Source organism: Rhineura floridana, chromosome 7 (assembly GCF_030035675.1).
Source record: "Rhineura floridana isolate rRhiFlo1 chromosome 7, rRhiFlo1.hap2, whole genome shotgun sequence".
Lineage (NCBI taxonomy): Eukaryota > Metazoa > Chordata > Lepidosauria > Squamata > Rhineuridae > Rhineura > Rhineura floridana.
This window is the reverse complement of record NC_084486.1, coordinates 115261861-115406039: the sequence shown is the minus strand read 5'-3', so window position 1 is coordinate 115406039 and position 144179 is coordinate 115261861. Positions and strand designations below refer to the sequence as shown.

Here is a 144179-nt window from a genome sequence, read left to right as displayed (position 1 = left end):
AGACATAGTATGACTCATAAAGGAACCCTTCACTTCTAAATTTACCACTACGCTATTGTTCAGGTTGCTTCCCTCTCTTTTAAACTAAGGCCTTTTTATTTTACCACATTTTTCATTGGAATTAATGTTGTGTCTCCCTGTTTTTATGCTAAATTGTTTTATCCTGCTCTTGGTTTTAATGTGTAAAACGTTTTTTGAAGCTTGCATTATTTTTACTGTTGCTTGGATTATTTTATTGTGTTTTGCTTTTATTTTTATGTTTTGTAAGCTGCTTTGTTTATTTGATAAAGAAAAAGATAATGAAAAAAGAAAAGCAGGGTAAAAATATTTATACAAAGTTTTTTGGGGGGTCACACTAGAGATAGACAGACATACAGACAGAAGGACAGATTGACAGATAATCTACCTGTTCCATTTACCAAGCCCACCCCCTGGGCTGCAATTCCAGGCATACTTGCCTAAAATTAGGACTCATTGAACTCAATGGGGTGTACTCTGGTTGGCTTCTGTGATAACAGGATGCTGGACTAGATGGGTCACTGGCCTGATCCAGCAGGCTCTTTTTACATTCTTATATTAGACGTGCATAACTTAACACTGTTATTCAGAAAAAAAATCCAGATGAACAATACAATCCTATGTATATCTACACAGACCTAAGTGTCAATGAATTCAGTGAGGTTTATTCCCAGGTCAGTGGGTATAAATAGGATTGCAAACTAAATCCTCTGGAAAGCATAGCTAGCTTTCATACAAATCACACAGGAACAAAAATCATTTGGTCAGTCCCTTGTATGAATCTAAATTCAGGCAGCAATTCTGTGCATGCTTACTTGGACTGGGGGTAAGCTCCACTGGACATATCAATACATGCATAGAATCAGGCTGCAAATACTACTACTAAATTGCTTCTGTTTTTCTGGATCTCTGCCAAATGGGGGATGGGGGGAAATTAGTATTCCAAGATTCCCCAGCCCCTTGGTCACAGAGGCTGTGTACACACTATACATTTAAAGCACATTACTTCCTCCAAACAATCCTGGAAAGTTATTTTACCCCTCACAGAGTTACAACTCCCAACACTCTTAAGAAACTGCAATTTCCATGATTCTTTGGGGGAAGCCATGTGCTTTAAATGTATGGTGTGTATGCAGCCACAGTTGCAGGAGCTTTAAAGTCAGCAGAATGGAAACTAACCTAGTTCAGATGTCTCGCTGGGCATGACTGACGGGGGGAAAATGAATGAACCCTGTCTGAGGCCTCTGGAAGTCTGGCTGGAAACCACAGGCTTGTAAAACAGCAGCTTTTCCTCACTAAAGTATTAAGTAATCTCAAGCTGAGTCAACTCCAAATAGACAACCCAAACTGGCTGAAGGGAAAGCGGTCAATGTGGAAAATGTGTGTGGATAGTGTATATGCAAAAAGAGTTCAAGTGCACAATATTTGTTTAACAAAAGTTGTATCCAGTTCTCTGACCCAATATCTTAACTGGAGTTCTGCTGCACATTTTTCAATATTGCCTGATTATTTAATAATAACCTTTCGCTCAATGTGCTTCCTTATTAAATTTATTAATTTATGTCTGTTAAGGGCCATCTTAGGTTCCAATGATGGGATATTTCTTCCACCTCCATATGCATTCCTGACAACCCCATGTTGTATCTAGGGACCTGGGGCACACTTCATGCTTTACAGCCTTCTTCAGTGCCCCTGAGAGGTCCTATTTCTTTAGGTTTCTTTCAAGACTTCTGAAGTACTGTCCAACTGAAGAAAAGATTGCTGACACATTGACTAAAAGACTGACTAAGACTCAAAACCTTAAATTATGAGACAAGATGAATATCATGAACTGGGGGGGACAAGCTTTATTGAGAAGTGGTGTTGGAAGTGTTAGGGTGCAACTCAGCTTGCACTGAAGGCTGATATGTCTGCATGGGAAAGAGTAGACAGAGGAACCTCCATACTTCGTAGACTGTCCTTCTAACCTGTGTTGATCTACCTTCCAGTGCTAGACTGATACTCTTAGGGTTGCTGACCTCACTTCCTACTTCCTCTCTCTTTTCTTCCACTCCTCCCTTAGACATGAGACCTTTTGGATCTCGTTTTGCTTGAGATGCAGGAAGATGTATGCCTTGTTGCATCTTCACCTTAGTTAGCCATGACTAGGATTCTTATCTATCAACAAGTATTTCCTTTAATAAATGCCAGTATGTTCTTCTCTTAAAGCCAGAGTCTCAGTGTCGCTGTATCCAGGATAAAGTGTCTCTGCTACAGTTCAGCTTCTGCCAGTATTCAACTCCAATGCTAACATACACCACACAATAAAAGAGCAGCAGGTCTCTCAAACTATTCTGGCACTAGAGAAACAGAACAGTAGAACAAGCAAGACCATATTATCTTAAACAACAATCCTTACAAGGTACTGAATTCAGAAAAGTGAGTTGATGCTGATTAATGCAAAATAACTCTGGAACCCCCTGTCCATTAATATTTGGCAGGAGATTTCACTGTATTGTTTTTGCTACTGCTAAAACTTGGCACGGCCATTAACTAAAATGGAGACAATAGTGAAGAAATTAGAAGAAGGCTAGGACTAGGGGGGCAGCTATGAGAGAACTAGAAAAGGTCCTCAAATGCAAAGATGCATCACTGAACACCATAGTATTCCCCATCTCTATGTATGGATGTGAAAGTTGGACAGCAAAAAAAGTGGACAAGAGAAAAAATCAGCTCATTTGAAATGTGGTGTTGGAGGAGAGCTTTGCAGATACCATGGACCACAAAGAAGACAAATAACTGGGTATTACAACAAATTAAACCACAACTATCACTAGAAGCTTGGGGAAGGAACTGGCAATCCCACCCCATATATACGGTCTGCCTAGTAAACGTCGCAAGACATCACCCTAAGAATCGGAAACGGCTCGCACTACAAGTGTGGGGACACCTTTACCTTTTTTATCACTAGAAGCTAAATGATGAAACTGAGGTTATCATACTTTGAACACATAATGAAAAGACATGATTCACTAGAAAAGACAATAATGCTGGGAAAAACAGAAGGGAGTAGAAAAAGAGAAGACCAAACAAGAGATGGATAGATTCCATATAGGAAGCCACAGACCTGAACTTCCAAGATCTGCAGAGGGTGGTTTATAACAGATGCTATTGAAGGTCGCTGATTCATAGGGTCGCCATAAGTCACAATTGACTTGAAGGCACATAACAACAACAAAACGTTTTTACTTTAGACTAAATCTGACATGTATTTTAATATATAATTTTCTTTTATAATGTATATTTTAAAAACTGATTTTATTTATATTTTGAAAAAATAGATCAGCTTGTTTTTAACATCTGATTTTATCAGCATTTAATCAATATATGACAAAATGACAAATTGACTGCCTTCAAGTTGATTCTGACATGGCGACCCTATGAATAGAGTTTTCATGGTAAGCGGTATTCAGAGGTGGCCTTCCTCTGAGGTTGAGAGGCAGTGACTGGCCCAAGGTCACCCAGTGAGCTTCATGGCTGTGTGGGGATTCGAACCCCAGTCTCCCAGACCATAGTCCAACATGGTAGCCACTACACCACACTGGCTCTCAATCAATATATATATCCTGTTAAATTAATAAATAAAGTGGGCTGGGGTGGGCAGAAGGTAGATCAGGATATATTGGTAGAACTCTGGTGCAGTAGATCAGCAAGGGCTTCTGATGTCCAATTGTCTACCAAGAGCAACATAAAAAGCTTCCACCCCAGCCCATCCCCCAAAAGTTAGGATGCTGAAAAACAATGCGTGGGTATTTGAGGGATGTGAGTTTGTGAACTTGGTTCTGATACTGATCACAAATGCGAGTGTTCAAAGGTCCACTGTTCTTTACATCTTAAGGAGCAATCCGAACACAAGATCCACTGGAGTGAGCAGAGTTTGGAACAGGCAGATCTCTAGCTAAGCCTGGAGTCCCATCCCAGTTTAGCCAGAGATACACTGACATTAGTTCTCCATCCCAGTTCAGCCAGGGCTTTGCTGAAGCCAGCTGAAATGAGCCCAGGATAAATCCCCAACAAGGGGCGTTTTGAGGGAGTGGCAGGGCATGGTGGGACAGAGCAGGCTTACTCCTATTCCGAACTCTGTTCAGCTTGGTCATGTGATCTAGCAACTCAGCAAAAGTTACACTGACAAGAAGGGTGCTGTAAGTCAAGCTCTATTTTAAAGGCTTGTTTTCCTTCTGCCAATCTCAGGTCAGGTGGAGTTCGGAATAGGGGTAAATTACATTGGCATAATTTGCCCTGGTATAAATTATGCTGGCTTCCTATAGTTTTGATTGCATATGTACATCTACCCACCTGCCTCTGGTTAGTGGACCTCAGGGATTTGTTTTGTTTGTTAGCTTGTTTGTTTTTTGGTAAACAGGCACATACCACATGTTTGGTGTCTCCTTACTTCTATAGTAAGGAGTTTTAAATTTGGTGCCTGTAAAATAACCTGAGGTCCTCAGGGGTTGTTGAACAACAGCTCCCATCATCCCTGACCAGTAGCCATGCTGCAGGGAGCTGATGTCAGTTGGGTAGCCAAACAACATCTGGAGGACCAAACCTGCTACAGATTCTTCTCATTTTGCAATTGCTCTGCCTTCCAATTTCATTTGGAGAGATGGAGGAGAGATGCAGTCCATCCATGCAACAATGTTAAGGATGTTTCCTAAATTGACAGTCAATTCAAATGCTAGTTACCCACTCTGTTGTGACCCACCCACCCCTTTTCTGTCATGCCTATAAAGTCTTAGTATTCCTGTGTGGGGCAATAAAATAGCCCCAATAGTCCCCCTCCCCAAAGCCATGGATGTTTGAACTTTTGTACACTTTTATAAACAGTGCTTCATGGAGGAACCTTGTTGGTGGATAAAGAGACTTGTCTCATACTCAGCAGGAAAAGCCCTTTTATATAGCTTCAGTAGCTCTGTTTGTATCTCATTTCAGACCAAAGTGTTCTTTTCTCTTTGGCAGAATAATCACCTTAATTATAGGCAAGTCTTTCTGTATAATGGTATTTGTGGAAACAAAAGAAATGTTACTCATATGAAACACAGCCAGGTTTCTTTTTTTAAAAAAAGATCTGTAATAACATTATTTTTGTTGCTTCCTGCCTGGGTCCACATTGTGACATTCCTTGCCATGATTATGATGACATTAAAAATAGGCAACAAATTTGATTCAGTTTGCATTTCAAGCTGAATCTATCAAATTCACAATTTCCAAAATAACATAAGAACCAAAACACAGCCAACCTTCAAAATTTGTACTTATTCGAATTTTGCAATGCAGTTCATCAAACAAACAATGTTTGCAAAATTCACGTTAGAGGAAAGTGCACAAAAATAAATATGAATGAAAAACAAATACAGAAAAATGCATTATATAGTGAGAAAATGCTTGCAAAAATGTGTTTATTAGGAGAAATTTGCACTAAAATGCTGGAGAATTTTCATGAGCTTTTTTAAAAAAAACAAATTGATGCAGAAATGTAGAGAACTAAATTTAAGATTGGGGAAAAAATGAGAAACTGAAAGAACTGAAATTACCAGATCTTTCCATCCCTAGACGACAACAACATTGCTTTCCATCAGGGCTGTGGAGTCGGTACGCCAAACCTTCGACTCCGACTCTGACTCCACCCAAAATTGCTTCCAACTCCACAGCCCTGGAAAGGGCTATAAATGTCTTTTTAAATTGGAAGCTCTCATAGGAGCATTTTTATCGCTGCCTGAATATGCACTGATCTTGGCATCACAGCATTTGTTTTCATCTTGGTCCTGTGTCATACACTGACACACAAAATGTTTTCCATCTTGAGTTATGGTGAAATGCTCAACTACAGCTGACTTCATGGGAAGCTTCTTTGACATTTTGAATTTATATTTTAAAAAATTTGTCAATCAAAATTTATTTTGAAGTCGGAGTCGGTACATTTCTACCGACTCTGACTCCACCCAAAATTGCTTCCAACTCTGACTCCACAACTCTGACTCTGACTCCACAGCGCTGCTTTCCATGTAGTTCTTCCAGACAGTATAGAGTAGGGATGGGGAAATCTGTGGACCTCTGGATGTTGCTGGACTACAACTCCCATCATCCCAGACTACTGGTCATACTGCTGCTGCAGCTGATGGGAGTTGGAGTCCAACAATATGTAGAGGGATGTAAACTCCCATCAGCCCCAGCCAGCATGACCAATGGTCAGGGATGATTCATTCATTCATTCATTAAATTTATAACCCACTCCTCCTCCCAAAAGGAGCCCAGTTGGCATCCCCTGCTGAGATGATGAGAGTTGTAGTCCAACATCCAAAAGGCCACATGTTCCCCATCCCTGGCATAGAGTGTCTACACCCCATAACATCTGGACAGTTTACAACAAATAAGTATAAAAACAATTTAAATAAAACATAAAACTGTAAGATCCAAAGCAATATAAATAAAGCTAAAACCCAGATTTAAAAACTGACAGGTCCAAGCTACGTGGGAAATTTAAAGGCCTGGGTAATCAGAAAAGTCTTCACCTCTGGAACCAAAAAGACCAGAAGGACAGTGCCAGGCAAAGTCTCTCTAGGTTGTTCCATAACAGAAGTGTGATGGCGTGGGTGGGTCACAATGCAGTAGATAACTAGCATTTTAATTGACTGCCCTTTCCCTGGTGGTTACCCCTCACATTGTTGGATCACAGCTTCTGAAGATCTTAAGATCCATAAGGGAATAGAGATGTGATTCACTACTGCATACTTTTTCACTTTTTGTTTGATCTTTAGTCAATTTTGGTCCCTATCTGTTCATGTTTTGTCATTTTATGGTTTTTTCATTCCAGTTTGCTGTGGCTTGTGAAGATTTCATAATCATTTTCATTTTGCCTTGTGGAGGACACGTTATCCAATACCTTAACATTTTCTTTATTTATGCTACTTATCTTAAAGTAGCCATCATATGTATCTTTTTTCACAATTAAATTAGGCTTTCGAAATTAAATTAGGCTTCAGTGTCTTTTTTAAACATGTAAATTGTAAATGGACTGCCTTCAAGTCAATCCTGACTTATGGTGACCCTATGAATAGGGATTTCATGGTAAGCGGTATTCAGAGGGGGTTTACCATTGCTTCCCTCTGAGGCTAGTCTGCGCCATCTGGCTAGGGCCTGCTTAGCTTGCCACAGCTGCACTGCCAGCTGGGGGGCAACTGGGCTCCTTGGGACTATGTAGCTTGCCCACAGCTGCACAGGTAGCAGAGCACGTAACCCCTGAGCCACGCACAGTGGGGGTCATCTTTAGCTGGTCCTTGAGACCCAGGAGACACAAGTGGGGATTTGAACTCACAGACTCTGGACTCCCAGCCAGGCTCTAAATATATTGCCTGCATAATCTTCATTTCTTTTGTTTGCCCCCCCCCTTACAGCTTGTGTGTGTGTCTATCTCATGGAAGCATAAAATCATAGAATAGTAGAGTTGGAAGGAGTCTATAAGGCCATCAAATACAACCCCCTGCTCAACGCAGGAATCCAAATTAAAGCATATCCGACCAGTGGCTGTCCAGCTGCCTCTTGAATGCCTCTAGTGTTGAAGACCCCACTACCTCCCTAGGGAATTGGTTCCATTATTGTACCACTCTAAAAGTTAGGTTTTTTCTGATGTTCAGTTTGACTTCCTGTAACTTGAGCCCATTACTCTGTGTCCTGCACTTTGGGATGATTGACAAAAGATCCTGGCCCTCCTCTCTGTAACAGCCTTGTAACTATTTGAAGATTACTATCAAATCTCCCCTTGTTGAGAAAATCCAGATTGTGTTATAATGTGCATAACGGAACTACAGTACAGCCACATCGAAGGTTAAAAGACCTCAGGGAACTGATTACAATGTACTGAGTTAAGGATAAAGAAACTAGCTGGAAGTTCTGGTTTATCTTGTGTATGCAGATGTAATGGGCAGATAGCCAAATGGTGGCGCATCTTGTCTTTTGTTTCCTGTGTTAAAATGCTTGAGCTGTGTAACTTTTTATTGCCACATAGCATCGAGATAAGGTATAAAACAAGGCCTGTTCAGTAATATGGCAGGCAACTTTCTTTTACGCATGAGCGTGAAGTGTGTCTTTTTTTGAATTTGTTTATTTATTAGTCAATAGACCTTCAAATCGAAAAAAATACAAATATTGATATAAAATGCGAAAGGATATCTTATCAGAAAATATTAAAACATGCTTAAATAAAGTATTAATAAAATATACATATACAAATTAAAACTGTTGATTGTTAGTCTAATTGTCTCCTTGGAACGACATCTATACACAGTAAAGTCGTATTAAGATAAATTAAATTGTTTATAAAATAGAGTAAAACCTAGGTTCCTAGCCTTTAAATTAAGGGCAGGGAAAATTCTTCCTTATCTGTATGGCTAGATTAATAAATTTGGCTACAGTCAAAGTGATCTTTTCATTATGGCCCTGTAGAGCAATTATCAATAAAGCATCCATTGAACGGCCAGGAAATTTTGATGTAATTGGAAAGAGAAGATCTTTTCTGAGTTTCTCATATATTTTACAAGAGAATAGGACATGAGAAATGGTCTCAATTTCTGAATCGTTACAAAGACAGTACCTATACATTCTCGGTATTTTTTTATATCTACCGGAGAGAAAATTTGAGGGTAGGACATTGAATCTGGCTAACGTAAATGCCCGTCTATATTTAGGGATGGATAACCAATATAGGTATTTCATCCCTTCCGAATTTGGAATAACATTCATGCCCAAGGCCCTCGGACAGCAAGGGCCATTAGTTGAGCTTATTATAGTCTGGTTATCGATATCTATTAATCTGGATTTAACCGTAGTTCTGGCATTATTATAGTCCAGATCTAATATTTCTGAAGGGTGTAGACCCATCAATTTTAACTTCTCCGTTACCTTCCCTGTCCAAGTTGCATTCGATAATGGGTCATTTAAAAAGTAAGCCAGGTAAGATTCAGGTGTTAGTAATTTACAACAACGGATCCAGAAATAGATAATATGCGTCCATAATAGGCAAGACAAGGAATTCATCCCAGCTTCCAGTAATAAGGAGGCTCCTGAAACACAGCCAGGTACTCCAAATAGAGATTTCAGTGCAGAATATATTATTCCATCCAAATTACCTTTATAATAGGGGAACCAGACAGGGGCACCATATGTCAACATTGGGATGATTTTGAATTTTATAAGCCGTATTGCTGCCGGGATGTATTTTCCTCCATTGGTAAAAAAGAATCTTATAATTGCCCCAATATTTTTATTTGCCTTAGCTTTTAAATAGAGTATATGGGAATCCCAATGTCCCGTCTCCTGAAACCAAATCCCCAAGTATTTGTATGAGTTAACCTGTTCAATTATTGTGTGGCCCATCTTCCAGTTGTGTCTGACTTTCCTTCTCGAGAATATCATAACCTTGGACTTGGCGTAATTTATCTCTAGAGTATTTCCCTTGCAATAGGTGTTAAATCTCATAAGTAATCTGTTGAGTCCAAGGCGAGTTTGGGATATTAACACCGTATCGTCAGCGTATAATAATGTTGGAACTTTTACAGCTCCTACTTTGGGGGCATGAAATTGAATGTCCTCCAAAATAATAGGAAGGTCCGCCAGGTAAAGGTTAAACAGCACTGGGGCTAGTACACACCCTTGTCTCACTCCCTGTGTAGATGGAATTTCATTTGTAAGATGACCCAGATGGTTACAGCAAATCTGTACTGTAGTGTGAAGTGTGTCTCTATTCTGCAGAATAAATTTGAGTTGAACCCTCGACTGACTGACTTCTCGTTCTTGGTGGTATATCAGAGAAAAGCCTACCAAGGGGAACAGATGGCAATATTTGCAACAAAAACTGGTGAGCCAGCCAGGAGTCCCCTGTGTGACTCTGGAACTGATGGTGCAGACAATGCCAAGGGTGGAGGACGTCCCAAGTCCAGTTGAGACTCACCACTTGAGTAGGATCTGCACCTTCGGTAGCCTGACTTCCAATGGGGCTCCTGTAAAATCGAGAGGAAGTAGCGAGGGTTCATTTGGGGACGGGACGCCGTCGGCTTGAGACCACCACAAGAAGAGTAAGCGCATCCACTTTTCCCTACACTCGTTTGGGAACCTGGTCAGTGGGACTGGGTTCATTTGCAGCATGGGCCGATTGACGTTAGAGTAGCGGCATCATGCATTTGAGTGAAACACGGGGACGGCTGGGTCTCATTAGGGGAAGGGAACAGATCCCTACCAAGGGGAACAGACAGCAATATTTGCAACACCCTCAGTCTTCTCTTCTTAAAGCTAAACATGCCCAGTTCTTTTAGTCTCTCCCCATTATGCTTTGTTTCCAGTCCCCTGATCATCCTCCTTGCCCTCCTTTGAACCTGTTTCAGTTTGTCTGCATCCTTCTTAAAGTGTGGTGTCCAGAGCTGTATGCAGTACTAAAAATGAGGCTTAACCAGTGCCAAACAGAGGAGGACTAGAACTTCACGTGATTTGGAAACTATACTTCTGTTAATGCAGCCTAAAATAGCATTTGCCTTTTTTTGCAGCCACATTGCACTGTTGCCTCATATTCAGCTTGTGATCAACGACAATTCCAAGATCCTTCTCGGTTGTAGTATTGCTAAGCCAAGTATTTCCCATCTCATAACTGTGCATTTGGTTTCTTTTTCCTAGGTGTAGACCTTTGCCCTTATCCCTGTTAAATTTCATTTTGTTGATTTCAGCCCAATGCTCTAGCCTATCACGTTAACTTTGAATTCTGTTTCTATCTTCCAACGTATTAACTATCCCTCCCAATTTTATATCAACTGCAAATTTGATAGGCATTCCCTGCACCTCCTCATCCAAGTCATTAATAAAAATGTTGAGAGCACTGAGCCCAGGACCAAGCCCTGCAGTACCCTGCTCGTTACCTCCCCACAGGAACCATTGATGAGCACTCTTTGTATGATTATTTAGCCAACTATGGATCCACAGTTCCATCCAGCCCCACATTTAGCTACCTTGCTAATCAGAATATCATGGGGCATTTTGTCAAAAGCTTTGATGAAGTTAAGATATATTATGTCCACAGCATTCCCACAGTCTACCAGGGAGGTTACCTGATCAAAAGATAAGATTACTCTGGCAGAATTCATTCTTGACAGATCCATATTGGCTTCTAGTAATCACTGCATTTTTTTCAAGGTGCTTATAGATTGACCGCTTTATAATCTGCTCCAGAATTTTCTCAGGTATTGATGTCAGGATGACTGGTCTGTAGTTCCCAGGTTCCTCCTTTTTGCCTTTTTGAAGACAGGGACAGCATTAGCCTTCCTCCAGTCCTTCAGCACTTCACCCATTCTCCTCGATTTCTCAAAGATAACAGACAGTGGTTCCGAGAGTTCTTCAGCCAGTTCCTTCAACTCTACTCTAGGATGCAGTTCATCAGGAGATTTAAATTCATTCAAAGTGATTAGGTATTCCTTAACTATATGTCTATCAATCTCAAGCTGTAATCCTGCCCCTAAGTGAGTGTGTGCGACTGAGATACTGAGCAGGGGCCAGGGGATGTGGGTGTGTGTAAATAAACTTCAAGTAACACTATGCTCTTCTCTTCTCCTTATATATTACACCCATGTGAATGAACCCAAGCCAAATTTTATGTTTGATCCATCAGCTCAGTAATGTTACCATTCACTTTCCTCCTCCTCTGTCAGACTTAAATATCTTTCCTCCCTGTGCTGGTGCCTGTAGTATGGTGAGGTGACTGATACAACAGACTTGTAAATAACATTGGCTGTAGATAACGGCAAATGGATAGATTGGCTAATGGTTGCCATTAGCACCTTAGCACCTCACTGAGGTTCAAAGGAAAAGTATGCACATTTCAGCACTTCAGATCAGATGTAATGCAAAAAAGGCTATGAGAAGTAACTGATGAAAAGTAGCCTAAGGAAAGTAGGACTGAGTTTTTTTTTTAAAGGACTGAGATCCCATGAACACTCATGAGCACTTGCATTAAGTATGGTAGTTTTGTTTAGGTGTCACAGGAGTGTAATATAGATGCATTTGGTACAATGTTTGAAGATAACAAATTTTTGTGCCATCCCTATATGGGAGAAGGCAGTCTTTCAAGTGCTTTAGCCCCAAACTGTCTAGTCAAGCTTTATAAGGATTACAACAGGGTTTATTTTTCCCCATGCTCATATGGCATACACTGGAATACTACAATGTAGATATATTTATACAACTAGACAGCCACCTTGCGACACATACACACTCCCATACACATCACATATTTTCCTCTTATCAGAAGATAATCAAGTCCATTGAAATTTATGGGCAGATCCACATCAGATTTGGTGAGCTTTATATAAGACTTTTAAAGAGAAGAGGCTAAACTCTGTAATGATGTGTTCCAAACAAAGGATTAGTAAGAAAAATGTATGCTGCCTTTTCTCAACCTCAGCATCGTGTTACATTGGTTTCAGAATGGAGGGAAGGAAAATATCATCCCATGAAATTTCCAAAGCCATTTTTATGCTATTATCCAATTTCATCTGACTGTACCCTTAGCTGCTTGATGCCACATACCATTAATCTTTTGTTCCTTGAGCACTAATTATACCTGGGAGTCTATAAATTAAGCTGAGGTCAGAAATAGCCAGATCCGCAACCTAGTTAAGTCAAAGCTTTTGTATTTAAGCTGTTTGGGTTTAACTTGTTGTTAATCAGGCTGAAACTAAACTACTTTTAAAAATGTGTTGGACAAATTACATGCCGTCAAAACACACAAATACACACACACATATACATACTTCAATCTCTCCATAAAACATGGCTATATGAATGATATGGTATAAGCTTCCATGGACTACAGTCTATTTCATCAGACGCAATCCTAAAATGGCAGCTATACATATACATGGTCATGAGTAAGAAGCAGTGAGGTTAGCGGGAAATGAAAGGCAGAAAGTACAATTACATTATAGCTTCAATGTATGGAAAAGTATTACAGTGACCATTCACATAGCAGTGATCATAACACAAACATCCTGGTATTGGGACGTTAGTTAACATCTGTAGTAGGATAAATGGCCATTATCTCGATACAAGCCACAGGTGATACAATCAAACCTTTTGATAAGTTGTAATTCAGTGGTTTCACACTGGTGTCTTCCTTCAATGTTCTTATGTTCAAGAAAGGCCACTTTAAGATCTGAGAGACTTGCGAGTCTGAAATGTTCTCCCTCTGGCACTGTATATTGCTCTTTTTGAATGACAGATTTGTGTCTGTTTGTGCGGAGATTGCCTTTTATTCTATGTAGAATGCTGTACAGGACCACCAGGGACTGCCTCACTGCCCCCTTGGCTTTAGCCATACGTGGATTCAGAATCAGGTCCCCAGTCAACTGAACTGGCTGAGGAAGAAGGGCGGGGAGCCAAGCCAAAGGAGGAACAGATTGGGGAAAATTCATCTGTTGGTAGGGAGCCTTTAGAAGCCTATATAAGAGAAAGCAGGAAGGAAGTGGGGAAGAAGGGTCTTCAGCCTGAGAGGGAAAAAGGATTGTCAAAGACCTTGAGGGACTGGAAGGCTACAGGGCATGCAGTAAGGCCTCAGCCTAGCCCCACCCCAGGACTGCGAATGGACACTCAGGGGGGAAGTTGGGAGTGATGTAACTGTCTGTCCCCAATAAAGTGTAAGCAGCAAAGTTGCTCTGGGAGTTGTGATTCTTTTCCCATGGTGAGAGGGAGACCTCGGCCATGGACACTGGACATTTTGATGTTCAAAAGGGCATTGCTGGTATAAAGAGCTGATGTTAGCAGTAGTTAGCAAAAGGTTCTGAATTCCATGCACATACTCTACAAAGACATTTTTTTGGGGGGGGGAAATCCCACAATAGCATTTCTAGCCATCAATTAAGAGAAAATGTTTGACTGAAGTTTAAGATTAAAGGAATGTAAGAATAAATCTATTTTTAGATTGCAAGGTTTCAATTATGGCAGCAGTTATAATCACTTAAAATGAGCAGTCTGGCACTTCATTTCTCATGGAGGCTGTAATCTCAGATACTTAAGACAAGTTTATTAGAGGTTCCACATTTATATAGTCACACAGTTTGCTAAATCACGGTGTGCCATTTTAAGCATTGCTGTTTCTGATACGCCTTTGATTTTTTAGCCTGAGTACAGAAAACAGGAATCTCTTTAGCATTAGTACATTAATAATGTGTTTCCAAGGCCAGTGGAGGAGAAGGTTAAAAACAGCATAATGAAATATTTTTGAATATGTTTGAAGGGTTTTTTCCATGAGACTGGGAAAAACAGAGAATGTTCTGAACTTTCCATTATTTCAATCTATTCATTTTTATTTGCCTGATTTCTGAATGGGAGTGACAGTTGTTGCCATAATTGGTGCAATCCATGTTCCTCTGAAATCCATGGCAGATCTCTAACTGATGTTTCTACTGACCAATGTCAACATTTGCAAATGAGAAATCAAGTTTGAATGCTACAATATTGGCAAACCATATTTTCAGCTGCCTTGTTGAGGAAATGTTTTGATAACTAAGACAACAAACACAACATACTAACTAAAAGCAGTAGCCCAAATAAATTTTCCATAATAAATGTCTCTCAGGTCATATTAAAAAAAGAAAAAAGCCAAACTAGGTTACTGAAATAATTACATTTACACCAAGTTTTGACACAGTTCTAGACTTTCAATGGAGCCAACCCATGATATAATGGGTTCATGGTACTAACTTTTAGAAAGTTAATGGAAGGAGGGGGGGAATAGATTTTTCACTGGAGGGGAAAAAAACAGAAAACATGGGATGATTTCCAGGGGAAAAGAATGAGCTGTGTCATTCCATAAAAGCCACACTGGTGGAGATGAATGAAGAATGATTCATCCCCAGACAACACCAGACCTGTTGACTTGTACCAGACATGTCAGATTCCCCATCTGTTCAAAGAATCTTCATAGCACTGAGGTGATGTAGTGTGCCATTCTGAGAGATGTTTTCCTCTAGTTCCGATCTCCACCCCATTTCATGTTCCAGTTAAGGAAATGTCAGTACATTTTCAGATCTTTGTACAGATGATGTTTGATTGCCTTCAGTGATTTATGTGACTTTGTATGTTACCACAGTGGTGTGGGCTTTTTCCCTGGCCAGAGTTCAGTGCCTAGAGTGTTGGACTAAGACCAGGAAGACCCTGTTTCAAATCTCCACTTGACTATGAAGCTCAGTGATTGGATGCCCTTGGGCCAGTCATCAATTCAGCTCAACCAACCTCACAGAGTTGTTGTGAAGATAAATTTGGGGGGGGGCATGCTTGTCCTGAATTCTTTGGAGGAAAGATGGTGTTACTGTGGTAATGCTTCAAAGCCCAGCACCTCATAGGCAGGGCTAATTGTTTGACTTCTCCCCTGACAGTGATTGAGAGGAAATAACCTGTGCAAATTTCCCCATCCATGTGGAGCTGGGCTTTCAAACATTATTACCAAGGAATGAGAAAAGTTATTCTCATGCCATTGTAGTAATGTGCAACCAGGTCCCCCACTGACATCCAAAATGTGGGACCAAGATGTTTATTCGATTACTTGTTTAGATCAATTGCTTTAACACCTTTTGCATTTATTAAAAAGATGCCCTTGATGATTTTGGCATTTCATTGAAAAGTGGTAAATATGCTTTTAAAGCCTGCAGATGCCATCTTAGAAAAGGTATTGCCCCTTTTCTCCCACGCAGGACAGCCTTGCTCTTCATAGGTGGTGCCTGTGAAGACACACATGGGCCTCATTTAAAAGCAAAGAAAATAGACTTTCACTCCAGAAGCACTCATTTTATTTTATGGAGATGGGCAGAGAAATCCTATACACACATTCCTCCAAAACAAGAGATATGCTACTTCTACACAGGCAGAATGACAGCTGTATTCAATGCACACTCACCCCAGGAACTCTGTGTGTGTGTGTGTGTGTGTGTGTGTGTGTGTGTGTGTGTGTGTGTGTGTGTGTGTGTGTGAGAGAGAGAGAGAGAGAGAGAGAGAGAGAGAGAGAGAGAGAGAGAGAGAGAGAGAGAGAGAGAGAGAGAGAGAGAGAGAGAGAGAGTGAGTGAGTGAGTGAGTGAGTGAGTGAGTGAGTGAGTGAGTGAGTGAGTGAGTGAGTGTGTGAAATATAAAAATACAAGAATATACCAGAAGATACAGAAATGGCAGGGTGGGGGAAACACCCTCAGCATCCCTAGAAAATCTAAGCAGGGACATGATGCCATATGACATTTTGCTGAGTGCACAATAACAGAAAGAGTCAGTACACATTTGAATATAATCTTGCAGTAATGAATAGAGAATGCATACTTTACATGACACACACACACACACACACCAATAAATCCCTGCTGCTCCAGCCCTTCCTGATTTTGTTCTGGTCTGTGTGCCAGAGCTTCCAGAATTGACCTTATTCATTTACTCCATGCAACCAGTGCTGACCCTTGTCCATGCATACCAGACTCGACCTCCCAACAAGAGATGGATTGATTCCATAAAGGAAGCCACAGACCTGAACTTACAAGATCTGAACAGGGTGGTTCATGACAGATGCTCTTGGAGGCCGCTGATTCATAGGGTCGCCATAAGTCGTAGTCAACTTGGAGGCACATAACAACAACAACAAATGTTAGTTAAATCAAATATATGCAACATCTTTGCTAACCTCAGATTAAGCCACCATAGTTACTCCACGTTCATTGATATATGGTTTCCAGACGTTTCTTTCCATGAAATGTCAATGGCAGAACACATGCACATGCTGTCAGAATGAAAAATTCCATTTCCACCTCTGATATCTCCACCTATATGGAAAACAAGTTGGGAAAGACAAGGTAGGTGCTTAATCCATTGCATGATGGCGTCCAAGCTATTTTGTGCATTTATTTTATGTATTTATTTATATCACACCTTTTAGGATAAAGCCATAACAGTGTGGCTTACAATAATTAATCAGTATAGTATTTAGAGCTAATGTCTAGTACTTGTGGCTGGAATGTTGGACTGGGACCTAGGAGATAGGGGGTCAAATCCCTAGTCAGCCATGAAACTCAGAGTGGCCTTGCGTCAGTCACTGTCTGTCAGCCTAACCTACTTCACAAGGTTGACGTGAGGATAAAATGAGGAGAACTGTGTAGGGAAAGTGGGATATAAATGCAATAAATAAAATAAAATATTAAAAACTAAACTAGTAAATTAAATTTGTTGTTGTGTGCCTTCAAGTTGATTATGGCTTATGACCCTATGAATCAGTGACCTCCAATAGCATCTGTTATAAACCACCCTGTTCAGATCTTGGAAGTTCAGGTCTGTGACTTCCTTTATGGAATCAATCCATCTCTTGTTTGGCCTTCCTCTTTTTCTACTCCCTTCTGTTTTCCCCAGCATTATTGTCTTTTCTAGTGAATAATGTCTTCTCATTATGTATCCAAAGTATGATAACCTGTTTCATCATTTTAACTTCTAATGATAGTTCTGGTATAATTCATTCTAACACCCAATTATTTGTCGTCTTTGTGGTCCATGGTATCCGCAAAGCTCTCCTCCAACACCACATTTCAAATGAGTTGATTTTTCTTTTATCCATTTTTTTCACTGTCCAACTTTCATGTCTGGTCTGAATGATCCTGACTTTAATGTCCAGTAATACATCTTTGCATGTGAGGACCTTTTCTAGTTCTCTCATAGCTGCCCTCCCCAGTCCTAGCCTTCTTCTGATTTCTTGATTATTGTCTCCATTTTGATTAATCTGTGCCAAGTTATTGATAATCCTTGACAAGTTCAATGTCCTCATTGTCATGTTTAAAGTTACATAAATCTTCTGTTGTCATTACTTTAGTCTTCTTGACGTTCAGCTGTAGTCCTGCTTATGTGCTTTCCTCTTTAACTTTCAACAGCATTCATTTCAAATCATTACTGGTTTCTACTAGTGGTATGGTACCATCTGCATATTTAAATTATTGATATTTCTCCCTCCAGTTTTCACATCTCCTTCATCTTGGTCCAATCCTGCTTTCCATATGAAATTAAACAACTATAAGCAATTAAAACAGAAAGCTACATAAAACCATCAGTAAAATGTTGAGTGAAATGAACAGGCTTTTAAAAACCATCAGTGAGAAGGCCACCTCCATCTCCTGGGGGAAGGATTTTCCTGCTGGGAGGAAGGGCGGGATATAAATCTAATAAATAAATAAAATAATAAATAAAGATCTGGGCCACCACTAAAAAGGCCCTCTCCTTGCTATCCACTGGTCTCATGGTGGCAGACTTGTGCCTTTCTGTGGATTCAATTATCTGCCACATTTTTCCCCTCTATACTGAATATTTTATAAGTGCACTGCTGGACAAGAGGGAGCGAAATGATGAAAACGCTCTTAACTTTGGAAGTGTGGCAAGAAAGAAATTCCATCGTTTGCTTGGAAGGCAGGCCTGTGCCATAAAATATTTAGTACAATTTTTTAAAGTGTTAATTTAAAAACATTTAAACAGATATTTAGTAGCTTTTTAGTTCATCCCAAGAATGAGATAAATATAGGGTATATCAATATGGATTAGAGTCAGGAAACTGGTTCTCAAAGATTCTCACAGGCAAAGCTGAACCACATGTTGATCTGATGCATATGCAGAGCCTCCAGAAAGGCAAGGAATTTCTCCCACAATGAAGATAATGGGGAGGCCCACTTCTTAGTAACCCTGAGGTTGTCTTTTCAAGTGCCAGGTTGTGTATGGGGCTCTGGATTGGGAGGTTAATCTTTCTAAATCACAGTCATTTGGAGTGGTGGTGTCTAAACCCAATCCAGGCCCAATTCCAGGTTGTGCAGCATCTTTGATCCCTCCTTGTAGGGGGCTCCTGCATACTTGTGTCCACTTAGTTGTCTTTTCTCTTTGTTGCCTCTACCGTTGCCCAGGAGAGGCCAAGATCCATTTCCTTGCTTTTGTCACTGATCACATATTCTGAAAGTGCAGTGGAACTGGCAGAGACAAGGGGGAAGAGAAGTAGGATCAGAGTGTTCTCAGTGAACCTCTGCTGTTGTGTGGGCCTCATCAAATCCTTGATGATTGACAGCAGCCCTAGTACTTCTGTTGGGATTGTGATGTACTGCAAAAGTCTGGCCTAGCCCTACCATTAGGCAGGCAGAATGAAGTGGCCACCTTAGGCAGTGGATGCTAGGGAGCTGCAGGTGCCCTTCTCCCAGCTATTTCTCTTGAGCAGTCCAGCCGTTCCCATTTTCCTGAGCTGGTCCTCCAGACAGTAATGCTTGCTTGTTGCTAGTCTGGACCGACTTGATGTCTCACCTACTCGCCTTCTTCCAACATGTCACAGAGAGGACCATTGGGAAAGGCCCTGACTGAGCAAGCAGGAAGCTCTAGTGCTTTTGTGATGCACACTGTTGCTGATGCCACCACATTGCACTAATTGGTCAGCCAGAAGGCACCAGGCAAGAGCACAGAGTAGCAGTGAGATGTTGGAAAAAACAGCTGTGTATGCTTCACCGCTTGCCCTGCACCTCCTCTGCTAGTATGTTGTCCTCAGTTGCAGTGGAGAGTGTTACTGTAGTTCCCAGCATGGAAGTAAGATCCATCCACAAGTCCCATTGGTTTCGGTACACAGAAACTGGAGGGGAAATGTGCCATCTTTCCAGTATCAGGCAGCAAAATGTCTTCGGCCGACCCTGAATAGGCACAGGACACAACTCTTTCAAATATAGGTCATTTGGCAATTTCAGCATGAAGGGTTCACTTCCCCCTGATTACATTGTAGATAACAAAACCCAAAGGAGACCACAGAAGAAGAGGAGGAAGATGAAGGAAGAACTAAAGAGGAGAAGAATATGCATTTACTTCAGTAACACATTCTTAGGTTTAGTTACATAAGGCAGAGATGGGGAACCTGTGGCCCTCCAGATGTTGTTGGGACTACACCTCTCTGCAGCCCTGACCATTGGCCATGGCTGATGAAATCCAACAACATCTGGATGATACCACAGGGTGTTGTGACTAGGGGTTGTGTCAAAGGGTTCACACACACAGAGTGCCTTTGGCCCTCCAAATGTTGTTGGATGCCAGTTCTCATCACGCCTAGCTGGCACAGCCAATGGCCAGGAATGATGGGAGTCCAAAGGTTAGGAGGGCCACAGATTCCCCACCCCTGACCCAGGGCAATGGATGTCGGGCACCTGCCACACCAAAAAGCCTTTCTGGAAGTGTGTGGGCCCTCCTGAACAATGTAGGGTGGAGCACAAGGACTGCAGAAGGAGGGGATGGATACATGTATTTTGGACAATACGCCTCCCCCAACAGCCCCTGAAACTTGTGCCACATTGTTTAGGTGGCTCTCCAAGTCAAAAAATAGGCTCTTTTGGGGTGGCTGCAGGTGGGGGCTGAATGTGGTCCTCCAGGCCTCTCTACCTGGCCCTCAGGACTCTTCTCTGCCCTAATCTCTTATCCTCAGGCCATGCCCCTTCACTGGCCCTGTTTCTGCCTGGCTGGAACTGTCCTTGAGTGACGATCATGCTTGTCTGGATGGAAGATGCAAAGACTTGATGGCTGGAATGTAGCCTACTGTACAAATGTAAAACTCACATTTCTTCCCCTCCCCTGCATTAAAGGTACGTGAAAACAGATTTTGTATTCTGTATTTTTTTTCATGGGATCTGCTCTTGACATTTTCATGTTTGAATTGCACAATATAGTTCCGTATTATATACAAAATTATTAATCTTCCAGGATTAATCTAAACTCCAAACTTCCTGTAGGCTTTTTTGGTGGCCTAAGCCTCAGTTATGGAACCTCTACACTTCCCCAGAACCACAGGTTCAAATCTCAGTAGGGATGACTCAGCCTTTGCTTTCATGATTACAGTGCTGCAATTCCAAGTATATTTCCTAGGAAATAAATCCCATTCAGCTCAATGGGACTTATTCTTGCGTTAATGGGTTTAGGATTAGACTGTAAAGATGTCCAATGCACAACAAGCTTACTTGAAGACGGGATTAATTATTTGTAAAAATTAATTATTCTTTCCTTAGCTATTTATACAAAGTGGCTTCCCTCCCCTCTGTGTTGCACACCCAGTGAACAAGACCTGTCATAATTTAAAAAGTCTGACTTCGCCATGCACTAAGGGCTGTATCCAGTGCTGCAGTTCCTCTGGCATAACAGACTTCCATGCATGCAATGGAACTTCCTCTGCTTCTCCTGTCCCCTCCAGCACCTTCAGAATTATGTCTGGGGGATGGGGGAACTTTGGGGAGCAGATTTTAGGGGTGTGCAGGTGGAGAAGAGAAAACTGAAGTCATGAGTGGAAACCTTCTTATGCAGTGTTGGATACAACCCTAAATGGGTAGCAAATCAAAGATTGTGGATGTTGTTTCTTTCATGTGCTTATGTTTTTGGGACTTCTCATGGTCCTAGACAACGATAATATAATAGAAATAAAAAATTGTACATGTGTGGATGCTATACTAGAAGTAGACCAGTGCTAGCCTTGTGTGGTCCTCATATGTTAAAACACACACCCCCATGTTTGCTGTTGACTGGAAGCAAACTGTAAAATAATGGGAGTACTTTGCCATCCTAGAACATTTCAGTCTGGTGGCAGGTAGGAAGTGGGTGGCAGAGGATCACAAGCCACTGGTCCTCCTTTGCACCTTCCTTGAGTGTTTTTGGCTGGCTGAAATTTATTTATTTATGAGATGAAAGAAGCATATCTTCAGACTCTGCAAATGTGTCTTGTTTATAGGCACAAACACTCAAGGACAGCCCATTCAGACCTTGGGCCTGAGGTTCCTATCTCTGCTTTAAGGCATCAGTAGCCCACACAACATGAATGGTCATAATTTTTGTAGTGTGGCATATATAAAAGCCGGGACAAAATCTGCCTCTTTGCATATCTATGGCTACTATGAGTGCTTGTGAAAGAAATAAGTGCCATGATGACAATGATTAATGATAATTTCTATTACACTTTTCAGTGTTTGAAACATATTAATTCACATATATATCATTCAGTATTCTAGGAATATTTTAAGTGCTTATAATCCTGTTTCTAACAGTAATTTGCTAGACGCTTCCAGGAAACCTATAAGCAAGACATAAAGACAAGACTGCTCCCCTGCTATTTACTTTGCTAGCAATTGTCATTCAAAGGCCCACCCTCTCTGAGCAAGAAAGTTCTATTTCACTTTCATAGCCGATAGTTTTTGGTAGACTTTTCTATGCTGGCATATTATCTATTGCACATTTGACAACACATCTGCCATTATGTATGTGCATGGCAGAGAGCCACAGCAATCCCGGTGCCATGGTGCTTGGGCCAGTACAACACACAGCCAAAAACATTTGCCATGTGAACATGTTAAAGTTTTGTATTTCTCCGATACCATTATGCAAAATAAACATTTATTTCTAAAGATCCTGCCGGAAACCAATGTACAGCTTCTTTTCATACTCATCAGCCAAATTCTGCCACGGGTTATATTCTGGAGGAGCAATAGCCCTGTTGATGTGGGAAGGCAAGAATAAGAAAAAAAGCAAGCACTGTGTATTTTCTTTAAAAATAAACAATAAGGGGCTGTACATTCTGCACCATGCCACAACTTATTTAGGGCATCAGTGCTTGCTTTTGGGGGAAACTGCAACAATAAGAACAGCAACAAAATACATTTCAGAGCTGTATTCTGAAATCAATACCTTCGGCATGCCCCCTCCCTGTTGACTTTTCACCGAGCCTTGAAGACCTGGCTCTTCAGGCAGGCCTATGGGATCTCTGGAGTGGGTTAGGTTTTATACTATGTTAGCGTAGGATGGTTCTGTTAGACGAGATGTTATGATATTAATACTGTATATGTTGAGATTGTAGATTGTATTTTATATTGTACATCGCCCAGAGTGTCCGTTCAGTCGGACAGATGGGCGTCTGATAAATAAAATTTTATTTATTTATTTATATCAAGCAGAAGCACAAAATTTTCACAATTTTCCTGTCATAGTGAAATACAGATGGAAGCTAATCAGGAACAATTGTGTTCATATTTAAAGTCTACATTGTAAAAATAATATAAAAACCCAATAGCAATCACCAACCTTGATTTGTATTGGATTTTAATGAAATTTTCCAAGATGCCACAAAACAATTTTCAAACCTTATTGTTGTGTGAGAAATAACTGAAGGTTTTTGTATATATGTTTGCATTGTGCAACATTTACCATGAAGTAAGGTACCGAGATGGGATGTGGCAAGCACACATAAGCCATTAATGGCATTTTCACAAGTAACAGCAGCAAAAACTGTACCACTTTATAGATTAGCAGTTTTATAAATAAGCACTATTAGAGCCTATCTTACTGTATTTGTGGCACGTGTTAGCGTGCTTCAGTAGGTTTGTCTTTTAGTTTATAGTGCAAATATGGTCTACAACCACATGACTGTAATGTACACCCAATATCTTCTGCATTCATTCCCTCAATGGTGATAAGAGTAAGGCAGAAATACAACTGGACTTTTTAGGGCCAAACTGCACTTGGGATGGAGATCCATAATTCAATCTCCAATGCCTAACACTTCCACAGAAAGCAGCCACAGAGGCTCCCAATTTTTATTAGGGGCATGGTGCTAGGAGAGAAGATATAACCCTTTTCTCCTGGACCATTTCATAAATTTAAGTCCTCACTCAAGACTACTATTAGCAGAGGGCCATACTGTACCTGGAGAGCCAGTGTGGTGTAGTGGTTAAAGTGCTGGACTACAATCTGGGAGACCAGGATTCGATTCCCCACACAGCCATGAAGCTCACTGGGTGACCTTGGGCCAGTCACTGCCGCTCAGCCTCAGAGGAAGGCAATGGTAAACCCCCTCTGAATACCACTTACCATGAAAACCCTATTCATAGGGTCACCATAAGTCGGTATCGACTTGAAGGCAGTACACTTACATTTTATACTGTACCTGTCATTTCTCTGTGTATGACTAATATGAGCTTGAGAGGCGATTTGTTTGAAAACTGGTATGCAGGAATGTAAGTCTTCCTCCTCTGGGGCTATATCTCTCATCCAAATCAGGAACCCTGCATTTGCTTTAAGTGAAAATACAAAACATCAGAAAAAAAATCATGGATTTCTACTGTCACATTAAAACAGTAAAAATAAAAAAGATTAATGAAGAACAGAAAGGGGTGAGCCATTCTGAAGTCCATTGTGCATTCTTACAAGGGTATTGTTTAAGGTAGCAGCTGCTCCAGGAATTTTATTGAAGGCTTAGGGTAGAAACCCTAAGCCATTTCCAGTGCTTCTACACCTCTCTCTTCTGAAAATGGGGGCACACTAGTTTTTACTGTAAAACCTAACGGCAGGGGCTTGAGTGCATTTTTTAAAAAATCAGCTTCAAAGAGATTTTGCAGCTGATTGGCAGATCAACCCATTCACCTTCCAGGTGTGGCTTATGGGGAAAGCTTTGCTCTGGCAATTTATATTTATTTTATTTATTTATTAAATTTCTATACCGCCCCATAGCCGAAGCTCTCTGGGCAGTTCACAACAAGCAAGCAAAACATCAAAATACAATTAAAACCAATATTAAACAATTTAAACACATTAAAATACCAATATACTAGCATACTAAATAGTAAAATGTAATAGGATGTTAAATGTTAAAATGCTTAAAATGCCTGGGAGAAGACGAATGTTTTAACCTGGCACCAGAAAGATAATAATGTTGGCGCCAGGCGTGCCTCAGCAGGGAGATCATTCCATAATTCGGGGGCCACCACTGAGAAAGCCCTTTTTCTTGTTACCTGGCAACTGGTGTATTTACAGCCTTTGTATAAATAGACACCTCTAATAAAGAAATAAGTTCACCAAAATGACCGTATTACACTAAAATCTCATTTTTACACCCCATTATCCCACTTCAGCTTTACTGGATATGTTAGCCAAATGCATGCACATTCAAACACCACTATTCATGTTCTAAATGTGTTATAGATTGCCAAAGAAAGTCACTGTGAGAGTTTGTCTTCTAGCCAACAGGTTTTTCGTTCTCTTTGCAGATATAGAAAATGCAAAAAAGCAAACAAGCAAAACAACAGCAACAAGAAAAAAGCCCACACCTGTTTTAAGCATCACTTGTAAAATGCTGGAATGCTTTAAAGCTGGAAGTGACAGTTTTGTGGAATGTAGGCAATGAGAGTTCTCTGAAATTATGGGACTGTGCACATGTATTGGCACAGTAAGAGTTAAATATGATCCCAACACCAAGAAATTCCACACTAGTTATTGACACCCCTTAGTGTAAAAGACTTGAGGTGATATCCACTAAAGTCATACTTACCGAAGCCACCGAAATCAATGGGTTTATACTCACTCTGAATATACCTAAGGACGGATAGGCCTGGGATATTAGAACTTCAGGTCAGGAAAAAAAATAACAATAATTGATCACTTGTAACAACTATGTAATAAATGATACATAGTTGTTACAAGTGATCAATTATTGTTATTTTTATAAATAACACATTTCACGTGCACAGTACTTATTTTACAATACAATACAGTACAGTATAGACACCCTCCTCCATATGCTATTATGTTGCATCTCCAGGGCATCAAAATTACAATTGTACTGTTAAAATAACAACAAAGTAACCCTATGAACGGAGCGCAGAACCATTCCTCGACTATCAAGACAGACAGTCCCAAATCCGTCAACCCCATCATAGGCAGCCACTGTCACTTATTAGCTCGCCTTCCCTCTTGCTCTCTTAAAGCTTCAGAGCCCGAGAAGAGCATCTCTTCAGGATCAGAAGACGAGGAAAGGCGCAGGGCTGAAGAAGACCGCGGCTTCACATATGCAAACTCAGGGTTTGGGCAACGGCTTCACGTCTCTACCGAGCATGCGCAAACGTTTTACACCCGCTCATTCGAGGACGCCAGATGATGTCCTCGCACCGGCACGGTGCAGGCGCGGCTGTGGGAAGTGCAAGTGGGAGACTGGGAACAAGAAGGACGGCACCCAGTCCCCTCTCTCCACCCCCCTCGCCAGTCCCATGGCCAATCGCTGGGATCCTGCAGCTCCTTCTGCAGCAGCTCTGATTTCGCCTTGCTTGGGTCTGCCCGCTGGCCATCCCCTCCCACTCTCGCCTGGCTTATAAAAGCTCCAGCGCGCGCCGAGGATGCCCTTTGCCTACTGCCCTTAACGGAGGGCGAGAAGACGGCGGCGTCCGCTACCTTCCGTTCACCTGATCGCATCACCGGGAGGGATCCCCCGCCATCCCTTCTGCAAGTGGATTGTTGTGGCACTTTTTCATCTTGACCCTTCCTGTCGTGGAGGAAACATCCCCGGTGCCCCGTTCAGAGCAATCCCCTTCTGGAGCTAAGGGCGGCCACACGTGCTTCGAGCGGGAGCAGCGAGTGAAAGAGACGCTCGGCGATTCGAGAGACAACCTCGCAGGCCTCTTTTCGCGGGTGGGAGAGCGAGCGAGCGAGGGAAGGAAGAAGCTTCTGAGTCTTCTGGGTGCTCTGCTAACTTACTGGCTTGCCTGGAGGGCTGAAGATGGCGATAAACACGGCAGGACCCCTCGCCCTTCTCCTTGGTTTAGTTATCCATCTCTTGGAGCCGATCTACCCTGCTGAGTCCGAGACCGAGAGATCGCCCATCCCCACCGGTAACTCACCCATTCTCTCCTGATTTTTCTCCTCATCCAGCCCCGTTTTAATTTGAGTCAGGCCTCCGTCTATTTGCAGAGCTTAGCCTTTGCACACGTACTGTCAATAGTACAGAAGACGAGAGTGTTCCTTGTCATGTACAGGGTGCTTGCGTCTACCAGGCTGGTTTCTGAGACAGTGGTTCATTTCTATAAGGAGAAGTGTGGGGGCGTGGATTCCTAGCGGATTGACACCCCAGTACTTTTTCATCCCTTTTCCTCTCTCAGGAAGACTTTTGGATTTGTTTAGATCCACATTATGATCAACTAAATGGATGGATTGCTGGGTCTGGTGGAGAGAGAGGAAAGGAATCCTTACCACCATTTGTTTAAATTTTAAACACAATTGAAAGGTGCCACCACCATCACCCCTTGCGGGTGCACAAAATTTAATCTAAGGACGGGCTATCTTGAGCTCGCGTTTCTCAAGGGAAAGGAAATATTCCCTGTGGAGTTGGAAATGTGGCTCTTTTGCTGCAAGGCCGATTTCGTCAGACCCTTACTTTCTACCGGAGACAGGGAGTGAGATTCACTGGGTCCTAACCTACTCATTCAGACCCCCTTCCAAATCTGAGACAAAAGCCTGCCTGTTTTAATTGCGGCTGATTTCCCCAGTTTACCAGCAGCTCTGGTTTGGGGCTTTGTACTGAATTTGTTACATATGCTTTGTGTGTTTCTTTCCTTGTAACATTCATGTGGAACATAAATGTCAGGCAAATGCTTTCCTTGCCCACCCACACAGAAGTGACAGGCAGCAGTGTTTCACGGTGAGTAGCTTACCCTTCTAAAACAAGTCTGTTCGGAACAATGTTTAGAAGGGTTCATGCCTCAATGTTCCCACCGGGAAAGGTTTTAGTCTGAGATGCTTGGGTCTCTTTTACAGTATGTATGCGTATTCTCACACATGGTCACACATTTTCCTACATGGGAATGCTGTTAACATAGAGAGACTGGGTGCCTCCAGAGAGGCATGAGGTTGGTACTCCTCCTAGATGCAATATTTTTGCTGGGTCCACGCAACATCATTGAAATCAAAATGCTAGCCTGTATCTATCCCCATGGAATCCAGATTTACCCTTGGGGGGGGCAATTAATAAAACAACCCTGTTGCCAGTGAACCTTGTGATATCTCAATGACCCCTCTTTATTTTTTAAAAATAAATAAATTACATCATTTTCTCCCCCCCCCAAAAAACTTTTAGGCTGGCTATAGGCAGTATTAAGTCCTCCACCTGGAAGCACCTTGTAGCCTTGTGAAGTGTCTTTTAGTGGCTGGGTCGAAGACCTGAAGCATGGCTTTCCTATTGGTGATCACTCTTTTGCATTTCAGAATGCAAGCGGTGTAAATATAGAAATGCCAATGCTAATAATAAATTTATATCTCACCTTTCTTCCCCAAAGGAGCTCAGGGCTGGGAGTTTGGGGGGGGGGAGAGAGAAAGCTTATATTTTTCAAAGCAACAAATGTGTTTCTTTGCCTTACAAGAGACTCTTACAAGAAAGTTGTTCCATTCCCAATTTCTTCTGTGTAATCCTGCATATGTTTTCTTTGAAAGTAAGTCCCACTGTGTGTTCAATGGAGCTTACTGTGTAGTAAGTGTGTTGCCCACTTTCGTAGAAGTAGGCCCCATTGAATTTAGCAGGATTTACTTCTGAGTAGACGTGTATGCAGTTGCACTGTTAGTCATGATATTTGACAGAAAAGACTTGGCATGTGGAACAACACAGGATTCCATGTAATGGTTTCTCAGACTTAGAAACTTACTTTAGTGATCCTGCTTTTTCTTTTTGGCCACATTTTCAGCCAGTTTCCTTCCCAGCCTTGTTCACATTCTGCTTCTTGGATCCTGTAAAGTGCTTGTTCCAAAGAGCTGGAGAGCAGTGAGAAATTCAATCCTCAAAGTGCAAAACATAAGCATAAAACCTGTTCAAAGAAAAGTGCCCAAAAGCTTTTTCTAGTGCTTTCATTTAAAAGAGACAGTTGCTTTAAAATACACATCCTGTTGCTTGCCATATACTTTTCTTCTTGCTTGAGTCCTGAGCTAAAGCAGGCCTTTGATTGTGTCCCCATTTGTGTTTTTATTTGCATTAGTCTTGGGAAATCAACCATAATCTGTGATTTATTTTTTTCACATGGTAATAATATCAGGACATCAGAGTCTTGATTCACACTTTCAAGGTAGTAAATGGCTTACTTTAAAAAAATCTAACTAATTGTTTTGCGACACAGAAGGAAAACCATTGGTTAGGGTTAGGAATGGGTGAATCTGTCAATTTTGGTATCAGTTTCTCATTTTTCCAACCTTAAGCCCAGTTCTGCACATTTCCACATAAGTTTGTGCTTTTAAAAAAATGTCCTCATGAAAATTCATCAGCATTTCAGTATGAATTTCTCCTAATATACATGTCTACATGCACTTTTGCCTAATATACACATTTTTGCACAGCATTTCCTTAATGTAATGCATTTTTATTTTATTTTCACTAATATGTGCATTTTAATGCACATTTTACCTCCATATATGCATTTTTGTCTGCGTTACTTGGCTGAAGAACTCCCTTGCAAAATTCAGAGAAGTGTGAATTTTGATGGATTGCCATGTTTCAGTTTTTGTATTGTTTCAGAAAGTGTGGATTAAGGAAGGTTCACATGTAAATGTGAACTGAATTGAATTTCTCCCTCATCCCTGCTTTTGATGCACATATTTTAAAATTGATAAACTTAATTTAATGAATTGAATGCTAAACTGAATGCTAAACACTTGTGTGCAACAGTTTGGCTTAAGAAACAAACCTCTTTTCATGATCATAAATCCTGTTTACATTATGAGAGTTTTGTGCTCATGGGTAACTTGCATTGCCAGTGTAACGACATTTATATTACATACACACGTTTCTGATGAAGTGGGTTGTTACCTAAGAACACTCATGCCACAGTAACTCTATGATGCTGTAGTATATTTTGATGTTCTAGTGTAATATCTGAACACAAATGTGTGAATTCAATAGTCTGAGTCACCCTTATTCATTACCATATATATATATATATATATAAACCAAAGTAGTATAGACTTGTACAGATGATTCTTTATATGAGAAGTGAGGTCCACATCCACAGTGCCTCTTTGGTGGCAAGAAACAACACCTTTCCTGCAGATCACTCTTCAATCACAGGGTACTCAGCACTTCAGCAGGAATTCAGTGTTGCTGTTTAAATAGATCCTCCAATATCCAGATAGTTTACTTCTTGTCATGTACAAGAGGTCTGCACGCTTAACACAGACTACTGCATGTAACATAATGTAGTTTGTGCAATTTATTTATTTATTTATTAGATTTCTATACCGCCCCATAGCCGAAACTCTCTGGGCGGTGCACAACATTCAAACATAAAAATACAATAGGTCACATATAAACAAATTTAAAACTTTTAAAAAACTTTAAAATTATAAATTATAAATGAGTTCTGTGATGCCCATTTGTGTTGGATTCATCTCTGAATATTTTACCAGACATTGCAGATTTTTCTTTTGCCTCCCCTGTCTGATGTTCTTCTGGGATCAGGAGTTCATGTATGTGAGGACCCTGAGGAGTAGAGGACTCCTTTGTCCCATTATCTGATTGGAAATTAAAGGGAACTAAAGACGCATAAGAGAAACTAAACAGTTCTTTTCCCGACTTTTGCTTAGTTGTTTCCAATGATGACACAGACAGCTCCCTGTAATTCTCATTGTTTTGCCCATTACCGGCTGAGCAGGTACCTGCAAATCTCTCCCTCTGAACTCCAGACAAATGGCTCTTTTCCTTCTTCCAGCCAGGACAGGAGGTCTGGTTTGTGTGATTCTAGAGAGGCCACAGTTTCAATTAGTTATTAATTAGTGCCTTATAAGCAATAAAGACATTTGTAAATTTTAAAATACTTTTAGGGCAAGTACTGCTGTACTACATAACTTGTGCAATCCATATATGATAAAAACCACATCACATCATTTCTTCGAACCACAATATGACTCTTGGTGAAAGATGCTTTGTTCACACAGTCCCCTCTATGCATGGCAGGGCAGAATAGTGACTCTTGAACTTGTGTGCAGCCTCCCTCTCCATGTGTGTGCATGCACAGATGTACAACATTACTTGCAGTTGCCCTTGTCCATGCCAATATCTGGCTGCATAATCTGTCCCATTCCCTTTACTGAAGCAGGTGGATTTTAGGGCTATACACATTCAGGGCAGATTCTATATACGAGGATTTGTTAATGCACCCTGCCCACACACACATACACTAGTGGTGGAAAGAACCACTGTGTGAGCAGGACACAATTTTGTAACTCCTTGTAGTCCATGCCAGATGTTAACAGGTAAATAGAACATGAGTGAATAATTTAATTCCAAGTGTGTTTATTATTTGTAAAGTTCAGTGGAATATTACTATTCCTCAAGCTATTTTGATGAAAAGCTGTGATCTTTGAAGTAGGGATGGAAGAATCTGTTTGTTTTGGTTCTGTAAGTTCTCAATTTTCCAATCTTAAATTCAGTTCTCTGCAAATGTGCAGAAATGTGCTAATTTTGCTTTAAAAAATCCTTGTGAAAATTCATCAGCATTTTACTGTGAATTTCTCCTAATAAACACATTTTCTGTGCGGTTTTGATTCATGTACACATTTTTGCAAGCCATTTCTTCCAATGCAATTTATTGTTGTATGCTTTCCCCCACAAATATATACATTCTTATGTCCATTTTCCCAAATATGTGCATTTTGTACTGATTGGTTGGAAAACTACATTGCAAAATTTGGAAAACTGCAAATTTCAAAGGATGGTGATATTTTGGTTCTTATTGTTTCAGGAAGTGCAGATTTCATAGATTTGACTTTAAATGAGAAATGAATTGAATTTCTCCTCCATCCCTACTTTGCAGCAATGTTAGTAAAAATGTGTCACAGTGTATCTTTTTATTTTTTTAAAAGAGTGGATTCTGGTTAACTTAACCAGTAAGGAAATCTTCACTGACATATAGCAGACTCTGTTGATTTGCAAACTTCTCTCATGCATGGATCCCAGACATTATATGCATTGTTAACAGCAGACTCCAGCTTTAATCCTTGTTGAGTTGTCTGCTTTGCATACACTTCTTTGCCATCTATCAGATGTTTCAAAATCTAATGAAACTGACCTTTATATAGGATTATCTTCTGCAGAGTTTATATCCTATTCATACAATGTAAAATGAATAAAATAGATTCAGCGTTTGCGTCAACCTCTACTGCTGTTGTTATCATTTAATGGTAGGGCAGCAGTAAAGAAAGCGGGCTCTCAAACTTTTGCTTCTAACTCTGATTTGAGCACCATCTATGCTACAAAGAACTTTCCATATACAAGACAACTAAATGAATGGTTCAGGAGAAATGCATTGTGGGGTGAACCCCAAATATATGTGGTGCACTGATGTTGATGTAACCGTTAGGATACAGGTTTCTGTTTAAATTACTTTTTATTGCTGGATTATGTTGTGTCATCTTCTAGCAATGTTGTTTGTGAACTTGTTTCATAGAATCATAGAATTAGAAAGGGCCTATAAGGCTATTGAGTCCAACCCCCTGCTCAATGCAAGGAGTTTGATTGATTGAATGTTTGATGATATGAAAATCTACAGGAAGTGTGATGCATTAAAAAGAGATGCACAGCATGCAGGAATTACTGAGTAACTTTGATTTATGTGACAAAAATCCTATTAGAATAGTTTGTTAGCTTTTTGGTTCTGAAAAACCACCCAGAAACAGCAACAATTGGGTTACAAAGTCCCTTTGTAAGTTTCATACCTATTTCTGACATGGGATAATTTGTATATACTGACAATGCTACAATTTTATGTATAGCTACACCCCACCTTTACTTTGTAAATATCTGTATCTTGACAAGTGTGATCACATTTGAGTGAAATTTGAGAGCTATTATGTTTTCATTAGATTTGCATTCCTCCTCCTTAAATGGCAAAAGTGCCAGTTATCTATTTTGGCCCTAAGTGATTGCTTGCACAAGTAGCAATCTGACCCACCAGCCAGTTTTGTTGAATCATGTGAATTTAAAGCCACAGTCCAACTGTGTTCAAAAGGCTTAAACTGGATGCTCTTGGTTGGGTATACATTAGGCTGTTAGTTCCTCCCCCGCCCCCCGAAAAAAATAAAGTTGCCACTTCTATAAAGTACCCACAATGATTATCTGTGTTTAGTCTTTTCATGTCATTTATTGTGGAAGAAAAGAACCTTAACATTTCTGCTATGTGTAGTTTCAGTGAGGCTCAAGTGTGGCTGAGATGTTTACTGATATATTTGCGAGCTGAAGTGCATTGTACTCTTAAAAAAAGATGTTATTTCCATAGATCCATATCGATAATAATTATTAGTGTAATCTTTCCAGACTCCATCTTGACTCAAAAAAAGAAGGGAAGAGCCAAATCTCTCAAGGCGACAGGGAAATATTCCTTCTGAAAGTCTGGAGAGCTACTGCCATTCTGTGGATAGAATGGTATGCTAAATGGACCACTGGTCTAAAGTTGTAGAATTGCCTCCCAACAGAGGTGTGTGTGGCACCTTCACTGTACAGTTTTCTGTGAATGTTGAAGATACACCTCTTTACCTGGCCTTTGACACCTGAGATGTGTATTTTCAGGACCTGTCTTTTTCCTGTGATTGTAATTTGTTTTAACTGTTTTAATTCTCAATTTTAAATCATTGTAACCCACCTGGGACCTACTGGTGAATGGTGGGGGGTGGTGTGGTAGTAGTAATAATAATAATAATAATAATAATAATAATAATAATAATGGCAGCTTTCAATGGTCCTGGTATCTATGTGATTCTGTGAGCTCTCCTTTCAGTAAACCAGTTAATCTCTAATGTATCAAAGTATCATTTGACCAAATTATGGTCAAAATCACATCTTTAGTATGTTTCAGCCAATATGTGCTATATTTGGTTGGAATGAGGTTGATGGGAAAGAGAGTGAAAAGAAAGTGAAGGGAATCAATAATCATGGACAAGCAGAAAAAAAGCCCTGGTCAAAAAGTAAATAAATGCGGTGCTAAAATAGTAATATAAAGTGTCCTGGAGATCTCATATTTGATTGCTGCTGTTTAAACAGCTGGCCTTGTAAAAAGAAAAGCAAAATAGCTTGAGGACAAGGAGCTTTCTGTACCAGTAAACTTTTCTTATTTAGTAAAAATGATGCCAGTTGCTCAACATTCACTGAAATGTACTGAATTTATTGAAATTGATCATTCAAAAAACAACAACACAGAAGAGTATGTTAAATTAAAAATGAAGTAGCAGCATACAGCATGAACATCTAATGTTGAAAATGGTCTTTCTTTGTTGTAATAAAACCATGTCATCTAATTGTTTAAATAGTACTTAATGTAGTACTTTCCTGAAATAAAGGTTGGTTGAATGCCCATCAAAAAAGTGCTGCATTCCTATTTATCACAGGCTGCATAGTAGCTATAAATCTTTAATGATAGCTTGAGTTGATCCTACATAAGACAATTATGCTGAATATTTCTGCCATGCTGAAAATAAATGTTGGTCTAGATCCACTAAGTTAAAATGAGTCATGACTGATTTCCATTGAAATTAATGTCTAGAAAGGAACCTATACTGGAATCCTACATCCACTTGACAAACATGATAAAAAATGAGTTTGTCATTTTGAAGGGACTTACTTCTGGGCAAATGTGCTTAGGTTTATTCTGTAACTTTAATTGGAGCAGGGCTTTTAAATAATCTATACAGAAGTGGTTTAGGCAGACTAGTCACATGTGGCTGGTCCTGCTACTATTGAAAGTTTTCTGTTTCTCTGGCTGAAGCTTCATTTAAATGTGGGACAGAAACAGTCATCTCTGCCATATTTGCACTTTGCAGTCTAGTCAAACTCTAAATTGTCACTCTATTAAATAGTGCTTACTCCCATGAAAGTGTGAATAAGATTGCATTTGTAATTTGTCAGAAAGTCCTTAGATCTATGAAAACTCCCACCCCCCCCCAAATAGAGAACTTGTAAATTAGAATAACATAAAAAGGCTGTTATGCTGCTGCTAGAGTTGTTTCCAATGCCACAGTTCTTAAGAAGATGGGATTACATTTGTGCTGGTGGTAATGTTCTTGCTCTGTTGGCTTTGGAGCTACTTCAGAAGGAGACTACAGAATTGTATTCAAGTGCTTTGTGCCACTCTTGGTCACAGGGTCCATGTGACAAGCTATCTAACTGTTCCAGGCCTGTTTACCCTCTCCAATCCTGAACAAACAGTTGGACCATGCTAGTTGTTTTCTGGTAGCTTGTTTTTATATGCTGGAAATGATATTGAAATAACTGCCTTCAGATTCAGCTATGAGAGCTCATAAGTAAGCTCATAAGTAAGAATATAAGACTTTTATGTAGAACAAGTGTGGGGAAACTTTGGCCTTCCAGATGTTACCAAACTGTAACTCCCATCATCCTTGACCATTGGCCATTCTTGCTGGTGGGGCTGATGGGAGTTGGTCAAGGATGATATGAGTTGTAGTTCAAAAACATCTGGAGGGCAAAAGGTGCATCACACTTGATGTAGAAGATCACAGATTTAGTCCCTGGCATCTTCAGCTAAAAGGATCATGATTAACAAAGTTCTTTGTGAGTCCTTAGAAAGCTGCTGCTAGTCAAGGTACACAATACAGTCTAGATGGGCCAGTGGTCCACCATTACTTCAGTATGCCTAAGCAGGGGAAAGGAAGGCAAGGCATCTAGCTACATTTGGAGCTAGTTGCCTCAAAGGTTGGGCGCACAATTTCTCACAAAATATAATTAATGCTAAGTGGATGATCATGCTTCTGATCAATCTAGAACCAATACAAAACTGTTCTGCCAATGCTGGTGCATACTTGGCATTTAAGCAAGCATTAGAAGCTATACCAGGCACAACCATGAGTTCCATCAACTCATATTTCAAGAATGTTCACTTCCTAAACAGACCTTTTTCAGTTTGAGGTATCAGTTTCTTCATGTGCAACCTTTGTGTGTATGTGTGTGTGTTGCATGCCAGTGGTGGCAAGCCCAGAGACAAAAGTGGATGGAGCAACAAAGTTGACTCTAACTTCTCACCGTAAGTTACATTAGAGCCACACAAAAGCCAAAGGTTAGTGTGTTGTACTAGGACCAGGGTCCAAATTCCTGCCCAGCCATGAAACTCATTGAATGACCATGGGCCAGTCACTGTCTCTTAACCTAACCTCACAGGGTTGTTGTGAGGATAAAATTGGGAGAGAAAAAAGCATAATTGTACGCCATCTTGATCTCCTTGGAGGAAATAAATAAAATGAAATCTCTCCATCCAGGCAAACAAAAGGCATGATCTCATTTCAAAGTAATATTCCAACTAGGCAAAAGCACTCCAGAAGAGTGCAGAGCAGGGCTGGTGAGGGATGTAGCTTTTGGAGAGACCTGAGAGCAAGATAAAGAGGCCCGGAGGGCCACATTCACCCTCAGGCATGAAAGTCCCCACCTCTGCAGTAGATGTATCCTTGATGCACTGCAGAATTGCAATTCGGATAAGGAGTGGCAGCAAAGGAAGTGTTTGCATTAGGTTTTCTGTTGCATCATGAGTTGTACTCTAGAATAGGGGTTGCCAAACTGTGGTCCGTGGACTACCAGTGGTCCATGAGCTTCATTCAGGTGGTCCATGGCATGTCCACATGAAATATTCATATTGATTTTTAACTGTATTTTTATTGCTTGTTTTATTTCTTATATTGCATTTCAGTTTGAGTTCTATGGAATGCAATTATTTATTTATTTATATATTTATTAAATTTATATCCCACCCTCCCTCCCTCCCAGTAGGAGCCCATGGCGGCAAATAAAAACAGATGCTCTACAACATGATAAAAACAAACTTTAAAATATATTAAAACAAAACATTTTTTAAAACATATTGAAACAAACCATCTTTACAAAAATCTTTTTTTTTTTTAAAAAAAGCTTTAAAAACATCTTAAAAAGCAATTCCAACACAGATGCAGACTTAAAAGGCTTGTTGAAAGAGGAAGGTCTTCAGTAGGTGCCAAAAAGATAACAGAGGTGGTGCCTGTCTAATATTTAAGGAGAGGGATTATAAGTACAGTGAAATAAGAAATAAAAGAAGCAATAAAAATACAGCATCTAGAACATTGCATTAACATTGCTACAACAAGCAGAAAAACCATTCAATGGCCCACCAAGACTCTCAGCAAATTTCAAGTAGTCCGTGGGGAAAAAACTTTGAGAACCTCTGCTCTAGAAGAATTTAAATTTGTGTTGGAGAATATGCATCACTGATGGTTATCCAAGCAGAAGCTTGTAATACTGGCACAGGGACTATGTCTCCATTTTCACTGCATTGGCTCTAGACTCTGTAGAAGCTGTTTAATAGGTTACCTGAAATTTTTATTCTCTTCTAAGTATATAAGGGGAACTAGTTCTTAGTCTTGGTTTACAACTGTAAATACACGCCCTTCAGCAGTCATTTCAGACTTATGTCTCTTTTGGATTATAGTTCATATGCATTTCTGGCCAACAATCTACTTTTTGCATGGTGGAGTAACAGGTGTGCATGTGGTTTCCCTAAGGTCTAGTTTACAAAACCCTTCCTCCACTCAAAATGAATTTTGTCTATGGCTGTGGTACCTGCATCACATGTTGCTGTGAATGCTTTTGCTGGGGGGTGGGGAATGACAGCATTTCTACTCCTTTGTTTCTTGTCCTAGATCTGGTACCTAGCAAGTATATGAGCTGGGTGGTTCTATGCTTGTATTTTTTTCCCTGTACAGTAATACCTCAGTTAACAAAGTAAATGCATTCCTGGACATTACTTCTTAAACAAAAACTTTGGTACCAGAGATAGGAATAGCATGGAAAGAATAGGGATAGGTTCCTGCACCTGCTCATATATGGTGGGGTCAGCTTCAACAGGGGCATTAAAGGGTGCATACATGGTACCCACCCCCTCACCCTCCTTCCCGCTCTCCTTCTTCTCTGAATCATATTGGATCCTTCCTTCCCCAGCCCTGGGAGAAAGCAAGATATCTCTTTAATGCAAAGCAAACAAACATGCTTGTCAGTTTCACTCTAGCAAAGCAAAGGCATAGGCTAGTCAGTTTCACCTAAAGCAAAGGCACAGGATTGAAAGTTTATCCATAACAAAGCAAGGACATGCTCAACAGTTTCATCTTAAAGCAAAGGCAGAGGCTTGTCAGTTCATTGATAGCAAAGTTTATCTATAGCAAAGCAAAGACACAGGCTCTTCAATTTCACTTTAAAGTAAAGGCTCAGGCTTGAAAGTTTATCCATGGCAAAGAAAAGCTGGTCAGTTTCACCTTTTAAAAAGCCTTCCTTTAAACCAGCTTCCTTCCTGGAGAATTTTTAAATTAAATTTTTTTAAGGATGCCCATTTTTAATGCTGTTTGAATTGTTTTAAATATGTGTTTTATTGTATTTTGATATTGTCTGTTGTGAACCGCCCAGGGAGCTTTGCCTATGGGGCGGTATATAAATTTAATAATAAATAAATAAATAAATAAATAAATTCCTTAACTGAGGTTTCACTGTACTTTATTTATTATTATTTATTAAGGCTTGTATCCAGTGGTATTAGAAGCCAGTTCATGCAAGCAATCATTCTCTTTGCTTCTTCCTCTTGTGCCTCTCCAATGCCTCTCCAGAGGGTCAAGGGCCTGAACAGCAAGAGGTGCAAGTCTGCAGGGGGAGAGGGGAATTACCCAAAAATGGAAGAAGGAATTTTGCTCCAGTGGAAGCTCTGCTGCCATAAATCTCTTCACCTGATTGCAGGCAATTGTTTCCCTTTCACTGCAGCCCCATATGACACAGCCCCCTTGCCAGGGGAACCTCCCCCAATCCTCTAAAGATTTTCAGGCTGTAGAGTGGTTATAGGGGAAGATGGGGAAAAGATAAATCTATTCTGTGAGCTAGCTTCCATTCATGCAACCACTGGATGCACACTTAAATGAATTTCTAACCCACATAGAGGAATCTGAATGTTATATTTATACATTTAGAATGCAGTGGTGTGCCAACAATTTACTTCCAAATTGGCCAGCTGCTTATATGTGCATTTTTCAGATAATATTTTCTTTGTTAAACTGATTTGATTTAAAATCCTGTCATTCACTTTTAAAGCTATTGTAACATCAGTTATCCACATACTTAACTCAGAACAAAAGAGTTCAACCATTGCATTGAAGGTTTACTCTTCCTTGTTCCAGTCTAAGGATGACTACATTAAAGGTCCTCCATGACTAAGATTTTGAATTCTTACCTGGGGAAAATAGTTGTCACTTAGATGACAAGCAAAGAAGTTTGGTCACTGGAATTTTGTCCCAAAAGAAAACATGGCCACATCACATGTTATGCTTATGCTATAATAAATATTTGAATTGTAATGTAACATTAATTCATTTTTACATTCCTATCCTCCAAGGAACTCAAGGTGGCAAACATAGTTTACCCCCTCTTCATTTTATCCTCACAACGACGCTGGGGAGTAGGTTAGGCTGAGAGATAGTAACTAGCCTAAAGGAGATGTGTAGGATGCCTGCCTTTTAAGATATGTGTAAAAAAAAAAAGTCTGGGAAATTTATTTTATTTATTTCACAAAATTTATATACCACTTGATTTTTTTTAACAAACACCTCTAAGCAATTTACAAAAAAATAAAAATAAAACAGCTTTGCTGATTTATTACAAAAGATAATAGTTGAACAGAAATTTTTGATTCCCAGACATCATAAATAGCCTATTCTCCTTGTTAATGTATTCTAAGGCATAATCCTGCAGAAAATATCAACACTCCGTACTGAGTCTAGATGTGGGGTGGGTTATAGGATTCTAGACAGGTTTCAGGAAAGAGAAGGAAAAAGATACCATATATGGCCATGTATCTCTTAAGAGTTTAAAAATCCATGCCATTGTGGCATTCAGATTCCTGCGTTGTGGTAGCATGTAGTTTTTTCCTTGCTCAAACTAAAGAGCCAAACATATGTTTTTTCATCACTGAAAGATTTTGTGTGGGTTTTTTTTGTCAATGCAAAAGTAGCTTCCATTAGTAATGCTGACGATATAAGCACAGGGTAAATAATTCATATGTTTATGAACACAAACAATTATGAAAGTGCTGACTGCTGCATAACCATGTAAGGTCTGTTTTGTCAGGCCTTCCCATTTGCTCCAGAAAAAAAGGAGTGTCTGTAGATTTTTTAAATCTTAAGCAAATGCATAAGCACCTTGATCAGCATGGGATTTGCTGTCATCTCCCTGAATTTTACCCAAATTTAGGCTTACTTTATATTGGTGGAGGGGAACCTTTTCCAGTCAGGGCCACATTCTCTGCCACTGGCTGCATGCCAGTAGTATGCAACTCCGTAGGCACAAATTGGATTGAGCAACAAAAGTGACTCTTAACTTTTTACAGTAAGTTACATTACAACCACACAAAAGTCAGCGATTTTTACACGCACACGCACACACTTCGCCATCCTCCATCCAGGCAAGTAGAAAGCATTGTCATACTCTGTGGACATATTCCACCCAGGCTAAGCACTCAAGGAAAGCACAGAGCTGAACCAGTGGGTGACCTGGTCTGGAGAGTCCCAGGGGCAGGATAGAGGGGATGGAGGGTTGCATTCAGGTTTCCCACCCCTACTTTATATAATAATGTTGGAACATTCCCTTTCCAAATTTGTTTTAAAGCACACCATTAGAATGGCTTTACGACTGTTTTTCCTTGGAATAGTTTTTGCAGTTGCATAGTTTTTCATGTGTAATTCAAATGATTGTTGTTGTTGTTGTTGTTGTTTACATTTGTATACTGCCCCATAGCCAAAGCTCTCTGGGCGGTTTACAACAATTAAAAACATTAAAAACAAATATACAAATTTAAAAACACTTAAAAAAAAAACAATTTGGGGGAGATTCCTGCCTGGCCAGCTCTGCACCTTGAACACAAGCCCATCTGTCCATGCAAGAACATGAAGGACAGTCTAGCAGCAAAAGTGAGTCGCTCTCTTCCCTCCACCCTCAAAGGCAGCACTCTTCCTCATCCATTTCAACCAGAGGCTGGTGGTGAGGCTTCCCTTCAGAACCTTCCTCTGCAGCCACCTCCTGTGGGGCAGCTGCCTGAAGCAGGGCCACTTTGTAAGAGGCTGAAGAGGGGCCAATTCCACAGAGAGAGAGGTATTGGCCATAAGGATAAAGAATTTCATGGCCATAAGTACTAGAAACTTCCTTAAAAACACACACTGAGAGGCCAGCTCCTATGCCTAGTTCCCAATCTAAAATTCTTATGTAATCCCAGGAAATCACAGTACAAACAGAGCTCTGATTACACCTCCAATTAAAATATATCCCTTGAAATACATGGTAAAGGTGAACATAGATGGGGATTATGCCAGTGCAAAGAAAAAGCAAATGTTCACCTCCCCCCCCCGAAAGCATTTCCTAGGAGATATTAAATCTGCCATGTATTAGAGTTTTGCTTAATATATATTAAATATTATGAAGCATGTCGGCTTTCTAAACAGTGACCTCACCTATTATACCTGTTGCACAGAGATATAGAGTATGATCCTAACTCTAACTTTTAAATTCTGGAAATTGCATTACACAATTCAAGAATAAGTATTTGGCTGTCTGACAAAATTGCTTTGGATTTATTGGTACATAAAATAAATCCTGAGCCATCTTTGAGGGAGAATCCTCTCTCTGAGGCCACAGAGGAATAGATGAAGAGGTCTTTCCCAGCACTGCTACCTGAGGCCATTTTAACTGGAAATGGCTGGGAATAAAACTAAGACTTTATGCAAGCCAAGCCATGTAGTGTATATTCTGCCACTAAACCATGGCCCTTCCCCATCTACAGATGAATTTGTGTCCATCGCTTAGGTTTGGTTCATGTGTCTACGAGCCCAAGTTTGGACAATGTGCTAAGCCAAGCCCAGCCAAGGCTTAGCATGAATACCCTAGTGTGTGAAGTGTGAGCTCTGGTGAGGAAATCGTTGCTGTTTTGCTCCTCCCTGGCTGTTCTGCTAATGCACTATCCTGAGCATGGCTTGGCTTAGGATGTTGTCCAAACCTGGGCTTGTAGTTCAGCTCTCTCTAAACTAACCATGAGCTACCAAGGTTTGCCCTGTGGTTCACAGCTCATGGTTTGTCAACAGCTCATGGTTTGCAGAGGTTCAGTCAGCAAGGCATGCTGTAAGGGGAAATTCAGTCAATAACATAATAAATGTGAATCCTTGGGGTTCCTACCTCAGACATGGAAATCAGATATAGAGAATTCCAATGAGCAGTAATACCTATAGATATAGTACAACCATCACTCAGTTGTGCCACCTCAAAATGCAAGTGGGGTGTGTAGAGGGAGAGAGAGAAGTGGTTTCCCCATGGCAATATCATTATTCATGCATTTAGAAAGTGAAAATGTTGAGGGTAGGAAAGCAGAAGCAAAGCCAGATCTTCCACCATACCTAAAGCTGAAGGAGGAAGAGCTTTGTCATTCAAAGTTCTGTGGGCAAACAGATTGGCAGCTCAAAACAGAATAAATGAGTCACATTTTGTATTTATTTCATGGGCATGCTTTTGCTTTCTGCTTCCATGTCAATGGAAATATCAGAGGGAAGGACAAAGGTCTTTAAACAAGCCATAATTAAAGAAAATGTTTATTTATTAAATTTATATCCCACCTTTCCTCCTAGTCTTTGCCTGTTGCCTGTCTTTTTTAAAAAAAAATAAACTTAAAACTAGACTGGAATAAGTCAGTCAGATTTTATTATCATTATTACCATTTAGATTATTATTTTGGGGAGATTTGAGGTGCCAGTGTACAGAACCACATAAAACAATGTGTTGCTTTTTAAAAAATCTTGAGAAAGAGGTCACCAGGGAAGAATCTGTTTTGTTCTGAAATTTGAAACAGGAGGAAGCTCTTACAATGGTCACCAGCCTGATGCCTGCCAGTACTGCCTATGATGCTGATGAAGTTTTTCAGTAAATACCCCCTCAAGAATCCACAATGCATGGGAAATTATTTGCTCTTCCTCCTCAGGTGCTGGCACAGTCTCTCCTATGTTGAACGTGCCTGTGACGCCCTTCCCTGGCTCTCCCTGTCAGGTTCCTACCTGCTCGTGGTTACTGCCTGTCACTAGGCACCACCAGGGACTCCACCAGTCCGGACTGTCCTTTATATGGTTTCTCTCCCCGCTCTAGCACAGATCTCAACAGATCCCCCTGCTAGGCAGCACCACCAGTCACGTCCTATAACCCGTATTCCCAGAGACTCTGCCACCATTTGTTATAGTTTCCCTTCAGCCTTGGTCATTACCTTACCCTCCCTTCTGGTCTGTGAAACCCCAGCCAAGGATCAGGCCTTTGGTAAACCAAATTAAGTATTTATTTTATAACACAGATAACAAGAATAACAAGATTAACAAGATTACTTCATAAGGCACATAAGCATATGGTTTTATCTAATACTAATCCGAACTCCACCCCCCTCCTTCTCCACGCTCTCCTGACAAACAACTCTCTAAAACCCACCAAAACAACCCACTCACTTTCATCACCTCCCCCAGATTCCACTGTCATCTTTCCATTTATACTGTCAGCCATTTTAAACATTCAGCCAATCATCTAGCATTCTACTGCCCATTCACTCCCCCTCCTCTTTCACTCCACTTACCATGCATCTCCTATACAAACAGCACTTACCATATATACACTAATAGAGGAACATCACAGTGCCCACATTTCATTGTATGCTAGGATCAGGCGCTGACCGTCACATCTGTTCTGTGTGCTGTAAAATCAGCATAAGTAGACAGAGCCTATGGATGATAAAAATGAAATGTGTAAATGTTTTTCCACAGCTTATTTGAGGAACCAGTTCTCTGTTTCAGAGGGTTAATAATATACTCGGGGGGGGGGAATGTAACTGCAACTTAATGCTTTATTTTATTTATTTAGTTATTTAATTAAGCTTATATACTGCCCGACTAGCAACAGCTCTCTGGGCGGTGAACATTAAAAATACAATAAAAATAACACAAAACTGTACACAAAACTGTACAGTCTAAAATCAAAATATAATAATTTAGAATTAACAGGAATTAAAATGCCTCAGAGAAGAGAAAGGTTTTAACCTGGCGCCGTAAAGATGATAGTGTCAGCGCCAGGCGCACCTCCTCGGGAAGACCATTCCATAGTTCGGGGGCCACCACTGAGAAGGCCCTAGATCTTGTCACCACTCTCCGGGCTTCCCTATGAGTCGGAACCCGGAGGAGGGCCTTCGTAGTAGACCATAGTGTACGGGCCGGTTCATATCGGGAGAGGCGTTCCGACAGATATCGTGGTCCCGCGCCGTATAAGGCTTTATAGGTAAGTACCAACACTTTGAATCTGGCCTGGAAGCATATTGGAAGCCAGTGCAAACGGGCTAGCACAGGTATTATATGCTCAGACCGCTTAGTTCTTGTTAGCAGTCTGGCCGCCGCATTTTGCACCAGCTGTAGCTTCCGAATCGTCTTCAAAGGTAGCCCTACGTAAAGCGCATTGCAGTAGTCCAGACGCGAGGTTACCATAGCATGTACCACTGATGAGAGGTCCTCCTTACTCAGATAGGGACGTGTTATAGGTTACAGTGTTATTCGAGACACACAATAGACAGGATGATGGCATGTTCTGTCTCCTCTGTGTCTGCCTAAGGAGAGAGTTCCTGTAAGTTCATTCCGTTTATAAGTACCATCACAATAATGTCTTTAGATTTTTAGAATTGTGTATTGTTTAACATTCTCTACTGCTTCGGTTGTCATTGACCAGGTCTATAATGAAGTACTATAATGTAAGCATTTTAAAGGTTTTCAAATTATAAGGAACCTACTGAGAGATAATAACCCTCATACAAATATGGCTTTGTACAAAATGCCTGCCTTCTGATGTGAGATTGCTTGAGATTTGTGACCTTTCTGTAACTATGGAGAGATGAATTCTGAATCGCTCTCTTTCATTAGCCATTAGTGATGTCTCTGAAAGAAGGGGGGGGGGAAGTCATATTAAGAATTGCCTGGTTCACATTGTGCCTCCAGCATGCAGGTTATATATGTAGCAGAGCATGGGAGTGAAACTTGTGAATGGTCCCCCACTGCACAGACGTTTTGGTATGAACTAATACTTATGTGAGGGCTTGTCTGATCCTGTTGTAGAATGGTGAGGAGGGGGGAGAGGTGTGTGGATCTCATAAATCAGCATAGGGTCCTGATGGCCCTCTAGATGTTGTTGAACTCCAACTCCCATTAGCCTCAGCCACTATGGCCAGTAGTCATGGATGTTGAGAGTTGTGGTCTAGCAACTTCTGGAAGGCCACAGGTCCCCTTCCCTGCCATACGTGGTGCCTGCTGACTGAGTGCTTATGTGTGTAAACCTCAATTCATACTACAGATTCATGTGTGGCAGGCAGGGTATGCAAGATCAGTGCTCAGTGCTGTTTGTACAGCTTTTATATGAGATATGGGCAAAGGAATCACTGGTTACTGTCTTGAATGTGACTTGGAAAAGCCTAGGTGCAGATCCCTAATGGATGGGGAATACCAGTGGGTAACCTTGGCCAAGTCACTGTCTCGGCCTAAACTATCTTGCAGGATTGTTGTGTGGATAAAATTAAACCTACTTTCACTTCTCCAAACTCTTTCAAGAAACAGCTGGATACAAAAGTGACAAAATAACACTGTCTGGAAGGCAAGTTTACCATCGGCTATATATATTGGAAAGTTGTTTGCATTTGGGCACCTCATATGATATCGTAATAAAATATTGCATGATGGTTCCTGAGATCAAGGAGCAGGTTTTTCATTTATGTTTGGATACAGTTGGGCACCATTTTGAATCCAGATGATGAACTGAACCTTTCAAAACTGCTAGTATTCAACAGTTTGTAGTTCTTTTACAGGGGGTCTGTGAGCTTGAATATCATGAATCCTGAGCTAAACTAATACAGTGATTGTGAGCTTGTTGGATAATCTATTCTCTCATACTAATTCCCTTTATGCAAAATATAAGAACTCATCAATTTAACTGGCAAAGCAGAAATTTCATTTGCAGAGTTGAGTAACACTTTCCTGTCTAAACAAACACTTCTCTGATTATTTCCTTTGGGGTGATTATAAAGTGTATTTATATTTGATCCAACTTGCAGGCAAGGATAGGTATCTTCTGTAACCAAATTCTGCAGTTGCTGCCAAATCTAAATACTTCATACAGGAAAACTTAATAAGGAATTAATTTGGCTTACTTGGATTTGTATGATCACATTTTCTAGTATACTATATTCCCAATGGTTTCTTTTCAAAAGCTACATAATATTTGCTCCATAAATCAAAGGAGAAGGGGATTGTAAGTTTGATTTTTGTCATAATTGCATTCTTCTGATCTTTGCTTAACCTTTCCAGAACCTATAAGAGGACAAGGATAAGATATGGGAAAATATCTAAGCCTTGCATTATAACTTACAATGGTACTGATTATGTATAGTAACAATTTTTCTTACAGTGCACATAGGTTGCTCTTGTGAAGCTGATTTGTTCCTGCTGCTGAGATGTACCCACTACTAGTAGCAATCCTATTTTAAAATAATGCTTTGAAACAGAGATGCATTTTCAGTTAACTAATCCCCAGCAAAGTTCAGACTCTGACATAATAGCTTGAGACAATAAACTTAATGCACAAACTGGATTTTCTCTTTTGTGCTGTAAAAACATGCATATTGAATATATATAATTTTCCATGAGTTTAAAGGGCTTCATTCTGACTTACACTGATATTCAAAAACTTGCAAGACTATTACTTGGAGGCTGAGACTATCTAAGCCTTTGTGTCAGTAGTTTTACATAGGGGATACCAAGTTACACTTGTGGCCTGAACTTCTAATGCCTCCCATCCTGAGTAACAGGATACAGAGATTAATTTCGACTGATGTATTTCACAAACCAGCATTCAGGATCTCTTTTTGTCTTGTGGTTCTGACAACTTGCTTTTCATTATTTAAACTGAAAATTTGTTCACAAGTTGAATGGATGGACTTTTTCTTGTGAGTTGTTGAAATGCTTGATTATATTTTATCCTATTTGAATAAAGGAGAAAGTAAATTGTGTAAAACGGGGGCAATGCAGCACAGTGGTTAGTAGCCAATCCAGTTTCAAAATCCAATTCAGCTAAGCTTCTTGTGTGGCCAAGTTTTTATCTGTCAGTCTAATCTACCTCACAGGATAGTGGTAACTGGGTTACCCAATGAATTTCTCTCTATATATCCCAGTTCTTATACGCTGAATCTCAGGGGAAAAGAAGGTACAAGTTTGCCTTTTTTGTCAACTGCTTTGGATGGGTTTGTCATGGAACACAAGAAAATGCCTTATATTGCATCAGATCACTGGTCCATGGAGCTCAGAATTGTCCACACTGACAGCAGCTCTCCAGGGTTTCAGACAGGGTTCTTTCCTAGCCCTACCTGGGAGCTTCTGCATGCAAAGCCAATGCCCTACCACTGAACAAAATGGAAAAATGATTTGTCAGTTGCTACCTTCTTCACTGTCTGCTGCAATAGGAGCTTCCTGGTGAGCAGGGAAGAAAGTTTATCTGTAAATTGAAAGAAAGCAGATTCTGTTTTTCATTCAGGCCATAAATGTGCTACATATGAAGCTTCCTTACACTGAGTCAGACCACTGGTCCAGCAGCCCATTGTCTCCAATATGTCAGACCCTTAAAAAGATGGGCTAGAATCCACTAATTGTTGTTGTTGTCCTGTTGAAGAACTCACACCTCTCTCTCTTTCCTCCTCTTTACTAGATAAGCTATTAATTCTAACCGTTGCAACAAAGGAAACAGACGGCTTTCACCGGTTCCTGCAATCAGCAAAGCATTTCAACTACACAGTGAAGGTATTGTGCACTCTCTCTTGCTCTTTCAGAATATGGAAAAGAATTTCACTCTGTGTGTGCGCGCGTGCGTGCATGCATGCATGCGTGTGTGTGCACGCCCCAGAACAAGCCACTATAGAATGAAGTCATGGAAAATACCCTTTTGGCCATTTGCTGCATATCTTTGCCAATTCAGAATTATTTCCTACTGTAGGCTTGGTCATGTTTCACCTAGTCTAGCTCTTAATATTCCAGACAGTGGAGCATTCTACTGAACTCAGGAGATTATTCCATAGGCTTATATATTGAAGTGCTGGCAACATTTTATCCGCAGTCTGTGTAAATATTATCTCTTTCCATTTCAAGTTAACTTCTCTTATGTTTGGTAACTGTTCCTTTCATCTGAAAGTGATTGCCTTAGTTTCTGTATCTTCAGAATAAAAGGCATACATTCCTTCAAATTTATGTCTCCTTTTTATTTTTGGACTTACCCCAACTTCTCCTTTTAAAAAGTTACTTGTGCAAGGAATGTGTACTCATCTACTTAATTCTGTAGAAATACATTGATCACTGAAATAGGCTCTGTAGGACTCGGCACTACAACTTAAAAGGGAATTTCCCATCACAGAGGTTCAGGGCAATGGAGCTCCAATAAAAAGTATTTTGCTTTCCAGAGGGCCTGACTGCAAAACATGGAGAAATGATTTATATTGAGACATGCCACTGCTCCATCTACCACATTGACTGGTATCAACTCTCGAGACATTTGGACAGGAGTTTTTCTTAGCCCTGCCTGGAGATGCTGGGGATTAAACCTGTGACTTTCTGCATGCAATGACTGTGCTCTGCCACTGAACTATGGCTCTTACCGCCATAGAAATATGGGAAGATGCATTACACTTTTTCAGAACTTTGGTTCATCTCATTCAATACAAATTTACACTGATTGGCAGCATCTCTCCAGAATTTCCCAGCCCTGCCAGTGATTTGAGACTTTTTGCATGCAAAACAAGAGCTCTACACTAAGCTATGGCCATGCTCCTCATTAAAAGCCTTTTTCAGACCATCAATATCTGGAGCTACTGAATACATGGAGGGAAAACTGGATTGTGCGTATTGTCACCATTGTGGCCTCCACATGCACAGGTCATATGTGCTTAAGCTCTCTCCACACAGTCGGGATTCAACAACCCTGAATCATCCAATCATGCGGAGGTGCCCTGTGCATGTACAATTTTTGTGGAAGGAAAGAGGTGTGAAAAAAGCTGATGTAGGCTATAACATTTATTTCTGTTAGTTCTACTTTGTAGCCCTCTAGTACCTTTACCATTTTTTCTCTAGGTTTTTTTCCCTAGCCAATCAATTAAACAGATGCTAGTCCAATCAAAACTAGCAGCTGTTCTGGCACCTCAGTTCTATGAAGGTGCTTAAGCTGCCACAGCAGAAATGTTTATCTCAAGTCGATGGCCAGGAACAGTACACAAGAAATGTAGAATTTTTTTCTGCAAGCTAGGCAAAATGTACAATTGCCACCACCCAACAAAACTCCTAATATGAAGATTAGTGGAGTTGGTGCCCATTGTGATTCAGCTGTCCTATCTGTTCCAAACAGCGAGTTGTTCATAAAGCAGCCTGGGTGTTTTGAGAAGGGTACTGATGGCTGCAGGATGCTCAGTTGGAAAGCACACCCACAGGAAAACCAACCAACCACAGAAAATGTCCCAGCTTGAGGCTATAAAATGAACAGAGCCAAGCCAATCAATTAAACAAATACTAGTCCTACTATCAAAAACATATAACATGTGCCATATGAAAATTAATTATCTATATGATCTTCAGAGACCTTTGCTTTAATTTATGATTTCATAGGAAATATAGGGAGCTGCCTTTTACCAAGTAAGACCACTTGCTCCTTCTAGCTCAGTACTGTAAACACTGGCTAGCAGTCACTCCACCGATTCAGATATGGGGCTCTCCCAATCCTCCCTGGAGGTGCCAGGGGAACCTTCTGCATGCCAAGCATGTGCTCCACCACTGAGCCACAGTCATCCCCACCTCAAAGATCAAATCCAGAAATAAGAGTTACAGGTAGTAACCTTATCATTTCTCTTAGCCATTGTACTTTACCTCTCTACTAGAGTCTTCTTTCACAGTTTCAGTTAATCCTTTGAAATGTTATGCCACTAGTGCTTATTTTGTTTAGGAATCATGAACTTTCCCCTCTCCTTCTCGGAAATATGGTGCTTTGAGTAACTTATGTGGTGGAAAGTAATTGCTGGGTTTCTATTTGGTTAGGAATTGTCTCTCATATTTCTAGAGTGATGTCATTGTGCTCAGTGTTGATTGGGACATGGAAAATTCAGAGACTGTCTTGGCTACTGCATCTGCCTGTAAATGGTACTAATGACCTGACTGAATCCTATCCAATGTGGTGTCTGACATAAGAACATCTATAGAATAAAGCAGTGGTTCCCAACTTTTATGAGTATGGGGCCTCCTTTGTAAGCTCAAAATATTTTGTGACACCCCCCGCATGCTAATTGTAATTTTAGTCTCTGTTAATTGAAAAAAATTGTGTGTGGCAAAATCACATCTCCAAATATCCCTTTCCATAAAAAGCACCCTGCAGGCAGGGAGGTGTTGCTTTCTTTTCTTAATCAAATTGGTATCTCCCTCCCCCCCCACAGTCTGAAGATGTACAGTCCTGTTTCCCAACACCAGAGAGTTACAGTATTGGACTGAGATCCAGGTTCATATCCCTACCCAGCCATGAAGCTCACTGGGTGACTTTGGACTAGATAGACTCTCGCAGCCTGACCTATCTTACAGGGTTGGTGTAAGGATAAAATGAAAAGGGGGGGACCCGGTGCACCACCTTGAGCAACTTGGAGGAAAGGTGGGATATAAATGCCGTAATAATTAAATAATTAAATACATTTCAGCTGCAGTATGTGGGCCCTAGCCTTAGCCAACCTGCTGAGCGTTTTTATAACAACAACAATAACAATAATAATAAAGCAATATGGTAGTGGTAGGGATGCTACTTTGTAAGACAAAAGGGTGGATAGATTGGGGAGGGGGGTTAGTGCTTTTAGGCCTTGGGATGCTTGGGAAATGAGAGTGGAGCAGAAGACAGATCAGTGCATGCACACCCACAGACATACCTGCCTCTCTTACAAGCAACTGCAGGCAGGCATTTGGGCACATGGGAAGCGGGAAGCCCTCAACTGCTGTAGCATCTTGGAGAGAGAGATGGGGGGGCAGACTGTAGGTGGAAGAAAGGGGGATGGTGGCTTACACATTTGGCCTCAAAGGTGAGGGCTATGTGAGTCTTGAGGTTCCTCACTGTTCCTTAGTTCCATCTGGGCCAAAGGAAGGGGGAAAGGAGACTTTCCTTGCAGTCTTGTTTCTTTTTGCTTCTCGAAAAGCCCTTTCCTCTTGTTCTGAGTAAGGGCATCAGCAGCAGTGGCAGTGCGAGGAGATAGGAGTCAGCTATAGTAATCCTCTCTTCCTGGTAGCTCTACCCTCAGCCTCCTTGGACATCTGCCATGTGTTTTATAGGCAGATGCCTGTCTTCAACACACCTGAAAGACACTCTAGCACTTCAGCCAAAGTCCTCCCCTCTCGCTTGGAGCAAGGGAGAGGTATTGTCTACAGCGGCAGTGGGGAGCAGAGAGCATCCAGGAAGTAAAAATAATATAATTTCTTTACAGTTTGTGGTCCCCTCTGGATTACTTTGCAGCCCCCCTGGGGGTCACAGCCCCCAGGTTGAGAATCACTGCACTTGAGGACAGATTGGCCAGACCCTCATCAAACCTGGAGTTAACCCTGATTTATGGGATCATGTCAAAATATTGCTAAGTCTCACTCCTCCTAAATATAATAATACCGGTTGTGATAGTACACCCTGCTCAGTACCAGACAAACACCTTCATTCTTTTTTCCCTAGATCCTGGGTAAAGGTGAAGAATGGAAAGGAGGAGAGGTTCTGAACTCTATTGGAGGAGGCCAGAAAGTACGTCTATTGAAATCTGTGATGGAGTCATATGCTGATCAAGAGGATTTGGTGGTTATGTATGTTGACTGGTAAGAACTGCCTCATTTTGGCTTTTGTACTATAGTCTTAGGGTAACTTGGGGGAAGTGGAGACAGATCAGTTTTGTTGTAATGTGCTACTTGCTGATTAACATGCAGATATTTTCCTATGCCCTAGTTTTTAATTGGGGAAAGCTAGTGCATCTTTTCCACTTGCAGAGATGTTAGGCCACATATGGTACACACAGTGTTTGTTCAATAGATTTACAGATGTAAAAACTGTCATAGGGCCATGGCTGCTGTATTCCTTGAAAAGTGCGTGGGGTGTTATCTAGACTTGAGAAGCTGTGAGACACACAGCCTAATGTAAACATTCCTGCCTTATGAGTTAGAAATTCCTGTCAGAAGTAATTGGGTAAGTGAACTGTCCAGTTGGCAGTTAAATAAGAAAGAGTCCTTATAAAGAATGCACAGCAAGCTGCAGCAGCAACTTCATGTTAACATTCATCAGCTTTCCCCAATGTGGTGCCCTCCAGATGTTTTGGACTACAGCTCCCATCCCTGACCATTGGCCATGCTTGGCTGGGGCTTTTGGAAGCTCAAGTCAAACAACATCTGGAGGGGAGCACATTGGCTACTCCTGACTTAAGAGTCATGCATAATTTCTAAAATGCGAAGGTCAAATGCTTGGACGCAAGCTTTCCTGATGATGTAATTCCCTCTGAAATGGAAGTCTTTCCCACTCATCACAGATGTCTTATGTGAGACTGGCTGCAGTTACTCAGTGGTGTCCTTTGTGCATGCTCATAGATCTTCTTTCCCCCTCATATTTTCCAGGTCCTCTTATTGAAAGAAATTGCAGGGCTGAGGTGTGGTGATTCATATGAGGCTCTGAAGTAGAGGCTGCTTATCTGGAGCCTAATTCTTAGGGTGCATGTTTGGTGGTGTTTTGTCTCCTTTATTTTAGTCATACTTTTGTATCTTGTATGTTCCTTCTCCCCCTTTCTGTACAAGTTTATAGCTAAAGTGGGAATTTGACCCATTTGGGGAGTTTATGAGTAGAGAATCAGAGATAATTAATCCAGAGGAAATGTTTTGTGTGATATTATTTATAATGAAGTCTATCACAATGAAGTTCCTCCAGACGATGCTGGACTATAACTCCCATCTGCCCTCACCAGCATTACCGGGAATGATGGGAGCTGTAGTCCAACAAAATCTGGAGGACCACAGGTTCCCCATGCCTGGTCTATTCTGTCTAGTTTAGTTGCATTAAATAGTCAGACCCTATCCAAATAATCATTCTACAGGCCACCCTATATGCTGTCAGTGGACAGGGGAGGTCTGGATTATGCCTGCTGGCGTGGCTCACTTACTGAGCCTGACCTTCACAGGTTGGAGATGACATATTCACCAAGGGGCCTAAGAACATGCATGCCAACAGGTGCAGATTGGGAATTATCCATATCTTTCATTTTTGCAATTGTGTGACATCACCTCCAATGCATGGAGGTCAGACACCATGAATGAGCCAGGCAAGGGGGTACTGATACCTGCTGACACAAAAATATATAGCTTTATGGAGAATAACTGCCTGTGCTGGGCTTTAGTCCCTTGTATATGGCCTATGGAAGCCTGCCAATCTAACTTCCTCTCTATGGGAGAAATGGCTAGTCCTCTGGCTGAATTTAGCACCATACCACAGCATCCTCTGCTTCCCACGGTTTGCTATGAAGGCTTCTCCAAGAAAAGGCAGACTTTAAAACAGTCTCGAGGGAAGAATAATGGAAGTGGAAAACTTGATGCGTAATGTAATGAGCCATGTATTTGTTCTGAAACTTGCATGCTACTAAAGCATAGATTTTTGTCTATAAAAATTAGGTGTGCATTTTTAAACTTTTTAATAACCTCTCAGAGGTCTTTCTTATATGGGTAATTACATCCAAGATAGCTTTGGAGGTTGTTTCAAAGCAGGTTGGTGAGCAGAGAGTGGATGAACTTGTGTTTTAGTTTATCCACAGGGAGATTACTTTCATTTTTATGTTGAAATTGTACTTTGTTCCTTAATGCCATCTAGAGATTTAGGCTGGGATTCTAATCCCACTTTCCTGGCAATAAACCCCATTGAATTCAGCAGGATTTACTTCTGAGTAGATATGGTTAAGATTACAGTGTTAGCTTTCTTTGCAAGCTACCTCTTCTCCTCCCCTCCTTTTTTATTAGTAGCTGATTTAAACATTTATTATTATTATTATTATTAGATTTGTTAGTCGCCCATCTGGCTGGTTGTCCAGTCACTCTGAGCGACGTACAGAAAAAGCATACAAATACATTAAAACAGTAAAACCTCAACCAAGAATAATAAAAACCTAACCCTCCCCAAAGGCCTGCCTAAAAAGCCAGGTCTTCAAGGCCCGGCGGAAGTTCATCATAGCGGGGGCATTTCCACTTGTTTCCAGGTTCTTAAAAAACATTGTTTCTTCAACTTGATATCTCAATTCTTTTTATAATATGAAGATTTTTAACCCACAAATTCCATTTAAAATTACTTATTTTAATGCTTCCAATTGTGTAGATGTAACATCTTCATTGTTGATTGTATTTTCTAAACCAGAGCAAACAGATTCTCAGTCTGATTATGTTAGAAAAAATAAATTGAACTTTGATTATCCTTATTTTTCCTCTGCCATTAAAAAATGTAAACTTGTCCCATTAAACAAAATAATCCAGTATGGTTCACAATATAGTCATTCACCAGCATTTTCGTTCAGGAAATAGCTACCAATACTTGGGTGGTTTTAAAAGGGGATTATACAGGTTAATCAAAGATAAGACTGTCAGTAGCAGTTGCTGATTCATAGGGTCACCATAAGTTGTAATCGACCTGAAGGCACATAACAGCAAAAAAAAGCTATGAGTCATGATGGTTGTGTACCTCCAGAACTGGAGGCAGTTTGCTTCTGAATGCCAGTTGCTAGGGAACACAATTGGGGAGAGTAGTATTGTGTTCATATGTTGCTTGTGGGGTACATATTTACTATATGGTGACCACTGGTGTAATCTCTGTAAAACTGGTATAGGTACAGAATAGGATCTTAGTATGGTGGCACTCTTGGTCACGATGACATGTGGGATTTTGAATCAAACAGATAGACTGTATTATATACAAGATGTTAAATGTAGATAGTACATGAATAAGTTGTTATTTTCCCTATCCTACCTACCTATCCTATCCCACTAATCCCAATGAAATCCTCCCACAAAACCACAGCCCTTCTAACTAGATGTTTTCTTCTTGATCCCTAATCCTATCTAACCCTAACTGTCAAACCCCAATAACATTTCTCTTCAAAACTCCCCTTGGAATTCTCACTCACAGACCCCCTCCCACCTGTCAGTTATGCCTCATTTGCACCTACTAACATCCTATTAACGCTGTCTTACCTGAACACAATTTCAAAAGTTTTAAACATATAAATAATTCTGATTTTATTGCATTTATTGTTGTTATATGCCTTCAAGTCAATTACGACTTGAGGCGACCCTATGAATCAATGACCTCCAAGAGCATCTGTCATGAACCACGCTGTTCATTGCATATCATATCTTAAATGCTTTTCCTCCCCTTCATACGGCTGCTGCTGTTACCCCTTCGAAAGTAGTCTGTATGCCTTAATATGCTGCCACTCTGGGACAGAGAAAGGCAAAGGAATAACATGAGGTCACTCTATCTTGCAATGGAAAAATGTTGCCTGTGAGATCATGCTCTAGAGAGCATCTGGTTCCTGTCACTGGCTGAAAGTTGCTCCTGCAAGTTTGCAAAGAGAGAAAATGCAGCTCTTTGCCAGTCACCAGTTTCACCTCTCCATCAGAGCATTCCCTGTTTTGCACTGTGCTGTATGTTCATCTCCAGGCTTAGCCAGCTTGAATAGACAGTTATCTGTAGCATAAGCCAACCATTTTTATTTATTCATTTAATTTTTGTTGAGAGCTGGAGAAGCTCCAAGGCACACTTTTCACATTCCTTTTGCCAAATTTTGGGAAAAGCAAAACAGTGGGAGTCTTCATAAGCCCACCACGTAACTTTATTCATACTATTTAACAGGCTTTCTTTCCCCCAACATTCCTAAATACCCACCATTCTGCTTGGATCAATGGAGAGGTCCTTGCCTTTTTCCTTTTCCCCTTGTAAATCAGAAGCTCTCTTTCCAGTTTTCTTTTCCAGTGGGATTAAGTGGCTCTACAAAAAGCATAGCACGCCAATCATCCATATATATTTAATAGTTACATATCTTCCCATGTGTTCAACCTTTCTGAGATCTTCAACAGAGATCTCTCTCCAGGTTCCTCTGCCATCTTATGTATGATGTGTGGTTATCAGGGAAAGGTCCTTTTTATTGATGGTGCCCAAATTCTGGAACACACTCCCCAGAGAGGCTCACCTGGCACCCACTTTTATGTCATTGTAATGACACCAGGCAAAGACTTGCTTTATTTTCCCAATCTTTTAATTAAGAGGATAAGAAGAGTTCTGCTGGATCAGACCAGAGTCCCATCTACTCCAGCAATTTGCTCCCACAGTGGCCAGCTACATGCTTATGGGAGCCCTGCAAGCAGGACATGAGTTCAGTAGCACTCTTGATAGATATAAGTTCTTGCCAATCTGTATTAATCTTTTTGCTGCTTTAGTTTTTTGTTCTGTCTTTATGCAAGATCTGCTGCTGTTGATTTTATGTATATGTTACTTTATTATAATTTGAAGCCACCGTATTAATTTGATGGAAGGCAAAATGTACATTTTAATAAATTTAGAAATTAATAAATTGATTCTGCAGTCTCTGATTTTAATATTGAAGCATGCTATCAAAGTAGCGTTGCGTACTTGATTGATAGAATAGCAGTTTGCTTGGTATGGTGCTAGAAATAATAATAACATTCTGAAAATTCTGGGGGGAAATGATAATGTCCCAGATCACTCCTTAGTATTTCTTTGTGAAGCCAATTTGGACACATGTTAAACCTTGCACAAATTGCACTGCTCTTGTTAAAAGGCACTGAAAAAGTCAATGCACTGTCGTGATCATGCCTCTTCCTTCAGGGAATGTTATGTATCTTTTTATGAGGAAATATTTTGCCATGGTTTCTGGGAGAGATGGATAATCTGTTGCCCTCCAGATGTTGTTGGACTCCAACTCCTTGTCAGCAGCAGCCAGTATGGCCAATGGTCAGGGGTAATGGGAGTTGTAGTCCAATTATAACTGGAGGCATCAGGTTGGGGAAGACTTTTGAATATCAGATGCTAGGTTCCTCATTCCTGATTTACAGTATTCAGTAGCTGTGTGGAGATAGATCTCTTTATAGGACAATCTGAAAGGCTTCCGTACTACTTCATTCTGGTTTAGGCCATCTCAGGTAAATAGAGACCTGTTATAGCAAACATTTTCCCCATGTCAGGCAGTTGTAAACTCTCATATAAAGGTCTTCAAATATACTGTTTCAGAAATGTGCTGCTGAGTTTGTAAATGAGAGAAGAATGTCTATGAAAGCATACTTTTATAAACTGAAATATATTTCCCTTCTATGAAGCAAATCAATATTGTTTTGCAAGCTAAGTTTCCCACTTTTTCTACCTACAAAGGATTTTTTTTAAAGTGTAAAGGCTGAAAAGTACATAGCAAAGTCACATCATAACATCTGAGCAAAGCATTCCTTTGGCAGCAAAACTTTACCTTGAGCGGTGCAGCTTCTGTACACAAGCCATTTACTGTCATATTGCTGGTGGTTTGTTTTTAATTCAAATTGGTTAAGTCTGATTTTTTTTCTTCACACACTGCTCTGACAGGCGTCCATTCTGTCATTATGTGTTACTTCTGGCCCTGGTAAGAGTGAACTCCTTTTTGGTTTGTTTTTTCCCCTTCAGAAAATACCCTGCATTTACAGATTTCTACTTTATATGAAGGGGAATCTTTTGACTCTTCAGAAAATATTGCTCCGTAAGACATTTTGTTGAGATCTGCTCCATTTTGCTAAGTATCTGTCTGGTTCAACAGTCATAAACCTTCTTAGGGATCATATTATACCTTTCCTACATGCCACATTTTGTGTCTGTCTTTCAGATTTTTCCCACTCTTTTCCAAGCACCTGAGGCAGCCTGCTTGGGTCCCTTGATGCACTTTATCTTCAAAACTGCTTTGTGAGGCAGGCTGAGATTAGAAATGGTGATTGGCCCAGGTTTACCTCATAAGCTTTTGCGGCAGAGTAGACTTTATGTATTTTTTTTATTAAAATACTTACATACTGCAGGCACTTTCTCTCTCTCTCTCTCTCTCTCACTCACCCCCCCAACACAGTTTACAGTGATTATATAAACACAATAACAACCATATAAAAATGTAAAACAGATCACCAATTAACTATTACAGGAAAGGTTTATCTTAATTGTGTGCATAAGCCTGGATTTTTAAAAAATGTTTTCAGCAAACATTTAAAGGTCAATATAAAGGATGCCTGCTGAAACATTGTTGGAAGAGCATTCCACAGGACAGGACTCCATTTCATGTCGATGTCAAATCAGCCACACCAGCATTCAGCCTAGGGTCTTCCATGACTTAATCAGACATTCTGATCACCTTACCACATAGTTTATTTTTGCTGTTTTGATTCCATTTGCATCATCTGATCTCACAATAAGCAGATTGGTAGTCAAGTATAATTTCTGGTGCTAGGCTCACATTGCAAGGGGTGACCTTGCTGCCTTTCTTTAGTTCTGCTGCTTTGTTCATTAGGATGCCATTGGAATTCCTGCACCAGCACTCTGACAGCCTCTTCTGGAGTGCCTCTCCCAATATGAACCTACCCTGGACCCTTAGATCTTCCTCTGAGGCCCTTCTCCAGGTCCCCCCTTTGAGGGAAGCTTAGAGGGTGGTGACAAGGGAGAGGGCTTTTTCAGTCATTGCTCCCCATCTGTGGAATATGCTCCCCAGCGAGGTCTGCCTGGCACCGTCATTGGCATCTTTTCATCACCAGGTAAAGACGTACCTTTTCTCCCAGGCATTTGATAGGTTGAGATGATGCTTTGTTTTTAATATGCTGCCAAACCATCCTGTAGCTATGGGTGGGTGGTACTGGTATTGTTTTGCTCTTGTTTATTGTTATGTTTTTATAGTGTGTTTCATTTGTTTTGTTTTAACATTAAGTTGCTTGGGGACCTTAAGGTATCAAGTGACTAATAATACTAATTATTATTATTATAATTATAATCATTATAATTATAATTATAATAAATATAATAGAGAATGATCATGAAGATGATAGCTCACAGACATCTCAAATGTAACCATTCCTACTTTGGTACAATGGCATCATCCTTTCATGCAGCTGAGTAACGCTTCCAGTTTAAACATAAAAGGAGTTAACAAAAAGTAAAAGACAATCTGGTAGTGTGAGGAGAGAAAAAGAACACAGTATTTTGCAATGCAAAGGTGTGTCCCACTCTGCTCTAAAGCTTCTGCTACAAAAATACAGCCAGAAAGTAATTCTGGGCCAGCTGTTATTCACATAGCCTGCCCTCAGACATAAGGTGGCATGTTTGTTTCACATCCTTTTCTTGCTCAGCCCTCCATTCCTAGTTTTCCTTTTTGGAAAAGCCCCATTGATGAAGTATTAAACTTCCCTCATTTTTCCTCATGATGCCTGGGATGTCCCACTTCCTGGAGACTGTTCCAGTGCTCCTTCTCCTCAGTGCTGGTTGGAGATTCCACAAATGATGCCAAAGACTTCTGCTGCTGTCCTAGAAAGGACTAATCTGCTTTCTTCTCTCCCTAAGCTGAGTTGACCCCATAGGTTCCAGTGAGGCTTTCTTTTCCTGCCTCTGTTGGACTAGCTGCCTGGGAAGTATCTAGGGAAGAAACCAATAAAAGGGAAGTGGCACAGAGCAGCCTTAACAAACTTGTTGATCTCTATGTGTTTTGGATTCCAACTTTTTATAGTCCCTAACCATTAACTGTGTTGCTTGGGGTTGATGGAAGTTGTAGCACAAAGTTTCTGGCAGGCACCAGGATGATGAAAGCTGTTATAGGTATAGGATGGATGAAGCCAAAATGCTTCAAACAGCTGGGAGAGCAGCAAGAGAATATAGTCCATCAAGGGCTGCTGAACAGATAAAGAGCAGAAGAGAAAATAGAGGAAGAATATGTTTTGTGCACCCTCAGCTTGTTAGTGAAGAGCAAACCTCTTTGGATATATTCATTATTACAAAATGAACAAAAATGAGTAAGATATCCTTTTTTCTTCTCCCTGTGTGGATTGAAGCTGCCAGTCTATAAGGATCTCTGTGGCTTTTGCATCTGCAGTAGTAACTCTCTGGGGAGATAGTGGAGGAGATAGGGAGATGGCGGGGGGGGGAAGGATGGAGACAGCCAAGGATCTCTGACTGTTAAAGACTGCTGCAGCAGCGGAACACAATTTGGCAAGCTTGTAGTGGGGGAGAAGGAAATGGAAAAAGGCATAAATCTTCTTTATTCCCTAGTAATGAATGTCCGAAAATATTTGAAGAGCTGCATAGGGACAATTAGAGATAATCTCAAACAAAACAAAATTTGAAGAACTGCAATGAGAGAGTGAAAATGCAAACACACAATACCAAACTATAAAACACTGAGTTACATCCAAAAGAGCTTTTAGGCTTTCCAAAGGCCATTAAAATAGGTGTTGCTTAACATGTAAATCCACTGGTTCCAGATGTAATGACTGAGCTATGTAACTTTAAGAAAGGCAAGTAGTTTCTGCATTTTGTTGACCAGCAAGCTTTATTAACTGTGTTTGCAAATAAAGTAGTTAGATGAAAAACAGCATTGTGATGGTAGGATACAGGTTTGCTTGAGTGGAATCAAGTCAATAATTGCTCTGGTTTCGACTTCCGGGAAGGGTGACTTAGCCTGTGCCTGCTTTTGAGACGGGCTCCTGCCTCAAAAGAAGCTTATTCAGATATATCAGTCAGTTTTTTCTTTTTTTTTTTGACTGATTAAACTTCTCCCGGGTAGGGAGAAACGAAGAGATTAACCTTAAAGCCTATTTTTGTTGGGACGACCAGATCTCATTAATTTATGGGACGAGGTCCAGCCGACGAAGGTGGGACGGATTTTTAACAGCAAGCTCTATCTGATAAAGCGAACGTTCACCTTATCTTCTAAGAGAGAACGCACTAACAGGCAAGCACCCTTCTTTCTATATTTTTCTTTTACTTGACTTAAATTGTTGCTGTTTAAAAGAGATTTGCCAGATTGATCAGTTTTTGACATCTCACTGGGGAGCCATAACTTCTCTCTGCTACGCACTAATTAATAGCTTATCTCTGTTTTTGTTGCAAAAAGCTGTCCTGGATTTGCATTCTAAAGATATACACAGAAGAGGGATTTCTATTCCAGATTTTTATTTTGAAAAATATTATACTGTTTTGAGACTACTCTCTTTTTGGTCTATTTTATTTTGACGAATCTGTTTCTTGACGATTGCCATTAATTGTTTCGATCCTGGGAACTGCATTTTGTTTACTTAACTATTGGAGAGATAAGGCTGTCTGCTCTGTTTATACTGTGATGTCACCAAGTTTGGAGTATTAACCCAATTGTTGCTGAAATAAGAAGTGGTTTTCCTATATTTTTCTTTTAAAATGGCAATTAAGAAAGTGGCTGAAAATCTGGAAATAACTATGTTTCAGAAAATAATGGATGAGATTGAGATAATGAAAATTGAATTGAGTAAAATGAAGCAGGAGATTAAAGATATAAGGGTCCCTGTGAGAGAGGTGATCCTGGAAGGGGTCCCTGTGAGAGAGGAGACCCCGGAGATTGGAACAGGGGTCCCTGTGAGAGAGGTGACCCTGGAGACTGGAATAGGGGTCCCTGTGAGAGAGGAGATCCCGGAGATTGGAACCAACGTGGAACAGGAACAAGATTTGGAGTCTATGGACTTTAGAAATAAAATCTATTGTTTGGAACTCAATGTTATCTCTGAAGAAATGAATGAAGATTCTAGAGATAAAGTTATCAATGGCATGGATAATCTTCTGGACTGGAATGATGTGATGGAGCCCAATATAGAGAAAATCTATGGAATTAACTGCAGCCATGTGACAATGGAAAAACTTTTAAGAGATGACCCAGTGTATTTTGAAAAAAAAGAACAGAGATATGATTTTACAGCAGTATTTCAGCAACCTATTAAGAATGGATGGCAAGAAAATATTTGGGATAGAGGTAATCCCCATCAGACTCTTACTATATGACTATGGCTTTGACAGCAAGATTATTATGGAATACTGATAATGGAAGATTGGATATTGAAATTACTGGACTTAACAAGACTACTGAAGATGGAAGATGGAAAATGGAACTAATAGAGATAATAGAACAATGGCTACTGAAATTATTGAACCTAACAGATTCTGATGTGATGGATTAATTGAAATGTTTATTTTGACTATGGTTATGACAATAAGATTATCATAATTAGTAATGAGATGGATTAATCGATATGCTTATCTGGAAAAAAAAATTGATAGATATATTTCTTAAAGAATTGAAACCTCTCTTTGACTTTTTGTGGAAAGAATAAAGTAATGTTTATGAGATTTGATGATTAAGTAAGATAACTACTGGAGGAAAGTGATTTTATAATATGACTTAAGAGACAGGATTGTTATATATTATAGACTTATAACTGATTTGATCTTTGACAAATGGGAAGTCAATATTTTACTCTTTATTTTTTATTTTTGTTTTTTTTTTGTTTTTTTCTTTTTGTTTAACTATTTTTGATTTTGTTTTTTGTCTTTGAATGTTTTATGATTTTGTCTTGTATGTTTTATGAAAATCTGAATAAAAATTATTGAAAAAAAAAATAATTGCTCTGGTTTCTTGACAAAGGCCTCTTTGAGTTAATGAATTTGCAGTGCAATAACTCTAACAGGCTATACTGCTCATTCATTGTTAGCCTTTTTCATGGTTTATACAGAAAACAAGGTTTTTAACAAACAGTGTGTGTTGTAACAGAGCACTATGTCTTAAGACCTGCAATAATATCTGCAATAACCTTGTTCTGCTAAAGGTTGGCATGCCAAAGCCAACATATCAATTTCTTTTGAGAAACATGAGTTGGCAAAGTGAGAACACAACAAGTGATTGTTATGAACCACCTTGCTGTAAGCAACCCATTTTGCACTCCACTGCACTTTTGCATTGGAATTACTCTCTGTCAAATGACCACACTGATGCTTTGTATTTACCCAATGCTGCACTCCTAACCCTTTTTCTCAAATATATGCCTACAGTTTGGTGTAAGATCTTGGCAATGCCAGCATAATATTATGATTTGTGATATCATGTGGTGCCACATTCATCATTTTCCAACCCAAGCAAATGGTTCCTGCAGGAAGGCATAAGGAGTGTGCTGACAGGCCCCAAAAAACAATTGTGTGAAACTGGTGCTGCTGGCAGTAAACACTATCATAGATGTTTGGGACTGGTGTAACAGCACAACTATGAAAGAGTAGACAGGTATGAGGACTTGTAATCGCTCACAGGGCAATGGTATTTTATGCAAGCGCTTAATGAACAAACAGTTTGGTACCAAAAACCACTAGTCCTTTTCAGGCATTCCAGTTGCGTAGAAAACCAATGTGTGAGCAGGCAGATCAGGAATGAGCATGTTAGGAGAACTGCCATCCCCACCGTCCATCACAAAGTTGGGGGATGAAGGTATGAAGCATGGACTCTCTTACCATCCTCCTCTAGACATGTTCCCATTGATCAATATTCTCCTTAAATTATGGTGCCTAACCACAGGTTGCAGGATTCAATTTTTCCTGATAGAGAATTTGCATTTACTTTGGAGTAGAATAATTATAATAATCACATGCACAGATTGCACACAGCTGTGAGGACTGTTCACATTTAGGATGAATGTATGGAAAGTACAGTGAGTACAGTGTAATCCATTCTCATCTCATTCTGAATGAGTACCACACGCAAATGAGATTTCTGAAATATTAAGCAGTATGTAAATGCTTTGTATTGTATTTATTCTGTATTTATATTGTATTTTATTGAATTCCAATGTGTACGTCGCCTAGAGTGGCTTCGGCCAGATAGGCGACACAAAAATTAAATTTTACTTACTTACTTACTAAAGTGGGATTGTGCCCACTAGTCCCACTCCCTAACATTCACATTTTCACCCAAGACCACAAAGCCCATGCACATTCATAGGTGAAGCTTGTCGAAAGAGCCAAGAGACATAATCTTGTGTCCTTATTTGAAGGAACACATGAACGGTCCTCTGGACTAATCCTATTTTTTTTGGGGGGGTGTCTTCTCTTATGTTCTGCAAAATTGACCCCCCCCCCACATACCCTTTGTTCAACATGAGTGGTCGAAATGGCCCACTAATACATGATAATTCATGTTTTAAACTCAGAAAAGTAAGAAGTTGGGTAAGGGGAGAAAAGTTTCTAATCTATCAGTAACAATGTTTTTGCACTAGCTCACTGTAGTGGTTCTGGATAATTTATACAATACCTATATTGTGGGTATGTATTCTCATTAGGTTAAAATCCTCTTCCTGCAAAGGACAGGAGTAACATTTATTTTTCTATCAATGAACTAAATAATATTAATAAATTAACCCAGCAGCTATTGCTTTAAGGCAGCAGTGTGGAACCTGAAGCCCTGAGGAACCACATTCTTCTTCTTCGTCTTCGTCTTCGTCTTCTTCGTCTTCTTCTTCGTCTTCTTCTTCGTCTTCTTCTTCTTCGTCTTCTTCTTCTTCGTCTTCTTCTTCTTCGTCTTCTTCTTCTTCTTCTTCTTCTTCTTCTTCTTGGATTTATTAGTCGCCCATCTGGCTGGTTACCCAGCCACTCTGGGCGACGTACAGAATAAAATAATACATTAAACATTAGGCATACATTAAGCATTAAAATAATTAAAACATCCAGTAAAAATTTCAATCCATCCCAAAAGCCTGCCTGAAGAGCCAGGTCTTTAAAGTCCGGCGGAAGCTCATCATAGAGGGGGCATGTCGGAGATCATTTGGGAGGGAATTCCATAGGGTGGGGGCCACTATTGAGAAAGCCCTCTCTCTGGTCCTCACCAGCCTAGCTGGCGCCCCCCTTGCCTAATATCCTAATAATGTGCCCCCCTTGCCTAATTTCAAAAGCCTTCTGCAAGTGATCCTTTGACCATTCCCCAGCAGGAAAGGAGGAAGAGGGGTGCAGAAGGGAGGGAGGGAAGTGGCTGGAAAAGGGAGAAAGAGAGAAGAAAAGAGAGTGGGAGGGAGAGGAAAAGAGTGCCATTGCCCAGTTCTGATTCTGGCCCTCCCACCACTGGCTTTGGCCCTCCATTGCCTTTTCTGCCGAGGGCCCTCAACATAAAAAACTTTGCCCACTCCTGTATTAAGACAAGTACTTAAAAACAAAATGATATATTTAAATGGTTGGAGGAGTTTCGGGCTAAACTATCACATTTGTGAGCTGACTCCAGAGATGAAAATGATTGTGTGAGGACATTCTGTTATTTTGCTTCAAATGTTTCTTCATAAGATTTGGAAAGAGCTTAGGGATGCTGCTCCTAAATTTGTTGCAGCTGTATACAGCTATCTTCTAAATTTGCAAGGCATTATTACAGGAAACTACATATGTTCCAGTGTGATTTCCTCCCCACCTCGCGGTTCAGAAACAAATATAAGCCAATAGTAATCATCATCATTTTGCTGTTTCTGGCTACAAATGTTTCTCAGGGCTTCTACCATGTGAAGTGTAGGTGTGGAGAACACAGATTATGTGGCCCTATTTTTTCCACTTTACCATATATTTCGAGTCAAAGCCAACTTCTACAGTACAAAACACAATGATAAACAAACACAGAAAAAAATGGCCTTCCATTGGATAATTCTGAATCTGTCATCATAATTGGCCTAAACTTCATAAACTTCATAATTGGCCTAAACCTAAGGCACAGTTGGGCAATATGGCTCATTAGCTAGAGAGCTGGAGGTGCCCTCCAGATGTTGTTGGACTACCACTGGCCAAGCTGGCTAGGACTAATGGGAGATGTAGTTTAAAAGCACACCATGTTGGATATCCCTGACTTAGAGCATAGGAAATGCCTTTTAGAAAAACATATTGGTTCTTTGTTGGTGTTCACCTGGGCATAATACACAACCTGCAGTGGTCCATGTGTAAGTTGAAGACAACCCTAAGTCTGGTTTTGTTGGTGAGGGAGGGAGGAGAAGAACTAAAACAGGGCATCAAATCTCTGTAGACCAGGCATGGGGAACTTGTGGCCCTCCAAATGTTGTTGAACTCCAAATCCCAACAGCCCCAGCCAACGCAGGTAATAGTCAGGGATGATGGGAGTTATAGTCTACCAGCATCTGATGGCCACAGGCTTCCCACCTCCATTGTAGACCAAAACTTCCATGTGCCCTAAGAGAGCCAAACTAGATGTGGAAGGCCATAATTTATGTGTATGGCCATTCACATATAAAGTGGGTAGGGGAGTGCTTTAACAGCAAAAGGAACATACTGGAGAAGGAAGCTGAGCTCTTCTCCTTCTGCACATCACTTTCTCACAGTTAGTTGTGCTTCTGTGTCTGTCACTTCCTGGCTTGAATACTGGGAATGGAGAAAAATAGTTGGAGCAATGAGTGGAGGAGACAGAAGTTGTCCAAGGGACCAGGTTTCAGTGCCATCTCCAGCACCTCATGCTCCTTGTACTATTAAAGTACAACTCTCGAACTTTATACATGAATGGTATGGCAGTTAGCCTGATTTTAGGAGTAAATAGATTGTGTGTATCTGTCTGGAGTTTGATACGTCATTCTTCTAAATAATAATATATGCACTTGAAATAACTTTTGAAAATTAATTTTCTTCTAAATCTTTACAACACACACACACATATACATATATATTCCTGTTTTGAATGTGTATGTTCCTTTTAAGCTTCAAAGTGCTGTAAATAGTCATATTTTTATCCCCCCCAATCAAATTTCAGCTATGATGTTATATTCGCTGGGGGACCAGAAGAGTTATTAAAGAAGTTCCAACAAGCTAACCATAAGGTAGTATTTGCAGCAGATGGATTAATATGGCCTGATAAACGACTAGCAGACAAATACCCTGTTGTTCGCAGTGGAAAACGATACCTTAATGCAGGAGGTAAGTAGTAATTTGTAAAAACTCAAGGTTTCTTTCAGTTGCTTTGACTTGCAAATGTATATTTTATTTATACATTTCTTGAAAATATTTTTTAATTTACAATTTATGGAGTCATTTTCAAGACAGCACAATCCAAACCCAAAATCCACCACGATGAGAGAGTTTGGATTTGATGGATCTTGGGCTTTCCTGGCTGAGCCAAGGCTATGCCGGCATACGTTTTTCACTCCAGAAGAGTCAGAGAGATGAGATATGCTGGTGTGATTCACCTCGACTCAGCTGTGCTCAGCCAGTGTAATTTAAACCGGCATAATTCACATCAGTATAAAGCCCCCCCAAAGGGGCTTTCCATGCGAGTGGCAGGATAAGACAAGGAAAGACTTGCATCTATTCCGAACCCTGTTCAGCTCAGTCATGTGGCCTAAGACCCAGTCCTCAAAACCCAGGCTCACATTTACTTTCTGGGTCAGCTGGCAGTTGTCCCCCCCACCCCCGGAGGCTCCTGAGCAGAGATGGAATATGGGTCTTATGCCAGCCTAAGTTGCGCTAGCTTCCTGTTGTTAGGATTGCTCTGTTAGGCTGCAGTCCTAGCCATGCTTACTCGGAAGACAGTCCCACTGAATTCAGTGGAGCGTACTCCCAGGTAAGTGACCTTAGAATTGCAGCCTAAATGATTATTAATAATGTCTCCAAACATATTATACCTTTAACTCCTATCTATAGTTGTCAGCATAGATACAGATATTTAGATGGACAGAAACAAAATCACAAAGGAAAATGAAGAAAGAAAAAGAAAGAGGAAGAAGGCTAAATGTGTGACAAAAGATTAGAGAATTATATAATCTTAAAGCATGTATTTTTAACAGTTTACTTTTCCTTCTCCCCACCAACTATTTTATATGATAGGCATTTGAGCCTAATTCTAAGCATGTTTTCTTAGCATTGAGATCGCAGGGACTTTAGCATGCTTAAGACTGCCACCTTAATATCAAGCCAAATTTAAGAATACATAGGAAACCAATTTCAAAAATGTGACAGACAACTTCATACTACTCTCTTCAAATATTGAAGCTGAGTTCTAACCTTATGATGCCATTTTAACTATAACCTATGCATTTTTTTCAAATGGGAATGGGCATGGCATTCCCTTAAAAATGCTAGCATTGCTGGATATTTCATCAGTTGTCACAGATCAATCTTTTTTCACACCAGGCAATTGACTAACAAAGATTGTAAAGTTGAAAAGTTGTACTTTTTTCCCTCTGACTTCTTCACATGTTGCTAGGGGAATTTGTCTCCCCCTTTGTTCCTCTCCAGGATGAATTTCTTCATCACAGGCTTTCCTGACTTATCTCCTATCCCATCCTGGTTATTATTTTCCGTCAGTTCTTTTCCATCTATACTACAGGCTAGAGTCACATGGCAAGGAGGGACCTGACTAACTTGATCTGGTTCTGCAGTCTGATTTAGATCTTAAAGGCTCTTACAACAACAGAGATGTGGAAGGGAAGGGTTGATGATGTTCAGTCTCTTCCCCATACACTGGGTGTTCCTGCTGCTTTTAGAGAGCCTGTGGTAGCTGCACAGAGATATCCACCAACTATGAAAACCAGGTGTTTTCTATTTCTCCAGGACAGGCCTTACCCAGCAGTTGATCAACTCCAACATGCCTTACTTTCTCACAGTTCTTAAAGCAAGGATGGAGAACCTTTCCAGCTCAGATAGTGTTGGAGTCCAACTCCCATCACTCCTGGCCATGGACTGTGCTAGCTGGAGATGGTGGAAGTTGGAATCTAACATCATCTGGAGGACCACAGGTTCTCCGCCCCTATCTTACAGGCTGCAAGAGCAATAGAGAAATGGGAAGGGGTCTTGAGTAAACATGCATAGTGTTGTGCTGCAACTGTTGTGGGATGAAGGCCAAATATTTCTTTAATATGATGACAGATGGAAAAATCCAAGGCTGAGAGTTGCATGCTTTCTCCCATAGTTTGAGTTGTCACTCAGAAGCAATTAATAAAACCAGTTCCACGTCTGGAATAGCCCTTTCCTGCCTATCTATATGGAGGAAATATAAAAAAGCACAGAGATTCAGGGAACTTGTACCAAAAAAGGCAGTTCTCTGGTCATAAATTGGTGGGAAAAGTTTGCACAGTTCCTCTTACCAGGACTTTAAAGCCTTCCTGAAGTCAGATGTCAAGTCCAGACAGCTTATTTTCAAGCGAAAACAATGATGTCTTTATTTAGTTCAGTCTATGGTCTCTTTCAGGTTTTATTGGATATTCTTCAGCTGTAAATAGTATTGTACAACAATGGAACCTCCAAGATAATGATGATGATCAGCTTTTTTATACTAAAATCTATATCGATCAGATAAAGAGGGTATGTAGAACCATATCAGTAGTCATTCATATGACCCTGGAGTATGTCTGCTTTGCAAGCAATTGTAAAAAATTGGTTAAGAACCAAGCTGAAATTTTGGTTCCACTTGGGTCACTTGCAAAATTCATAAAGGCATGATTCTATCTTCTCTAAATATCCTACAGACAAGAGGGAAATATCAGCATACTTGGAGGAACCCCCAAGTTTGCAGACCTATAAAACCAATTTTGGGTGGAAGTAAGGAGGGGAGGAAAACTGCCTAAAATGGACTGAGCATGCTTAGTGACCATGAAATGCTTATTGATTGATTGGGGGAGGGGAGATAAAAATCAGGGGTTGAGGTAGAATATCCTGGAAAAGGGAACGCCTGGCTGGCTAGAACCCTGAAAAATGGCATTCCACACTGCAAAATTTTGTTTGCAGGTTCGACTTGTATAGTTTCATGCCATCGTCTTCCTAGCTTAGTGGTATTCTCTGAGGACTTTTGAACATCCTGGAAATAAATATCTGCACTATGTGAAGCTTTTTTCAGATATGTCTAGGATTCAATAGCTGACTATAATCTAGTCACAGAATCAATATATAAGAAAGCCAGTATATATAGCAGCAGTATGTGTACTGAAGACACTAATATTGTTCTGTATATCTCATGGCACATTTTAAACTTTTATTCAATTTTTATTTATTTTAAGCTGTTAATGTATTAGTGGTATTTGGCAGATACTCTCCTACTGTATGCTGCCAAATAATCATTCTTTGAGAAGTCATGAACTTGATTTGCTTGACTTATAAAACAGAAAATAAGCCTTTGGTAGTAGGATCATATGAACAGTTTTCTAATGAATCATATTTCTTGATGAGGGACAAATCTGTATAACATGCTGAGCTATGAAGATATATATGAAGCACTGAGAAAGATCTGGCTGAAAAATTAAGGCTCTTAAAATGAGTTATAAGTGAAAACATAGTCATGTTTTTAGCTAGTTTACATTTGTCAAGATGTTAGAATTCAATTTATGCTACCTTAGATTTTATAACATCTCATTTAGCATATTTTCTTTTCTTTCACTTTAGGAACACATTAATATTACCTTAGATCACAAGTGCAACATTTTTCAGGCTCTAAATGGAGCTGTTGGTATGTATGCTGAACTGCCTGTTGAGTGATCAAGGATATGCCAGGCGGATTTCTTTCTTGCCATTGCTGTGTTATCTATTATATAACATTCAACATCCAAGGGTCTATTTGTACATTTATATTTCATGGGGAATTATCTCCAAGTGGTGTTTGGTTTCAGGTCCTGGGCTTATGTACTCTCTCCTTGGCTTCCCAAAGGGAGTACTGAATGACCAATTGGGAGAGATCATGCAGTTATTTGAACATTGGCTCATTCCTCATCCTAGAAAAATAAAACCTATAAAGAACTCCAAGGGTTTGTTTTTTTCTCATGGGGGAAGAAAAACTGCCTCCAATCTCTTCCCAGCAACAGTCCTGAGGGGGAAAGATAAAATCTGAACAGGCCTTAATTTACCAAGGAAGTGGTGGGAAATGGACACCCAGTTCCTCAGAGCTCTGAGGAACCAAGTGGCCCATTGTAATAAATACAATTTTGGGACAGACACAATTTTTTTTTTTTAAAAAAAAATTAATTGGAAGCGTTCCTCATAAACTTAGAAATGGGCAGCTTGAGGACCGCAGACTATATTGACATGACATGGGCTCCTGCTGGGAGGAAGGGCAGGATATAAATCAAATAATAAATAAATAATAAAATGAGATACAGGGATCTGTATAAAAGTGGATGTTCAGGCAAATGTAAAGAATGTTGTGATAACCTTGTTTGAGCAAACTACAGTTGATGTATTGTTAACTTCTTGGGGGGCTGCAGATGAAGTACTTTTGAAATTTGAAGATGGAAGAGCCAGAGCTGGGAATTCAGTGTATGACACTTTGCCAGTCACTCTTCATGGAAACGGCCCAACCAAAGTAAGTGATGGCAACTTCACTTGACCCCTGAGACTTTTTAAAATGAGACTGGGAAATGAATATATAGCATAATTCTAGCTAGTAGCCTAATGAGGATTAGCTACCAGTGACACATTGCACACTGCAGAATAAATTGCACACTGTTTCCTGCCATTTCCACTAATCTCTGTTGAGTGAGCCCTACTGCAGAGCTCTGTGGAATGGGCCTTTAATTGAAAGCTACAGAAGCAAGGTTTGTTACCCTGTTGAATTGATTTGAGCCATTTTCTTCTCTCCCTACCCTAGCTTAATCTCAATTACTTTGGAAATTATATCCCTAATGGCTGGACTCGTGAAACTGGATGCGGTACCTGTGACACAGATTTACTAGACTTAGCCACGCTTGATGTAAGTATCTGTTGTATGCAGTGAATTCATTCAGTCGTTGAGGTACATTCTGATGGCATTGTCCAGCTTCCTGTGCACCTAGACCAGTGTTTCTGCTTCTCCCTCCTTGTGTTCATGAATCCATCTTATCCAGCCACCACCTGCCTTTTCCCCATCTTCATAATTTTCTCCATCTTGCCCACCAATACATCTCAGCCATATAAATTGGGAGCTCATACAAGTCATAGCTCTTCCTCAGGTGACGTTGGGAAAGTACCAGAACTGGCTTCCTGTAGATTTCTGGTACAAGAAGCTATGATTATTATACTACTGTATGGGGATTCAGGACTGAATGTACAGTCTTCTTCATCCAATTTCTATTTGATTTAGCCAAAGTAAAACTGAAGTATAATTGTTTACAGCTTAAGCTTCCTTACTTTGATGCACATCAATGCTGCCTTTTGGAACTCATATGACAATTCCTATTTTTGTTTCCTTAAATGGCTCAACATAGCAAGTTCAGTCCAAGATTTAAGGTATTTTGGGACACACACACACACATGGCTTCTCTCATTTTGGTGATGGTAGATCAGAATTTAAGGTCTGCAGGAATGATAGAAAACTGTGGCAAGACAGAGCCCATAATAAATTGAGTTTAAAGGGGGAACATTTATGCAGAGCAAGGGAAAGGAGAGACTAGGTACTTTTGATAGAGAGGGGGTAAGGAAAAGCACAGATACTGGATGAGTGGGAAGACACACACACACATGAGATGAGGGATGGCTGGTAAAGTGGTACAGGAAGTGGGATGACAAGCAGAGATCTCAGGAAAGATGAGTGGAGAACAAAGATGTATGAAGAAAAGAGACACAGGAGTTCAGGGCAAAAACAATGGGTAAAGTCCCATCTATGGCTTAAAGAGGGCAGATGACATGAAAGAAGTGCATAGGCAATGGCTTTAACTTTTGGAGGTTTCAGATGCAATTTGAAAGAGGCAAAGGGAAAATTTTGTGAGTTGGGCTGCTGTGCCCATTGACAGCTACATAGTTTATCCAAGGGTAGTACAAAGAAGATGCTGTTCTTCTTTGATCGGAACAAACTTGCTGATGTGTTTTGTGGTTTCATGTTTGGACACTGACTTCATGAAAGTTTAGCACATCATGATATTTCAGGCAGACACATTCCAGGAGATAAAAGAAATTTGTCAGGCCCTTCATGCCCATATTTAGTTTCAGTTTGAAGCAGTTCACAATTACAAAATGTTTATATAAAATATCTGGAACAGAAGTAGAAACATGTTATCTTATCAGCAGATATTTGTGCAGGTTGCAGTTCATTCTTGGTTTTCTTTGATTCAGCTAATATACAAGTTTTTTCCCCCCTGGCACTGACAGTCTAGATTCTTCTTATTTTAATATAGTGGACAAATAGGATTAAAGCTTTTCTGCTCGCACTCAAAAACAAACAAGTGCTAGGCATCCCTTCCTAGACACCATCAATCATAAAGCATAACCCTTTGCACATGGAACTGTCAGAGTTATTATTGGCTAACTGGTTACAACCCACTGAATTAGTTTCTGTTAGCAGATCTGTCAGTGATAGGTATCAGAAATAATCTTGAAGGCCATCTAGTTCAGCCACATTGGCAGACTACCATAGCCTTTGTGAAATCTTCAGGAAAAACTGATTCCATAAGAATTCTGGAAAACTGCTTCCATTGTTCAGATTTCTTAGTGATGGTTTTTTTTTTCTTTTCCCCACCTCATCCTTCATACTGTGTCCCCTCAGCTGTTGCAATCTATGCCTCCTCTGCTACAGTTAAGATCCTGGCACTTCCTTCATTTGTGTTTGTGGACAAATGCTATGTATGTGGTGTGCAGAGCAGAGCAGAGGGAGCTGTCTCAGTTGATCTACAGGTGAGGACATATAAGCAAGCCAGCTTTCAGAGAGTGAGCGAACAGAGCGCGCGAACAGGCAGAGCAAACAGGAGTTTGACAAAGGAGTTTGACAGGGGAGGTCAAGGGGGAGGTCCATTAAAAAAAAAACCCCAAACAAATTACTAATTCTCCTTGTACAGCACACTGCATACTAGTGGGACTCTCAAGTTTACCCTGAAGTAGGACAGGACAAAGCACAGGGCACTCCAAAACAAGTAGTTAGAAAGAAACAAAAGGTAGAAGAGAGAATGAACGGGAAGGATTCTCCAGTGGTTGTGACCTGCAAGGTGTGTGCCATGTTTGTTTTCTTGCTTGAGAACAACATGGCGTACACCTGCAACAAGTGCAAGCTTATGGCACTGTTGGAAGAAAAGGCGAGAGGCCTGGAACGGTGGGTGGCCACACTGAGGACTATAAGCGAAGATGAAGCGTTCTTAGACAGAATGCTGGAACAATAGCAGCAAAGAGATGTGGCGGTGGAGGAGCAACAGCATGTGGTAGCAGAAGAGGAGACTGCTTTGGAAAGGAATAACAAAGTGGAGGAAACTCCATGGGAAAGGGTGACAGTTAGGAGCAGAAGAGCTAGAAGACACCTTTCACCAGTGGAGCTATGGAACCAATTTCAACCACTCGAGGAGGAGACTGGAGGACAGCCTGTGGAGGAAGAATTACAGGAGACCCTGTGCGACAACGAGCAAGAGGCTGAAGCGCAATCAAGGAGGGACAATGAAACCACGCCCCAGAACAAGAAGAGAAGAGTACTAGTAGTGGGAAACTCCCTACTGCGTGGGATCGAAACCAAAGTATGCCGAGAAGATCCATGGACTCGCCAGGTATGCTGTCTACCAGGAGGATGGATTAGAGATGTGACAGAATGGTTGCCATCACTCATCAAGCCCACTGACCGGTATCCCTTTCTCCTCATCCATGTGGGAACAAATGACACTGCCAAATTGAGCTATGAAGAAATCACATCAGAATTTAAAGCTCTGGGAAGGAAACTCAAGGACTTTGGGGCCCAGATAGTTTTCTCATCCATCCTTCCAGTACTTAGAAGAGGAGTAGAAAGGGAAAGAAAAATACTCTGTGTGAATGAATGGCTATGAAGGTGGTGCTGACATGAGAGATTTGGATTCTGGGACCACGGGCTATGCCTCCTGGAAGATGGACTGCTGGCAAGTGATGGGTTGCATCTCACAAGGACTAGGAAGAATGTGTTTGGCCACAGCATGGAGAAGTTCATCAGCAGGGCTTTAAACTGAATCCTAAGGGGGAGGGAGACGTAAACTTGGTAGTAACGACTGATGGAGGCTTGTGCACAGTAACAGGAACAGAGAGATTGGCTCTAATAGGGCCCAGTAACAGTCCTCAGAAAAATGTAGTAAGGAAGCCAAGCCACAAATCACATGGACTCCGATATCTGTATACTAATGCGCAGAGCATGGGAAACAAGAAGGACAAAATTGAACTCTTAATACAGGAGGGCAATTACGACTTGATAGGTATAACTGAAACTTGGTAGGATGACTCCCATGACTGGAATACAGCAATTGAAGGATACAACTTGTTCAAGAAGAACAGAAGGAATAAAAAGGGAGGTGGAGTTGCGTTATATGTTAAAAATATGTATCCCTGCGCAGAAATACAGGAAGATGAGCTTGGTAGCTCCACCGAGGGTATCTGGATTAAAATTAATGGGGCAAGTAATAAAAGGAATGTGGTGCTTGGATTCTATTACCGACCACCCAATCAAGGAGAAGACGAGAATGTAACGTTTGAAAAGCAAACTGTCAATGTTTCAAGAGGCATGATGTAGTAGCAATGGGAGACTTCAATTATCCTGATATCTGTTGGGAGACAAACTCTGCCAAACACAGTCCCTCCAAGGAATTTCTGACTTGTGTTGGAGATAACATTCTCCTACAGAAAGTGGAGGAAGCAACCAGAGGATCAGCTATCCTGGACTTGATTCTAACCAATAGAGATGATTTGGTGGATGAAGTGGCAGTTACGGGAGCACTGGGGGAAAGTGACCACACCATACTTGAATTCTTGATTTTAACAGAAGCAAAAGCTGAGAGTAGCCATACGCTCAACCTGGACTTCAGTAAAGCTGATTTTGATAAACTCAGAACAATTGTAAGTACGGTTCCATGGGAAGCAACCCTAATGAGAAAAGGAGTTCAAGACGGGTGGGAATTTCTAAACAAGGAAATTCTAAAAGAGCAGTGGCAACCAATTCCAACAAGGAAAAAAGGGGGGAAACAGCAGAAGAAGCCAACACAAAAAAGCTTAGAGCTGAAGTTCTGAACTGTAAACAAAAAAGGACATATACATGAAATGGAAAGAAGACCAGGCCACAAAGGAAGAGTACAGGCAGGTATCACGGAATTGCAGGGATGGCATCAGGAAGGCTAAACTGAGAATGAACTGAGGTTAACAAGGGATGCTAAAAGCAGCAAAAAAGCTTTCTTCAGGTATGTCCATAGTAAAAGACAGAGAAAGGAAATGGTGGCACAGCTACTCAGTGAGGATGGCAAAATGATAACAGATGACAAAGAAAAGGCAGAAGTGCTGAATTCCTACTTTCGCCCAGTCTTCTCCCAAAAAAGGGCCTATGACCCTCCCGGGAAACATGAAGTAGAAGGGTCAGGATTGGACCTTGAGATGGATAGACAAATGGTCAAGGAATACCTAATCAGTTTGAATGAGTTCAAATTGGCAGGGCCCAATAAACTGCATCCTAGAGTATTGAAGGAACTGGCTGAAGAACTCTCAGAACCACTCTCTATTATATTTGCAAAATCATGGAGGACCGGTGAAGTGCCGGATGACTGGAGGAGAGCTAATGTCACTATCTTCAAAAAGGGCAAGAAGGAGGAAACGGGGAACTACAGACCAGTCAGCTTAACATCAATCCCTGGAAAAATTCTGGAGCAGATTATAAAGCAGTCAATCTGTGAGCACCTTGAAAGCAATGCAGTGATTACTAGGAGCCAACATGGATTTATGAAGAACAAATTCTGCCAAACTAATCTCATCTCATTTTTTGATCGGGTAACCTCCCTTGTAGACTGTGGGAATGCTGGGGACATAATATATCTCAACTTCAGCAAAGCTTTTGACAAAGTGCCCCATGATATTCTGGTCAGCAAGCTAGCTAAATTGGGCTGGATGGGAACAACTATTAGATGGATCCACAGTTGGCTCCAGAATCGTACTCAAAGAGTGGTTCCTTCTCAAACTGGGCAGAAGTAACAAGTGGGGTACCACAGGGCTCGGTTCTGGGCCCACAGCTCTTTAACATTTTTATTAACAACTTGGATGAGGAGGTACAAAGCATGCTTATCAAATTTGCAGATGATACAAAATTGGGGGGCATAGCTAATACTGTGGAAGACAGAAACAAAATTCAAAGGGACCTTGATAGGCTAGAGCATTGGGCTGAAAACAACAGAATGTAATTCAACAGGGATAAATGCAAAGTTCTACACCTACGAAAAAGAAACTAAATGCACAGTTATAAGATGGGGGATACTTGGCTCAGCAGTACGACATGTGAGAAGGTTCTTGGAATTGTCATTGATCACAAGCTGAATATGAGCCAACAGTGTGATGTGGCTGCAAAAAAGGCAAATGCTATATTAGGCTGCATTAACAGAAGTATAGTTTCCAAATCGTGTGAAGTACTAGTTCCCCTCCATTCAGCACTGGTTAGGCCTCATCTTGAATACTGCGTCCAGTTCTGGTCTCCGCACTTCAAGAAGGATGCAGACAAACTGGAACGGGTTCAGAGGAGGACAACAAAGATGATCAGGGGACTGGAAACAAAGCCCTATGAGGAGAGACTGAAAGAACTGGGCATATTTAGCCTGAAGAAGAGAAGACTGAGGGGAGATATGATAGCACTCTTCAAGTACATGAAAGGTTGTCACATAGAGGAGGGCCGGGATCTCTTCTCGATCGTCCCAGAGTGCAGGACACGGAATAATGAGCTCAAGTTGCAGGAAGCCAGATTTCAACTGGACATCAGGAAAAACTTCCTAACTGTTAGAGCCATATGACAATGGGACCAATTACCTCGAGAGGTAGTGGGCTCTCCGACACTGGAGGCATTCAAGAGGCACCTGGACAGCCATCTGTCGGGAATGCTTTGATTTGGATTCCTGCATTGAGCAGGGGGTTGGACTCGATGGCCTTGTAGGCCCCTTCCAACTCTCCTATTCTATGCAGAAAGCAGAGAGTAGGAATAAACGGACAGTTCTCCCAATGGAGGGCTGTAGAAAGTGGAGTTCCTCAAGGATTGGTATTGGGACCTGTACTTTTCAACTTGTTCATTAATGACCTAGAATTAGAAGTGAGCAGTGAAGTGGCCAAGTTTGCTGACGACACTAAATTGTTCAGGGTTGTTAAAACAAAAAGGGATTGCGAAGAGCTTCAAAAAGACCTCTCCAAACTGAGTGAATGGGCGGAAAAATGGCAAATGCAATTCGATATAAACAAGCGTAAAATTATGCATATTGGAGCAAAAAATCTGAATTTCACATATACGCTCATGGGGTCTGAACTGGCGGTGACCGACTAGGAGAGAGACCTCGGGGTTGTAGTGGACAGCCCGATGAAAATGTCGACCCAGTGAGTGGCAGCTGTGAAAAAGGCAAATTCCATGCTAGCGATAATTAGGAAAGGTATTGAAAATAAAACAGCCGATATCATAATGCCATTGTATAAATCTATGGTGTGGCCGCATTTGGAATACTGTGTACAGTTCTGGTCGCCTCATCTCAAAAAGGATATTATAGAGGTGGAAAAGGTTCAGAGGAGGGCAACCAGAATGATCAAGGGGATGGAGCAACTCCCTTACGAGGAAAGGTTGCAGCATTTGGGGCTTTTTAGTTTAGAGAAAAGGCAGGTCAGAGGAGACATGATAGAAGTGTATAAAATTATGCATGGCATTGAGAAAGTGGACAGAGAAAAGTTCTTCTCCCTCTCTCATAATACAAGAACTCGGGGACATTCAAAAAAGCTGAATGTTGGAAGATTCAGGACAGACAAAAGGAAGTACTTCTTTACTCAGCGCATAGTTAAACTATGGAATTTGCTCCCACAAGATGCAGTAATGGCCACCAGCTTGGATGGCTTTAAAAGAAGATTAGACAAATTCATGGAGGACAGGGCTATCAATGGCTACTAGCCATGATGGCTGTGCTCTGCCACCCTAGTCAGAGGCAGCATGCTTCTGAAAACCAGTTGCCAGTAGCCTCAGGAGGTGAGAGTGTTCCTGCACTCAGGTCCTGCTTGCAGGCTTCCCCCAGGCACCTGGTTGGCCACTGTGAGAACAGGATGCTGGACTAGATGGGCCACTGGCCTGATCCAGCAGGCTCTTCTTATGTTCTTATGTTCTTATGATTCTATGCTTGTGTTTAAGGAAATGTTTTGTGCCCTCTGTGACTGCCATGAGGCCTGGTTTTGGTACCTTGTTGCAAGCCTGCTTGGTAGTTGTGGCTTGGAGACAGATTCTGAGAGGAGACGTGATTGCTTTAAGATTCTAGTAGATGGGGCCTGATCAGGTAAATTATTTGATTGTCTGGAGGGTCCAGGCAGTAGGAAGTTAACTGTCTGTGTGGGAGTTAACTGTCAATTGGGGAGAGAAGTTGGTGATAGTCAAAGTGGGGAGTTGGTTGGTGAGAATAGCTGAAGGAAGGACTGAGACCTATCAATTAATACCCATGGTGTCATTAATAGTCATCTGGTGAAGATCAGAGGGAAGTGACACAAGTGGGGTTTTGACACTGGCTGAACTATCCAAGCTGCTGGGAGTACAACCAGAGGAGCTTTGGAGTACAGAGGCAGATTATTCCCAGTAGCTGGATTGGGGTATGGGAATAATTGGCCGGAGTGGAAGTTTAGGGAAATTGGCCTGAAGGGAGAGCCACGTAGAGGCTGGTGACAGCAACGATGTATCTGGAGTCTTTAGAACCCGTCAGGAAACACCTATAAAATCCCAAAATAAGTAACCCTGTTCCCTTTTGTAAATAATATCCCTTTAATAAACCTACAACATAGAGATTTATTATACAGCCACAAGAGTAGCTGTATACTATAGCCAGCATGGATTTTTCACATTCCGCAACGTTAAATTGAAAATACCCCCATGCCATTCTGATGCTTCCCATAAGCTCATTTCAAAACCAAACCTTACAAAACGTATAGTCCTAAACTCAGAAATGCTGAATTTTCATGGCGATTCACAAAACAGTAAGAGAGAATAGAGAGTTCAAAGTCTAAAAAGATGGGGGGGGGAACCCAGACCCCCCCTTGGACTTTTTTCTGTCAGAGTTCTCATAATCTGTTGAAATTCACTAAAAATGTTCACAGAGTACCTGTACTCCTATTCCTGACCTTGTTACATGCTCTGACCTTCATCTTCTGCAGTTGAAAAGTTAAAAGAATGCCTGGTTGATTTTTAATTAATTTAAGACATTTTGCATTGAACTGAATGATAGTGCCAGGCATGCTCAGTAAGAACCAACTGTCAGTGTTCTAAAAGCCAGACTCACAGCTGTTTGGCTTGCCTAATGAGGGGGCCACACCCACACCAGACTTTGATTTCACATGAGACAGTCATGGTTTTCACTACACTACAGTCAAGTGTAGTTTCTGAAGGGCACTGAGAGGAGACTCCTATTCTACTGATAGAGCTCCAGTGGCTGATTGGAGGTCTGTGAGGGCGTCTCCTAGCAACTTTCAGCACCCTTCACTAACTATACTTCCCAGGATTCTTTGAGAGAAGCCATGACTGTCCAAAGTGAAATAAAGGCCTGGGACAGCTTTGGTTTCAATTTGGGTGGGAGGCTACATGTGCCTGCTATAGAATAAAAAGGTGAGGGAAACACTGGAAAGCAATGATACTGTTCACAATGTTTTCCTTTTGGAGAGGAAAGGGACTTCCTCTCTGCCCAGGGCCCATGCACCCAGTCTCCTCCCCTCCCCCCTCCTCCCCTTCCTGTTCCTCCCCCGGGTCAGTGTTGGAGTATGACCTGGGAGACCAGGGTTCGAATCCCCACACAGCCATGAAGCTCACTGGGTGACCTTGGGCCAGTCACTGCCTCTCAGCCTCAGCAGAAGGCAATGGTAAAACCACCTCTGAATACCGTTTACCATGAAAACCCTATTCATAGGGTTGCCAAAAGTCAGAATCGACTTGAAGGCAGTCGATTTCCATTTTCAAACATGATGGCAAGGAAATAAATCCCACTGAACTCAAAAAGTATGCAGATGATCAAACCCACTCTCCCTTCTCCTCCCTTCTATCCTCACTCTCTTGCCCCTCCCCTCCCCTTTCCTTTGCCCCTCCCTCCCCATCCCCTTCCAATCCCCTCCTTCCCCTTCCCCCTCCTTCCCCCTCCCATTCCTCCTCCCCATGGTCAGTTTAACCTATCTTACGCATGATTGTGTGGGAGTAAATACCATTGAACTCTATAAGCATGCAATGATCAAACCTGCCCTCCCCTCCCCCTTCCTTTGCCCCCCTCCAATCTGCTCCTTCCCCTTCCCCCTCCCCTCCTCCTCCTCCGGTCAGTTTTACCTATCCTAACCATGATTGCATAGGAGTAAATCCTATTCAACTCAATAAGCATGCAGATGATTAGACCTGCCTTTCCCCATCTTCCCCTCTCCTCTCCCTTCTTCTTTCCCTCCCCTCCTCCCCTGCCTACTCCAGCCCTCCCTCCCCCTTCCCCGGTCAGTTTTACCTATCCTAAGCATGATTGCATGGGAGTAAATCCCACTGAACTCAATAAACATGCAAATGATCAAACCTGTCCTTCTCCTCCCATCCCCTTCTTCCTGCTCCCATCCCCTTCCTCTCCTCTGCCCTTCCTCCCCTCCCTCCTTCTCCTTCTCCTCCCCTCCCATCCCCTGTGGTCAGTTTCACCTGTCCTAAGCATGATTGCAGGGGAGTAAATCCCATTGAACTCAGTAAGCATGCAAATGATCAACCCATTCTCAGCAAACTTGGACAAGATCCCATTTCTTACCTCCCAGATTAAAAAACAGAGAAGGTACATGCTACCAAATTCTTCCAAGCTACACAGGAAGTGGAGTGGACTGTGAAAGACCAACCCAAATTGTGTTTGCATTTTGACCAATTTGTAGGGCAGTACAATGTCTCAGAGAGGAGGTCAGGTCTCCTGCTCCCCTGGTGCATTCACTATAGCTGCCCAATTTCCTTGCTTTGTAAAGTTTGATAGAAATATCTGTGGTTTATAGGCACATTCTTAAACCGTATTTTGCCTATTAATGAATACTGTCTCTCAATGGTGGTGGCATCCTATTTCTAAAGCCTTCCATGCATGATACTAGCTGGATTTATAGAGGTATTCCATGGGAATTGGTGGTAGTAAAAGGATTAAAGAAGCCTGTTTTATAAGAGTTGATGCTGAGGCATCAGGGAAATCCCTGACAGTCTTGCTTTTTTGTTTTAAACCCTTTATATTACTCCTTAACTATTCTGATGTCATGTTTTCTAACACAGAGTGTTTATAGATTTGAAAGAGGCATGTGAATATTTGGAGCATTTCCAGGTGAAAACCCTATAGCACTCTAAAATGAAGGAGGTTCTTAGTGGATTCTGATGTGTATTTTGCTGACAGTTAACGGTGTTACTTGCCTTCAGCTCATAGGATCAGGAAACCTAGTCAGAGTGCAATCCTAGATCTAGCATGCATCCATCCTTAGACTTCCCACATATAGTGCAACTGTAACACACAGAAGTCTTACCATCTAAACTTGGTGCCAGAATTTACAGAGGATTCAAAGGCCTATGAAACACCCACGCTTTTGAATACAGATGGATGGAACTAGTCAGTTCTGTTCTAGAAGTGTCTTACTGGACATAGATTTGCTATCAAGATAGCCATTGAATTTCTTCTTTAAAATGCATTTGGGATGTCCTAATGGGAAGAGTACCTGAATCCTGTGGATTCCAGTGCCTTTGCTAATGCAGTAGAACATTCCACTGAGGCACATCATGCCTTATGCACAGCCATGATGGTACAGTTGAGCTGCTTTGAAATTGGAGGCTCCTGTGCAACATTGCCTACTTGATTCTGAAACATTCTGGACCCATGGTGGAATCTATCAAATCCCCTTGCGTCTTAGAGTGAACCTACAAGCTTGCTGTGAAATTCCATTTGTTTCTAATTTTGAGAAGAAATTTATAGTCTTGAGAAGTAAAAACTGCTTGGGATGTTTCAGTTGCAAGATCATGGTTTCAGCCCCTCTCCTGAAAGTTCTATTGAAGTAACCCATTAAGACTAGAACAGTGTTCAAGTGAAGGATTAAACTGGGAATAGGGGCAGGGGTGCACTCTCCTAATGTCACCAGGTGTGCCAGCTGCTGTTCAGATCTTTCCACAATTAGCACAAAAGTCTGAAAGATTTTTAAAAGTGCATTTTATTGAACACACTTAGAAACTTCCCCACAAACAGGTATCACTGGTTATCAGGGGTTCAGATTGCAAGGTCAATTTCTAAGCATGTTCATTTGAATGCATTTTTTAAAAAAACTTCAGACCTTTGAAATAATCCCACAAAGATCTAAATACCCACTAGTTATCTGGTGACATTGAAGGTGTGGCCATAGAGGGTGCCCTTTCCTCAGTTTAACTCTTTACCTGAACGTGGCTTGGGTGTCTATTATAACCATGTTCACCATACATTTTGTATAATATTGAGCTGTATAACTCAAGGTTATTCCACAGAATGATTTCTTCATTTGTTTTTAAAAGATAGCTGTTTTTGTTTCCTATCAGTGATTTGTACTGCAATTAGATACATGTAATTGTTTAGAGAAATTATTCTAACTAAATAAATAAAATGTCTACTCAGAAGTTATTTCTTTAATGTGGCTTTCTCAGGAAAGTGGATATAGGAATGCAGTATGAAACTTGTTAATTTCCTAGACAGCAATTTGCATATTTATTTCATGCGACATTGAATGGGTTCTTTTTGTATCATTTAAGCTGTTTTATTAATGTGCATGACTGACAGTACCTCAAAACAGCAATTAAAGCTGTTCTTCAAAGTTATAGCTTGCATAAAAGCAAAGAATTTTTTCCCCATAAGCCCAGCTTGCAATTTAGACTTTGAAGAAAATGCTTTCCATGGTTTTCTTATCTTTTTTTTCTTTTTTGTCCACGTATTATTTTTTAGGAGAATCCAAGAGTAACAATTGGTGTTTTCATTGAACAACCAACTCCTTTCCTGCCTAAGTTTTTAGACAGATTGTTGACTCTGGAATATGTAAAGGAAAAACTTAGCTTCTTCATTCACAATAATGTAAGTATTTCAGGTGGTAATTGAATAGTTATTTTCCTAAGTTAGTAAATGAATCAGTCCAATTATATAGACTGACAACATAGTTACATTCTAAAACTTTTAAATGGATTTCTTTCTACATAAAAATAATGTGTGTGTGAGAGAGAATGTGTAGGCATGCAGTGCTTTTTTCATAAAAAATATATGAAGTGCCAGTACTCATATTATGAAAACGTGCTATGGGTGCCCTTCCCTTCCCTGGCTCTCCCTGTCAGGTTCCTACCTGCGCGTGGCTACTGCCTGTCACTAGGCACCACCAGGGACTCCACCAGTCCGGACTGTCCTTTTTTATTGTTTCTCTCCCCGCTCTAGCACAGATCTCAACAGATCCCCCTGCTAGGCAACCACCAGTCACGTCCTAATACTAGTATTCCCAGAGACTCTGAATACTGGTATTGTTATTCTCTTCACCGCTGCCACCATTTGTTACAGTTTCCCTTCAGCCTTGGTCATTACCTTACCCTCCCTTCTGGTCTGTGAAACCCCAGCCAAGGATCAGGCCTTTGGTAAACCAAATTAAGTATTTATTAAAGATAACAAAGCTAACAAGATTAACAAGATTTCTTCTTAAGGCACATAAGCATATGGTTTTACTCAATACTAATCCGAACTCCACCCCCCTCCTTCTCCACTCTCTCCTGGTAAACCACCCTCTCAAACCCACCAAACAACCCACTCTCTCTCTTCTCCCCCCCCCCAGATTCCACTCTCACTCTTCCTTTTATACGTTCAGCCCAGACACAAGGGAGGGTAAGGTAATGACCAAGGCTGAAGGGGAACTGTAACAAATGGTGGCAGCAGTGAAGAGAATAACAATACCAGTATTCAGAGTCTCTGGGACTACTGGTTATAGGACATGACTGGTGGTGCTGCCTAGCAGGGGGATCTGTTGAGATCTGTGCTAGAGCGGGGAGACGTGTGACACCCTTCCCTGGCTCTCCCTGTCAGGTTCCTACCTGCGCGTGGCTACTGCCTGTCACTAGGCACCACCAGGGACTCCACCAGTCCGGACTGTCCTTTTTTATTGTTTCTCTCCCCGCTCTAGCACAGATCTCAACAGATCCCCCTGCTAGGCAACCACCAGTCACGTCCTAATACCTGTGACGCCCTTCCCTGGCTCTCCCTGTCAGGTTCCTACCTGCGCGTGGCTACTGCCTGTCACTAGGCACCACCAGGGACTCCACCAGTCCGGACTGTCCTTTTTTATTGTTTCTCTCCCCGCTCTAGCACAGATCTCAACAGATCCCCCTGCTAGGCAACCACCAGTCACGTCCTGATACTAGTATTCCCAGAGACTCTGAATACTGGTATTGTTATTCTCTTCACCGCTGCCACCATTTGTTACAGTTCCCCTTCAGCCTTGGTCATTACCTTACCCTCCCTTCTGGTCTGTGAAACCCCAGCCAAGGATCAGGCCTTTGGTAAACCAAATTAAGTATTTATTAAAGACAACAAAGCTAACAAGATTAACAAGATTTCTTCTTAAGGCACATAAGCATATGGTTTTAGTCAATACTAATCTGAACTCCACCCCCCTCCTTCTCCACTCTCTCCTGGTAAACCACTCTCTCAAACCCACCAAACAACCCACTCTTTCTCTTCTCCCCCCTTAAAACAACGGCAGAGTATTATTCCTGTTCCCCCTGTCTAATATTTAAGGGGAGATAATTCGAAAGGGTAGGTGCTGCTACGGCCTACTTCCCATGTTGTGTGGAACAGAGTTCCTGATAAGATGGTTTCTGCAGGAGGCCCTTACCTGCAGAGCATAGTGATTGACTGGGTATGTAAGAGGTAAGATTATCTTTCAGATACTCTGGTCCCAAGCTGTATAGCTGTACACCAAAACCAGAACCTTGAACTTGGCCCAGTAGCTAATGGGCAGCCAGTGCAATTCTTTCAGCAACAGGATGACATGTTGGTGATACCCTGTCCCAGTGAGCAGTCACGCCACCGTATTTTGCACCAGCTGCAGCTTCCAGACCAACCTCAAGGGCAGCCCCATATGTAGCACATTACAGCAATCCAGCCTGAAGGTTACTATTGCATGGACAACAGTGGTCAGGCTATCCCAGTCCAGAAATGGCCACAGCTGTCTTACCAGCTGAAGCTGGTAAAAGGCACTCCTAGCCACAGAGGTCACCTCTAGCAACAAAGATGGATCCAGGAGCACCCCCAGACTACAAACCTGCTCGTTCAGAGGGAGTACAACCCCATCCAAAGCAGGCAACTGACCAGTTATTTGAACTTGGAAGCCACCAACCCACAGCACCTCTGTCTTGCTAGGATTCACACTCAGTTTATTGGCCCTCATCCAGCCCACCACCGAGTCCAGGGCTTGCACGGCCTCTCCCCATTCAGATGCTACAGAGAAAAAGAGCTGGGCATCATCAGCATACTGCTGACACCCCACCCCAAATCTCCTTATAACTGCTTCCAAGGGCTTCCTATAAATGTTAAACAGCCTGGGGCATAAGATGGTACCCTGCAGCCCCCCACAGCACAACTGTCAGGGGGCCAAAATACAGTTACCTAATGCTGTTCTCTGAAACTGCCTCTGGAGATAGGATCAGAACCACTTTAAAACAGTGCCTCCAATACCCTTCTCACCAAGTTAGCTCAGAAGGACACCATGGTCAATGGTATCAAAAGCTGTTGAGCAATCAAGTAAGAGTAACAGGGTTGCACTGCCCTGTCCTTCGCCCAATAAAAGTCATCCATCAGAGCAACTGCTGATTCAGTCCCATAACCAGGCCTGAACCCAGATTGGAATGGGTCAAGATAATCTGTTTCATCCAAGAGTACTTGTAATTGTTGCGCCATAAGCCTCTCTATCACCGTCCCTAAAAAGTACATATTTATGACTGGGTGGCAGCTGTAACATACCAGTGGGTCCAGGGTGGGCTTTTTCAGGAGCAGTTAGATCATTACCTCTTTCAGAGTGGCTAGGACCACTCCCACCTGCAAAGACACTTTGACTCCCACCCCAATCTATTTAGTCATATGCCCTACAGCAAGCTTTAATAAGCCAAGCAGAGTAAGGGTCGAGAGGACACGTTTTTGGCCACATCATTGCAAGCACCTTGTCCATGTCATCAGGTTGCATCAGCTGAAACTTATCTCAAAAAATTGCAGTGGATGTTGCACTGGACACTTCACTAGGGACTACACTAGATGTGGATGGGGTAGGAAGATCGCTATGGAGGTGGGCTGCTTTACCTCAAAGTGCCTTGCAAACAATTCACTATGGGCTTCTGAAAGGTTTAAAACTCCATTTCCTGGAGTTGATGTTAGAATACCCCCAACAATACAAAAAAGTTCCATTGAGTGGCTACTTGAGGATGTGATGGAGACTGAGAAGTGGGACTTCCTCACTACCCTCACCACCACACAGTAGGCATGGTTATGTTGTTTTACTCGTGCCTGATCAGACTCACAGCACATCTTTTACCACTTGCGCTCTAGCCGTCATCTGGCCTGTTTTATTGCCCTTAGTTTACTGGTGTACCAAAGTGCTCCATAATGCTGGAGAGGGCGCTCAGGGACAACCATGTCAAGAAACCAATTCATCTCGACTTCCGGGAAGGGTGACTTAGCCTGTGCCTGCTTTTGAGACGGGCTCCTGCCTCAAAAGAAGCTTATTCAGATATATCAGTCAGTTTTTTCTTTTTTTTTTGACTGATTAAACTTCTCCCGGGTAGGGAGAAACGAAGAGATTAACCTCAAAGCCTATTTTTGTTGGGACGACCAGATCTCATTAATTTATGGGACGAGGTCCAGCCGACGAAGGTGGGACGGATTTTCAACAGCAAGCTCTATCTGTTAAAGCGAACGTTCATCTTATCTTCTAAGAGAGAACGCACTAACAGGCAAGCACCCTTCTTTCTATATTTTTCTTTTACTTGACTTAAATTGTTGCTGTTTAAAAGAGATTTGCCAGATTGATCGGTTTTTGACATCTCACTGGGGAGCCGTAACTTCTCTCTGCTACGCACTAATTAATAGCTTATCTCTGTTTTTGTTGCAAAAAGCTGTCCTGGATTTGCATTCTAAAGATACACACAGAAGAGGGATTTCTATTCCAGATTTTTATTTTGAAAAATATTATACTGTTTTGAGACTACTCTCTTTTTGGTCTATTTTATTTTGACGAATCTGTTTCTTGACGATTGCCATTAATTGTTTCGATCCTGGGAACTGCATTTTGTTTACTTAACTATTGGAGAGATAAGGCTGTCTGCTCTGTTTATACTGTGATGTCACCAAGTTTGGAGTATTAACCCAATTGTTGCTGAAATAAGAAGTGGTTTTCCTATATTTTTCTTTTAAAATGGCAATTAAGAAAGTGGCTGAGAATCTGGAAATAACTATGTTTCAGAAAATAATGGATGAGATTGAGATAACGAAAATTGAATTGAGTAAAATGAAGCAGGAGATTAAAGACATAAGGGTCCCTGTGAGAGAGGTGACCCTGGAAGGGGTCCCTGTGAGAGAGGAGACCCCGGAGATTGGAACCGGGGTCCCTGTGAGAGAGGAGACCCTGGAGACTGGAATAGGGGTCCCTGTGAGAGAGGAGATCCCGGAGATTGGAACAAACGTGGAACAGGAACAAGATTTGGAGTCTATGGACTTTAGAAATAAAATCTATTGTTTGGAACTCAATGTTATCTCTGAAGAAATTAATGAAGATTCTAGAGATAAAGTTATCAATGGCATGGATTATCTTCTGGACTGGAATGATGTGATGGAGCCCAATATAGAGAAAATCTATGGAATTAACTGCAGCCATGTGACAATGGAAAAACTTTTAAGAGATGACCCAGTGTATTTTGAAAAAAAGAACAGAGATATGATTTTACAGCAGTATTTCAGCAACTTATTCAGAATGGATGGCAAGAAAATATTTGGGATAGAGGTAATTCCCATCAGACTCTTACTATATGACTATGGCTTTGACAGCAAGATTATTATGGAATACTGATAATGGAAGATTGGATATTGAAATTACTGGACTTAACAAGACTACTGAAGATGGAAGATGGAAAATGGAACTAATAGAGATAATAGAACAATGGCTACTGAAATTACTGAACCTAACAGATTCTGATGTGATGGATTAATTGAAATGTTTATTTTGACTATGGTTATGACAATAAGATTATCATAATTAGTAATGAGATGGATTAATCGATATGCTTATCTGGAAAAAAAAAATTGATAGATATATTTCTTAAAGAATTGAAACCTCTCTTTGACTTTTTGTGGAAAGAATAAAGTAATGTTTATGAGATTTGATGATTAAGTAAGATAACTACTGGAGGAAAGTGATTTTATAATATGACTTAAGAGACAGGATTGCTATATATTATAGACTTATAACTGATTTGATCTTTGACAAATGGGAAGTCAATATTTTACTCTTTATTTTTTATTTTTGTTTTTTTTTCTTTTTTTCTTTTTGTTTAACTATTTTTGATTTTGTTTTTTGTCTTTGAATGTTTTATGATTTTGTCTTGTATGTTTTATGAAAATCTGAATAAAAATTATTGAAAAAAAAAAAAAAAAAAAAAAAAAAGAAACCAATTCATCTCATTGTTCCACAGCGTGGCAAGGGATTCAACAAGGTCACCTGGTCTACCTACTGGAACCCCCCCCCAGGGCATTCGGAATCCAGTGGATTCCATTAGTCTCTGGGGGTGGACCATCTTAATCTGTCCACCAACCCTACAAAGAAGGATTGAAGTTGTAAGTCCAAACTTCACCAGGAAGTGGTCATGATAATGAGGTGACATCCGGCTCTCATGTCTAGATATATATATACTGTTTGTGAGTAACCATACATACATATACATACACACACACGTTCAGAATACAGTTCCATTGTAAACATGCCAACTCCTCCATTCTTCCACAGTGTAATGTGTATAAGATATGCAATTATATTATTAAGACTTAGAATACTTGGTTCCTTTGGTGTTTGAAAGTGATGAGTTCACACCATGTACAGACAAATATTAAATAGATCCTGCAAATAATTCTGAAGTTCAATTGTTCAGGTTCCTGTGATTTGGAATCTACAGGTATAACCACGGGGGAGAGTATGTTGTTTCATGCAGCAGAGTAGTCAGAAACCATTTCTTCACATTGGAATGAGCATTTTATTTGGACTGCTCCATGTGTTGCCTCCAGACCAATTCTCTAGCTCATTGTCCAGTGTACCTTTAGTTCTGAAGTCTCTCTCTCTCTCTCTCTCCCCCCCCCCATGAGGGTTCTCCCCCTGCCTTTGCATATACACACTATTTAACTTCACCGGCACATATTCCTCGTATAAACTTTAGCTATCTGTGGTCACTGCTTTTGCTCATTTTGTAAGAATCAGGTTAGGATAGTTAGTATTGAGAAGGGAGATGTGATCAGCAATGACTGGTGCGTTCATTCTCTAAGTGAATTCTGGTGGCCGGTGCATAGCAAAAGAGAGGGAGAATTCCTTTATCTTTAGTTGTAAAGAGATAGTTGAGACAGTTGCTTCAGTCCACACTCACTATGGCTGCTGATACTCACACCTGTTGACATTACTAGTCTGCACCCATGCTGGGGCAGTGTTTATTGTTGTTATGTGCCTTCAAGTCGATTACAACTTATGGTGACCCTATGAATCAGCGACCTCCAATAGCATCTGTTACAAACCACCCTGCTCAGATCTTGTAAGTTCAGGTCTGTGACTTCCTTTATGGAAGCGGCAGCGAAGAGCAACTGACAGCCGCTGGTGGACACCGTAGAAGTAAGCCGGAAGTCAAGACACGAGCCCAGCAGGGATGGGGTGAAGGACGTCGCCTCCAGTGAACAATGCTTGAAACCCCCAGACTGAAGCCCCGCTGAGAAATCAGGAGGAGCACAGACGTTGGAAAACCTGGACTGGAGTAGCCGGTGCGCGGGCTCCACCTCTAACTTAAGATTTAGGACATTCTGGTGCAGTTTTAGGGGTGGGGGCCTGCCTGATCGGCGGACAGGGATTGGGGCATGTGCAGACCGGGGGGGGGATACTGTGGGAAGGGTGGGGAGCCATGATATTAAAAGGCTAGGCGGCAGATCCTGGAGAGGTGCTGGTGGCAGGCCATACCAGTTTAGGGGAACAAGGGATAGATGTATAATATCCATCCCTTGTTCCAGGCCTGCCCATAACCAGAAGATAACTGGGGGAAGCAGGACTCCATCCGACCTTCGACTGCTGTTATGTAACGCCATGTCTGTGGCACAAAAAACAACGCTCATCCATGATGTGATCGTGGATGAGAATGCAGACTTGGTGTGTATTACGAAGACCTGGCTGGATGAGGCCTCAGCTCCTACACTTGAGGCCATGTGTCCAGCCGGTTTCCAATAAGCACAGCAGCCGAGGGTTGGTAGGCGGGGAGGGGGAGTGGCAGTCATCTATCGGGGGTCCTTGGTTTTCGCCAGACCCCCTCTCCATGAGACCAAGTTTGTTGACTGCATGTACAGGAGGCTGGGCCCAAAGGGCAGTTTAGGGATTCTGCTTGTGTACCACCCACCCCGCTGCACAGCAGCCTCTCTGACCGAGATGCTCGAGGTTGTCTCGGGTGTGCAGTTGCTTTCTCCCAACCTATTGGTTTTGGGGGACTTCAACGTGCATGCCGAGGCAGCCCTCACTGGAGCCCCTCGGGATTTCATGGAAACCATGACTTCCTGGGAACTGCACCTTAGTAATATAGGGCCCACCCATGTAGCCGGTCATGCTCTTGACCTTGTGTTTGTCTCGGGAGGGGAGGGAAGTGTTCTGAAAACGGGGGTTGTTTTTTCCAAACCCGTGTCATGGTCAGATCACTATCTAGTGAATATAGACCTCTCAATGCCACACACCCTCTGCAGGGGACAAGGACCTATTAGGATGGTCCGCCCCAGATGCCTGATGGATCCTAAAGGATTCCTGAATGCGCTGGGAGATCTGGAGCCTGCTGAAGGATGCCCGGTCGAAACCTTGGTGATGGAGTGGAACAGGGAGATCACTAGGGCAGTGGACCGGGTGGCTCTGAAACGCCCTCTCCCCCTGAATAGAGCTCAGATAGCACCCTGGTATACACCACGGCTGCGGGGTCTGAGACAAGAGGTGAGACGACTAGAGCGCCGATGGCGGAAATTGTGCTCTGAAGACGATCGGACACTGGTTAGAGCAGCAATAGCTACCTACCAGGTGGCAACAAAGGCAACAAAGAGGCAATTCTTTGCTGCCTCTATTGCGTCCGCAGAGTGCTGTCCCAGGAGGTTGTTCCAAGTGGTCCGAAGCCTGGTCGGTCCAGTTGCTCAGGAACCCATGGAGTATTCTAAAGCCTCCTGTGACATGTTTGCTACACACTTTGCCGATAAAATCGAACGCCTGAAGAACATGATTCCGTACATCGTGGATACAGGAAGTAAGCCAGAGTCGGCCAGTTGCATTCCAGTCCAGTGGGATCGGTTTCAGCCTCTTCCCTCTGAGGAAGTGGACAAGGTGCTCTCTACTGTGAAGCCAACCACCTGTCTATTGGACCCTTGCCCCTCGTGGCTCATTATGAGCTGCAAAGAGAAACTGAGCGAAGGGATCAAGGCAATGGTAAATGCATCCTTGGAAGAGGGTGCAATGCCACTAGCCCTCAAGGAGGCAGTAATAAAACCCATCCAAGTCCTCCTTGGATCCCCAAGAGTTGAATAACTTTTGCCCAGTCTCTAATTTACCATTCTTGGGCAAGGTGTTTGAGCGAGTGGTGGCCAAACAGTTACAGACACACTTGGATGAAGCAGATTATCTAGATCCATTCCAATCGGGCTTCAGGACTGGACATGGAACTGAAACAGCCTTGGTCGCCCTGGTGGATGATATGAGGAGGGCATTGGATAGGGGAGAATATACCCTCCTCGTCCTCCTGGACCTCTCAGCGGCTTTCGATACCGTCGACCATGGTATCCTTTTAGGCCGCCTGGAGGGATTAGGAATAGGGGGCACTGTTTTACGGTGGCTCCGTTCCTATCTCTCAGACAGGCGCCAGCGGGTGGCACTGGGGGATGAGGTTTCAGACCCTTGGCCTCACACTTGTGGAGTGCCACAGGGTTCTATCCTCTCCCCCATGCTATTCAACATCTATGTAAAGCCGCTGGGGGTCATCATCACCAATATGCAGATGACACTCAGCTCTATCTCTCGTTTAAATCCTCACCAGAGTTGGCTGTGGATACCATGTCCAAGTGCCTGGAATCCATAAGTGGATGGATGGGAAGGAATGGGCTGAAGCTAAACCCCGACAAGACCGAGGTGTTGCTAGTGCTAGACAAGAGAAGATTGGGAGATATAGACCTGGTGTTCAATGGGGTAAGACTGCCCCTGAAAGACCAGGTCCGCAGCCTTGTGGTCATTCTTGACTCCCAGCTGTCCATGGAGGCTCAAATTTCGGCAGTGAGCCGGGCAGCTTGGTATCAATTACATCTGATACGAAGGCTGCAACCCTACCTTCCTGCCCATCTGCTCCCACGGGTGATACATGCCCTGGTCTCCTCTCGCTTAGACTACTGCAATGCGCTCTACATGGGGTTACCCTTGAAAATGGTCCGGAAACTACAACTGATACAGAATGCGGCGGCATGGTTGATCATGAACAGCCATCATCATGATCATATTACTCCGGTGTTAGTAGATCTACACTGGCTACCAGTTATTTACTGGGCCCAATTCAAGGTGTTGGTGTTGACCTTTAAAGCCCTATATGGTTTCGGCCCAGTTTATCTGAAGGAGCACCTCCAGCATCACCAATTATGCCGCCTGACGAGATCAGCCACACAAGACCTTCTCTCAGTTCCACCAGTTAAAACAGCAAGACTGGTGCAGACCAGAGAAAGGGCATTTTCGATTGTGGCCCCCACCCTCTGGAATTCCCTTCCTTTCGATCTTCGCCATGTCCCCTCCCTAATAGGTTTCCGCCGGGCCTTGAAAACCTGGCTATTCAGGCAGGCCTATGGGATCTCTGGGGCGGGTTAGTTATTAATGTTGTTATTAATTGGTAGAGTGGTGTTTAGATGAATGATGGTCTTATTGATTGTATATTGTATTTTATTGTATTAATGTATGTCGCCTAGAGTGGCCGTTAATTCGGCCAGATAGGTGACTCATAAATAAAATTTTATTATTATTATTATTATTATTATTATTATTATTATTATCATCTCTTGTTTGGTGTTCTCTTTTTCTACTCCCTTCTGTTTCTCATCATTTTAGCTTCTAATGATAGATTTGAATTTATTCTAACACCCATTTGCCTTTTCGTAGGCCATGGTATGCACAAAGCTCTCCTCCAACACCACATTTCAAATGAGTTGATTTTTCTCTTATCCGCTTTTTTCACTGTCCAACTTTCGCATCCATACATTGAGATCAGAAATACCATGGTCTGAATGATCCTGACTTTAGTGTTCAGTGACACATCTTTGCATTTGAGGACCTTTTCTAGTTTTCTCACAGCTGCCCTCCCTACTCCTATTCTTCTTCTGATTTCTTGACTATTGTTTCCATTTTGGTTAATGACTGTGCCAAGGTATCTTGACAAGTTCAATGTCCTCATTGTCAACTTTGAAGTTACATAAATCTTCTGTTGTCATTACTTTAGTCTTTTTGACGTTGAGCTGTAGTCCTGCTTTTGTGCTTTCCTCTTTAACTTTCAACAGCATTCGTTTCAAATCGTTACTGGTTTCTGCTAGTAGTATGGTATTGTCTGCATATCTTAAATTATTGATATTTCTCCCTCCAGTTTTCACATCTCCTTCAACTTGGTCCAGTCCCGCTTTCAGTATGATATGTTGTGCATATAGATTAAACAAATAGGGTGATAAAATACACTCTTCTCACACCCTTTCCAATTGGGAATCTGTTTCTCCGTATTCTGTCCTTACAGTAACCTTTTGTCCAGAGTATAGGTTGCGCATCAGGACAATCAGATGCTGTGGCACCCCCATTTCTTTAATGCATTCCATAGTTTTTCATGATCTAGACAGTCAAAAGCTTTGCTGTAATCTATAAAGCACAGGGTGATTTTCTTCTGAAATTCCTTGCACCATTCCATTATCCAACATATGTTTGCGATATGGTCTGTGGTACCTCTTCCTTTTCTAAATCTAGCTTGGACATCTGGCACTTCTTGCTCCGTATATAGGAAGAACCTTTGTTGTAGAATCTTGAGCATTTCTTTACTTGCATGGAGTTTGACATGAAGAGTGTTGTGGGTAAGTATTCAGTGATATTAAGTGCATCATCAGTGTGAGATGATACCTCTTGTTCCTCATCATCTTGTACTCCAATTCATTCCAGATTGCAAACCCCAAACCCCATTCAATCCTCACCTGACACCTCAGTTGCTGATCCTACCCCACCTTTGCATTCTCTGCCAGTCCCACCCTCCACGTTTGGATGGGGAATGTCTGAAATGCAGAGACTGTATGCATGTATGCTCCCCACATGATTTAGAACCCAGCAAGTGCAGCCCAATTCTCCCCTTGCAAGTGTAATTCTGTGAAGTGAAAACTTGCAGGATCATTGACAGTGAGGAGAAAAGCACTGTAAATACTGCAAAATTGTATATCACTGGATCAACTCTTGTTGGTGCTAACACTCAACTTTTCTGGATGAGGCATTCAGAATTCTTTATGACAGGCATATTCTGATAAACAATTATGTGTAACTGTATTTTGCATGCTGTTGCTCCTGAAAAGATTAGTCCAACGAAAGATCTTGCTTTGTTATGTCCTAATTTATTCATTATTAAATAATGAAATAAACATGCAATCATGTGGAGAATCCTTTGTATTCACTTTACAAATACAAACAATTCTACATATACTGGTTTCCAACTCAAACAGTTTCACAAAAACAAAGAAAGTGTTGTATAAAAGTATGCCTGGCACAATTTCACCTAAATATTTTTATTGGCTAGCTAGGATGGATTTAGGGGTTCAGGGAAGATACTAAATTCATTACACACACATGTCTAAAACCAGATTTTAGAGCTAATCAAATAAAACTAAAATTTCCCACACAATGGGTTAATCTCTTTGCCACTCTTTAAGTACTCTGATTTATAAGTAGAAAACAATGATGAACATGCCTCCAGGAATAAGAAGCCAGGTCACAGTATAGTATAGAATGAAATTCCATGGGCAAAAAATCACAACCTTATACTTCATAATTAACCAACCCAGCTACAACCTCCCATTTTCATCAATCTCCTTTTAGGAGAAAATCCAATATATTAACAGTGCAATGCTATGCATGTCTACTCAGTGGTAAGTCCCATTGTGTTTAGTGTGTCTTACACCCAGGTTTGCAGCCTAAGGAGTTAACACTTCTGAAAAAATAGTATGGGTGACCTAAAATAGCAGTTGATCTTGGGCTTGTTTATTCTGCTGCAAAATTTCCAGTGTTATTTTTTACTGTGAAAGTTCCTGCTGTTTATTATAATGTTTTTAGTAAGTGATAACATCCAAGCTCAAACTGAAAGTTATTACTCTAAATAATAGTTAAAGAAGGACTCACTAAAGGTGGGTTGATTTTTTTTACTGTTGGAATGATTATTGCTATTACTATTTTTAATAATAATAATAAAACTATATAAATTCAGTTTCTAAAGGGTTAGTCATGTTATTGGTTTGTTGCAGCAAAAATAAGCAAGAGTCTTTAAGGTGCCACAAGATTAGAGTGGACTCTAGTACATCAAAGCTTATGCCGTAACAAGCTTATTGTTATTTAAGCAGCCACAAAATTCAGTAGGTAGGATCCAGGCATATAGAGCAATCCTAACTATAACTGAATCCTAAACATAACTTACACTGGCTTAAGTTTCCCCTTTTCCAAACTTCATTCAGCAGGAATTTGCAGGGATTTGGCTTACACCATTGATGTTTTGCTGGCTAAGTTCCACAGGGTTGCTAAGTCATGTGACCAGGCTGAAGGGGGTTTGGAATAGGCCTTACTCCCAGGGTTGGGATTGCACCTGAATTATACAATGCCACTATTGCACAGATTTTGACATTCTTGTTCATTTCTTGGATTTTATCATTAGAAAAGTGACATTATTTTGAGTTGCCATATACAGTATTACTACAAGTTATTAGCTTGTATTCAATGCTGCACAACTGACAAAACATCAACTTCTCCCCTCCCCCCCATGTGTTCCCATAACTGCTCTGGAGGGTCACCCAACCCTCTGGAGAGATTTTGAGTGCGTCCAGGGGACGGCAGGGGAGGTTCTATTGCGCAAGTGGATGTCTGTTACATGAGGAGAACAGCAGCCTTAGATACAACTCATTCTGCCCACCCCCATGCTCCCAATTGCTTCTGGGGTTATTGTAAGGCAATTTTAGTTGGATTTAAGTCCCTTGTTTTACATTCACCTACTGCCCACTTGTCTTATTTTTTCCCCTACACACTTATATCATGTTTCTATGCTTCTGTTTTCTTTTCACTAGTTACCTTTTGCATTCAGTTTCAGATTCTATTTACTTTTAAAATATATTCTTCCTCTAGTACCTGTTTATTTCCAGCTCTGGTATATTCTTTTTCCTGATCTTTGTGATCTTCTGTGGTTTTTTGCTTACCAAACCATATATCTCTTCCTCTAATCTGTTTTTCTCTCTTACTACTCCTGATCTCTGACATTCAAGGTAAAACAAGCATACGTATGGGGAAGGGTGACTTTATAGCAGTAAGCTCCCTTGCCAATCATATGGGCATTTTTTTCAATGTCTTAATAAAGTCTGTGCAACTAGGATTACTTTGGACCTTGAAACAAATTTATGTATGTTAGTTGGAGTAGAGGTGTTGCTACCATGATGCTCCTTTCCACACGCTTGTGTTTATTCTGCTTGGATTGAATGTGTGAAAAGGGCTTTTACCAGCCAATATTCAGTCAACTGAATCTCTTCTTTAGAAAAAAGAAAAATACAGAAGACTCATTTTGGTCTAACTTTTTATGGCTTCTTCCTTTTTAAAAGTTACTTTTTGTTTTATTTTGAGTGCATTGTCTAAATTTGATTATAAGACTGTTGGATAAGAATGTAAGAAGAGCCTGCTGGATAAGGTCAATGACCCATCTAGTCCAGCTTCCTGTTCTCACACAGGCCAACCAGATGGCTGTGGGAAATCTGCAAGCAGAACCAGAGCACAAGAGCACTCTTTCCTCCTGCAGTTTCCAGGAACTGGTATTCAGAATCATACTGCCTCTGACTGTGGGTGGAGCTGGCTGGGTTTTTTTTTCTTTTGGTGTTTTGATAGAGGCTAGGCTTTGGTTATGGCTTTTAGTAATTATTTTAGATACTTCATAAATAAAAAATGTTATCATTATGACATGCACTCTTGCTTCATGATATATTTAGCAAGAAATACTAAAGCTGGTCTATTGGTTGTATTACACAGAAGCACTGAAAAGATGACCCAAAGCTCATCATTCTCAGCAGTTATCTGTTAGAATAGTGAGGGAGAATCTTGAGCAAAAATGGAGGAGAAAATCACCTACATTTACAATCTGGTCTAAACTCATGGGACCATGGCTTATATTTCCAGTTTGCTTTCTGAGATGCTGAAGGCTAGCACTAGACTGTTCTATGTCATGTTTCATTTTTACACAGGATTACTGATTTCTCATTAATTCTGTATTTTAATACTTTTTCAGGAAGTTTTCCATGAAAAACATATCAAGAGGTTTTGGGAAAAAGCCAAGAATATGTTCAAAACTATACACATTGTTGGACCTGAAGAATATCTGAGTCAAGCTGATGCAAGGAACATGGGAATGTAATTTTATTTTTTACCATATAAAATACATATATGTATTAACAAAAAGGAAAAGTTTAAATTTTGACTGGAAGGTGTCTAGTTAAAATGAACAAGCAACAACCAAATCGTTTATGTAGTGCCCAACTACATACTGCATTTATGAGCAATTTCTGCTGCTTGATTATAGGAACATTTCTTGTTGGCTAGGATTTAATGACCCATCATTGAGATTTCATCATATCTTTTTAGAGTGCTGAGGATAACAGTTCATATTGAAACAGAGCAGATGTTGTAGATTATTCATCAGTCTCTCTGTTAAGATCATTATTTTATTTTTAGGGTTGTTGTTTTTTAAAAAAATGTTGGCTAACTAATTCAACATCTAGTATTAACATTCAGACAATCTAAAAATAAGAATAAAGCAAAAATAGCAGAAGAGTAGCAATAAAATAGAGAAACAGCAGGAATATAATAAATCTTGCATTAGAAGTTCAGGATAATAAAACTGTCTTGATCTGGCATCACAAAGCTAAGAAAGTAGATGTTGTGTCTCTGGGGAGAGTATTCTAGAACTGGTCCCCAACCACCAAAAAACTCCAAACTATGCTCTCCAGACACTACCTACCTCCAGCAGTGTTATGTGGCCACCTCTGCTCAAATGCTCATAAGTAAGGCACCTGTTTACATGTATGTGAGTAGGATTTTTCTTGCTTCTAAACATTCACTGGCCTGTGCTCCTTGAACCTGCGAGTCCCTGCTGCCTCAACGTCTCTCAAAGCCCAGAAACACACCTTTGGGACCTTTTATTTTTATTTATTTGTTTCATTTATGAATCACTTCCCATTGTACCCCAAAGCAATTGACAATATAATAAAAACTTATATAACTGCCAAAACATTTGCATATATAAAAACATTAAAGAAAAATGAGAGTTAGTAGAGGTGGTTCTTCCAGCTCATGGTAGAGTGTCTTTTGCGGATAGAGTGGGGCTGTGTCTGGGTAAATGGATGTTATGTGCATAGGGCCGCCTTGCCCAGACATTCTGGGGCTTGTATTCCTGGTAGTGTTGTGCCAAAATCAGTTCCCAGATTTCTTGAAGCTTTTTTTCCCTGTGAAAGAGGCTTCCATTTTTATATTCCATTCATTGGGCACTTTAGAAATTCTTTATACTTTTGGTGGGTCTGGTGTTAATCTTACCTTTTCATTGCAAGGAGGCTGTGTGGATGGTGTGTGTTTTTATTTTCAGTAAACATTTCTCCAACACTCTGCAGCGTTCCTGGTTACCTGCACTTCCAGATCTTGAAAAGCTCCATGCAAGAGGTTACTTCTTGACAACTTCCTCTGAGCTTTAATTGAACCACAGGCAGCTGGCTATTGAGCATGTGAGATGAGTGTGTTCACCAGTTTTGTTTCCAAAGGAAAGTCCTTCCTTTTCCTTTTTTGTTAAACTGGTGCCTTTAAAAAGTAAAAAGACTTCATCTAAAAAAAAGAAAAGATAGACAGCTGTCAAGACACATAGTAGGTAGCCTCCCCATCTTCCCATCCTTACAAAAAACCTCAGCTGAGGATGTCATGGGCTTTACAGGAATTGTAAGCACTCAGGAAGCTTGCAGAGTGCAGACTACTAGATAAATTACATGAGGAATGAAAGAAAAGACACTCTCAAACACCTCTTTGCTACCTTGAAAGTAAAGGAAGTGCAAGAAATCAGGAGAAAACATCATGAGATTTTTTCCAAAATATTCTCTCCCTTTTTATAATTTTTGAATGCAGTTTTTTTATTCATTAATTGCTGGAGAATGATTGTTGGCACAGCCCTAATTGCTGGCACTGATAGTGAAAGATTATCTGCTGGGATGTTGAGAGCATCCACCATCACTTTCCCCTGCCCCCAGAATATGTTTTTGGGACTTGTGGAAGGAAGACAGCAGGCTTTGCAAGTGCATTGGGGTCTTTCCGAACATTTGGATTGCTTAAGCTGTTGTGGCCTTTCAGCTAACACATGCAAAGATTGGACCATTTTTGACATAATCAGTGGGAAATGTTTTATATTTCTTAATTTAAGAGAGTTCTATAATTTTTTCAGTCAAATTCAGTGAGTTTGCTGCCATTTGTGCTCTGCTTCCCTGTTGCTTCCAGACACATATATTGTCTATTATATACCAAGAAGATATCTGTCTGCTGTTGAAGCAGCCCTATCAATTGTCTATGCCATGTTCCCATTCTAAAGGTTAACCAGGCTATTGGCAGGATTGCTATGAATGTCAACATGATAGCTTCTCCAGAGAGTTATGGAATCCAAATGTATTTGCAAACCTTCAGGGGCAGGCAATCTGAATTGATACTACACCCATAATACTTCACCCTGAGCTACGTTCTGTTCCGTTACTGGTTCTGAGAATGCCCTTTACTCCCAAATAACCTTTCCACGGAACATTGAGGAATAACTTATCCAGTGCATTACATGCAACATATATGTTGGGGTGATAACATATAGCAGGTTCTTCTCTCATTGAAGGGTTGCACTACAGTAAGAAATGAAACAGCTGTTATAGATTCTGAAAATGCTGGAGAATGGAATGTTCATAGCCTTCAAAATGATATATGTGCTTTTATAACCAGATCCCAGAATCATCTCTCTCTCATACACACACAATCACACAATGTGCACTGATTATTTTCTTTAACTGTGCAGCCTAGCTGTTTAATACCACATAATTTTAATGTCAGATAAAAATCCTTGGCATTAAATTAGCCAGCTATATACGTCAAGATTCTGTTAAAATTCCACACTTTAATTCCAATAGTAGAATAATTATTTACTGAGTGTTATCTATCTATCACCGGGGGGAGTAATATTTTGATTAGACATTAGGGTTATACATAGAAGGGAATGGCTCTATTTTATAGATGCAATATTTATATTTACATTTGGGTATTCAGAAGCAGATATGAAAATTAGGATTTAATTTCTGAAACGTAAGCATACATTGGTATAAATCTGTGGACACTGTTATTTTTAAAATGATTTTCATTTGTAAACCGCCCAGAGAGCTTCGGCTATGGGGCGGTATATAAATACAATAAATAAATAAATAAATAAATTTACAGGGAAGGGGGAGCTCACACCAGTGAAAGCAAAGTTAGCAAAGGTTTGGGGTTTTGAAAATATTGGGAATACAGCTCTCCAAATCTGGGGAAGTTAAGCCATTTCAGCACTATGCAGATCTTCCAGAAAATGCTTGAATTTCCCAAAATTGGCAGGAACATCTTTCTCAGAAATCCAACACAAAGAATGAGACTGATATTTTGAAAAGCTTCCTTCCGATAAATCCGATAAATCAAATGAAACCCACAATTGTTAGCCATAGAATCTAATACTTTCAGCTTCTAACAAATCAATTAACTAAAATGTTTGCCATTGCTTTAAGCAAATTTGTTTTAGGAGTTGAGCTGCCAATTTAGGTAGCAAATCAAGGGAATTTTTTAAATGCACATTTTCTGTACTTCATTGCGATGATCTGTTTCAAACTATGATCTGTTTGTAGTCGAACGCATTTACACTGCTAATGAATTGTCTTTTTTTTTCCCAAGGGACATCTGTCGGCAGAATAAAGAATGTGACTATTATTTTAGCATTGATGCGGATGTTGTTTTAACGAACCCCAATACTCTGAAACTTTTGATAGAACAAAATCGGTATGCTTATGGTGGTGAACTTTACTAATTCCATGTTTTTTAATTAGTTTCAGTGGCTCCCATAGGTTTGTTTTAGTAATTCCCTGAAATAGCTTTCTCATGAAAGAAAAGACATTGCACAACATACAGTGGTGTTTATCTGCCACAGCAGAACAGACTTTCATTTGCACAATGGGACTTTCTCTTCCTCAGCCTGTAGCCTGCAAAGCCCTAAAATCTGTGCAGGGAGCTGCAGGCTGGAGGAAAGGAAGGGGAAATCCCATTACATGAGAGGAAGTTTACTTCTGCATCATTGGCTGTCACCCTTTACATCTTGCAGAGGAGAAAATGAATGTACTGCTTTCTGTGAAATTAGCTTGCCACCTTGATTTTTGGGTGCTCTCCTTATCATGTGAATGCTCTGTCTATGTCACTAGCACGTATATGTGCTGTAAGAATGGAGACTCCTCTTTGCTTTCTCTGCATCATGACATAAAGGCAGTTTCTTCAGAATGTTTGATTTCCGACTGAAGGTGAAGACAGTGTGTCTGCAAGTGAAAGACTCCAGTTCCCTATGTGTTTGTTAAGGCTATAAAGAGCTATCTGATCAGTCACACCGTTCATAGCTATTGTAGCAAAAGCCTTTCACCCCTGAAAGAGGCAGTGATCCGACCTCTCCTGAAAAAGCCCACCCTGGACCCATTGGTCTGCGACAATTACCGACCGATTGCAAATACCCCCTTCTTAGGGAAGGTGATTGAGAGGGTTGTGGCGCTGCAATCGCAAGTACTCTTGGATGAAACAAATTATCTTGACCCATTCCAGTCTGGGTTCAGGCCTGGTTTTGTGACTGATCGGCCTTGGTCGCCCTGATGGATGACCTTTATCAGGAGAAGGACAGGGGGAGTGCAACCCTGTTACTCTTATTTGATCTTGCAATGGCTTTTGATACCATTGACCATGGTATCCTTCTGGGCCGACTTGGTGAGATGGGTATTGGAGGCACTGTTTTAGAGTGGTTCCAATCCTATCTCCAAGGTTGTTTTCAGAGAATAGCATTGACTGATTGTATTTCGCCCCCCTGGCAGTTGGGCTGTGGGGTGCCGCAGGGTACCATCTTGTTCCCCATGATGTTTAACATCTATATGAAGCCCTTGGGATCGGTCATCAGGAGATTTGGGGAGAGGTGTCAGTAGTACGCTGATGATACCCAGCTCTATTTCTCTGTAACATCTGGATCGGGAGAAACCATGCACGCCCTGAACCAGTGCCTGGACTCAGTGGTGGGCTGGATGAGGACCAGTAAACTGAGTCTGAATCCTAGCAAGACAGAGGCACTGTGGGTTGGTGGTTCCTGAGTTCAGATAACTAGTCAGTTGCCTGCTTTGGATGGGGTCGTACTCCCTCTGAAACAGCAGGTCCGTAGTCTGGGGGTGCTCCTGGATCCATCTTTGTCACTAGAGGCCCAGTAGACCTCTGTGGCTAGGAGTGCCTTTTACCAGCTTCAGCTGGTAAGACAGCTGTGGTTGTTTCTGGACCGGGATAACCTGACCACTGTTGTCCACACACTGGTAACCTCTCGGCTCAATTACTGTAATGAGCTCTATGCTGGGCTACCCTTGAGGTTGGTCTGGAAGCTGCAGCTGGTGCAAAATGCGGCGGCGAGACTGCTCACTGGGGCAGGGTATTGCCAACATGTCACCCCACTGCTGAAAGAATTGCACTGGCTGCCCATTAGCTACCAGGGCAAGTTCAATGTTCCAGTCTTGGTCTATATACACCAAGGGACCAGAATACCTGAAAGACTATCTTATCCCTTACATACCATCGTTCACTGTGCTTTGCAGGTGAGGGCCTCCTGCAGACACCATGTGATCGGGAGATCCATTTTGCACAACATAGGAAACGGACCTTTAGTGTGGCAGCACCTACCCTGTGGAATTCCCCCCCCTTAAATATTAGACAGGCACCATCTCAGTTATCTTTTCGGCGCCTATTGAAGACCTTTCTCTTTCAAGAAGCCTTTGAAGTTGAAGCCTTAACCCGTTGCTTTTTAATATGTTTTTAAACTTTTTTTAAAAAAAATGTTTTTAAAGATGTTTTGTTTTAATGTATTTTAAAGTCTGTTTTTATGATGTTTTAAAGTGTTTTTAGTGCTTTTATTTGCTGCCCTACGCTCCTGCTGGGAGGAAGGGTGGGATATAAATTAAATAATAAATAAAATAAATGAATAGAAATGAAAATGATGGAATAGGAGATTTTATGCATGCATCATGTATGCTCCTCCAGTGAGCTATGGCCCTGTAACTTCTCATTACGGTTGGTGCTTTACAGATGTTTATATTTTCTTTTATTTCATTCCTGTGTCAAAGTGATGGTTATAAATGCATGTTTATGAGCAAACAGACAAACCAAAGGCCTGGGCAGAATCTGGAAATGCCTACTTCCTCTAGGCATCTCAAAGGCATTGACTTGAATACCAAAGAGGCCTGTGGTAGCTGTTACATTCCCCACTCCCTTTCCCTGCTGTTCTCCAATTATAGAGCTGCTCCTTTAGACTTGTATAGTTGAGCTTCACATTTCAATCTTATATTAGCTAGACCTTTGTGTTAACTTCCAATGTAATTCTATTTTTAAAACAGAAAGATGATTGCTCCTCTTGTACCGCGTCATGGGAAGCTTTGGTCAAACTTTTGGGGTGCACTGAGTGCTGACGGATATTATGCTCGATCTGAAGACTATGTGGATATTGTCCAAGGAAATAGAGTGTGAGTTAACCTTATGTTGTGTATTAATTCCACATACAGATATATGTTGACCAACAACTTAATTTTTTTTTTGACCAACAAATATGAATAGTAGCGGTTTCGGATGTTAGGGGTTCAAACTCCCACTGAAAGTAGTGGTAACTGAAGTTATGACTAACTTGTCCCATTGATTTCAATGGGGAACTAAGTTCAATCAACAAAGTATGGATCCAAGTCAACAGTGTGTTGTGGGGGTGGAATATTTTCCTCCCCCCCCTTTTTTTTTTTGCAGAACCAGCTTGTTTAAATACATGTTGATTTAGTATGCATATACTGAATCTTCTGTGAAGGTTTCTGAATGTGAAGCACTTTTAAGAAACTAATCATCTGTGAGTGGTTTTCAACCTTTGTTGTTGTTGATGATAATGAATCCCATGTTGAGAGATTCTGTGTAACTCCAACCCCCCCTTCCTGCCTGCCCCCCAATTTAAGTAAAAAATAAAAATAAAATAAAAACAAAGTAAAAACTGGTAAGAAATAATGTATTAAACAATCATTAAGTTTTGCATAACCCGGCAGCTATTCATGGAACCTTAGTTGCAAACCAGTGATCTAGACAGTGTGACTCATGTACTTCTGAACTGCTAGCATTATCTGTATTAAATGTCTTCAGCATACCCAAACAATTTACTGTTCCCATACCTTCTATATATTTCCGTTGTGGCTTTTTCCTCAGCCAGAAGCCATAAACGAACTGATAAGTGGGTTCTTGGCAAGGTGCTTTTAATTCTCACTGTGAAATCCATTTCTTTATAATTGGCATAGCTTTTAATTTGTAAGCTGTTTTTTTAAAAAATGATAGTTTGTGTTCTGCCTATAGCTTTAATTAAATAAAAATGTGAGTTTTAAAACTGAATGACAATAATTCAGCTATGAATAAGTGTCATTTTGTTATTTAATTTGTGTGTGTGAGAGAGAGAGGGGGGAGAGAGACCTTTCTCTGAGAGATGAAGAAAATTTGATAGATTTACTTATTGTTTGAACAGCTTTATAAACTTGCCACAGGGTGAAGCAGTATACTAGGATTTGAGTTTCTACAGCTGGGTGTTAAAAGTAATTTTAGGATAGATCAATATATGCCTTTCTCCATGCGGTTGTGTTTCCAAATATTCCACAGTGAACCAATTGGTCTAGTTTGGAAAAGAACAGTGTTCTGTAAATTCTGCATACTGAGTTTGCACTGTGGAGCTTCTCTATAACAAGAGTACAAATTATGCAAATTGTTATGCTCCCATAATATTTTTATCCTGTTTCATGAGTAGAAGAAGACTATGGGAAACAAATTGGTTCTCTGCTGCAACCTCCTTCCTTTATAAAGTTCAAGCACAAACTTAGCAAATTTGAACAAAATGTTTGAGGTCATGTTTGTGTTTTGCAAGTTTACAAAATTATGAAACTAGAATGACATTCACCACAACTCCATTTACCATTTCTTTCATAGAGGTGTATGGAATGTCCCATACGTGGCTAATATATACTTGATCAAAGGACAAACACTCAGATCTGAGATGAAAGAGAGAAACTATTTTGCACGGGACAGATTGGATCCTGATATGGCCCTTTGCAGGAATGCCAGGGAAATGGTAAGTTGCATGTGCTGCAGCTGCCTTGAAAATGCCTTGCTACACTCTGGTTGTTGTTCCGTCTTTCCATTTGCAAGTACTAGCCAATTTTTTGTGAGTTAAAATCATTTTTGTTACTTTTTTAACCTCTTTACAAAGTTACAATGTCAGCAGTTTAACCAATACAAAATTTTTCTTTACTTTATTTATACTTAATATTCATAAATATTGTGTGCTGCCTAGTTCTGAATACAAAATTACTTTTAATAATGTGAACTTAATCAATACCTATTTCATATGGTAATTATAGCTTAGCATTGATTTTCTGTTTTTTTTAAAAAGATTGTTCTTGTTTTGAGTTAATAAACCATTGCAAATACTATATATTGTACGAAAGATGCAGTAGTACTGGTGTCACATTATTGCATTTTAGAATTGTCTCTTTCAAGGCAGAAATGATTGATTTTGTTATTTCAAGGCAGATTACATTTTGCTAAACAGGAACAATGCTCCTTGTCGTTATTAGCATTTAATGGATGTTAACATTATGAGAACATATATGAATATCATTGCAATACAAATGTAAATCTGTATCTGTACTGATATTTACACTAGTTCCAGAGCAGAATCAAATGACAGCTATTTCCAGGCAATGTAGCATTGAAAAATAATTTTGCTGAATTGAACAAGAAAAGTTGGCAAGTATTAAAGTTTATTCCCTCCTTTAACAAGGCATGATTTTCTTTTGTTCGTACTCATTCTACAGAATAGTCCAATCAACATTCTCTTGTTCTCAACCTTCCCGGCATCAGTTATTGCAATCTGTGCTTACCATGTGCTCATGTTCAACTAATCTGACTTGGTGGCTCATCAGGGAAAAAAAAGCCTTCTTTTTCTCATTCTCATGCTGTGAAGCAGCCTGGTACGAGCTTCTGTCTCTGTGTGTTTTTTTCTTAAAAACAATTATTGCAGCAGATAAGGGGCTGATAAGCTTTTAACCTATACACGATAAGCTTTGCTTGGAGCTGCATGCTGTTGTAAAGGTTCTTAAAGAATACCAGCTTTTGATTAAAGGATGCTGTTTATCTAACATGGCAGCAGAAACCTAATACACCTCTAACAGTGTGAAAGAGAGCAATGAAAGGTCAACTGACTTGGTCCTTCTCCTTCATTTTAGACCTTACAAAGGGAAAAAGACTCCCCTTCTGCGGAAACATTCCATATGCTCAGAGCCCCAAAGGTTTTGCTTTCTGTTCTTTTTTTATTCATTTATTACAATGCAGTGTTACTGTTCTAGAGGAAGATCTTTTCCTCCTCTTCCTTTACCCTAGTAATAACTGGACACCATTTTGTCTTGAGCTTTGAGCCCCACGGCCATTCAAAAAGATAGGTTTAAATCAAAAGATTCATGAGTGGAAGGAAAACGGCTGTCAGTGCTGTTCTGCACAAACATTTTGGCAAGAGTTCACATGGATATCAGTAGGTTCTATAGAGAGTCATGCTTTTGCTTGTACAACAGATTGCACAAGCTCTTGTGAAACCTCTAGCACAAGCATAAGGATATATATATGGTAACAGCATTTGTACGTTGGCAGCTGATGAAGGCGGAAGCTGAAACGTTTTGTTAATATAATAAAAACCTCTGGTTAATCACAATTACGTATATATATATATATATATATATATATATATACTCTTCTTCCTCAGTGCTTTATCACAGGAGGTGAGCAGAAGATGCCTTCTGCATGTGCAAGAGCAACTTTCAATCCAATATCCCACACTTTTTAGCATGTAAGCCAGTGTGCTAGTGTACCTAAATGTGTATATAAAGAAGCACACCAGACAAAACTCTCTATCATTTGTAGAGGTGAGGCCCTATTCTTACGGCTACATTTCATGTGGTGTAATCACCAGAAGGTGGCTTTTCCTCATTCTTTGAACCACAATGCCTTCTTGTGATACAGCTCTCTGCTTCCCAATGGTAAAACAGAATACAAAGCATGTGAGAATTACAAATGTTGTGCCATTGTTTGAGTCATAATAGGTGCAAGGTAAGATCCGTTATCCATTCATCTAATAATATCACTCAGCTGACAATAAGGCTTTGCTCAGCAGAATAGGAAAAGAAGCACTTTTTTGGCTATTTCCCCTCCACCTATAGCCCCCACCTTCCTGGATGTGCTCCAGAAGGTTTCCCAGTCCTTTGGAGCAGATTTAGGTGAATAAAGGATGCAGGGGGAAGGAGAAATCACAGGAAGTTGCTTCCTTCCCCATTCTGCTGACAGAAGTCTTAATGTCACCTGAGCAACTCCATTGGATACAATCCAAATTATGTAGCCCCATTAATTAGTAAATTAATTCTGCCACTCCATATCACGTGAGAGATGGTTCTCACTGTTAGCTAACAGAGGAAGCCACAATTATTAGTCATGACATAAGGCTAAATTTCAAAATAGATTGTTTTGCCCCTGGAAGACTAGTAAAAGTAATGGAATATACTGACAAAACAAGTGGTACCTATTTCCTAGTCTGAATTTCACTGCACCAGCCATCCTGAAATCAAGAACCAAACAACCATTGAGTTAAAATACAACTGAATGGCCTTTGTGTAGTTAAAACTGGATGCAATTCAATGGCTTTGTGTTGTTGAGCCAAGTTACCTAATCTCTGTTGTCCATTTCAGCATTAGGAACTATTGCTTAATAAGGGTTGCTTGCTGTTCCCCTAACACACATTTTTTACTATCTTGTTCTGATGACAACTGAAGCTCTCCCATGCTGGTAAAAACAGAACATATGGTTTTCCTTCATTTCTAATGAGAAATGATGTCTCTAAAGCAATGACATGGTTTTAAATACACCCACTGTCAAAAGCATGTTTTACCACTGTATTTCTCCAGTTCTATGCTGAAGCAACTCCACTGGAAATAATGGAGCATAAGACAGTGGTATGGTGTATTTTTGTAGCAGAGGGGAGTGTTACCTAATCATTATTTAACTATTTTTGACAGCTCTGTTGACTTGGCTTTTTGTATTTATTTTTTTTAATGAGAGCCATTGGTTGAGTACATGTTTTTCATGTTTGTTCAAAATATAGCCATTAATAACACTTTTTTTAACAACCCCCCCTACCCTTATATAGTTGAATTGGCATATCCACCTCATTGCTCGCGCAACATGGCCTGAGATAACATTTGTCACATCTACCCCAGCCTTTGACAACCTTGTGCCTTCCAGATGTTTTGGATTACAAATCCCAGCAGCACCAGACTGCCCTATCCTTATAACTGGGAAAACGTACAGAGATCCATTTCCTTAGAGACAGTAGACACAAACCCAGAAGTAAATCAGGAAGTACCTCATAGAAGAGGTACACATTTATCATGTGGGCTTGAAGTTACTATCACTGTTTTTGTTCAACAGCTGCTCCCCCTTGGTGATTCTACTAGTATGTTTAGAAAGGGAGCATGGGGATTGGTGTGCCTGACATCTGGCTTGCAGGTGACCAGCATGCTGTTATATCACTGCAGCAGTCATCCAGAAAACCATAGTTGTCAGAAAAAGCACCATTATTCAGAATGGTGCAGGAAGTCAGGGGATTGGGCCATGATAAATACAACTGTATCTTTGATCAATTTGAAAATGTAGGTGTTTTTAAAGCAAGTTGATCTTGAAAAAGAAAATAATTTGCCTTCCAAATTTATTTACTGATTTGAAGTTAAGCAGTCCCACTGGGATCATGCAGCTGTAGTTAGCATTCATTTTGCTCTTCATTCTTATTAAAACATTACATGGTGGTTTGTGGTTTTCATCATATTCATAAAATTAACTATTTTGAGGAAGCATTTTCATTACAGGTCAACTCATCAAAGGATCTGGTAGGAAATAGGCTGAAACTGGCACTATATAATGTTTTAACATAGGCTTACTTTTGTTCTCATGTTCTTATCTGAATTCAGCAGATTTATATTTGTTTATTATTTAGGACAAAGGACAACTAATTAAAATGTTGAAAAAGAAATATGTTCCCCCTATGAATGAAACCTGATTGTTCATCATCAGTTACATAAATATACAGATAATAACACTTTTGAGGCTGCTATGTGGAGTGTCTCTGACAGAGACAAGGAGCTCCTCATGTGCAGAGGCTTCTCCATCCACTTCCATGAGTTGGGAATTCTCCATATCAGAGCTTGGAAAAGTTACTTTTTTGAACTATAACTCCCATCAGCCCCAGCAAGCATGGCCACTGGATTGGGCTGATGGGAGTTGTAGTTCAAAAAAGTAACTTTTCCAAGCTGCAAATTTTCCACTGCATGTACAAATTACATATGAAAGAGAACCAAATTCCTCCATATCAAAATTTATGCTGAGTACTGAGTAATGACAGACTGAATAATAGGATTTCTTCAGTATTTCCAACTGTTAAATGTAATCACTAACATAAGGATATTTTTGTCTGGTGTTAGGGTGTCTTTATGTACATCACTAACAGGCATGAATTTGGAAGACTTATATCAACTGCCAACTACAATACTTCTCACTACAACAATGATCTTTGGCAGATCTTTGAAAATCCTGTGGTATGTATCAAAGTATGCAATACAATTATTTTCAGTTTTTTCTTAAAAAGTAACCTCTTTGTTTTGAGATAAATCACAAACAGTTTTCTTACATGTGGGTCTTCCTCTATTTCATTTTTCAACATTGACTTCCTTTGCTCAATGTGGGGAAAAATACTATGTTCTAAGCACTTACGTTGGGTGGTGTTTTTTTTTAATCTAACGAACCAATGTTTCTTCCCAGGATTGGAAGGAAACATACATAAGCCCCAACTACTCAAAAATCTTCACTGAAAATATAGTGGAGCAGGTAAGCATTGCAATATTTCCATTAATATTAAGGGTGATTCTTATTAGTTGCCTGGCATGGAATTTCCTTGCTTTGTTCACTCACTTTTTATGGAGCATCCAAACAAAGCCATAATCAAAACAGTGTCTTCCTGAATTTTCCTTGTAGTTCTTCCATCTTTTCTCAGGCTGGAGAAAGTCTGACTTGACTTTTTTTTAGGGCAGAAGAATACTGCAATATGCACAGGTGCCTTTAGTGTCTTTCTTGTTTCTTAAGAGGACTGTTTTTGACACAGGTAGAGATGTACCAAGTAGGAGAATCTAGCACATCTCAGCACACATTCACTGTAAGTTTTACGGTAGATGCCATTTTATTACCTTGCAATTATTATTTTTTAAAAGAGTATTACAGCTCTAAAAATGATTGGGGTGGGAAGCATTCCAGTCCCATATTAGCAATGCATTTTCCCCTAATTAAACAATTTTATTTTACACTCCCGATCCAAAATGAATAGTTTTTGGACATTTCCTGAGTAAATAAAGATGAGCATGCTTAAATAAATAAATGCTTAGTATGTATAGCACAGTGGGGAGGACAGCCTGGCTGGGAGTCCAGAGTCCGTGAGTTCAAATCCCCGCTCATGTCTCCTGGGTGTCAAAGGCAAGCTAAAGATCACCCCCACAGTGAGTGGATCAGGGGTTACGTGCCCTGCCACCTGTGCAGCTGTGGGCAAGCTGCATAGTCCCAAGGAGCCCAGTTGCCCCCCAGCTGGCAGTTGCGGACAAGGAAGGGGCTGGCTTGTGCAGCTGTGGCAAGCTGAGCAGGCCCTTAGCCAGCTGGGGAGGACTAGCCTCAGAGGGAGGCAATGGTAAACCCCCTCTGAATACCGCCTACCATAAAAACCCTTTTCATAGGGTAGCCATACATCTACTTGAAGGCAGTCCATTTCCATTTCACTAAATAAATAAATGATTTTTCTTTTGCGGTTTGTTTGGAAGATTACCCCTCCTCACACTCCTCATGGTGATTCAGGTGAACTGGGCCTTCCCTGTCTTCATCCACAGTTGCTTTGTCACACCCACTGGTGTGGATGGAAGATAGCAGAATAAACAAACCAAAAAAGTGCAATAATAGTGTGAAAAATCTGCTTATAGGTTACAGCAGAAGAGGTAATGATCACCTGTAAAAGCTACCCATAGTAAGAGCCATAAGGCGGTGATGGTTGCAGTTATAATCAAACAGAAGTACGGCTTCTCTTTTCTGCACCTGAATATGCATAGTCCCCTGCAAAACTTAGGCTTGTATCCAAGGACTTCTGCTTGCACAACAGAACTTTCCCTCCTTCTACTCCCATGCATGCCCCCCCAATCTATTCTGGGGTTTCCCCCCCGACCCTCCAGAGCAGATGGGGGAGCTCAGAAAGGAGAGGGAGGTGAAATTCCATTGTATAAACAGAAGCTCTTGTGCAACTGGACAGTTTTATTGGATACAACCCTCTGTATCTTTTATGGGGAGGATGGGTACAAAACACACAGTGGTTAATATGAACACAGGGAAATAATGATACAGCTCAGCACTAATAACTAGATTTGGAGACTCTCTGTACCACTCTCATTTCAGCATGCTTTTTAAGTGAATTCTCAGAGGAAAGAATGGAAATTCAAGCTCATAGACCTGTAGCAGATGTGTGCCTGCCAGCCCTCCTCTGTCCCCAGCCTTCACTTCAACTAATTTATATCTTCCCACACTTTCTTAAACTTGTAAGGGCAGCTGGGGGGGGGAAGTGCAGGAGAGTAATTGGCTGGAAAGAAGCCCCGCTCTACTGCCTTCCCTTTTCTTGATGAGACTTAGAGACCTCTACCTCCTTATGAATGCACCTTCCATTTCTCCAATTTTTCTCTCTAGCATAAATGTTGAGGGTGCAAGAAGGGGGAAGGCTACTTCTTAGGTCCGTATTAAGCCTTTTCAATTTTACCACCAGGAATTTCCTGTTGGAAAGGCTTTAAAACAGCCCTCCCCCAACCTGGTGCCCACTTCCAGATGTTTTGGGCTACAACATACATGTGCTCTAGCCAGCATGACCTGTGGTCAGGGATGATGGGAGTTGTAGTCCAGCAGCATTTGAGGAAGGCAGTCCTTTTCTTCATGAAGCTTATTTATGAGCCATGCCAAGATTCAAACATTTCAAGATTTTGATTTGGATTGGAGAGAGCTCACTATTTATGAACTGTGTGTGTACTTCTGTACCTCACCCACCCACCCAAAACATGACAGCAACACTACTTGACAGAAAACCTACTGGGGGTGAGATGGCCCAATTCTCTGCTTAGATTATGACAAGCCATTCCTCCATTAACAGACCTGACTTTCTATGCTGTGCTAGTACATGCTATCTCTCCAACGTGCTTGGGGGAAGAATCAGCAGGACAAGAGCCGACCTCTGGTGTCAAGAGTAGCACCATCTTGGAAGATTGGCCCAGATCCTTGGAGTCACTGGAGACCTGAGTAGCTATTTGAGTTGCTCACATCATAGTGCTAGTCCTGCTAGGGAAACCCAAATTACAAGAGCAGAAAATGTTCTTTCCCTCAAATATGAGAACACTGGGTAGATCAATATAAATATAACATGCTAGTGTGGGCATTTGTGGGCACATGAGAGGAAGCTGCTCTACATTGACTGACCCAAGGAGCCACTGAAATGGTTCCTCCTTTCATATAATTAGAGATTTCACATCATTTTCACCAATGCAACTGGCCAATACAGAACAACCAGTGCAAACTATTTTATTTAAATCCACAAGCTAAAAGACAGGAAATAACATTTTTTTAAAAATTAAAGGAGTGAGACTAGTTGTAGTTATGGACCAAGAATTCCTTCAGTACTCCTTTCTCTAAATTTAGCAAAAGGTATGCAGCAGCCTTGTCAGATACCCACAGGAGCACACAATGCTAATGCTATATGTTTCCCACTTATAGCCATGCCCGGATGTGTTTTGGTTCCCCATATTTTCTGAGACAGCCTGTGATGAACTGGTACAGGAGATGGAACATTGTGGACAATGGTCAGGTGGAAAACACCATGTAAGCATAATTGTTGGATTTTTTTAAAAAAAAATTATATGAGCACTATTAAAATTAAAAGTAAAGTATTTGTTGCTGGAAAAAGCTGAGCACAATCTAGTCCCTCTGTGATTGCAGAGTGGGGCTGCTGGATGCCACTGTGCGAGGCACCCATGAGATTCCCACTCCAGGTAATGGGCAGTGTGGTACAACATGCATGCACACAGACAAGGGGGAGTTAAAGGACTCCCTGGATCTCTATAGTGTGTAGGAGGGGCAGGATTGTGCCTGGTGTTTTAAGCAGGGCTGCAATATTTAATTTTAGATCAATAAACTAAACTTTTGATTAATTAATTGGTCAGGACTAATTTTCATCAGTAGGCCACCTTTATTCTTCTCAAACGGTTTGGCTTTGATGTGTTACTTTTTGTTATAAAAACTGCATTACAATGATGATAGTATGATAGAAATCACAATATAATAGAAATAACATTGTGCCTACAAGATCATTATTTACATCATCTACATTATTTACAAATTATTATTTACATCAGAGAGTGTTAATATAGTAAGGAATGATAGAAGAAATTGCCATATTTAATATTTTCCTTAATGAATGCTATCTATATTACATTGTAAGTCAGTTTATACCTCCAATATCTTAAAAAGCAGGTGGTTATTAATCTAAAATGTCTTTAATAATCAGTTGCCAGTTTAATAATGAGTTGTCATTTTAATTTTTTTAATGTACCATACACTGATAGACTTATTCACCAAATAACTTACTAGTGGTTAAAAGATATTATCAATTCTTTACATAATACATTTGATATAAGAAGAGATTACCATTTTGGTCTCAGAAATTCAGCCATATGTCACATATCTTTGTGTACCAGGATATGTCAGAAGTTATTGAGTATGAACACTTTAGAATTACACAGGCACACCCTACTTTACAAAGTGTCCTGTGTGTCTTGAAAAGATACTCCTCATTCTATTTGAACATTTCTGTGATGTCTTGTTTTAGGACAGCCGTATTTCTGGAGGATATGAAAACGTTCCCACTGATGACATTCACATGAAACAAGTTGGGCTGGAAAATGTGTGGCTACATTTTATTAGAGAATTCATAGCACCCGTAACACTAAAGGTGTTTGCTGGTTACTATACAAAGGTAGGTTAAAACTGTTATTAAAATGTAAGACTTAAAGACTCAATCCAGTCAAGCACAGGTGTGGCACCTACACACAGAGTAGTCGTGCCAGGCTGAGTAGATTCCCCTTTGCCTACTAGCCCCTCTGCCAACACAAATGCCCCAACACAAGCGCAAGCAGCATGAGAGGGTATTGCAGTTAACAGGAGGTCTATTCATGCCTCCCTTAACCCTGGCCCTACCTCTGCTTCTTCCTCATGCAAATTACTCATCCTCTGAAGCCAAAATCAGACACCTAGTAGTATTTCACTTTCATTTATGAATGGCTTACTGTGAAGTATGTGCTAGGCATTAGAAACTCTGTGTGTGCAGGCAGACAATCTTAAGAAAAAAAGGAGACCAAAGAAAGAGGGGATTTGGAAGTAAAGGAGATACTTTGCACAGTTGAGATGTGTGGAGGGAAGAGACGTGATATTTACTATCACAGGGAGAATGCTTGTTGGATTCCCATGGTGAGTTATCCTTTCTTAATTATCCCATTGTTTCTGTCCAGGGCTATGCCTTGCTGAATTTTGTTGTGAAATACACTACAGAGAGACAACGCTCCCTTAGACCTCATCATGACTCATCTACATTTACTATCAACATTGCTCTCAACAAAGTAGGAGAAGATTTTGAAGTAAGTTTGGAGCATAACTGGTTGTTTTACAATTGCTCTTTCAGTTTCTCTGATTTGTTTCCACTGTGTATGCTTAGAAGACCCAAATAAGAAATTGGCACCACAATCATAACAATTGAGTCTCACCTGTGGTGCTTATGAAACATTAGAATAGTGTTTCTTGCAAATGCCGATATAGTTGCATCATGTTGCAGAGATACAACAGTCGAAGCATCAACCAGAAGACTTTATTTAGTGCAGAAATCAGGGATAGGATTATGTTTTATAGCTGGTGATAGCATACATTGTGAGGAGTGCTTGCTGGGGAAGGAGATGGGAATATGGAGTGACTAGTTTCCTGATCAACTATTTGTTTTGTTGAAGGGTCACTTTGCAAATAGTTTAAGGCAATGGTGAGCAGAAGGTAGATTGCAGTATAATTTGCAGTACACCAGCAAGGTTTCTGACTTAGTTGGCCTCAAAAAGCCGTTCTTTAAAAAACAACAATAAAAAACAGGTCTTTAGAATCCCTGATCAGTAGTAGGGGAGCAATGTGAATGGAGTGGTGGTGAAGCCACCATATCTGAAGCCCCACTGCTCACACTGACTATGTCAGAAGTTGGGGGGCAGAATTTTCACAGCAGAGAAGCCCGGATCAAGCCCCTCTCTGGCTCCTGGACCAGGTTAGGATCCAGCATGTCTGTCACCAGGCCAGCTCCACCCGCTCCCTGCCCCATTCTGTCCTATTTTGGAGCTTCATACTGGCTATCACCAGTGGGAACACAGATGGCAATCAGCACATGCCGTTGGGCAGCAGAGCCCCCACCAACGGAGCCCAATGGAGGAAAATCTCTATCACATTCTAACTTTCAACCCCAGCAGCATGGAATGTTCTGTGATTCAAAAGCAGATTTGTACATTTATAGGCAAGTTGTACAAGTGGGTGGCTCATGAGGTGCAGTAGATAATTGGCCATCATTTTGCACCTGGATTCATCCCCACCCATCCACTGTATGGATCTTGGGGTAGCAGTGAAAAAGATACTGCACCCCAAGGTCTGCCCATGCCTGGTTTAAGGAATAGAGCCCCAAAGCTCCGATCCTTGCCCCTCAAAATGGTGTGTATTTTTGCCACAGAAACTCCCCCTTTTTCCCTCTAGGTTGGCAACTGACTTAAGGTGTCACATCTCAGTGTAATGGGATTATGTTAGGGATCTCCAGTTCCTGATACCTTGAGTAGAGGAACTTGAAGACGTTGGACCTATAACGCTAAGCCAAACAAATCACACCTGCTGCACTCTTCCCCTGGTTCTGCTGCTGCCATGCTACTGTACTATCTGGGGCTAAGCCACAGTTTGGGTTAGTATTATATCTAAACCCAAGCTCATGGTTTCGCTCAGAATTTCCCAACCTTTGGGTCTCCAGATGTTGTTGGAGTACAACTCCCATCAGCTCCAGCCAGCATGGCCAACAGTCAGGAATTATGGGAGTCCGGCAACATCTGGGGACCCAAAGGTTGGGAAAGGCTGGTTTATCTTACTCCAGACAGTGGAGGCTAGTCCATTGGGACTATTGGGGCACTGCCTCACCAACCTCTGTCTGTCCTCAGCCAGCATGCACCTGCCTGCCTTCTTACTTACAACCAGTCCAAGTGGGTGGCCCTGACTGTCACCTTCCTCCTCCTCCTCCTCCTCAATCTCAGTGTTGCTCTTGTAGAACTCCGCAAAGAGGATAGCGACAAAACTAGAATTAGTTGACTTTGTCTGCCATTGGCTCTGGCTGCACCTACTCTTGGGCTCCTTATCTACTGCCCCACCAGCTCCAATGGACACCAACCACCACTGACTCCAGATTTGTCTAGAGGAGACAAACCACAGGCCCGAGTTCAGATGTAATGCTAAGCTAAAATGTGGTTTAGGCCTGGGTATCACAACAGCAACAGGCTCAGGTGAGGAACACAGTGGCTGTGATTTTCACTCTGGGAACACGCATTTATTTGCTCACACTAAGGCAAGAGTTGGCTTTGCATTACATGCAAACTGGACCAATATGTTGTCTATTATGCAATTTTCACAATGATGTTGCACATCAAAGTTAGCCCTGTATCTGAATTAGAATGGGAGACCCAAATATCATGGTGGGAGAAGATGTGTTATTGTTGAAATGCAGCTTGGCCCAAATTAGTGCACTTGTTTTCAGAACTGAATTTTAACTCCAAATATTGGCTTGGTTTTCAAAACTCTTTACACTGAAGAACTCCCAGTTTCTACTTATTTCTGTGGCATTTCTATAATAACAGAAAATTACTTCTGATTCTTTTATAGGGAGGTGGATGTAAATTTCTGAGATACAATTGCTCAATTGAATCACCCAGGAAAGGATGGAGTTTCATGCATCCAGGAAGACTTACTCATTTACATGAAGGACTTCCCATTTTGAAAGGAACTAGATACATTGCAGTATCATTTATTGACCCTTAATGTTATTTCCCTGGCCTCTTAAAGATGTTTGGCAATTATGACAAACTCTTATTTGTAATCCTTCTTCCAGAAGATGGTGACAAATGAAGCTTCTTCTAGACCGCTGCTTTACTTTGGGCTAAAAGAATGAAATAATAAAAAAAAAACCAAACACTTTTTTTTTTTAATCTTCAAACATCTGATCTGAGCCTTGAGCTGTAAAGTAAAATAATAATGATAATGATAATTTTTTTCTTTTGCTGTCTGAAAAGGGGGGAGGAAATTCCTTGATGCAGACAATCTATAAAGTTTTTCATGTGGGTTTTCCATCCATTATGAATATCAATGTGAAATCTGTGCATATCTTGATTAAAGAAAATATCTATGCATATTGAGATATCTTCAGATATCTATGCATATTATAAGAAAGAGAAGTGCATTATAGAGAAATGCAAATCATTGACAAATATATATATGGGTACTATAAAAAGCCTTTAAAAGAAGAAATACTCTTCTTTTGGAAGAGTATTTAGAAGTATGTTCTCACCAAGTGTCCTTTAATTGAGAAATATTCTGAATTAATTTTTTGTGCCAGTTCAGTGCTGGCAGTTCAGTCCCTCTTTTTGGAAACTTTGTAATACCAAGATATCTTGGAAAACAATTTTTCTACTCTTATTTAAAACTACTTGAATTTTGTATCAGGAGATAAAAGTTGAAGTTGCTCTTTTATAAAATGTGCAGGGGTTTGACTTGCCTTTGTTTTTTAAGGGATCAGTTTTAAATAATTCCTGCTGTGCCTACTGTTTGTAATTTAAATGTTACACTTGAAAAAAATGCTGAAACCATGAAACCTGAGTGCTAAAATGCACATATTTTTAAGTTTTGTGGAAATAAAGAAGTTTAAATTAAGAAAGGCTTTTGGTGTGTCTACTTTATTTAAATATACATTATTTGGTTTCTGTTTTGTAAGCAGAGTTTTTATTAAATTTTGGAGTGTTTTAAGTAAATTAACAAACTTCTACATTTTCACTCGTATGTAGGCAGTTTTCAGCAAAGCATTCACCACATCTGCAGCCACTACTGTAAAAAGGTGCAATAGTCTGAAAACATAGTGGCCACGGAATTTCTTGTACACTGGATTCCTAGAGGGTAAACTAGTTTTACAGGCCATGACGTTGCTTCAGGAGTCTTTATATAATGGGAAAAGTACAATCTATATCGTGGAGCTGTCAACCTGTGTGGTGGACAGGGTAGACCATAAATGTGAATAATCACATAGTACTGGTGGATTCCTAAAGGCACAAATCATGATCTGTTTTTTAACACATTAATACAAATTTAAACCGTAATATATATTTTGATCAATATTTGATCAATACCTGTCCAATGGATGTCAATATCTCATGGCCAAAAAGACAAAGGGTGAGTTTGGATTATTGTATCTAAATTTAATAAGAAAAGATATGAACAATCCTTTTGGCCATACATGTGGCCCCTTCAGTCCTCCAGGAAGCCTGGTTCATCTGAACCAGAAAACTATGGTTAATTGCTAGCCATGATATTAAGCCCCCTTCAAACCATGGCTTGTTCCAAACCTGTTAACCATAGTTTTCTGGTTCAGATGAAAATGGAAACTATAGTTAATGGAAGTTGGTTTGCTTACTTGTGATTTGTTTGCTCGCTCATATGGACGGGCTTGCCTGTCTGCTGGCTCATTTAGCAAAGTTATACAAGTGCAGGCCTCTGTTGCAGTCGAGGGATGAAATAAAACACAGAGGTGTCAGCTTGGGTTGAACAAGGGCCACTTTATTAAATTACAATTAAACATAAACCCAATTTAAAGTGACCTGCAGAAGGAAAACCTAGGTGCAGGAACTGTCTCTAAGCAAGTATCTTGCCATACAGCTCTCGGGCGACCAGCCCCTGTCGGAGGAAGGGCAAGCCCATGTGCTTACCTTTACCCAGGCCACACCTTGTAGGTGAGTAGGGGGGCCTTCCTACATCATCCCCACCTGGGGCTGGATAACCCTTGGGTAGATGAGATAAGTTGGCCCCAGAGGCAGCCCATATCCTGCTCTCAAGCTGGAAAGCTCTGACAGACAGGCCTCCGAAACCGCCAATCACCTCCAAAGGTGCCTAAGGGGGCCACCTAGCTGTCCTTACCTATTTCCCTTCCCGCACCTTCCCGCACCAGTGCTAAAATGATCTGCCTGGCAGGGCATTAACCTCAATGCAAATTAGCCAAATCAGCCGAAACCACCTATTGATCACAACGCCCCCTAACCCGATCCCCTCCCACTCCCATAGTGTGGAGTAGGCAAAAAACCTGCCCGCCAATGAGGGTGGGCAGGATAAAAATTCCTACTCTGCCCCGAAGCGACCCCTAGGCACACCATGAAAGAGGGAGGGGTGGGTGGGTGTCGCACTAGCAAAGAGGAGGTAGGAAGGGGCGGCTGGGCTTAAATAGGCCCTTAAACCCCGCCACTTCACACTGCACATCGCGCACGCGTAATAGACGCGACGCGCGACTCTGCCCCATCGAAAGATGGAGGCAGCAGCTTCACCTCCGGCTGCAACTAGGCCCCACTCATCAGCTATGCAGTGAGTGAGGCCTCATTTGCAGTCGAGGGGTGAAATAAAACACAGAGGTGTCAGCTTGGGGTGAACAAGGGCCACTTTATTAAATTACATTTAAACATAAACCCAATTTAAAGTGACCTGCAGAAGGAAAACCTAGGTGCGGGAACTGTCTCTAAGCAAGTATCTTGCCATACAGCTCTCAGGCGACCAGCCCCTGCCGGAGGAAGAGCAAGCCCATGTGCTTACCTTTACCCAGGCCACACCTTGTAGGTGAGTAGGGGGGCCTTCCTACGTCATCCCCACCTGGGGCTGGATAACCCTTGGGTAGATGAGATAAGTTGGCCCCAGAGGCAGCCCATATCCTGCTCTCAAGCTGGAAAGCTCTGACAGACAGGCCTCCGAAACCGCCAATCGCCTCCAAAGGTGCCTAAGGGGGGCACCTAGCTGTCCTTACCTATTTCCCTTCCCGCACCTTCCCACCACAAAAGGGGGACAAATCTCTATTTAGTCCCCCTTTACCCCACTGCCGAGAAGAACCTCTCACAGACACCTCTGCAGGTCTTTCAAGAAGAAGTCGTTACCTGCATCAGACAGGTGAACGCCATCGGCCCTGTATAGTTCAACCTGTGAATGCTGAATATGGGGATGCGCAATGGCTAAATCCCCGTGCTCAAGAAGAGCCAACCGAATATGCCGGTTGACCCTCTTCCGTGCTCTATCGAGCACCCACGGATTCCAGACCCCATGCCACACCCTACGTGGGAGCATGTCTGACCATAGCAGACGTACCGAAGGCCATCTTTGCCTTATCACCTGCATGTCCTTACATGCCTGAACCCTGAGGGCCTTGCCCTGCAGCAAACCAAGGTCATTACCAACCAGGTGAATGACCACCACGTGCGGGGCCATCCGCACTACATCCCGCTGGAACAGAGTGGGTAGGAGCCCCTCCCAACGCATTCCTTGCCGGCCAAGCCACTGTACCGTAGCCCAATGACTGAGGCCCAGCTGCGAGCCCATGCTCGACCTCGCTGCCCTCCGGGCTGCCCAGAAGATCATGCTGTGGCCGCATATGAGGATGCGCGTCTGCTCCCTCCCTGTCCAGCAACCTGCCGAAACAAATAAAACTTATTAGGCTTCCACATTCCCAAGCCCTCTAAAAGGGGCGAATGTAGCCCTTAAAGGCACTAGAGGACCAACGTCCAACTGCCTGTACTCTTGTTTGGGGAAAACCAATACCTGCTGCCGTAGAAGCAGCTCCAATTCTGAATGAATGGGTTCCAAACTGTGAGGGGTCAAACCCCAGCTTATGCAATGCTTGCTTTGTTAATGCCCCAAACTGGTATTTTGTGAGGGGAACCTCACTTGCATGGGTAAATAAATATCCATCCCCCGGTCCCTGCCAAAAATGGTTGTAATGCCCACACTGGGCAGAGGGTAGGCACTGTGGATGGGGCCACCCTGACGCGTCGTCCCTTACACTTCTGGTCTGTCTTAGACCCTCTCAGATTTATGCAATCACAACCCCCTTCCATGGTAATATCTGCCAACTGAAGGGCACGACGAGATAGGTCTCGCTTGGAGCCAGCTACCACTTCTCCAATTCGAAAGGCACCAAAAAACAGTGTGAGGGCCACTGCCTGAAATAGTGAGGCTTCATAGCTGGAGGAGCAAAGTTTGTCCCACTGGCCACTCAAGGCTATTAAAATGTCGACTGAAATAGGTCGACGGGAATCAGGGGTGGCAGGATGCTCCCTAGCCCACCCTGCCAACATGCGGCGGACCCTAAAGTCCCCTGCATTATCCTGAAAACCACCTGCCTTTGCTAAGAATGAAAGCCCCGCCAGCTTACCTTGCAGGGCCCGGACTGACAGGCCACATCTCCTGCCGTCCACCAGAAATTCCAGCAGATGACTCACTGGAATAGGCCATTCTGGTGCGTAGCCCTTGCCAGCCCAGAATTCCTGAAGTGCCCTACCTGCTCTCTGGTAGCTGGTGAGCGTGCTGGGGGCAATGGATAGGCTTATGGCCCTCTCCGACTCTGTTCTCCAATCTCCCAAATCGTAGGGGGCACGGCTTCCGGCTGAGCCCTGGCCATTGGCGCCAGCTGACGGAAACTGTCCATCTGGTTCCATGACAGAGCATCAGCAACACTATTGTCAATGCCAGGAACATGCTGTGCCCAAAAAAGAACATTGAAACGCAGGCACTGGAGAACAAAAGCCCAGACAAGGCTCATAACCCTAGCGTTCCTAGATGTAAGGGAGTTGATAACATGGACCGTGGCCATGTTATCACACCAAAAATGGACCGTAGAGTTTCTCAGCCTCTCGGCCCATAGATAAACAGCCACCACTATAGGGAAGAATTCCAGAAAGGTTAGATCCTTGTCTAAACCGTCTTGCACCCATGTCTGTGGCCATTGACCCTTACACCAGGAAGACCCAAAGACTACCCCAAAGCCATAACCTCCAGACATGTCGGATTGAACCTGTAACTCAGCCTCCAAGAGTAGGTCCTGCCTCCAGAAGGATATTCCATTGAAATCCCGTAAGAAGGAGGACCACACTGCCAGGTCAGCGTGCAAAGCTGCTGTAACTCGAAACCTATGGCGGGGTCGTGACAGCCCGACCATGGCTTCATAAACACGCCTTAAAAATGACCTGCCAGGTGCCACTACCCTGCAGGCAAAATTTAGGTGTCCTGCCAACTCTTGGAGGGTGGAAAGGGAAACCTTCCTTGCACCTGTAACTTCTGCAATCTTCCTACGGAGGATTATAAGCTTCTCTTGGGGCAGCCTGCAGCATTGCCTGCTACTGTCAATTTCAATACCCAAGAAAGTCAGAATGGGGGCTGGACCTTCGGTTTTTTCCAGGGCCAGCAGAACTCCAAGTTCCGTTGCTAGGTCCTGGAAACGTGTCATTAAATATAGGCATTCATCAGTGCCAGCCCCCCTGGCAAATAAAAAACCATCCAAATAATGTACCACCGAATTCAGACCCGTCCTTTGCTTAATAGCTCATTCCAAAAAAGTGCTAAAGCGCTCAAAAACTGCGCAAGAGATCGAGCATCCCATGGGTATTTTATTTATTTATTTTATTTATTTATTTCATTCAATTTATATACCGCCCATGGCAAAATAGCTCTCAGGGCGGTGAACAACAAGAGTAAAATACGGTACATCATAATGATAAAATCACAAAAACATGTACTAGACACAAATAGGAAAACAAAACATCACTAAACTAAAAACAAAATACATTAAAAAGATTGAAAATTATAAAATTAAAATAGTTAAAATGCCTGGGAGCATAAAAAGGTCTTTACCTGGCGCCGAAAAGATAGTAATGTAGGCGCCAGGCGTACCTCTTCAGGGAGGCTATTCCACAGCTCGGGGGCCACCACAGAAAAGGCCCTAGATCTAGTAACCACTCTCCGGGCTTCATGATGTGTTGGTACCCGGAGGAGGGCCTTAGATGCAGAACGAAGTGAGCGGGTAGGTTCATAGCAAGAGAGGCGTTCCACAAGGTATTGCGGTCCCGCACCGTGTAAGGCTTTATAGGTCAAAACCAGCACCTTGAATCTCGCCCGGAAACAGATAGGTAGCCAGTGTAGACGAGCCAGAACAGGAGTTATGTGCGAAGACCGACTGGTCCTTGTCAATAGTCTAGCTGCCGCATTCTGCACTAGCTGAAGCTTCCGGACTGTTTTCAAGGGCAGCTCTATGTAGAGCGCATTACAGTAATCCAATCTCGAAGTTACCAGAGCATGAACAACTGAGGCGAGGTCGTCATCATCAAGATAGGGGCGTAGTTGGGCTACCAAACAGAGATGGTAAAATGCGTTCCGTGCCACCGAGGCCACTTGAGCCTCGAGAGACAAGGAAGGATCAAAAAGAACCCCCATACTATGAACCTGTTCTTTCAGGGGGAGTGTAACCCCATCCAGAACAGGATGAACATCCACCATCTGAGCAGGGAAGGCATTCACCAACAGTGTCTCGGTCTTGTCTGGATTGAGTCTCAGTATATTAGCTCTCATCCAGTCCATTATCGCAGTCAGGCAACGGTTCAGCACGTCAACAGACTCACCTGAAGAAGATGAAAAGGAGAAATAGAGCTGCGTGTCAACAGCATACTGATGGCAACGCAGTCCAAAACTCCTTATGACCTCCCCCAGAGGCTTCATATAGATGTTAAAAAGCATGGGGGACAAAACCGAACCCTGACGGACTCCACAATGGAGAGTCCAGGGCATCGAGTGATGTTCCCCAAGCACTACCTTCTGGCGACGATCCACGAAGTAGGAGCGGAACCACTGCCATGCAGTACCCCCAACTCCCAACTCCGTGAGTCTCCCTAGAAGGATACCATGGTCGATGGTATCAAACGCCGCTGAGAGATCAAGGAGAATCAACAAGGGTGGGGGACCTATTAAGTTGGTCCGCTCCCTGAGGCTTATGGATCCTATGGGTTTTCAGAGGGTTCTGGGAGTTTTTCCAGCTGATAGTACTGGTGCTCCTGTCGAGGCCTTGGTCGAACTGTGGAATACAGAGATGGCCCGGGCTATCGACACGATCGCTCCCGCACGCCCTCTTCGATGCAGAGCTCATACAGCTCCGTGGTATACCCCGGAGCTGAGAGTGATGAAGCAAGAGAGAAGGAGGCTGGAGTGCAGATGGAGACGAACTCCAGAAGGATGCAATTATGCTTTGGTAAGTGCCTCTACTAAATCGTATATAAAAGCGGTAAGGGCGGCGAAGAAGTCCCACTTCGCTGCCTCTATGAGGACATCTCTCTGCCGCCCAGCAGAGCTTTTTAGGGTTGTACGAGGACTCTTACATTCTGGTCCTCAAGATACCATTGAAACATCTGAAGCTCGCTGTAACGACATTGCAGGGCACTTCCAAAATAAAATCGCATGCATCCGTAGGGACCTAGACTCTGATGTTACGACAGATGAATCCATTGAAGTGTCCAGAACACGGTCTTGTCCTTCATTATTGGATGAGTTTCAGTTGGTGCAGCTTGAGGAAGTGGACAAGGTGCTTGGAATGGTGCAGGCGACCACGTCTGCTCTAGATCCTTGTCCATCTTGGCTGGTCAAGGCTAACAGGACTGGTACCACCGGCTGGGCCAAGGAAGTGATAAATGCCTCCTTGAGTGAGGGAGTAGTCCCTAGTAGCCTCAAGGAGGCAGTAGTGAGACCTCTTTTGAAGAAACCTTCCTTAGACGCAGATAACTTGAACAATTATAGACCAGTGGCAAATATCCCCTTTTTGGGCAAGGTTCTGGAGCGGGTGGTTGCCAATCAGCTCCAGGTGCTCTTGGATGAGACCGATTATCTGGATCCGTTTCAATCCGGTTTTAGGCCTGGTTTTGGCACTGAAACAGCCTTGGTCGCCCTGTACGATGACCTCTGTCGGGAGAGGGACAGAGGGAGTGTGACTCTGTTGATTCTCCTTGATCTCTCAGCGGCGTTTGATACCATCGACCATGGTATCCTTCTGGGGAGACTCGCGGAGTTGGGAGTTGGAGGCACTGCTTGGCAGTGGTTCCGCTCCTACTTGGCGGATCGTCGCCAGAAGGTAGTACTTGGGGAACATTGCTCGACACCTTGGACTCTCCATTGTGGAGTCCCTCAGGGGTCGATTTTGTCCCCCATGCTTTTTAACATCTACATGCAGCCTCTGGGTGCCGTCATCAGGAGTTTTGGAGTGCGTTGCCACCAGTACGCTGATGACACGCAGCTCTATTTCTCCTTTTCATCTTCTACAGGTGAGTCTGTGGATGTGCTGAATCATTGCCTGACCGCGATAATGGACTGGATGAGAGCTAATAAACTGAGACTCAATCCAGACAAGACTGAGACACTGTTGGTGAATGCCTCCCCTGCCCAGATGGTGGATGTTCACCCGGTTCTAGATGGGGTCACACTCCCCTTGAAGGAACAAGTTCGTAGTCTGGGAGTTCTTTTCGATCCTTCCTTGTCTCTTGAGGCGCAAGTGGCCTCGGTGGCAAGGAATGCGTTCTACCACCTTCGGTTGGTAGCCCAGCTACGCCCCTATCTGGACAGGGATGACCTCGCCTCAGTTGTTCATGCTCTGGTAACTTCTAGGCTGGATTACTGTAATGCGCTCTACGTAGGGCTGCCCTTGAAGACAGTTCGGAAGCTTCAGCTAGTGCAAAACGCAGCAGCCAGACTGCTGACGAGGACCAGCCGGTCAGCACATATAACACCTGTTCTGGCCCGTTTGCACTGACTACCTATTTGTTTCCGACCCAGATTCAAGGTGCTGGTTTTGACCTATAAAGCCTTACACGGCATGGGACCGCAATATCTTGTGGAACGCCTCTCCCGCTATGAACCTACCCGGTCACTTCGCTCAGCATCTAAGGCCCTCCTCCGGGTACCAACCCATCGAGAAGCCCGGAGGACAGTTACTCAATCTAGGGCCTTTTCTGTAGTGGCCCCCGAACTGTGGAACAGCCTCCCCGAAGAAGTACGCCTGGTGCCTACGCTTCTATCTTTTCGGCGCCAGGTTAAGACCTGGCTATGCTCCCAGGCATTTTAAGCGTTAATGTTATAATTTAAATTTTTTATTTTTTATTTTTTTCTTTAGTTGCTGCTTGTGTTTATTGTTTGTTGTCTGATTTTATTGTTGATATTTTGTATTTTAACCTTTTTGTACACCGCCCAGAGAGCCACTCGCTATGGGCGGTCTATAAATGAAACAAATAAATAAAATAAATAAACAGTGTCACACTCCCCCTGTCTCGCTCCCGACAAAGGTCATCATACAGGGCGACCAAGGCTGTTTTGGTGCCAAAACTGGGCCTAAAACCAGATTGAAACGGATCTAGATAATCGGTTTCATCCAAGAGCACCTGGAGCTGGCTGGCAACCACCCGCTCCAAAACCTTGCCCAAAAAAGGGACATTCGCCACCAGTCTATAGTTGTTCAAATTATCTGGGTCCAAGGAAGGTTTCTTTAAAAGAGGTCTCACTACTGCCTCCCTGAGACTACTAGGGACTAATCCCTCTCTCGAGGAGGCATTAATCACTTCCTTGGCCCAGCCGGTGGTTCGAGCCCTGGTAGCTTTCACTAACCAAGATGGGCAAGGATCTATAACAGACATGGTCGCCCGAACCATTCCAAGCACCTTGTCCACTTCCTCGAGCTGCACCAACTGAAACTCATCCAATAATGAAGGACAAGGCCGTGCTCCAGACACTTCGATGGAATCATCTGTCTTAACATCGGAGTCCAGGTCCCTGTGGATGCAAGCAATCTTATTTTGAAAGTGCCCAGCAATTTCGTTGCAGCGGGCTTCAGATGTTTCTATAGTACCATGAGGGCCAGAGTGTAAAAGCCCACGCACAACTTTAAAAAGCTCCGCTGGGCGGCATAAAGATGACCTAATGGAGGCAGCAAAATAAAGCTTTTTTGCTGTCCTAACCGCTTGTATATACAGCTTATTGGTGGCACTTACCAAAGCATGATTGCATCCGTTGGGAGTTCGCCTCCATCTGCACTCCAGCCTCCTCCTCTCTTGTTTCATTGCTCTCAGCTCCGGGGTATACCACGGAGCCGTATCAGCTCTACACCGGAGAGGGCGCACGGGAGCGATCGTGTCAATAGCCCGGGTCATCTCCGTATTGCACAGTGCGACCAGGGCCTCGACAGGAGCACCAGTCTTATCAGCCGGAAAATCTCCCAGAGCCCTCTGAAAACCAACAGGATCCATCATACTCCGGGAGCGGACCAACTTAACAGGTCCTCCACCTTTGCAGAGGGAAAGAGTTACTGTAAGTCTAAATCTCAGCAAGCGGTGATCTGTCCATGACAATGGGGTAGATGAAAAACACCCCACTGCCAGATCACCATCTCCATGACTAGTGGCGAAGATCAAATCAAGTGTATGTCCCGACACATGTGTTGGGCCAGTAGAAAATTGAGACAGCCCCATTGTTCTCATGGAGGCAATGAAGTCCTGAGCCACCCCAGATAAGACAGCCTCGGCATGGACGTTGAAATCCCCCAGTACCAAAAGTCTAGGGGATCTCAACAGCACCTCCGAGACTATCTCTGTCAGCTCAGCTAAGGAAGCTGTTGGGCAGCTAGGTGGATGGTACACCAACAGTATTCCTAATCTGTCTCCCTGGCCCAACACAAGGTGGAGACACTCCAGACCAGTCGCCACCTGGACAGGGTGCCTGGTGAGAGGAAAAGAACTCCTATAGACCACAGCAACCCCCCCTCCCCGGCCCTCAGATCTACCACAGTGCTGAACCATATACCCAGGTGGGCAAAGCTGGGAAAGAGCAACTCCTCCCTGATCACCCACCCAGGTCTCGGTTATGCATGCCAGGTCGGCGCCCTCCTCCAGAATTAAATCATGGACAAGGGAGGTCTTATTATAAACCAACCTGGCATTCAAAAGCAGCACTTGGAGATCCGAGAGCTGGCTGATAGGACAACCAGCAATCCTGTGGATAGGAGGAGAACCGGAACAAGGCACAGACACGACTTGTCTGGGATGAGTTCCCCTTACCTGGCCTGTTCTCCTCCTAACACCATACCTCCCATTACCCGTCACTACGTTAATTGGGGCCCCCAAAAATCCCCCCCCGAAGGATGGAATCTTTGCTCCCAGGCACATGTTAAAAATACACAAATTCACACACACCAGCAATCATACAAGTCATTCACACTACACTAATCCACACGCGATCAACAACAGCCAACATTAAAATTATTCCTCTTCAAGCGGCAATGACAACCTCAGGGCTTCTCAGTTGATATCAAGTCGGGAGCAGATGGTAATAATCCAGATCTCACCGCACCGGTCCGAATCCATGTCTCTGGGCATGGTAAATCCCCAGCTTTACCCAATTTCACTTCAGGCCAGTTTTCTATCTTTAGATACCCATCTATTTTTATTTCCAGTTTCTTAAAAAGTTATTTCCTCTTTGCTGAGCCAGAAAGTCCTACACCAATTTTGTGTCATTTTAAATGCAACTGGTGAGAGTGCTGTGTTTTTTCCGCCTGCAGGGTCACATTGTGGCTGATTGATTCTCCTTTCGCCTTTATTGGCGAAACCCAGCATCTCGAAGTCTGCAGGGTGGACGGGCAGAAGGCGGAAAGCTGATTTAATGTCACACTTGCCCATAAGTGCACCTCGGCCACAAGCACGCACCATGCGCACTGCGGCGTCAAAGGAGGTGTAATGGACTGTACAAAGACTGTCAGGAATGAAATCATTAAATGACAGTCCATGCGGGTAGGACAAGTGATGAATCAGCCTAAACTCACCCGCCGCTTTCTTGGGCACGATCCCTAGTGGGGATATCCTAAGGGTAGGGAGTGGGGGTGACTGGAACGGGCCAAGCACCCGACCTGCCTGTACTTCTTTGTCAATTTTCATTTGTAAAATTGCCTCCATGCCTATAACTGATTTTAGATTTTGTGACATGAAGGGGGCCCTTGGCCCACCATAAGGAATTTGGAAGCCTAACAAAAACCCCTGGGAAAGAAAACGTGCATCACCAACTGCTGGGTAACCAGCAAGCAAGGTCTGCAGAACTTGCAATTTAATTGGGGAGGGGCCCTTTTCCTTGAGCAGCCCCAGGTAGGGGCTGCTTTCTACCTCCCTGTTGATCCCTGTTACCTCCTCTATAAAACCTGCCCCTGGGGCAGGCAGTACAAGGGTGTGCTGCCCCACAAATGGAACATTCGTGGCGGAAATGACACGGGTTTCGTGAGCAGACTCCTCGGGAACTAAAATCCCAGCACAGCAGCTGTTGTTGAACCCCTTGCCCCGCATTAGCGCGGGGAAGGGTAGCTGTCAACTGCCTGCTCATTAGGTGCCCACTATCACACCTGTCACCCGTCATGGCATGGGCCGCAGTCATAAACTGCAGCCACAGCTCTGGTTCCTTTTTGTCCCATGGCAGAGACCCATCGCATGCCCCGTGCATACGAAATGCCTCATCATAGGACAGCCAGGCCAGTCCTGAGAACTCCACATAAGCCCTGTAGATGATATCTAAGTACTTTAGAAGAGACAGACCCTTTGGGGGCTGTCTCTCCATCAGCACTCCAGCATATATTAAATACGCCGGCAACCAGTTGGCCCATGTGCAGTCCACCCTCCTACGTCTGGGCCTCTCCACATCACCTCCAGCATCCTTGTCTTTGTCCCACTTAGGTTGTTCCCTATATAAAAGGGAAAAGACATCGACATACTCCCCTTGCCAAATTTTTTCTTTCGTTGAAGGGAGCAGGTGGAAGCTTAAGGTGATGGACATGTCCCCAAAGGGTATAGCATTAGCTGCAACAGCCCCCAACGGGTCAGACAAATCGCCCTGGTTTACCATTGTAGTGGACAGCTGCTGCTCCTCAACCCATGTGCCTGTTAGAGCCGGCCTGCCAGGTGACACCGCAGGTGCCGGCACTTGTCCAATGCCTGCATGTTGCCAAATTTGGCTACATGCAGCTTGGAGCGGTGGCTGAGTAGTACTACTTACTTCCAATCTAGGAGGAGTAGCAGACACCGTCCCTGGACTGGTAATCCATGGGCCTTGAAAAGTCCACCCCCAGCCTGGCAACCAGTGGCCAGATCAGGTCTGGCAGACTCACCTGTTCCCACCAGCGGTGCAGCCAAACCAGCAACGGGGCAGTCCACCACAGCTGTTGATGTCACTCCAGTCTGGGGTGTTGCCACCTCTCCTCCAGTCCCTATCACCACTGTTGGCACAGGGGGAGCCACCGGCCTATCACTCACCAGCTGGGTAGAGTCAGGGCGGGTCTCAAGAGCGTCAAGCCTGGCTAAAATCAAAGCAAGGATATTACTGTTAGCCCCTTGCCGCTGCCCCATATTTGAGCCACCTGGAGCCTTTGCTTTCGTGCGCTTTGGCCTGGTAAGTCCCTGGAGTGGCCATCTGCTCCGAAACAGGCTGTAACCCAGGAGCCAGGGTTGGTGTCACCCTCCCCCGCTGCTCTAAAGCCTCAATGCGCGCCAGGATGGCAGCCCATGGCAGCGCCTCCTCCTCGTCCAAAGAGCCAGGCGCCGGGGGGGGGGGCATTTTTTTGACTGCCTGACAGCCTTGTCCTTACCTTTTGACCCCCCTTTTCCTTTTTTGGATGGCATGACTACTTAATACCACCACTTTCACAAGAATAGTAATTTTATAGACAATTTTATTGTTATTTGTTAAAGGCCGCTGACCATATGCAAAAACACTGAGTGAAGGCCTTTACTTATCAATAATCACCACAGCCGAAGTAGGCTTATTATCACAAGCCACTGACTGTCTGGTGGAATCAAACAATGCTGCATTATTGTATAAATTAAAATATAATTGTGTTGTGTTCTTGTTAACTGGCTGGCAGGCAGCCTTGAGGTGGCACTGCTGGAGTGCACCCTGTATCTCCCTCTCCTACTAGCTGAGGTGGGGGGGTTGCTGCGTTCGGCTGAGTAGGCCCTTTTACGAGGCCCGCTTCAGCCTCAGTCATTCCTTCAGGAACGTGACCACCCTTGTCTACCACCCACCCTCAAAAGAGGGAACGAAAAAGGCCTAAATCGGCCAGAAATGGACTCAGCGTGCAGCAATTCAAGCACCCAAAATGGCGCCGACCACGCAGCCGGGCCAAGATGGCCGCCGGAACTATGCAGCAGCCCTCAAGTGCTCTTATCTCTGTCCCACGATGCATCGACAAAATGGCCGCCGCCGCCGCACTCCTCGCCGCTCTGCCGGAATGTTCCACCAAAATGGCTGCCGCTGCCCTTCTCTCTGTCCTCTCTGTCTTGTCCCTCGCCGTCGATGTCGCGCTAGCAAAGAGGAGGTAGGAAGGGGCGGCTGGGCTTAAATAGGCCCTTAGACCCGCCCCTTCACGTTGCACGTCGCACGCGCGTAATAGACGCGACGCGCAACTCTGCCCCATCGGAAGATGCAGGCAGCAGCTTCATCTCCGGCTGCAACTAGGCCCCACTCATCAGCTATGCGGTGAGTGAGGCCTCATATGTGAAATCTCATCGGTTACTGAAGAAAATGGTATTATTTATTTATAAATTTAAGTTGTTTGGAATGTAACAATCCTTTGTCAGAGGCATTTGTTTCCAACTGAGAGGGTTTTTCCCCCCTTAGGGCAACCCTTGTGCATGTGCCTAATGTCCTGCCATGACAGCATGGGACAATGTTGATTTTTGCTTCCACCTGCAGCCTTCCAATGGCTATCCCAGAGGATTCCTTAGCTCTCACAAGTTTGTCTGGGAACATAGGAAGCTGCCTCATACTGAGGCAGATCATTGGCCCATCTAGCTCAATACTGTCCTCAATGACTGGCAGGGGCTCTCCAGGGTTTCAGGCAGGAGCCACTCCCAGTCCTACCTGCAGTTGACAGGGATTGAACCTGGGACCTTCTTCATGTATGGCAGATGCTCTACCACTGAACTATTGGAGGGGAATGCTGCTGGTGCACAGTGGAATCAAGTTCCTGGTTCTCTGGATCCCTACCCTCTTCTGAAAACATGCCTTGCTTACTTCAGTGACAGCAGGAAAAATCTTAACCTAATTTTTAATTCAACTTGGCCTTTTTTTATTTACTATTTCATAGTTTACAGACTGCAAAAGAGAACTGGCATAGCAGGTTAGCCACTCTGGAGAGATTCCTTTAAATTCAAATACTACCAGATGACTGGTCTTTTTTGATGAGATTTATGCTTCCGTTATGCAAATTATGAAACTCAAAAACCTCCATGATGCTACATCATGAAAGCTATCTTTGTTCCATGAGGTTATTCCTGATATTATATGGGAAACTGCTAGGGTAGCACAGTGCTGTGTGGCTTACCGAGCTGAGTTATTGTAAAACAGTGTTTATTAAAACGATCTAGAGAAAATCAAGCTAACTTCTGCAAACTCTTTCAGTAGACGCCAATGATTAACTATACAAAATTAATTTTTATTTTTTCCATAATGAAGTATTTATTATTTCAGTCTTTTATTCTGTATTAAAATTATGGTTCTGAACCACAGGGCCATGTGGCCTGTGTTGTGCCAAATACTCACCAAACACTTAGCCATACAGCCAGTTTTCACACCCTTTCAAGCAAGGCCTGGATATAGCATGTTCCATAAGTGATTTTCTCTCAGGGAAACAGTAAATTGCAGTACAAAAATTCACAGATTATTCACAAAGACCAAACTATTTACTTGCCTAGCAGCATTTCATGACAAAGGACTTTGAGGGCACAATCCTATCCCTGGCTGGCAAGAGCAGTGCTTAACAGAGCAGCAGAGTCAGCATCACATCCTGATGGGCAAGAAAAGTCTGCATGTTTTTCCTGGCACAGAGACCAGGCCTGCACCAGGCTCTCACCAGAAAGTGTCAGTAGCTGGACCAGCAGATCCTTGGGTGCCTCATCTCTGATGCCCCCAAAAGACCCTGATTTTTGGGGGTTACACTGGCTACTGGCAGCAGATCCTCAGCTGGCTCAGCTCTGATGCCCCCCAAAATATCCTGATTTGGGGGGTTACACTGGCTACTGGCAGCAGTCGTTTCCCCCCCCCCGTGTTTTGTGGGCTGAGCAGGGTTCTGCAGTGGCAAAGCCTCCCCACCTGTGAAGTCTGTCACAGCCAGAGAGTCATTTCCACCTCACCCAAATCCATTCCAGCATAGCATATCTGGGAGATAGGAAGCAGCCACTAGGGGGTGCTATCTGCCCTTCAGAACTTCAAAGAAGCATCCAGAGGACTTGCTTCCTGAGTAAACACAGTGCCATTCATGCTATTAGCAATTGTTGAAATTGCTTTTTAAAGGAAATAGCAGGATATGGGGCCCTGATCTGGATTGGGATGTCACTGTTGGCAATAGGGAGGCTTTAATCCTCACCCCACCCCACCCCACCGTCCTAATCAGATCAAATAAATGGAAATAGCCAGTGTGGAGGAAGGATCTGATCCAGATCAGAATTTTAATGGGGGGGAAGTATTCAAGCTCCCTACCTCCATGTCAGAGTTCCTGTCCATATAAACTCCACCTCCTCCACGCATTCAATTGCCTTTTAAAAAGCCATTCACAACATTGCTACTTGCATGAATGGCATTTATATCATCTATATATGATCTTTTAACTTGCAGTGCTCAGATTGTGTCTTTCCAGGGAAAGTAAGAACGGTTATGTCATTCCACAGTATGTTCCTTAGAAAACCTTTATTTGGCTTCATCTCTGGCCCTGATCCAGTGGATTAGCCCAGAGAAGAGAAAACACTCTGTTGGCTAAGCAGCAGGTAGGAAAAGAGGGGCAAGGAGGATGGGGAATGAGTTAAACTAAGCTGACTTGCTTGCCGGCTTACAGTCCTCCACATCATGAGAACAACTGCATTTATTGCATGAAAGACTGCTTGTAGAACATGTTCAGTGGCATGCTGCAAAAATCCTAGGCACCTCCTCTTTCAAAGCTTGAGCCCATACGTCTTTCAGAGATGATGAAAGACAGGGAGAGGGAATCTGTGGCACTCTACAAATGGTTGGAATCCCATCAGTCCCAGCTAGCATGGCTAATGATCAGGAATGATGGAAGATGTCGCTCACTAACATCTGGAGGGCCATGGGTTCCCCATCCTTGATGTAAGACATTCATTTTGATGACTTAGAGTTATTTTAGTTGTATATGTGTATGTCTATATTTAAATGTGTATATTTAAATACTTTATGTGTATGTATGTGTGTGTGTGCAAAACACAAGTTTGAAGATATAGAGGTTGATATCTCATAGTGTTATTTATTATTTATTTTATTTATTAGATTTATGTCCTTCCCTTCCAGTAGGAGCTTTAGAAATAGGAGTTTGCCACCACACAAGGAAGACTCGTGACACAAGGTTGGAATAATGTTATATTTATTAAATATAACATACTAAATCCAAAGCAAGACAGCCAATCATTCAAATATAATAACTTCGGGCAGGTGAGGCTAAACCTAACTACGTGGGACTCCACTCCCACCTTCTAAAGACATCAATTCTGAAAATTACCAAACTCCAGAGTCAAGGATGTGGGTGGACTCCTCCCTCCTTGCTCTTGGAGCCAGGTGCATGGTTCCAACCTCCACACCATGGCCCCGCCGTACAGGCGTTCACCATGATGCGCAAGCCAGTCCCACAAGGACACTACCCAGATCCCCACCAGACGTGAAGCCCTGGTGGTTCCCTGGGGAGTGCCCCTTTTTCAGGATGCCTTAACCGCCTAAATATAATCCCCATATACCTCACCTGCCCAAATTCTATGCCAGCCAAAGCAGACGCAACCCAACCCAACCGAAAAGCAAATTGAATTAAACCCAAGCAGCATGGAGTAGGCAAAACCAAAGGGATTCTGAAATCAGGATCTCCCCCCAAAAATTCCTACTCGGCCCCATTTTGGCGACCAGCAAAGCCCAAGCTGACAAGGGAGGGAGGGTGGGTGCCGCGAGGCAAAAAAGGCAAGAGCAGGAAAGAAGGAGCAGCCTTTTATACTCTGCTCCAACACACTTCCCAATTGGATGAACAATCTCACGTGGCTCCTAACATAATTATCGCGGGCATTCACGAGTCTTCTCTATGATGATGGCGGCAGCAAATACGCCCCCAATAGGAACAACATTGCCACCACACAAGGAAGACTCGTGACACAAGGTTGGAATAATGTTATATTTATTAAATATAAAATACTAAATCCAAAGCAAGACAGCCAATCATTCAAATATAATAACTTCGGGCAGGTGAGGCTAAACCTAACTACGTGGGACTCCACTCCCACCTTCTAAAGACATCAATTCTGAAAATTACCTAACTCCAGAGTCAAGGATGTGGGTGGACTCCTCCCTCCTTGCTCTTGGAGCCAGGTGCATGGTTCCAACCTCCACACCATGGCCCCGCCGTACAGGCGTTCACCATGATGCGCAAGCCAGTCCCACAAGGACACTACCCAGATCCCCACCAGACGTGAAGCCCTGGTGGTTCCCTGGGGAGTGCCCCTTTTTCAGGATGCCTTAACCACCTAAATATAATCCCCATATACCTCACCTGCCCAAATTCTATGCCACAAGAGGGGATCAGCTGAAGCTTGGTCCCCTCAATCCAAAGAGGATAACAAGCCCTTAAACCCCTCGTAAGATCCTCCAAAAACAAATCGCAACCCTGCTCTGAAAGATGAACCCCATCCCCTCGAAACAAATGTGGGGCATGGAACCTAATCCCATCATGGGGAATAAATGCCCCACCACGCGACAGGACAAGAGCCCTGATCTTTCTATTAACCCATTTCCTGTATCTGTCGATCCTATTGGGATGAAAAGCACCCCTCCACACCCTTCTAACTAGCATATCTGACCACACAATTATAAGGTGGGGATATGAACTAATAAGCCACGTAAGATCACGCGTGACCTTGAGCAGCAGATCCATTCCGGGACGCTGCACAAGATCATTTTCCCCAAATGAATCAACAATATATGTGGCCGATCAGCCGAAGACATAATCCAACACACAGAAGGCAAAAACTCGTCCCATAACATGCCCCTCCGGGCTACCCAATGAACTGTAGCTGTGGCGGAAAGCCGCAGTTGAGTCCCAGAAGCAGACGAAGATGCCCGCCGATGTGCCCAAAACAAAATTGAGTGGCCACACAAGACGATCCTCACAGGACTTGGGAGGCTTAGCAAACCTAAAAAAAACAAAAACAAAATGCAATTAAAACCTGACATAAGATTTAAATGCATCGGAATGCCATCTTCCAATCGTCTGTATATCGCTAATGCTCATGCCCACGAGGGCCGCGGCCGTAGCCGCACCAATCCGGAAGGAATGCAGCCCATAGGCTCCAGCATCGCAACCACTGGCCAACGAAGGCCCGCCGAACAACGGCCCAAAATTGTAATTGAGTCAGGGCAGAACCATCAGCATGTATGAACAGATAACGCTGGCCCGCTGGCCCTAGAGACATGAATTGCTGCATTGCAGCCACAGGGCACAATTCTGAGACCGGGCAACTGCATAAAAACACAATACTGCCATGGCCTGTTTGATCGGTCTTAGAGACACGTAGGGAAAACCTAACTATATCGGCACCTAATGTGCAAATGCCGAAGCATAAGGCTCGATAGGACACATCGCGCTTAGAGGGGGCCAATACTTCACTAGGGCGAAAAGCACCGTAAAACATCGTCAGAGTTACTGCGGCGAACGGTGCGACTCATACAGAGATGAGCATAATGAATTAAACAATGCCAGGATCTGGAGGAGGACATCGGGCGTGATTGGCCTCCTCCGGTCAGCGGACCTGGGAGCGGAACGCGACCAACCCTCAAGGACCTTTCTGACCCTAAAATCTACAGAATGATCTGGCAGACCCCGCGCCTTAGATATAAAGGCCAGCGCTGCGAGGTGACCGGCAATAGTGGAAACAGAATTATTTTGCCCTTTTAGAAATATCATCAACTGCAATAGGTGCTCCACTGGAATAGGCCACGCCAAAGGCAACTCCTTGCTGATGCGAAAACTCTGAAACTTAGCGAATGAACGCTTACACGCATTTTGAGTACTGGGAGCAAGAGCAGCAGCCATCGCAACCCCAACTTCTAGTTGCCAAGGTTCCACAGGAAAGGTGGGATCGGTACAGGATCCAATACCGCTCCAGGTGCAAGCTCCCGAAAACGCGCCATCTGTAAGCGGGAAAAGGCATCAGCAACGGAGTTTAGTAAACCTGGAACATGCCTGGCCAGGAATAATATATCAAAGCGCAAACATTGCAAGACAAAGGCACACACTAGGCACATAACGCGATGAGACTTAGAAGTTTGGGCATTAATAACGCAAACAGTGGACCAATTATCACACCAGAAGCGCACTGTGCGATTCTGAAATTCCAATGGCCAGATATGAACTGGAACTACTATTGGAAAAAATTCCAAAATTGTCAAAACGGAATTAATTCCGTTAGCCCGCCAACTGGCAGGCCACTGCTCAGCGCACCACTGGGATCTAAATATTACTCTGAAACCTTTGCCGCCAGCAGCATCAGAATGCACCTGCAATTCTGCCTCCAATAACAATTCCTCCCGCCAATAAGAAAGGCCACTGAAATCCATCAGGAAGTCAAGCCACATGTGCATATCCGCTCTCATTCCTGCTGTGATCCTAATGAAATGAAAACGAGAGGGAACACCCTTCATGGCATCACATAAACGCCTGAGGAATGCACGACCGGGGGAAATGACTTTGGAAGCAAAAACTAAATGACCCACAAGCTCCTGTAAACGAGCCAATGTGAGTTTTTCCAACCCAAGAATGGATCGAAGCAGTTGGCGCAAGACAACCAACTTATCCAGCGGCAAAAGTGAAGACTGAGTTACCGTGTCTAACTGGATCCCTAAGAAAATAAGGGAAGTAGAAGGGCCCTCTGACTTTTCAGGAGCTAACGGGACTCCAAGTTCCTCAGTTAAAGAGGTAAAGGATTGCATCAAATGGAGGCATTGAGAAGAGCCAGCCGGCCCAACAAATAAAAATTATCAAGATAATGAGCAGAGAAGGAAGACGAGGCTTTCCTCCACAATGCCCATTCAAGAAACGTGCTGAATGCTTCAAAAGCAGCACAAGACACGGAACAATCCATTGGCATAGCCCTATCTACGTAAAACTGTCCTTGAAATTAAAACCAAGTAAATCGACATCATCAGGATGTACTGGTAGGAGGCGAAAAGCTGATTTTATATCACACTTCGCCATTAAAGCACCCCTACCGGCCCTCCTAACTACTCTCACTGCTTCATCAAAAGAAGTATATTTAACTGATGCATGTAACGACGAAATGCCATCATTAACAGAGGCACCTTTTGGATATGATAAATTATGAATAAGCCGGTATTCACCAACCTGCTTCTTATGCACTATACCTAACGGGGAAATCCGCAAATTTTCCAAAGGCGGATAGGGGAAGGGGCCTGAGATACGGTCAGCAATTATCTCCTTATTGAGCTTAGCCAACACAACAGGTGCCAAATTACTGAGAGATGGCTGATTGACTACTGATGTAGCAATCCTAGGACCCTCGAAGGGGATGCGAAAACCAACCGTGAAACCCTGAAGTATGAAACTAGCAGCTTGCCTATTAGGATATCACTCCAACAGCTTAGCCAAAGGAGCCAGCTTGACCGGGCTACTGGCCTTGCGATGTACAGCCGCTGTTGCCAGAACCGCGTTTGGGCTGTTGATGCTCCCCTGTGCCCTGTCGAGCCGTACGTGCCTTGTGGCATGAGAAACTAGGGTGGGTGCCACCGCACAGGCATGCCTGAACCTACAGGGGCGTCTAAGGCATCTACCATAGCTATTAAATGTCCAGCAGACTTGCTGGGATTGACCCAATGCCCGCCTTGGCTGGAGCCAGAGGCGGAAGTCTGCGCCCGTGCTAGTAAATGTCCACTATCAGCTCTATCGCCCAAAGTAGGCCTGGCGGTGTTCATAGATCGCAGCCAAAGACCAGCATGCTCAACATCCCAACGAAGGGTGGGATCCAATGCTGCTCTTTGCCTGAAAATTCGCGTCATACTGCAACCAAGCGGTGCCAGATAATTCTCTGAAGGCACGATGCACAATGTCCTGATATTTTATCATGGACAAGGCCCTAGTCGGGTAAGCCTGAGTCATAACGCCCATATAAATAGTATAGGCGTTCAACCAATTAGGCCAGACTCGATCAACCCTACGTTTGATAGCAGCCTCACGCTCCTTACCCTCATGACCTTCCTTAGGCTTTGTTTCGTTTTCACAAAACAGGAGAGAAAACAAATCTATATATTCTCCAGGCCAAATTTTTCCTTTAGTTCCTAACAATAAATGGTCCCCCAGAGGAAGCAATGTATCGCCATGTGGGTAAACTCCCTGAGGCAGGGGCAAATGAGCAGGCGCCAGAGAAGAAGCTGAAGACAGCTGCCAAGGAGACACTGCAGCAGCCAGCCAAGGGAGCTGTGGGTGCTGAGGCACCAAGACTCCCCCCATGAACACCGCAGGGTGCATAGCATCGCCAAGCACATGAGAACCTGCAACTGAGGAATCCCTATCTAGGGCACATGAGGTATATGCTTGTGTATCGTGAGGATGTAATTGTTACTCACCTGTATAAGCTGCGGGAGAAGCAACCACCTGCGGCATGGTAAACCCTGGAGCCCCAGGAGTGGACGTGGACGCCGCTAGAGGAATGGGCAGCTGTACTTGCCGATGCTCTGCAGCAGGTGAGGCAAGAGTCGTAGACGGAACTGCGGGCAAACCGGCTTGAGACATATGCACCAAAGGCTCCTCCATGGGCGTAGCAGCTTCCAGCACACCAATCCTAGAAACTAAATCAGTAAGAATACGAGATTTAGGCATCCTGGAAGCCAACCTAGCAGATTTCTTACCTGCAGGTCCGGAACTGGGACCCGCTTCGACATCTGTAGGCTGCCTGTGTTCCTTTTCCAACGCCTCAACTCTAGCCACCAAGGCACGGATGGTCCCCAAATCCTCATCTTCTGCAATGATGGAGGGCGCTTCGTGGTCTGCTTCACCACACGAACCCCTTTTTTCTGTTGCACCTTCTTAGGCGGCATTGTCGAAAAAACCAGGAAAAAACAAGTACACAATTAACAAAATTTATACTTACTACCAGTATTCTAATAGGCTAAAATTCACAATATTAATCAGCACACACAAATTACCAATGACAAAAGTGAGACTAACAATTGGAAATATATGTACTCTATTATTTATTTATTTATTTATTTTATATTATATTATTTAGTAGTAAAATTTGTATTTATTTAAATATTTATTTATATTTTTTAATATATATATTATTATTACAACTTAAATGTTACAATTAATGCTATTATTTTATACTGTATGGGAGGTGAAGGAAAGGGAAAAAAGGGGGGGAGAATTATAGTCAAAGAAATTAATTAAAAACCAACAATTAAAAGGATTCTACAGCAAATGCAACACAGAACAATGAATTATGATAAATAAAACTATGAACTTATATAGAGAATGCTCAACAATTAAATAAAGAACAACCAACAAAGTAAAAAATAAGCTACAATTAAGCGGAGGAAAACGAAAGGGGAGGGAGGAAGGAGGGGGGTGGATTAGCAACAATAACGAAAGCTAAAGTACGAGGAAAGGAATACATTCCAAATTAACACAAGAACAAATAATCCATCAACTGCAACTCCCAAAAGCTAACCTAAAAAGCAAGCAAGGAAACTAAAGCTTAAAACGCAAGCGAGGAAACAAACGGGAATTAAACTGCCTGCAAGAAGCCGCCGGGCGCGCCCGCCGCCCAGCTGATCGGCGGGGATCGGGAAAAAGCAATAAAAGGATTATGGCAATCAACAGGGGAACCGAGCTATTAGAATTAGAGTAAATAGAAACGATCACTTCAGCACGCCAACGGAGCCACGGGAAACGCGATCCAACCTCATATGCCGCAAGGCGAAAAAGGCAAGAGCGGGAAAGAAGGAGCAGCCTTTTATACGCTGCTCCAACACACTTCCCAATTGGATGAACGATCTCACGTGGCTCCTAACATAATTATCGCGGGCATTCACGAGTCTTCTCTATGATGATGGTGGCGGCAAATACGCCCCCAATAGGAACGACATTATCAGAGCTTTAGGAATAAGGTGAACATAAAGAGTCATCCAAAAAATATTCTTGAATTTGTCTCTGAACTTAAAGCAAATTGCTTTTGGCAAATTTGGCCTTCTCTGCATTTATTTTAAATCCAAAAGGAACCAAACCACAGTTAGGAAAACAAAAGTCTATTTAGAGCTCTTGAACAGCAGAAAATCAGAGTCCTGTTGTAACTTCTAAAAAGCTGTTTTCTGGCCCAATATGAACGTTTCATAGTTTCCACAAGAACAGATGAATGGAACTATTATATGACTACATGTCCAGAAAAGGTACGAAAGGGGTATAGTTGAAGAACCACATCTATTTTGTTAAGTTTATTTTTGCTACTTGTCCATTTCTGTTTGGTTTATTTTGAACAAATTCAAGGACAAGATCCAACTACAGTGAGGGAGTTTAAGTTCCATTGATTTTTCAGTCTGAGAAAGTTAAATACACACTTAACTCTCCTACTGAAATCAATAGCATTTAAAAGTGTGTAACTTTGGCAGCCTTGTGGTGACGTTTTCTTAGTAAACAAGTTTAAAGCTGAATGGTGGGGATTCATGTGTTTAACCAACAGTGACCTCAAAGAAGCTTTCTCAAACTTCCCTATCTCAGATTTTTTTGTTTTGTTAAATTCACACAAATGGCTCCACCATCTTGGCTTCTTTTTTAAAATAATAATAATAATAAATTCAGTTTTGAGAAATATCCTTTATTTTAACCAGGGTTCAGAAATGTCAGACATGATGTGAAGGTAAAGTAGAAAGAAGCCAGGAGACAGACAGAGGGAACATCCAGCTACAGATTAAGCCTGAATGTCTG

The 144179-nt window shown here is 42.1% G+C and overlaps 1 protein-coding gene across 2 annotated transcripts; it reads left to right on the top strand.

Annotated features, from left to right (window-relative positions):
* Nucleotides 1–26031: 26031 nt before the first annotated feature.
* Nucleotides 26032–119974, top strand: PLOD2 (procollagen-lysine,2-oxoglutarate 5-dioxygenase 2). 2 transcript variants are annotated; one of them, XM_061636951.1, is made up of 20 exons: nt 26033–26741; nt 47690–47781; nt 51710–51846; nt 66846–67009; nt 69279–69391; nt 70466–70529; nt 71281–71378; nt 71664–71765; nt 83896–84021; nt 98760–98881; nt 102458–102562; nt 105184–105309; nt 106790–106931; nt 108088–108150; nt 111379–111492; nt 111716–111781; nt 114737–114841; nt 115848–115994; nt 116527–116652; nt 118955–119974. In XM_061636951.1, the coding sequence occupies exons 1-20, from the start codon at nt 26630–26632 to the stop codon at nt 119108–119110; spliced, it is 2280 nt and encodes a 759-aa protein (XP_061492935.1). In that variant the 5' UTR covers nt 26033–26629; the 3' UTR covers nt 119111–119974. The 2 variants fall into 2 exon arrangements, with proteins under 2 accessions (XP_061492936.1, XP_061492935.1); XM_061636952.1 differs by lacking the exon at nt 108088–108150 and having other exon boundaries at nt 26032–26741.
* Nucleotides 119975–144179: the final 24205 nt, after the last annotated feature.

What these genes read in the sequence shown, in the direction of transcription:
- PLOD2 (XM_061636951.1), top strand. Translation starts at nt 26,630, where the DNA reads ATGGCGATAAACACGGCAGGACCCCTCGCCCTTCTCCTTGGTTTAGTT. An exon ending in GGCTCTAAATGGAGCTGTTG is followed by an intron (nt 70,530 to 71,280) that starts GTATGTATGCTG and finishes GGGGGGCTGCAG; the next exon opens with ATGAAGTACTTTTGAAATTT. An exon ending in ATATGCTCAGAGCCCCAAAG is followed by an intron (nt 108,151 to 111,378) that starts GTTTTGCTTTCT and finishes GTCTGGTGTTAG; the next exon opens with GGTGTCTTTATGTACATCAC.